The sequence below is a fragment of the Arvicanthis niloticus genome, chromosome 8 (assembly GCF_011762505.2).
Source record: "Arvicanthis niloticus isolate mArvNil1 chromosome 8, mArvNil1.pat.X, whole genome shotgun sequence".
Lineage (NCBI taxonomy): Eukaryota > Metazoa > Chordata > Mammalia > Rodentia > Muridae > Arvicanthis > Arvicanthis niloticus.
Window position 1 is genome coordinate 11039780 of NC_047665.1, and position 143154 is coordinate 11182933.

The 143154-nt window shown below is 47.0% G+C and overlaps 1 protein-coding gene and 1 long non-coding RNA gene across 3 annotated transcripts; one reads left to right on the forward strand and one right to left on the reverse strand.

Moving 5' to 3' along the window:
• The first annotated feature begins 15781 nt into the window (after positions 1-15781).
• On the forward strand, positions 15782-108542 carry Auh (AU RNA binding methylglutaconyl-CoA hydratase). Of its 2 annotated transcripts, XM_034511063.2 has the most exons (10): positions 15782-16013; positions 28009-28076; positions 28182-28269; positions 46050-46136; positions 54050-54142; positions 55880-55936; positions 102860-103047; positions 104291-104341; positions 105591-105638; positions 108113-108542. In XM_034511063.2, the coding sequence occupies exons 1-10, from the start codon at positions 15827-15829 to the stop codon at positions 108188-108190; spliced, it is 945 nt and encodes a 314-aa protein (XP_034366954.1). In that variant the 5' UTR covers positions 15782-15826; the 3' UTR covers positions 108191-108542. The 2 variants fall into 2 exon arrangements, with proteins under 2 accessions (XP_034366954.1, XP_076795136.1); XM_076939021.1 differs by lacking the exons at positions 28009-28076; positions 28182-28269 and having other exon boundaries at positions 15787-16013.
• LOC143443253 (uncharacterized) lies at positions 91618-111048 on the reverse strand. The gene is made up of 4 exons (XR_013112056.1): positions 110864-111048; positions 105369-105506; positions 97740-97868; positions 91618-91969 (listed from the first exon to the last, which is right to left on the reverse strand). It is a non-coding gene; the product is annotated as an uncharacterized LOC143443253 (long non-coding RNA).
• Between the last annotated feature and the right edge of the window lie 32106 nt (positions 111049-143154).

Below are 143154 nucleotides of genomic sequence, written 5' to 3' on the forward strand. Positions count from 1 at the left end.
AGAGCTGAAATGTTAGGGCTGGAGAGGTAGCTTAGTGGTTAAGAACAATATCTGCTCTTGCAGAGAACATGGAGTTTGGCCCCCAGTACCCACAATGCTCTTGTAAACTAGCTTTGGTAGATTTAGGAGATCCAGTGTACATTTGTGGCTTCTGAGGATTCTGCACACACATGGTACATACACATGAATACATGCAGGCAAACACTCATACACATAAAATAAAAGTAAGTAAATAAAAGTTGGGATGCCGAACAAATGGTTACAGACACAGGCGGCAGTAACATTTGCTTTGAAACATTCTGTTGCAGTTAAGATATGTGAGCTAAACTATGCCTCTGTAGGTCAAGTTGGCAAGTATGAGAGTCTGAGTTTGAGTTCCCAGAACACAAGCAAAATCCGTACTAGTAGCACAAGTGTCTATAATGCCAGCAATCCTGTGATGAGATGGGAAATAAAAACTGGAGGATCCCAGGAGCTCTCTGGCCAGACAGCCTGGTATACACAGTGGCTAGCAAGAGATCGCCTCAAACAAGGGTGGAAGGGGATACTGGAATTCCAGGCTCTCCTCTGACCTTCACACACTCACTGTGGCACATGCATTTACACACACACACACACACACACACACACACACACACACACACACATACTCTCACCATTTTAAAAAGAATAGAGACATGCCTGCGACAAGCAGGATGAGCTGTCTGGCTTTGCTTTCTGTCTAAGGCAAAACCACAGCCTGGGCAGCTTAAAGAACAGACTTCTATTTTTTTACAGTTTGAAGGAGGGAAATTCAAGTTCAAGTTGAATTGTGAGCAGGGCATTTTCTCTCTCTCTCTCTCTCTCTCTCTCTCTCTCTCTCTCTCTCTCTCTCCTCCCCAAACCTCCTATTCTTGTAATGATGCCAGTAATGTTGGATTGGAGCCCACCTTGTGACCTCATTTTAACTGAATCCCTTCTTTAAAGACTGCCTCCAAATATAGTCATGTTCCGAAGTGCCAGAAAAGAGGATTTCCAGTTGGGAAATGGAGTAAACAACTCAGCCCTATCAGTGTCTTATCTGACTGTGCAGAGTGCATCTCCAGCAGCAGATGTGCAAACATAGCACACCTCCTACATGGTCCTCTCAGGTGCTGGGACTCCCCGTTTCTTTTAACAGTAGGTGATTTCAGATGGTTGACACACACACTGTGGGTGGCATTAGACTCCAACTTGACTCAAATAGGTTTTCATAATATGTTTAAGGTCCAAGAGTGTGGAAGAGGCATGATACAGAAGTATAGAGAAACACTCGCCTTCCTGTCTCCACCCGATCTTCCTACAATAACCGACAGTCAATGGTCTGTGTGTAGTTTTCCATATTAAAGCTTATGTATGTTAGATGTCATCTGAAACATATGTTCCATGTGGAGCTCTCGCACTTGCCCCATTTTACTTTCGGCCAATCTCAGTTAAAGGCACACATCATCAACACATTTCATGAGCAAGTATGCAATGGGCAGCCTGCCTCCCATTTACTGGTAACAGCGGGACGTCTCAGTGTCCGTCTGTCTGTCTCTATGTATGTGCCTTCTTCCTTTTCAGATTTTATCGCTTGGTCAGTGTCTTGGCTAGTTTTCTGTGTCAACTTGACTGGGTAAAGAATTGACCAGATAGCTGGGAAAACATTATTTCTGAGTGTGACCTAGAACTCTCAATCTACAAATCCGGCTAACCCTTGGGGGTTAACTGCATCAAAGTTGGAAGTCCTGCTGCCCACTCTGGGTGGCACCATTTGTGAGCCAAACAGTTTTGTCTTAGTTGCTTTTCCTGTCACCGTGATAAAATCATCTGACAGAAGTGACTTAAGGGAGAAAGGGTTTGTTCTGGCAGGAAGCCCAGACGGGACAAGCTTGACCTATTTGGTCATGTTGCACCTGCAATCTCAAAGCAGAGGCTGATGAACAAGTGCTGCTGCTAAAGTTCCTAACTCTGCTTAAGAGTCCAATATCCTAGCCAAGGAATGACACCACCATAGCAGGCAGGCCTGCCTATCTCAATATGTCCTCTGACAATGCAATCAAGACAGCTGTCCACAGGCACGGCAAAGTCCTGTCTTCCAGGTGACTCTATAGTCTGTCAAGTCGACAATTAACTCTAATCACCCACAGGCTGATCTCAGTCCCTTTCTTCCCCCTGCTATTTGGCCACAGAAGGCTGCATCTGACTCTGCTATGTCCTAAGGACAATGGGCTACTGAGAAGAGATGAATGGCCTACTGAAGAGAGATAGGGTGCCCAAAAGAGAGCATAGAACTATGCTTCCTTTTTGGTTTTCACATATAGGAGAGAATGTGTGATATTTGTCTTTCTGAGTCTGACTCGGTTCTCTTAACATGGCGCTCTCCAACTCCAGTCACTACCCTGCAAATGACATAATTTTTTCTTTACAGCTAAATAAAACCCCAATTGTATATATATTCCATAATCTCTTTATCCATTCATCTGCTGTTGCACCCGAGGCTGGTCCTATTCCCTGCTTATTGTGAATAAAGCAGCTATAATCAGGAATATACAAGTGTCTTAGTCAATTTTGGTGAAGATTCATTGAAAAGACACCATGACTATGGCAACTCTTATAAAGGAAAACATCTAATTGGGGCTGATGAACAGGTTCAGAGGTTCAGTCCATTATCATCATGATGGGAAGCATGGCACATTGTGCAGGCAGACATCGTGCTGGAGAAGGAGCTGAGGGTTCTACATCTGGATGTACAAGGAGCAGAAAGAGAGGGAGAAAGAGAGAACACTGGTACTGGCTTGAGCTTTTGAAACCCCAAAGCCCACCCCCAGTGACACAAGTTCTCCAACAAAGCCACGTGTACCCTGACAAGGCTGTACCTACTCCAACAAGCCCATATCTCCCACTGCCACTGCCTAAGCATTTAAACATACACGCCTATGAGAGCCATCCTTATTCAAACCGCCACAAGTCTCTGTGCTTTGTTGACTTCTGAGTCCTTCAAGTCATTCAGAAGTGTTATGCAGCAGGATGGTGACATGGTTCTATTTTTAATTTTCTGAGGAAGCTCTATTTTGATATCTATAGTGGTTACCCCACTTTCTATTCCCACCACAGAGGATAAGAGTTCCGGTTTCCTCTCAGCCTCACCGGCAACTGTTGTCATTTGTTTTTGTGTTTTCGAGACAGGGTCTCACAATGTAGCTCTAGATGTCCTGGAACTCACTATGTAGACCATGCTGGCCTCGACCTCACAGAGATTGGACTGCCTTTGTCTTGAGTGCTAGGATTAAAGACATGTGCCACCATGCCCAGCCTTTTGTCGTTGCTGCTTTTTAAATGATTTTTAATTTTTTAAAATTATGTATGTAAGTGTGTGTCCATGTATGTGCATGTGAATGCAATGCCTATGGAGGCCAGAAGAAGGGTCAGACACACTGAACTAGAGTTACAATATTGGGTGCTTCTGGGAAGCGACTTGGGTCCTTTGGAAGATCTGTATGAGATCTTAACCTGTGAGTCATCTCAAGTCCCATTTTCCCTACCCCACACCAACTAGGTCTCTTGTAGCCCAGGCTGATCCTCAACTTACTATGTAGCTGAGGATGGCTCTGAACTCTTGACTATTCTGCCTCTGCTTCCCCAGGGCAGGGATCACATGTGTATTCCTCCATATGTGGTTTACAAAATGTTGGAGAGCAAACCCAGAGCTTCACGGGATGCTAGGCAAGCTCTCGACCAACAGACCCACAGCCTCAGACCCTGTTTCTTTTAAAAGAACTTAAGTATTGCCACAAAAGTCACACTCACGTCTTGCTGTAACCTGTCCTTGCAGTGGCAGGAGAACCGGTTTACCAGAGGACCACAACGGAATACAAATAATGGCTGTAACACAGTGTCCTCTCGGCCCCCATCCTTCCCTGACAGCATGCACTGTGACACCAGATGACCTGGTAGCTCCCTGTAAAAGAGAGGCAGCCTGACTGATCTGTGGGGGTGTCTTTGTAACTTCAGCTTTGGCAGTCAGTCATTAGTTGTCAGTCACACTGGTGACCTGCAGAGTGTGGCAGCAGATAACAGGTGTACATGTAGCCAAAGTATAGAGCTTGCTTAGCAAGTTTTCATCCTCGTATGTCCCTGATTCCTGCGGCTCTGACCCACAGCTGTGTCAAGCTGGGTACCAATGTGTACATCTCCTTTATATGTAGTTTCTGAATCTCTTTAGAGTTCCCCCATGGATGTGTCTGTTGATACAGATGGAGTCCCCTCTCCCCTTGTAGTCACCTGACCTTGGCAGAGCAGGGCTGCTACCTGCTTCTCACAACCTACCTGTGCAGGGGCCACTCTGCTCAGGCCTCTCCAGACAGGAAGAGCACAGGGCTGCTCCCTTGGCGATCTAGAAGCAGGAGCTGCTTCCTGTTATTAAAGGCCCAGCAATTAAGATGAAAAAAAAAAAAAAAGCCTATTATTGTGACCTGGTTTGTGCTTTATTATTCTGCCTATTGGTGATAAATGTGGTTATGGACTGGTGCTTTTGCTCAATAATTTGGAGATTAATCTAGCACAGAAGTTCTATGCTCTTTTTAGCCCAAAGAGCTCTGGTGGTTTGAGACAGCGTCTCAGCCAGGATACTCACTCTTTGCCCAAACAGACACGTTTGGTTCTTGGAACCCACGGAGGATTAGGCTGGCCATTTCTGTTCACTGAACAATCTTGAACACACGGCACAGATGTTCTCAGTGTCTGTCCATGCTGGGACATGCACAGAACCAGAAGTGCTACTTGGTAAAATGGAGGTGAGGTTGCTTGTTGTATGCAAGCAGTCAAAGGCAAAAGCATCTTCTAAACAGAAATTCGGATGGTCTTGTAAGTTATTGTAGAGACACCTGATGGGGGCATCTGCATTGTTTTTAAAATAATGCATTGGATGTATGAGTTCTATGTTTGGATGTGGGTTTGCATATCCCCAGGGCTTCATGTGTTAAAATCTATTCCCTATTATGAGACGTTATGAAGATAAAAACAATCCTACTATGTGTTTACAGGAGGAAGTTTTCAAGGTAACATAAGGTCAGATAAGGCCATCGGGTGGAACCTTGTGACTGAATCCAGTGGCCTTATAAGAGAGAAGGAGGGAGCTAGAGCAAGGATACTTACCACAAGGTGCATGCACGTGTGTGCAGGAACATACACACAGTGTGCAGGGACACATACACACACAGTGTGCAGATGCCCACTCCCTAATTTTGCTCATTTGACAAAATGAATCACTTTGGGTCTCCGCCAACTAGAAGCTCATGTTGAGCAAAATTTTGATGCTGCGTGTCTTTAATTTATTAAACTTAATCTTAATTAATTTACTTATTTTAAAGACAGGGACTCAGAGTTCCAGGAAGTCACCTTCTAGCAGAAGGCAACCTTAAATGCCTGTTCTTTCTGAATCTACCTCCTGAGTGCTGGGCTGACAGGCAAGTGCTCCATCCTGCCTGGCTTACTCTGCATAGGAAGTCACAGCAGGGAGTGTTGTGTGTGTGCTGGGCACTCAACCAACCGAACCCCATCCTCGCTGTCTCCTTTCTTCTGAATGTCAATGGTATACTACTTTTGCTTGAGAATACCCAGAAGTCAGTTGTCCAGGGTGACAGGCACCTTGCAACAGCTTCTAAGTCCCAGCCACTCAAACATGTCACATGGGACAAAAATGTACAGGAAAGACAGGTGTTCCTGATGTTCGCTGCTGCAGCTGGATGGGAGCTAAAGACTAGATGTTCTTCTTCAGCCTAATTTAATCAGCTTTCTAATTTACAGATAGATCATCCAGTGACTTCAGGGGGTTGGCATATGCAGAATGTTTCTGCAGCCAAATGGCAGTAATATTGCGGGTTGAAAGAAGGTCTGACTTGTTTCCTGAATTATTGATAAATTCTGTTGCTTAAAATACACTATGGGCTGTAGACAAAATCCTGAGCAGGATCTAATGATCCCACGAAGAGATTTGCAGTCACTGCTGTGGCAGAGAGTAAACATGTCATATTGGCCTTAGCTCAGGATAGGAATGTTTGTATGTGACGATGTAGGCTGCTGAACATTAAATAACTAATCAATGAATCGAAGGTATCCTGGTTTGTGTGAAAGAGATTTCATTTTGATTGGCAACCCCATCCTTGCCAGAAACCAAAGACCAATGGTGTTTAGTGGCTCTGATTCCTGGCTCGGTTCCTAAATGATTTCAGGACTCTCTTTCCAGAGGGGGTTGGGTGTTAGAATAGAAGCAAAGACCCATGAGAAAAAAGTCTTGCTCCAGAGAATAGACTCTCTGCCTGAGGAGAGTTCTGACATTCCAGTCAGGTGTAGTCACTCATTCTGTAAAGGGTCCACTGTAGGAAGGTGGTCTCGCCTTAGGACATGCTAAAGAGATAGGCAGAGTAATTTGTCCTTTAAGGAGATACTTTTTCCTCTGAGAATCCCCGCCTCAGGCACAGTTGCTCAATAGGCTACCATTGGTACCGTTTTTGTGCATTGCCTACTTTTCTAAATGACTTGGAAGACTGCAACTTCTTTCTGTTCTTTTCTAAGCATGCTTTCCTTGTCACTTTGGGCTTAGTTTTTCTCCAAAGCTCCCTTTTCTGCCATGCGTCTGCGTGTTTGCTATGTTTCTGATGGCTATGTCCTTTTTAAATGGCTTAGCCCTTTTCTTATCCCTTGAACCCAGCAGCTGCCGGTTGCAGCTTTCCTTTTTAAACTGCAATAAAAGTATCCTTTAGCTCTTACAAAAAAAAAAGTCCTTTGTGAGGAAGAAAGGCTATAAAGTGTTCCCAGTTTTAAAATTAAATCTCTGAGCCAATACTCTCTAAATTCCGTAAAACCACATAAATCAGGGGTGGTGGTGCCCACCTGTAATCTCAGCCTTCGGATGCTGAGGAAGAAAGGCTCTTGAATCCTAGGTCAGCCTGGACCACATAGCAAAACCTGGCCTCTTAAAACATCAACAAAACAATTACAAAAGAACAAAATACATATTCCGTCAGTTGAAGATGATTGTAAATAGGTACTTGTAAGAGCATTATATACCCACATTGTCTAGTTAGCTCTAATGGTCAGCTTTACCCAGTCTACAGTTATCTAACAGGAGGGCTTCAGCTGAGGAAGTGTTCAGACCAGACTGGCCCCCCGGGGCAGATCCGTGGGGGACTTTCATTTCCCTTTGAGACAGGTTTTCTTAGTGTAGCCTCGGCTAGCCTTGAACTCAGAGATCTACCTTCCTTTGACTCCTTCTGTTAATTGATGCAGGGGGTCCCAGCGCACTGTGAGCGACACCATTTGCTGGGCTGTATAAGGATAGGTAAGTATGAGCCCATGAGCAATTCAGAGAGCTAATCATCAAGCAGTATTACTAGTTTCTGCTTCAGTTCCTGAGTTGACTTCCCTCAATGATGGACTTTGACCTGGGAGTATTAGATGAAATAAACCTTTCTTTTCCTAAGTTGCTTTTGGTCAGAGTCTTTTATCATAAGAAGTAACTGGAAACTGAAACATGTAGGTGTGTGTGCATGTGTGCGTGTGTCTGTGCGTGTGTGTGTGTGTGTGTGTGTGTGTGTGTGTTTTCTAGCCTCTGCAGCTAAGAGTTGTGCCTTAGTCTTGCCTCCAGAGAGGGAACCTGACACCTGGTTTAGACATGAAACAGCCATAGTGGAGAGTAAGAACTAGGAGCTGAGTGGAGCCTTGCTGAGAGTGCAGATATGGGTAGTTATGTATATATAAATAAAATCTATAGGTAGAGAAAAATATTTTTAAAACCCTGATATATTTTCTTACCCCAGTGTATGTTGCATGGGAAGTTATTTCTTCATGCTAAAGTTATTAGATCTTCAAAATAATAATAATAGCAGCTACCCTTAGCATGGTGGTACATGCCTTTGATCCTGCAGCCCTTGGGAGGTAGAGACAGCATGATCCGAAATTCAAGGTCATCTATAGCTACTTGGAGTCTGATTTTAAAACTGACTTTGCAATGATAACCTTAGTGTTCTCAATGTATCATTAATTTTGTTTTCTTCGCTTTAAAAATGTATGAAACAACAAATATGCTGAGGATTAGTTCTAATGCTTTGTCTTAATTAAGTTCTCAAAAGCTGCTGCTTCCAGATGCTGAGGGTCCCTGCCCCTAGCTGGCCTTGATTGGTGATAAAGAATTGCTGTACAGCCATTGGCTGGGCAAAGAGATAGAGCTGGGACTTTTAGATTACTTGGGCAAGGGACCCAGGGGTAAGAAGAACAGAGACCTCCCAGGACAGGGAGCAGAGAGTTCAGAATTAAAGGCCTGCCAACATGTAAGACTCCAGGAAAGCAGCTGCAGGGGCTATTCCCCAACTTGGGTCTGGGAAACCAAAGATAAAAATAGATTCAGAAAATGTTACCTCGGAAATACCAGAATGGTGCAATCTGCGAGGAGATTTAGAAGTGCCCAGCCATTGAGCTAGTTAGGCATATTAAAAATCAATCTGACATGCATGTGTCTTTCATCCCTGAATCCAGGGCTCTTCTGTGGGTACAGAGCATGAATGACCACCCCAGGAGCATAGATCGGCTTTTAACTAGTCACTGCTACACAAATATAGTTTTAAAAATCCATAGGGATCTCTCTTATGGTTTCTATTGCTGTAGTGAAACAACAACCAAAAGCAAGTTAGAGAGGAAAGGGCTTATTTGGCTTGCACTTCCACATCACCGTTCATCATCAAAGGAAGTCAGCACAGGAACTCAAGCTGAGGCGGAACCTGGAGGCAGGAGCTGATGCAGAGGCCATGGAGGGGTGCTGCTTGCTGGTTAGCTCACCCTGGCTTGCTCAGCCTGCTTTCTTATCAAACCAAGAACCACCAGCCCAGGGATGGCTCCGCCCACAATGGACAGGACCCTCCCCCATCAATCACTAATTAAGAAAATGTCCTCTGTCTTGCCTATAGTCCATCTTATGGAGGCATTTTCTCAGTTGAGGCTCCCTCTTCTCTGATGACTCTAACTTGTATCAAGTTGGCATAAAAATAGACAGGACAGGATCTGGAATGCCCGGAGGAACCAGGAAAACTCATCTACTTCCCTAACTTGAGCTTCCAGGCGGCTAGTTAAAAAAATCTTGCAGCCCTCCGCACCCAGCACAGGGTGCGTCTTCTCTCAGCGGTACCAGCTGTGTTTGTCTCTTATTTGGGACTTCAGCAGAGAAGTTCTTAGCAAATCAAACCTATAGTCTCTGGCCAGGACAGAGAAACCAAGGATTCAAAAGTACTGGGAAGAAATAAGAGCAGAGGAGAGCGGACCTCACAGTTGGAAAAAGTGCACACCATGAGTAAGTCCCAGCTTTTTCTCTTCTCTGAGTTCAGGCCAGCTGTGGTTTGCATCCTATACAGAGGTCAACACGCAGAAAGCTACAGCCACACTAGTCCAGGGATCAGAGGACAAAGGTTGGGTGACAATTGTATCTGGAATATATGGGAGTGGGGTGGAATCTCAGAAAAGAGAGGTGTAGACTAGGAGCCTCAGTAGTGCAGGGGAGGCCTGCCCAAATCCCCGTGATCTCTGGGTTCTATTCCCGAATGGAAGACTCAACCCAGATACATAGTTAAGGGGAAAAGAACTCACAAGAGATTTCAGCAATACCCACTGTGCACACAAAGAAGATAAGTCTCTGCCGAAGTGAGACAACACTACTCAGGGGAAACATGATTTATCTATAATATATCATTGTAATGCCTAACAAGATCTTAAATTATTAGCTGTGTGTGGTGACACGCACCTTAACAGGTTCCCTTGGGAGGCAGAGGCAGGTGGATGTCTGTGAGTTCCAGCCTAGCCCATGAGCTTCTGGATTCTTCTCCCATCTACCTCCTACAGCAGGGAAGGCTTGTTGGCATTGTAGGTGTGTGTCAATGATTCCCTCGTTTTGTTTTTACATGGACCCCAGGGATACAAATGTGGATCACCAAGCTTGAAAAACAAGTGTTTTTACCTGCTGCCCTAGTGTGTTGAAGGTTGGTTGCCATGTGGAATCTGGAATTAAACAATATTCTCCTATATTTGATTGTCAAGTCTATTAAGACCTATTGTTCTATATTGCATTTGGAGTGGATATTTACGTGTGCTATTGTCAGGTCCAAAGGAAATTCCATTTGCCCAAATTCTAAAAGGCAGAAGATACAAAAGTCTATGATACCTATTAGCATATCAAAGTGCATGCTGGGTATCACAAGTACATTTCAAAGCCCTTGCTAGCTAGCACAGTACTTTTCTCACCTCCCCCATACCCTAAGCTCCCTTCAGCTCCTGGGGTTCCCTTTCCCAGATACTCAGTCTCCCTATAACCTTGCAATTTCAGATATGCTTTCTCTTGCCTCCCTCTTCCATTCCTGTGTCTCCCTCCTTCCCTTCCCCCTAGTCTCTGGCACTCTCCCTCTCTCTATTGCCCCAAAGCCCCGGCTCCTCCTCCTCTTGTGGCCAGGTCAACTCTGCTGGCCATGTTCAATCTACTACTTTCTCTTTCTGTTCTGGACTCTTCAAGATACCTCTGGATGTTCTCTATTTGTCTGCCTCTGCCTCTGCCTCTCTGCCTCTGCCTCTGCCTCTGCCTCTGCCTCTGCCTCTCTGCCTCTGCCTCTGCCTCTGCCTCTGCCTCTGCCTCTGCCTCTGCCTCTGCCTCTGCCTCTGCCTCTGCCTCTGCCTCTGCCTCTGCCTCTCTCTCTCTCTCTCTCTCTCTCTCTCTCTCTCTCTCTCATCAACAGTGGACACCTTCCCTTTAACCATACCATGGAATGGTCACATCATCAGTTTATACAGTTGTCTCATGTGCTTTCATTTGACACAGGGTTTCAGCCACTGTGTAGCTGAGGATGACCTCGAACTCCTCATCATCCTGCCTCTACCTCCCAAGTGCCCGGAAGACAGGCATGTATCACCACAAGCCCAGGGCTTGCTTTTCCAGTGCTCTGTGAACACCTTTCTAATTGAGCTAAGATATCCCCAGTCTTTGTGCCCTTTTATAACCTTGAGATGTGGGTCCACATCACCCAGTAATGTTTTAAAAATACATAGTAGGCCACAGCAAACTTTTCCTTCCAACCCCCCCCCAAGATTTCTGAATAGCAGATGAAAAACAAGACCTATAAATGAGGTGCTTTTCTCAGTACAAAACTCTGTTCAGCTTGAGCACTTTAAAAAAAAATGACAAAAAGTCTCACCGAGTACCTCAGGCTAACCTATAACTCCCTAAGCACACCAATCTGGATGCAAACTCACAGAGATCTATCTACCTCTGTCTCTAGAGTGCTGAGATTAAAGTCATGGGCCACTACTCCTGGCAGCATGAGTGCTTTTAACAACAGGCTTGCATTGGGGTTTGATGAATGCAAATAAAAATAACAAGAACATTCTCAGATAGCAGAAAATCAGCTTGTAAGGGAATGGAGACCTGACCTCAGGGAGCTGGCCCCTCCCCTGCAGGAGGATGATGGAATCTCCCGGGCTTCATCCTGACCTTGATGCAGCTCTGCCAGGCTCAACAGAAGTGCACCATGATTTTTCTTGTTGCGATGTTTGTGGACAAATGCTTTATTCAGAGAGACAGTTATGGGCCTGACACAGGAGTAACAAAAGAACAGTACTTCAAAGCCTTGAAGCACATTGTATCTGCTACTGTGGGGGGCTGATTTCTGGATGGTCACAAACCTCAGAGAGAAATTGACCAAGCTGTCATCTGCTGCTCTATTACGGACCTTCTAAATGCAGTGGCTTAGCTACTGGAGATGGATTCTCATGTAGCCCAGGCTGAATTTAAACTCATTGTGTAGCTCAGGCTGGTCTACTAAGGTTGCTGAGTGCTGGGATGGCAGGTGTACCATGCCTGGTAAGCGGGATCTAATCTGAGAGAAAGGCCAGCATCTCATGCCTATCATGATGAAGACATGAGCAAGCCTAAGCAGATGTCCCAGGGAAAAGAAAGGCCATAAACAGGGAAGTAGGGTATTATGAGGAGACTTTGCCTAGTTTCTCACTGGATCCAAAAGCTTATTAATGTGATACTGACAAAATGCTTCTTATGGTTACTGTTGAGATAGGGCATGGGGTAAACCCCTGGTATTTTAGGCTATTGGCCCTGTCATTGCCTGAGGCATTGTTATAGATCCAGGGCTAGTCAGGGCACAGGGGGCAGGACAGCAGAGCTGGTTGCAGGGAACTGGAGGAGTTCTCTGTTATGTGGTCTGTGTTGGCATACAGCTTAGCAGGCTGAGGCAGACGGAACTGGAGTTCTGGGCCAGCCTGAGCTATGTCATAAAACTTTACCCATACAAACAAAAGAATTTCTCATATGAACTACGACTCTCCCAAAAGCATGGAACAAAATCCTCTGCCTTATTGAAGGAATATGAAGTAATTAAGGCTGGGAGGATCATATGGGTGGAGCCTGACTGTGACAGTGTTTATTATTAAACTTGGGGGTCATAACCAGTGCCCCAAGTCAGGTCTAGTCACCTGTCCTCAACAAGCCAATTAAAGAAGCCAAGTAAGACCAGAAAGCAGGAAAAGGAGGTCCATTCAACATAGCCACACTGGGAAGAGAAACCAAGAGATCCAGGGAAGCCGCTAAAAAAAAAAAAAAAAAAAAAAAAAATCGAGAGGAATGTGCACATCTAAGCAGTTCCAGGAGAGGTGTGGTCCTGCCCTCAGCATCTAGGTTTCAGACACATCACGGAAAGTAGTCTAACAAATTGTAGGACTGGGTGAAATATCTTTCCAGGAATCAAGTGTCTGTCTGGGGCACCTTTTCCTTCTCCCAGCATAAGATCCTTAGGGAGAAATGCCCATGTCTTTGGGGCTCATTGTTTCAATGAGCTCAAGGTCAGATTGAGAGACACAAATGCCTGCTTAGAACATCCTCATTTCTGCCAGGCCAGCTACAACCAGACTACAGCCTTCTAAGCAGAGGAAGAAACACCAGGGACAGGTACGTACAGTGGAGAAGTCATGTGGGGACAAAATGAGAAGGTGACCATCTGCCAGCCTGGAAGATAAGCTGCAGAAGAAACTGACCCAGTCAGCACTTTGACCTTGTGTTACCACCTCCACGTCTATGAGGAAATAAAATCTGTTGTTTAAGCCACCTGATTTGTAGCAGCCAGAGCTGACGGGACACCCTGTCCTGTCCCCCTTTACACCACAGGAGGACAGAAGAGTCAGAGGACATTATACAATTCTACCCACTGGACAAGTGCTTAAGGGACACAAAGCAATGAGTTCCAGGGCTACAGCGGGACAGAAACAAAACCATAGACTTCTGGTTCTCTAGCAACAGAGAAGGGATTCTGTATCTTTTAGGAGAAGCAGGAGGGTGCACTCTCAGACTCATAGTGTGAGAGAAATAAAGAGCAGCAGGATTGGTTTCTAGCCAGAGCTTTGTGGGCAATTCCCATCCTTATTTGTTGGGGTAAGAAGGGGAGATGACCATATTGTTATCAACGGATCCAGGTGCTCCTTGCCTTTCAGCAAATCCCACCTCAATAGACATATCAGAAGCTGAAAATATCCTCCATCAAAACATGCTTAATACCTCCCAGATGCTAAATATGCCAGTTTAGCGATGTGGGATTCTGTCCAGTCTCCCCTGGGTTGTCGTGATCCTGAGCTGGAGATGCTGCTGTCAGCGTTTGAAAGGATGCAAATTCACAATCTCCTTTTCATTGTGTGTGTGTGTGTGTGTGTGAATGTCCACGTGTGCACACATGCATGTGGAGGTCCGAGGACCTCAGGTGTCGCACCCTGAAGTGGTGTACCACTTCACCTGGCTGTTCATTTGTGCCCTTTGAGATGTTCTTTGTAATAAGCCTGTCATGGACGGAAAAGGCTTACCTCAATCCTGTGAGCCACTCTGAGAAAAGAGTGACTCTGAGGAAAGGGTGGTGGGAGCTAGTGCAGAGCTGATTGGTCAGAAATATGGGAGACCTAGGGTTTCCAGTAGAGGCCAATCTGGGCAGTGTTGGGTGACCTCAATTAAAAAGACAATTGGCCAAATAAACTGGGGAAAACCAAAACCTTCTCAGTGCAATGCAGTCTTGTAATTTTATGTTGTCTCTGCATCTCTTTTGAACGTGAATTTAACTCTCTTACAGCTGTGGTGAGGCAGAGTCACCCTGATGCAGTTGGTTCTCACTCAGTTCTGTGCCTCCCTCCCTGGTTCTTAATTTGGTCCATGCAAATGCCTGTTTTTCCTTCAATGGGAAAGCCCAAGGCACTGTCTTCACTGATCTTCACACCATACGTTGACTGTCAGGTATGCAGGGATGACCTGACCAGAGCCAGACTCCAGGGGCTTGCTCTCCCCCCACCCCCTCAGTTAGAAGCCACCATGTTGGCTGGCTCTCATCCTTAATCAATCTCTCTCCGAACCTCCTCCTTTCCCCTTCCTCCCTCCCTCCTTCCCTCTCTCCCTCTCTTTCTCTCCCACTTCCACTGGTTGACCTCCCTTTCATCCCCACACCTACTATCTGCCTAGAGACTTCAAAACCAAGTTGGAGAAACAGTAACAGTAACAATCTCAACACTTAGCAAAAGGAACATTTCTATCAGAAAAAAAAAGACAGCCTAACTTTCAAGAGCGACCTCTCCAGCGGCCAGGCAGACCCCGAGGGGCATGAGTTTCAATTCAACCTTTAAACTCCAAACTCCTGGAACGGTGGCACATTTTGAAGACACCATTCCTAAATAGGCTTTTTCTGGGTAGAGAGCTAATAAAAGCCAGGTAGCTGGGAATCCTCAAAGCAAGGCACCCTAACAAACATCTTCACAGGACTGACCTGAGGTTTCTGGAGAAGCCCTGGGCTTAGAACCGCACCTGCACTTGAGCTTTGGGTGAGCCTTCCTTAGGGTTGGGACACTGGCCTCCAGGACTTCCCCATACGCGGGTCAGAGGGCCCATTTCCCTATTTTCCGCTCTCTCTCTCTTTTGTTTGCTAGGCTGTGAAGATCAGGCACATCTAATGATAAGCAGACAGCCCACGCTGAGCTGCCTCCCTGTTCAATGGAACCCAAGGGAATGCAGCAATTTTTCTCACTGTTGCTGCTCACTTAACACAATGACCTTGTGATGGGAGTCATTATTAGCAGAGCCTGGGGTCCAGCCACCTGTCTTCAATAGACCAATTAGAGACTAGTACACTGTGCCCACATTGGTAAGAGGAACTAAGGGGTCCTATGATGTCCTTGTGCCCCAGTCTGTCTTCAAGGTCCTGATATAAGGTTGAGGTTTAAAGAGAGGGCTAGGTAGTCCAGTCAAGGCAAGGTCCCAGGAATCCCTGACCCATCTTTATCTGTATCTCTTCTACAAGCTGGTCTGACAAGTTGTCAGAATTGTGTGAGACTTCTGCCTAAAGATAAGTTCCTCCTCTGAATTCGGGGAGGAGGAAAGTCACCCCCCCCCCCCTCGGCTGTTAAAGTTCTTGTGTACTTTAACAATCTGATATCCAGGGGAGGGGAACAAGTGTCTGTCTTTAGAGTATCTTCTTTCCTGCCGGGATGGTCAGTCACAAGCCTCTATGGACCAAGTAAGTGTAGGGAAGCAAAACCCTCTGGTCCCCTTAATTTAAGAGTTTCCACAGCTTTAAAGATGCCTCTTTCTCTCTGAGCTGGCAAAAGATTCATGCTACACTGGAGGCTTCGGCAAAGAAGGCCTGGGCGGGGCCAGACTGTGAGGGGCGGGGCCAGAGCGACAGACGCCTGTCGTGTGCGTGCGCGTCGCCAAGCGTGGGCGGAACCTGGCCGCGGGCGCCCGCTGTAAACACACAACATGGCTGCGGCGGCTCCGGGCGCTCTGGGCGCCTTGAGAGCGGGTCGCGTCCGCCTGGTGGCCGCGTGCTGCGCGCGGCTCGGCCCTGCGGCATGGGCTAGGGATGCTGCCCCGAGGAGGGGCTACAGCTCTGAGGTGAAGACCGAGGATGAGCTGCGCGTGCGGCACCTGGAGGAGGAGAACCGAGGTGAGCTGCGGGCAGCGCGGGAGAGGCCGCGGAGGTCGGCCCGGCTGTCACTGCGGCCCGGGGGTACGGTGGCCCTCCGGGTTCAGCCTGCACGGTGATGCTGCTCGCGCCTGGGGTCTCTCCAGCCAAGGTCAATGGGGAGCGTGTAGTATATACAGGGCCAGGGTTGCTTCTTGCTGTGTAATAGCTCCCTGCTACCTCAGGCGTCAGTACGAGAGTTGTAGGAGCTGCAGCGGGGATGCCTTTTTATTATCCGAGAGAATCTTACATTAGAAGAATCCTTTTGCACATTTTATCCCGGAGAGTTAGTTTTGGGGGACTGTTGCACTTCACTTAAAGAATTTTGAACGCTTTTTTATTTTATTTTATTTTATTTTTTGCCTTGCCGAGTTCCGTGGGGGTAAATAATGAGGCTATTCATTTTGCCCTTGGGCTTATTATTGTGGGAGGAGACAGATATATTAGTGCACGACAGAGGGTGGAAGGGTATGAAAAGGTAAGATGCAGAGGAATCTTGAGTTTCCTTTAGTTGCAGTGTCAGCTCTAATTATAGTGGAGAATAAGGTATTGCCCAAGAAAGAAGAGAGGACCACTCAATACATTTTGACATCCATTTATAGGGTGCTGTAATCTGTTAAGGAAAAGTGGAAAATAAGTCCGGATGGCTGTCTTTTTAGAAGCTCTGCTGTGTATTGAGGGTCAGATGATGCTTGCTTCAAGGCTTGTTGAGAACCCCAGAATGCCTGCAGGGTTTATCTCTCATTGTATAACCTAGGCTGCCCTGGAAGTTAAGATTCCCAGACTTAGGAGTGTTGGGATCACAGGGTTGAGCCATAGTGCCTACCCCAAGGCATTCTGTAGGGTATGGAGACTGACAGTTCTGATGCAAAGTTCCCTGTGCTCCACCCATCGAGTATATCAAGCAGAATTATAGCCACTTGATGAGGAGGTTGTGGAGGTAAAATGAGGTTACTGTATATTGACGGTTGAGCAGCCCATGCAGTGTACTTAGAAGTATGCAGAGTAGTTTTGTTTCTTGTTCATTCAAGTCTTCTGAGGCAGCGGAATGGTCAAAATGATGGAGATATTTATTTTGGAAATTGCAGAAGACAAGTCTGGCGTGACAGAGTTGCAGGACGCTCAGCTGGGACCTTAGACAGGCATGGAATCGTTAAAACCTTGAATGCCAGTCTTTTGGGTAAGCTTAGTTTTGCTGGCATTTCAGTGATGTTATATGCTCCAGGGGTGTGTTACTTATGAAGGGGTTGGGAGCACAGCTAGCTGTATGTATGTGCTTGTGTGTGTGTTCGAGTGTGTTCATGCATGCACAGGCACGCATATGCAAATTCACACAGAACCTCCTGGAAGTCTTTAAGTTGGGATGCAATTGGACTGTAGGGGAAGATACAGCCCTTGGAAGATTATTTGATATTTTGATAAACTGAAATGTTTATCTTGAATGCAGATAGCAGTAATTAGGACAGCCTGGCCTAAAGACTGACCAAGCCTTCTTTGAGGATTGGCAGAAATGATGGTGCAGGCTTTGCTTTATTTTTATCACTGAGCCAACTGTGAGTAGTGCAGAGGAAGATGTGAGGGCCAGGGTACTGCAGATGGAATGTCTGAAAGGTTAGTGATATGGGGACACTGAGACAGATTGTTAGTGGTTTGCCCTGGACAGACGGACAGACAGCAAACAGCATGGCGGGGACTCAGGAGAGTTCAGGCCCTGACACCAGAGACACACAGCATTGAGAGGGGTCTGAAGGATTCAGGCCTTATTGAAGCAGGAGCTGTAGTCTCTTACAGATCTTTGAGGAAGGATGGGTGTAGTTTTTCAGCAGGAGTGTGTGTGTGTGTGTGTGTGTGTGTGTGTGTGTGTCCATCAGTATCTCCTTTGATGTAAAATCACCTCTGGTGAGAAATCCCAGTGTTCTCATGGGGTGCCTGGTGGTCTGTGAGAGGGAAGGGGCTGCTGCGGGTGTTGTGGCCCAAGTGGATCCAGTGGATTCTAACGTCACCTTCTCAGTAGTCTCCTGGTGCTTTTTGACAGAGTGATGAGTCCAAAATGTGATGCTCGCAGCCTTTCAGGACTATGAGAACCCTCTGGGGGCCAAGAAGCACCAGGCTTCATTTGTGAGGTTTAGGCTGGCGACTAAGGTAGGCACGCAGAACACTTGAGGCTTGTAGCTGTTGTCATGGCTGTTTGTGGTCTGCAGTGGGGATCCTCGCAGAGAGCCACGTTTCCCCAGCACTTACTTACGCTCTTGTTCATCCCACTCAGTTATAGAGTAGCCTAGAGGTCCCTGCTCGGCTTGAAGAGGCCTCTCTTCATCTTTCTCCCTGGTCTCCTGTCTGCAGTCACCCCTTTCCCACGTTCTCTTCACATTGGTGAGCTGGGGAGTCCTTTGCTTGCAGGTCCTCTCCACCCCTGGGCCACAGCAGACACACCCTGCAGCGGCACCTAAGCTTGGTCTTCTGCAGTCCTTTCTGCTTAGGTTTCTGCATATGCTTCCCGGAATGGCTTCTCAATGCCCCAAGGAACTTTTAAAGATGTCTTTGTGAAATTGTTGGGGCAGTTTCTATCCCCAAGGAACTTTTAAAGATGTCTTTGTGAAATTGTTGGGGCAGTTTCTATCAGACAGAACAGACAAGCAAGTGACCAGAGCAGTCATTCTTAAAGCACGGTCTTCATCCTTCATTTCTAGATGCCAAGACATGGCGAGAGAGTTCACTGAAACCGTCCCATGGCCTTATGCCAGTTTCATCCAAACTAGGCTGGTAGACATGGCAGACGTCTGCTAGCACATCTTTATGTTCTAAAAGAGATATTTCCATGTATTTTATGAATATGTGAATTATCTAATGATACAGTTATAGTGTCTGGATTCAAGCTGCCTGATGTGGGTGCTGGGATCTGAACTCAGGTCCTGAAAACAGTAAGTGCTCTTGACCACCAAACCATCAGTCCAGCTTCAATTTGGAACATTAAAAAAAAAAAAATCAAACTCAAAATGAACCCTCTAGTCTTCGACAGGACATATCATTTACCCCTTTCAATTTCCCCCCAAAACATTTTGTCTCCTTAAGTTTGTGCACACTGACTGGTGTTTCTGCTGCTTCTCTTGTCTTGAAGGGAATTGTTTTGTTAATTTCATTTCCCAACTACTCCTAGCCGATAAGTAGGAATCCCCTGGAGTTTTGTTCATAGGCATTTGTTATTGTGTGCTTCCATAGCCTCTCTGATTTGTTCTGATACTTTGTATATCTCCCATATATGGCATGCCATTTGCTCATAGTGTGGCCTTGCTTCTTTCTGAATGTCTTCATTCCTTTTTTTCTTGCTAAGTTACAAGGTTGGAGTCTCACCCAGCTGCTCTTGATCTGTGGAAGAAAGCTTTGCCAGACTTTGCTCACCCAGTCTGATGCTAGTGGTGCCTAGGTTTGTTTTACCCATTATCAATTGAGTGAGGAGTTTGTAGGGTGAATTTTTACCTCAGTTTTACCTTGTTGAATTTTTTTCTGGGAGGATCTTGGCTTTCCTTACTTTTAGCTTGTTAGTGTGATGAATCATTTTAAATACTTTTTAGTAATGGCCCACACCTCTATCTCTGGAAGTAAATCCCAACTGGTTGTGATAAATAGTTCTTTTTATGTATCGTTGGATTTGATATGTATCTATATTTATGAGAAATATTGGTTTTTAGTTTTGTGTTCCTGTAATCTTTGTCCAGTTTAATACTAACCTTGTAGACTGAGGTAGGACATGGTCCTTCTGTTTCTGTTTTTCATAGAGGCTTGAAAATTGCTCAGGTTTCTTTGCTAGAGCCTTTTCAAATTACTCATCTTTAAAAAAACACCATTTCGGGGGCTGGGAGATGGCTCAGGGGGTGAAGTACTTGCCATGCACATGTAAGGTCTGGGGTCTGGACCTTCGGAACCTATCCAAATGCCTGCTGGGATTAGTGGCTGGCAGTTTTGTCATCTCACTGTGTTAGAGGCAGAGAGGGAATCTTAGAGCTGGGCTAGCCAAAGCTGTCTGGCTCTTGGTTTAGATGAGAGACTGCCTCAAATAAAGGACACCTAATGTCAGCCTTGGTCCCACAGACAGACAAACAGATACACATATGTTGGTGTGTTTGTTTTATTATTTTATTGTGTTCTTATACACCTAAATCTCCCTTCCTTCCAACCTTTATCCCACTGTAATCCCATCCAACCCCCAACACTAGGCAGAGAAAGCTTAGAGGGGAAAGGGGGCATAGGCTTCTTTCAGCCAACAAAATCCACTGGATGACTTCTTGCTGATTAAAGGCCTTGGGTTCCTTGGGGCAAGTCCAATCTTTGTTGTCAGGCTATCCAGCAGTCAGGGAACAGCAAATGCAGTGGCAGCAGCACTCGCCTTCTCTGGAGCACTGGCGCTCCTCTTGGAACTCTGGTATTATTCCCTCTCTAAAGTCCTCAGAGTTAGACTGTCTGCAGCTGGCAAAAATCATGGCCCTCTTAGAGCACAAGACAAGCATACTTAGTGGCTGTGGACAAACTGAAACAGCGCATAACCCACTTCTGGGATTAAAACAAAACTATGTAACATAGCTGGGTTTTTAAAGAAACCAAAACTCGGCAAGCAACACACACACACACACAACACACACACCCTCACACCCTCACACCCTCTTTGTTTCGTCAAACTTTCTGTGCTGATTTTTGGTTTCCAGTGTCTTTGATTCTGCTGCTTTGTGCCTCTCTGTCCTTGTTCCTCTAACACAGCTTTGCCGAATCATCCACATTGGCCTAGGATTGGGGTCTTGCTTTAGCCTCCAGAGTGCCTGGGTTACAGGTGTGCACTACTGCGTGTATTAGGGTGTTTTCGCGCCAGTGTGTCTGTCCTACTGATGTTCCCTTGAGCTTGAGGTAAGCTTTGCTGTGACTGGGTGGAGCTTCCGCAGTGAGCGAGCTGCTGCTGGGCCTGTCTGCTGGTAGGAGTGAGTTTCTTTCTGCAGTGCTGTGGAGTGTGGGTTTGTCTCTTCACATAGCTCCATTGGTTCTTCTACAAGTGCAAGCGCATTGATGATGATGATGCCTTAGAGGAGCTGGACCCTGCACTGTGGAATGCCCCTTTCTTTTGGGAGGCTGTGCCTTGCTCTGAAATCAGCTCTCTCTGAAGTTAGTATAGCTGCTCCAGCTTAGTGCCAGCAGGATTTGTCTTAAAACAAACAAGAAATGTGTCTTTGGAGCTAGGCACCATGTCTTGCTTATTACCCACCCTGATCATCGTAACTGTCTACCATCTGTACTATCATCTTGTCTATCCACCTGTCTGTCCATCCATCAAGCCATCCATCTGTCCCTCTGTTATTTGTGCTGGGCCAAAGTTCATGAACCCAGTGAAGCTGATCTCATTCAGGGCAAATGTTCCACCCTCTGAGCCATTTCTCCAACCTCGATGGTCTTTCAGGCCTCAAGTTACTTCTGAGATGGTTGGTTATTATGTATCGTTTTTGTGCATTCTGTTGTCTTGTTCACGGTTTCTTCACCCTCAACCCTTGGTCTTTTGTATTTAGGTGTAAGTGTGTGTCATTTTGGCCTCAAGTAAAACACAAACAAATTAAATCAAAGGATACATAAAACAACTACTTACCACAACCATATGGGAGTTACTCTGGGAATGCAGGTGTGGGTCATTATTGAAACCCACTTAAAGTAATTCATTATACCGGCAGACTAAGCAAAAAACCACAGTTATCCCAACACATACAGAAAAACCATTTGACAAAATTCACCATGGGAAAAACTCACTCTAGAAACTGAAGGAAGTGTCCGCCACCTATGAAGGGCAAAACCTGGACACCAGCAGCATCAGACTGAGTGAGTGGGGGCGTAGAAAGCCACATTTCAGGGGCCACCAGAGCAGTGGCAACACGAGGTTGCATTATTGTGTGTCCTGTTTGTACATTCTGTCCAGGGCTCCTTCAGCTCCACCCCATCAGTGGGCCCTATTTAGGTATAAGTGTCTGTCCTTTGCTTTTCCCATGAGCTTTTCCCATGAGGTGGCACCCAGCTATCCTGGCACATTTAGTTATGTCTGCCCCACCTACTTAAGGCTGCTGCATTCTGGAGGAAATCCCCAGGACCTGTGTTTTGCTGTCCCTTTGAAGGTTGCACTTTGATACTGCTTTGATGACCAAAATGGTTTTTGTCTGTGTGAGGGCATCCGACCCAGTGCCTCACACGCCCAGACCCTAACTGCTGTTTCACTGTGAAGGCTTGGCTCCTTCCTCCTCAGCCCTTGTTCGGTTTTTGGTTTTCTTGGTTCTTGCTGCGTTGTTACTTTTCAGGTGGGTTTGGCAGCGCTGTGTTCAGAATCCGGGTGTGCCGAGTGGATTGAGGGAGCTGTGTATGAGCCTTTGGCTTACTGTGTAAGGACGTGTTTAGTTTGTTCTGGTCTATTTTTCTGGTTTTTAGAATTGTAAGAAGTGTCTGCCAGTATGAGTTGCCCAAATCTTGCTAAGAGTCTGTCATTTGGGTATTCTTCCAGCCTCTCCTTTTTAGCTGTTGCTGAAATGTGATATCTTCCCCTAAGTAGCTTTTAGGAGTGTCTCCTTTCTGCTCCCTTCCTATTGGGCTATTTTTTATGGTATGTTTATTCTGTCTTTTTGGCTGGGTGGTGATGGCACATGTCTTTAATCCCAGCACTTGGGAGGCAGAGGCAGGTGGATTTCTGAGCCAGCCTGTTCTACAGAGTGAGTTCTAGGACAGCCAGGGTTACACAGAGAAACCCTGTCACCAAACCAAACCAAACCAAACAAACAATGTTTTATATGGTAGTGGCGCTTTTTGTGTTTGTTTTTTGACTTTGTTTCTCCTTAAAAGAATTGCTAAGTTCTAAGATGCCTGTTAGAAATGTAGATACAGGGCTGGAGAGATGGCTCAGAGGTTAAGAGCCTTTATTGCTCCTGTGAGGACCCAGGTTCTATCCCCAGCACCCACATGGCGGCTCACAACCTCCAGTTCCAGGGGATCTGATAGCTTTTTTGTGACATCCCAGACAACAGGCACCCATGTGCACAAATACATGTGCAGGCAAAACACCCACACATCTAAAGTAGATCTAAACAAATGCCAGTTGCCGGGCACATCTCAGCGTGTTGTTGGATGTGCATGGAGCTACTGTGCTACACGCGGATCTCGACCACCTCGGAGCATCTTCCAGGCTGTTGATTTTATTGGGATTGTCAGGTTCTGTCAGTATTTTCCAGTGGTTGGCTTATTAACTTAATTTTTAAAAAATTAATAGTGAAGTTATCGAAGTTGGAAAAATTTTAAGTAAAAATACACATCTTGATGGTGAGATGAAAAAGCCTTATAGAAGGTGCCAAGTTTCCAGACACTTTGACCAAAATTAAGACTCTAAAGCTGTTCTGAGTTCTCGCTGTGACTCACGGCATTTCTGGGTGTGCTTCCTGTATTATTATTGTTATTTTCAGACAAAATGGAACACCAAGCCCTCTGTTTAATATCAAAAGAGGTCCATAACTGTGTATAAAATGTCAATGTAGGGAGCTGGGGTGCAGCTCAGCTGGTGGGGTGCTTGCCTAGCACAAGGGAAGCCCTGGGTTCAGTCTGTATGGATGCAGTAAGCGGGGAGTGGTGATGTGCCTGAGGTAACTCCAGTTTACCCTCTGTTACACTGAGTTGGGGGCCAGCCTGGACTGCATGAAATCCAAGTTGTTTAGTGATGGAGAGCTCTGCAGTTGGCTACTTCTGTCACCATGAGCTTTGAGGTAGATGATAAACTGGGTGCCCTTACTGATGGCGTAGCTTGCTAATGGCATTGCTTACTGATGGCATAGTGGAGCTTCCTGTTGTCTTCTCCCATGAGTTAATCCTTTGTAGAGTCTCACCCACAGGTGGGCGTGGCTGATCTCTTAGGAGAGCCTCAGTCCAGCTGACAGTGAAGATAAAACACCACACGTAGCCTACACTGAGCTCCCGGACTGTCGAATCTCATACGTGTACAAATGAGGCCTCTCAGCTGGCCAGTTGTAGTTAGGTGTTCCTATCTCAGCATTGGGTCTCCTGGAGAGTCTTGCTGTGGGGTTGTGCTGAGATCTACCACAATTCTTTGTTCTCTTGTCAGGTCTTAGTTCTCTGATAGACTTAAAGATGGTTTATTTTCCTGTAAAAGTTCAGGCTTTTCTATGCCAACCCTTGCTTTGAATAATGACACAAAGACGTGTACATTTATTAATAAGCTTCAGGCACTAAAGCTGGGTGGATTCTGAGCTATTCTAACCTGACTATGGTGGCCTGGCCTGCTGTCCAGCAGCTTCCCAGCTGGCCCTGTAACTGTCATCTTAGTCCTGCTTGGGCACTTCCTTCTCCATTTGCATTCCAATGGCAACTCTCTGGGTCCCAGTTAAGACCCTTTCTTCCCCCCCCCCCTCTTTTTCCTCTCCTGCCCAGCTATAGGCTGTTCAGCTCTTTATTTGACCAATCAGGTGATGGAGAACAATGTTTTACAAAATACTGAGTCTGGAGATGCTTCTTAGTAATGATAACAGGACAGTCATCATTACTAAGAAATGATAACTGCAGAAATCAGCATCTGAATACACAGTCCGCTAACATGCCCCCCCACCTTTCCCACTTGCTTTAGTATTTGCATTTGAAGACTGGGTGATGATTTTTAGTGTTGGACCACAAAGCAGAGTTTCTGTTCTGTGGTTTGATGTTGTTACCGGTGGAGTTATTTTCTAAATTTATTTTTGGATGATTCATTGATAATGTATCAAATGTCAATGTTGCTGAATTCATTAATTGGCTCTGTTGGGTTTTCATGGGCTCTGTGGGATTTCTTTCACAGAGGACCCTGTCCTCTGCCAGTGGGCATAATCCTACTTCTCTCTTTCCCATCTTGAAGTCACTATGCTCTTTGTCTCTCTCCTGCCAAGTTGCCTTCCTGTGGCTCTCAGCACCGCACGGGAGTAGCAGTGAGGCCTTATTTTTCGTTCATCTTTGCTTGAAGACTCTGTCTTCGTTGAGTATGATGTCAGATCCGGTTTGCCACGGTGTCCTTTGTCACATTGAGCTAAAGTCTTACTGTCTGTGTGTGTTGTAATCAAAGGGCCCTGTGTTTGTCAGGTTCTTCTCTTCAATAGTAGAGATGGTCAGAGGATTTCAGACACTTGCCAATGTTCTGTCAGTGCAGTCCATTGCCTTGATTTGTGTGGGATGCCTTTGGCTTGGGTGTAAGGTACATATAAACCCGTTTTGTCTTTGTACTTTTAGACCTTGACATTTTTTTAAACGATTCTGTCTGTCTGTCTTAGGGTTTCTATTGCTGTGAACAGACATCATGACCAAGGCAACTCTTATAAAGGCAAACATTTAATTGGGGCTGGCTTACAGTTTCAGAGGTTCAGTCCATTATTAACATGTCTGGAAGCATGGTATCCAGCAGTCAGACATGGTGCTGGAGGAGCTGAGTTTTACCTCTTGATCTGAAGTCAGCCAGAGGGAGACTGAATTCTTCACTGTACAGAACTTGAGCATAGGTCCCCAAAGCCCACCCCCACAGTGACACACACTTCCTCTAACAAGGCCACACCTCCTCCAACAAGGCCACACCCACTGATAGTGCCACTTCCCATGGGCCAAGGCTATTCAGCCCACCACACTGTCAGAGTATTTGAAAAACAATGTGAAGGTATATGTTAAGGTCTTTGTCCCACCAGAAGTTGTCTCTTACATTGCTAGTTGCTGAAGCCAGGTAGATATTGCTAGCCCCACCTTTCAGTGTGACCAGCCCTCAATCCAATCATCAGGTTTGCATCCCCACATCTTGAGTAAGTTTTGAATCTTTTTGCTTCCCTTGGTTTGTTCTAGTGCCAGCCTTCAGATGCTGCAGCCCCGGCCCAGGATCGGATAAGTATGTGCATTGTGCAGAAGCAGCTTCTGTCAGCTGCTGCTCCTAGTTCTTAGGCTAAAGACAGAACTTTGATCTTGACCTACAGGCGTTTCTGACCTGTGCCAACTTCTTTATTTGGTTGACCTCTCTTCTTCCTCGTATCATGCTCTCTGTGTGGTGCTTTGTGCTTCCTCCTGTGTGTCTTCTGCTTTGAATTCAGTCTCTGTGTTATTTACTTTTCCTTTATGTCAAAATGTATTGTATGTATTGTACAGATGTAACAATATAATATAATAATGTAATATAACAATAATATAATAATGTAATAATAATGATATAATAATTAAACAAGGAAGGAGTTATTTTTGGGCTCGTGGTTTCAGAAGGGTTCATTCCTTGGTGGTTTGAGCATTTCATTATGCATTTCAGCAGAACACCATGCTGGCAAGAACATACAGTGGAGGAAGCTGTTTCACCTCATGGAGGACCGTGAGCAGATAGAAAGAAGATAGGAAGGGACCAGGGAAGAAATAACCCCACACTCAGTGACCCTCCTCCAGCCAGGCCCACCTTCCACCTTTGCTGCTTTCCCATAATGCCATCACACTGAGACTCCATCAAGGGATGAGTTCACTCCCTTCATTAATTTCCTTCATTAATTCATAGTCAGGGATGGTCGCAGCCCACCCCTACAGGTGCTTCAGTAGTTCTAGGCAAGTCTCAATCCAGTCATGCCTCTTTCTCAATGGTTTCCACTTTTCTACCTTTTTTTCCTTCTGGCTCTTCTCAGCAGTGCCTGGGGGAGCCTTTCCTAGACCATCTTCCTTTGCCTCAGGCCATGTCAACCTGACCATAACCACCATGTTATTGGTGTGTATTTAGTGCGCAGCTGAGCCCTGTCATGTGAGCTCAGCACGTCTAGCTTGAGCTACTACCTTTTCTTCACACAGAAACTGAAGCTTGGATGTACTGCAGCCCCTTAGGTGTGGAGTCGAGAGCCACCTACTCACTAACGGCACATCCTTAACCTCTGCAGCATAACTTAACCTCTGCAGTGTAACCTCAGTGCATCCGTAACCTCTGTAGCATAACTGGGCAGATGCTGGCTACCTATCGGCTTGCTGTGGCATCAGTGAGCTAGTATACCCAGGGCTGTGGGCTCTGCTGACTGCAGTCACTGCCCTCAGTCACTGCAGTAGGCCTTCAAACAGTCACAGCCTCAGGCCCTGCTAGCTTTTCTCCACCCCAGGGACATCTGGACATATGCATCTTGCCTTGATTTAAGTCAGGAACAGATAAGGCCCACACCTAGTGCTGGAGAGGACATTTCTGATTTCTAGTGAAAGTTTGTGCTTAGGGAGAAGGTTGAGTGCAGGCTGTATAGACCCACAGAGGTATAGTTAAGGCCATTGAGTTCGGGTGTTTTGCAAATAAAGGATTTTTACATAATAAAACTTGGTTTTATTTGGGCCAAGTCCTCATTGCCTGTAGATCTGAGTAGAAGTATTGTTGGGTTAAGTGAGCAGGACAGAGGTCAGGAGGAAGCCTGGCGTAGAAGTAAGTACTAAGACTGGTTCATCAGCAAGGAGCAGTGAGCTGCCTGCAGCTGCAACAGCAACAGGAAGCAGGTCAGAGGTCTGCATGCACCGAGGCCCTCCTAAGATGAGCCAGGAGCTGGAGGAGCATATGGGAAAGTGGCCATCACTGGAAGGACGGTGGTGAATGAAGTCCTAACTGCTGGGCTCTACTGTGCCCTCCCTGGTCTTCTCAGAGATTAAAACCTGGAAAACAATGCAGAGTCCTTTGAATTGAAGGGCCTGGGATGCCGACATTCTCCTCTTAAAGTGAAGAGAGAATACTAAGCAACAGTTTAATCTGATAAGTTATTAGCTGCCATATTAAAGACATAGAAGTAATTGCTCTTGAAAAGGAAGCTATAACTGTGAAAATAAAGGACCGACTTTGCAAGAGGCCTTGGCTAGGAGGGCAGCTCAGTCAGGAGCCAGGGTCACCGTCTATACCTGCAGTCTGCCTTCTGAGCTCCACTAACCCAAACGTGTGTACTTCTTTTCCCTCCTTAATTAGGCATTGTGGTGCTTGGAATTAACAGAGCTTATGGGAAAAATTCACTCAGTAAAAGTCTTCTCAAAATGGTGAGTGGACGATTAAGCTGTTTGCTTCTAATATTAAGACATATTATTGATATGATTTTGAAAATAATTTTTTCCTTTTTTTTTCCCCTACCTACTCTGGTTTAGTTATCAAAAGCTGTGGATGCATTAAAATCGGATAAGAAAGTTCGGACCGTTATCATCAGAAGTGAAGTCCCTGGGATATTCTGTGCTGGTAGGTAAAATAATCTTTTGTTGTCATTTTAAGATTTATTTTCTTCATGTGTATGTGTGGATCTGTATGCCTTATGTGTGGGTCCCTGCAGAGGTGAGGGGAAGTGGCCCTATCCCTTGGGGATGGACCTACAGGCATTTGATGGAAGCTGAACTCAGATCCTTTCGAAGAGCCCCAGGAGAGCTTTCTTCCCAGCTTCTTTCTGTAAGGGATCTTACTCTCACAGTGTGGGCTGGTCGCTTCCTCTGCAGGGCCCCATTCTCCCTTCAGATCTTCCGTGGTCTGAACTGTTACCAACAATTCCTCCTTGTCTCCTTTTCAGTTTCATAAGAAAAGAATACTCTTAGTGTGTTAGCGTTGGGAAGACACTTGCAACATGGATTGTCTCAGAAGTTGAAAAAAAAAATGCTTGGGGCCATTAAGATAATTATTTGTGGTAAATGAACAATCCTTGTGAAACTTCAGCAGGGAGAAACCAGGTCTCAGGCCACAGTGTTCTCTGTGCATTTGATTGTTTAGAAACTCTGGAGCAGCAGTATCTACCCCGTCATAGGTTCAGGCCTGAGCTCTGTAGGTTGGTGTGTGTCAGTGCCTTAGCCCCAGCAGCCCGTGGGAGAGCGTGTGAGTCAGTCTTTTCACACTAGTGGCACGTCTCACCAGCATTAAAGAGTGTTCTCCTGCGATTTACTTGTTAGTACTTCTGAGCCACGGTGAGGAAGGACTCTGTTTCTCCTGGTAAACAACCTAGGTGATCACTACCAATAAGCGGGTAATAAAGCTAATTTTTCAGTACACTATAAATGGGGTAATTCCCCTAATCATTCAGGAGAACTGTCTCTAGTGTTTTAATCATAGTACAAGTGTTTATTTACTAAGAAGCCTCTGCCGTGCCTGGGCCAGCCGGAGATGTTTACAGTTCTTTTGGAGGCATAGTGACCGTGGCTCTTGCCCCTCGGCTTCACTCCAAACCACAGTAGAATTTTATGGGATTTAGGCACATTCAGTGCAGATGAGTTACATTTTGGCTTTGGTAAGGTCTTACTGCTTCCTTAAAATGCAGCATGCCTAAAAAGGTAACATTTTACTGGGTGTGTAATTCAAGAAGGTGGATACTGCCCTCACACGTGGGGGATGGTATTCCCAGTACAGGCTTCTGTTCTGTGTCTGCCCCCAGCAGGTTCATGGGGTGGTTTAACAAAGTTTAGCCCTGTGTTTGGCCCTCAGTACCCCAGTGGCTGGTTCTAGGATCTGTCCCCGTGATTCCCCACTTTCCCAGAATTCCAGTCTATGTGGATGCTGACCGTTGTCTTACACAGCTGCATAGTGTTTGCATTCAACTCCCTCATCCTCCCAGGTACTTTAAATGGTCTCTGGGTCACTTGCATTGCCTAATAACAATGATAACAGCTGTTGTGAACATCAGAGCTGCATGGCATTTAGGCAGTGTCTCTGTGAGTTCAGATGACACTTCTGTTTTCTTGCTCAGTCGAATCTGAGGTTGTAGGATCAATGGATGCAGGAAGCTTGCAGTGCTCAGGACACTGTAGCTCCCTGGTTTCTAGGAACTCCCAAAATGTTAGAAGTCTTTGTGACTTTCAGGACCAGCTTCAGACAGTCCAGAGTGAAGGGCTATCAGGGACTGGCTCTGAGGCCTGTGGGGGTTTGGGGGAGGGAAGATGCTGCAGTGCAGCTGTTGGGAGGTAGGGATGGGGGGATGGTCACTATGCCTCCAAAAGAAGGAATTTTATAATAATATAAATAAATTCATAAATGTATTTGAGGTAGCCCAAAAGCTCTGCTAGTGTTTGTGTGAAATAATATTCTATGTCATAAAAGAAACTCAATTAAGAGGATATGTAAGCTAATCATAGCCTGTAATGTAAAGTCTTAATTTCAGTCAGGCTGTGTTTGTTAGTTATTCAGCCTGCACCTCACACTGGGGAAGCCTTAGCTTTGTGTTCTGAAGAACTGGAGGCAGCGAAGCCTTGTTCTGCATCTGTCTGCATAGCCTTGGGGAGCTCTCCATGCCCCAGAGGCACTTGTCCTCCCTTCCTGTTCCCCAAAGTTTGTCTTTGTACATCTGTGTCTACTGATTTCTGAAAACTCGGAAGCATCTGGAGTGGGCTTGCCTTAGGTTTCTGGATCACTGGAAGCTGTCTTTGAAAATCCCGTTTCGTGGTCTCAGAACACAAATCGCAGTGGGACTGACTCAGCATGTATTTGCCCCAGCCAGACAGTGCATTTGTCCATAGCCTGTTTTCTGGGGCCGTTGGCTTGTGTAACTCTCTGAACATTCAGACCATGTTCCCGTTTACCGACAGGGTTTCTAGCTGTAGACATTTGTTTATTTTTTCCTTCCTTTTCTCCCAAAACACCATGAAAACAGGTAGTTATTACCTGCATCATGAAAAGGATTCCTGCATAGTATTAGAGCTTGGATTGTGGGGGTGGGGGGTTGGCAGGGGTTTGGGAGGGGCTTGACTTCCCATTTAAGTCTCATTGTAGAACTGAAACTATATTTTACTTATATTTTAAATCAAAATGTAAATAATACATTCTGGATCATAATATTTGAAAAAGTGTATGAAGAGAAGTCTTGCCTCACCCCACATTCCGTTCCTCTTTATCATTTTTAATTCTTCTATTGTATTACTGTATCAAAGCACACAAACCTGGAAGAGGATCGCTGTGCCAATTAGAATGTTAAGTGGGTACTCAGGGTAAAGGCTGGGCTGTGCGAGTGTCGTGGGATGCTAGCAGCAGAGAGAGGGTGCGTGGAGATGTCCCTCCTAGCATCACTCTGGCTGTGTGGACTGTTTACAAGTTAGACCTTGGGTTGGGCTTCTAATTTATCCTGAAACTTCCTGAAACGGTGATTTCCTTTTATCGTATTAAGCATATTTCTGAAGTAACTAACTGAATAGCGTGTTGGTGTAACTGAGCTCCTGGGTTATTCTAATTCTAAAACCACTGAAGGAAAAGGCTAAGACGGAGCTAGGACTTACAGAGGTTGGACCCTTGTGTTATGTAGAGGCCATGAGGCGAAGGGCTGGCACTTGATGAGGAATTCTCTTGCCACCCAGGCTGTTCTTCCTCCTGCAGATGTTTCTCAGGACCTTTCCTATGCTCAGCAGGTGCCATACCCCAGGTACTCCAGTGTTGTTCTGTCCAACCCTCAGGGTTTTTTTTGACCTTGACTTTTATTCTAAGATCTCAAAGGAGTAATGCCCTCCAATCCCCCAAGTTCTCTGCAGTCCGTGCGCTTACTGTCTTAGTGGCTCTGCAGACCAGGATGGAGCTCCTTACAGGTTAGAGCCAAGCTTCTGGACTCATGGTTCATCCCTTTGGAATATTGCAGGGGACTGTGTGTGCGATGATCCCTGCATGGCTGTGTCCCCTATGCTTTATAGGAATTGTGTATTTGATTTTCAAGTCACTTCTTTATATATGTATTTATCCTCTCAAGTCTCATATTTCCAGATGTCTAGGATCTGTTTAGCTTTAGTAATGTCACCTTTAATGAAATGATGGAAAAGTCCTTTAGGTCAGGCTGCACAGCATGTAGAAGCTGCCAGCAGCTCCTCCCTGTGGTCAGCTGTTTATCTTTTCGTGTCTGTTCTGTTCTAACACCAAGTAGTAAATCCATGGTGGTGGTTTTACCGTAATGTTCCAAACTGAAAACTTACCAAGCTTTGCTTTCGCCCATTGCAGTTTCTGGACAAATGACACCCAGTTCTTAGCAGCTGTTTCTCTGTGCGGGAGTCTAAATCGAGTGTTTCACTGAATTATACTAGTGTGGGTTTTTTCCCCAAAAAAGTAAAGGTCGTTTCACTTCTGCTTTTGAATTCTAGTAAATTGTGTTATGACTAAGATCTCCTCACTAAAACCGTCAGCACGCGTTGTTAAATGGTGTGTGATCAGATGTCATGACGGGAACAGAGTGTGGGAGCCTCTGACTAATGAAGAAATCTATTTAAAAGATTGCTTCAGAGTCTTGGGGTTTTGCTCTGATGTGTTATACAAGTCAGTTCTGTAGGAGTGAAGGGGCAGAGGGCTATTTTGCTGTTTTGTGTTGCATGCAGTGGTTTACATAAAACATTGCTAAATATTTCATTGAGGATATGAATTACTTGTAATGACATTTTCTACTTTTAAGTGTATAATTGACGTTTTAAGCCATGCTATGCAGAATGTTCATTTGCATAAATCTCTTTTTCTTATAGTCAGCCCTTAAAAGGCTACTTTGTCTCCTCAGACAAAGGTGTTTGGAACATTGCAGGATAGATTGTAGGTCTTTTGTGTCTGGCCTGTTTGATCTACCATAATGCTTTACTGTTTGGCGGTGAGTTTCTGTGATTTACATTTTGCTGTCGAGCTGCTGGTTTTCTGTTCAGCACATGATAGTTGACCGAGGTTTTCATTGTTTAGTTTTGTGAGGACCACATTTGCATCAGCACCATCCAGTCACTGTAAGGAGATAACTGAGGTGTTGAACTCTGGACAAGGAAAGGCTAATTGGGGTTCAGAGGTTTGGAGGATCCAGTTCTATGCTTGGTGGCCCCTTGGTCAGGCCTATGGTGGCTCAGTGTGTCATGAGGCTGGGATGACGTGGAGCGTCTTGGAGGGAATGTTCACACTGAAACTACGGTGGTTTCTGAGACATTCACAGACAAGTCTTTATTCTCTTGGGTGAGTTCTCAGGAGTGGAGTTGCTAGGTCTTTTACAAGTGGGCCAGCCACGCACAAGTTCTGAGTTAGATGCCAGGTCACAAACAAGACAAGAACCCCCAAACTGAGAAGCTGAGTGTGTGTGTGTGTGTGTGTATGTGTGTGTGTATGTGTGTGTGTATGTGTGTGTGTGTGTGAGAGAGAGAGAGTGTGTGTTTATGTGTGCGTGAGAGAGAGTGAGTGTGTATGAGAAAGAGTGTGTGTTTATGTGTGCATGTGTGCATGAGTGAGAGTGTGAGTATATGTGGGGGAGAGAGAGAGAGAGACAGAGAGAGAGAGAGAGAGAGACAGAGAGAGGCGGATGCCCTGGGCGTAGCTGTGCATCCTGCTGCACATGGCAGTATGGCTTTAGTCTGCATCTTTCTAATGAGTCTAAACCTCTTGTCCTGTGCCTGTTTGTCACAGTGCCTATTCAGATTTATTTTCTCCATTTATGTCCTGTCCTGTCCCATCCCCCCACTCCCCACTGCCTCCACCTCTGCTTTTTCATTCGCTGTTCTGCTCTGCCTTCTACACCTTTTCCTTCTCATTCACCTTTTCAGGCATGGTTTCTCTGTGTAGCTCAGGCTAGCCTTGAACTCATGATTCCCCTGTGTCAGCTTCTCTGGGTGCTTGGATTGTAGGTGTGTGCCACCATCTTCTGCTTGCATATTTTTATAGAGTGCCCTCTTACTGAGTTGAGGTTCCCGATCTCTGTTTGAAACAGCTACCTACTCTTATCTGGCATGCTTTGCAAGTGTTTCCCACTCGGCAGCTTGCCTTTTCTTTTTTTTTTTTTTTTCCTTCCTTCCTTCCTTCCTTCCTTCCTTCCTTCCTTCCTTCCTTCCTTCCTTCCTGTTACAGTTTCTCTTCAGCTGAAGGTTGACATCCAGCTTTGTTTCTGATTGCACCTTTTTGGTGGCTGCTCCATAGTCACAGAGCACAGAAGCCAGAAGTGATTCCTGACTCCTGGTGCTTTCCTCAGATCTGGGCCTAGAATATGTCGGCAGTTAGGTTGTGTGTATCTAGTGAGGTAGGGTTCACTAGGGGACGATAAACACGCACAGTCTTTGCTTCAGTTCCCAGTGTGGCGGTCATGAGCATCTGGTGTAGAATTTAGTCTATCGATAGAAGCCAAAATTGTCACTTACCAAGGAAAAATGAGGTTGCTTAGGGCGGGCAGGTAGGAATGGGAGTGAGGCTGTGAAGCCTCCTGAGACTTCTTTGGGCCTGTCACGGCCCTGAGAACACCAGGTGTTCTTACCAGAGAGTCCTGCTGCTTAGAGGGTCAGTGGAGGTCTTACTGTATAGTTAAGTCCTTGCCCATTGGTGTTGAGCACCCACTCTCCGTCCATCATCCCTGCCCATCCAGTGGAGTGGGGGTGGGGCTGCAAGTTCTTACCTTCTAATCCTAGCTTTACTCTCTAGTGACCAGTCCAGTGCTGAAGTGTGCCCTGACCCAGGAGAGTCACGTGATCCACATAACTACCAGCTTGGTTGGGAAGGGCTGCTTTGAATAACAGAAGGTACCGTGACTCAAGGGTTCAAAGTTTGAGACTCTGTACGAGAAACCTGGAATCAAAACAAGACACAACTTTCACTGTAACATAGGCTGTTATTTATCTTTATTTGACTTACTTGTTGCATATTGAATTTTTCTAGCAGCCATTTGTTTAAATGACTTTTTCTCCCATTGAGTTATTGAGGGACTTTACCAAAATCATCAGATGCTATGTATGGAGCCATTCTCTTTGCTCCATTGGTAAACATCGGTTTACACAGCACCATACTGCCTCAGTTACTGTGTTAGGTTGGGAACATCGTATTAGTTTATTCTGGTGCTATAACAAAACACCTGAGATGTGAGATTGTATTCTTTGTAAGGAAAAGAAGTTTATTTAGTTTTGAAAGCTGAAAGTCAGACGTCTGGCAGCACCTTCAGGTGTGATCTCTGGTGAAGGCTTCTGGCTGCATCGCCTGCTGGTGGATGATATTATAGTGGCCTAAGTACATGGGAGTGACAGGGAACCAGAGAGCTGGTTAGGGCCACCAAGCTTGTGGGTTCATACCAGCTACTTTCCCTGAAATGCACTGGTTCCATGAGAACTGTTTGGTTTTTTGGAGGGCAGTACTCCTGCACCCCGAGTGCTCCATACCTCCTAGGCTCTTCTCACAAATATCCAGCACCCCCAGTACTACCACTCTGGGACCCATGTCCCCACACGTAAGTCTTGGGGCGTGGTTATTTAGCTAGGCGTCTTTTTAAGCGTCTCGTGTTTGATGCTGTTGTAGGTGGTGTTTCTGTTTAGTTTCACTTCTGATTTCTATTCCTAGCACCTGGCAGTCCATACAGCAGGTTTCCTTGATGTCCTCCTGTTTTAGGGTGAGGCGCCCAGACTTGGAGAGAGCTCCTTCAAGCATGTGCTTCCATAGTCGCAGCATCTGCCTGTGAGTGAGCTGTTTCCCAGCGTCTTTGCCTTCCATGCTCACTTCATGAGTTGGACTTTGGAGCAGGTTGAGTCCACAGTGTTAAGACCTGGCCTGGTCCTGCCTCACCTCCACGGAAAGCATTGGTTCAGCACCAGCCAGCTCGCAGCTGATGACGTCAAAAAGATTTTTCTAGACGTCCGTTTCCTAGAGATTAAAATAAAAACAAAACCACAAAAACCTCATCAGCATGAGTTGAATTTGCCAAACTCTTTATGACAGTTGTGTGTTTATCCTTTCTGCCAGTTAACATGTTAAGTTACTGATTGTCACATATTAAAGAACTTGGTATCCCTGGACCAAGCCTCTTGGTCATAGTGCATTGAGCAGCCTGTGAGTCTCCGATTTGCTCAATGAGGAAGTCTTCAGTTAGCTCCACCAGAACAGTTACTCTCTTGAGTGTTGGGGTCATGCTGGGCTCTTACGAACTTTGACTTCTGGCTTTCTGGAAATGTGTATATAGAAATTTTATTAATTCTTAGTGGGTTAGTAAACTTACCGAGGAAGCCAGCTGGCCTCTGGGCTTCCTTAGTGGGAAGGTTTGAACTATGAACTTAATGGTGTAAGCAGATGCAGTGCCAGCCCATTTACCTGCTTCTTTTGGGACAATTTGGGACAATTTTGTAATTTGTGATTTTTTTTTTTAATAGGAAATCAAATTTATTAGCATCAAGCTGCTCCCCTGCCCCCTTGTACTTTTAGTGTCAGTGGAGTCTTCAGTTAGGAGTGTTAGCATTCCAACAGTTTTGTGTTGTCTTTTAGTTTGAGACAGGCTGTGTGCAGCACAGGCTGTTCTGTGCTTCACGACTGTCCCGTGGCCTCTTCCATAGCAACAGGCTTGCAGCATCACCACTGCGCTCAGCCTGTATCTCCTCTTTGTTGGTTTCTCACACTGGGTCTTCACCTGTACATCTGCCTGGCCTTTAACTTTCCATCCTCCTGCCTCAGCTTCCTAAGTGCTGAGATTACAGATGTGTGTCACATGCCCAGCTTTTTAAAATTCTTTATAACTTTTGTCTTCCCCCCCCTCTAAAATACTGACAAAATAACTATCTCACCTATCCTTTTAAAAGCTAGCTCTTTGTTTCTCTGATTTGCTTTTTCATTTTCTGCCTCTGTGTGCTTGGGACTCAGTCTTTCATTTCTCTTAGGCAGAAGCTCAGATCTTACATTTGATCTTCTTTTCTAGTGTGACCTTTTCATGGTTATGTGCCTGCATTCTCTTCTTTTGACCATGCCAGGATTCCATTAAGTCAGGACTCCTGTCGGTTCCAAGGAAGTAATTGATTGGCTGTCATTAACTTCTAACTCTGTTTCCACTTCAGCAAACCGACTGAAATACTGTCCTTAGATTTTGTACATACCGTTTTCTTAGCACATAGGAAATACCCATCTGTAATGACGCTGTTGGCTCATCTTGCCTTCCGCCTGGCCACTCAGCACTTTCTGCACACCACCCTAGCGATTGATCTCAGAGCACTGCACCTGCCAATCAACACCGTCTGGGAGGCTGGGAGGCTAGCTGAGGCCCCAGACCTGCCGAGCTATTGACCTGCTGCACTTATCATGGCACAGGAGGCTTGGCAGATGGAAGTCACAGGTCATGTGGTGTGGAGATTTTCCTGCTCCGTTCATTGGGCCTGTGGAGGATAGAGTGTCCCCCATTAGGTAGAGGAAGGGGGACTTTGACAACGAGAAATGACACTAGGAGCCAGAATTCAGTCATGCAAGTAGTAGGCTCAAGCCCACAGAAGGAGTCAGTCTCCAGACACTGGGAGGAACATGGACACTTAGCCCATCCTGGTACCTCCAGAATCACAGGTCTGAGAGATTGGAGTGTGTCCCACTGTAGATACTTGGCCCAGGGAGTGGCATTATTTGGAGGTGTGGCCTTGTTAGCGTAGGTGTATCACTGTGGACATGGGCTTTAAGACCCTCATTCTAGCTGCCTAGAAGCCAGTCTTCTAGCAGCCTTCAGATGAAGATGTAGAACTCTCAGCTCCTCCTGCACCATGCCTACCTGGATGCTGCCATGCTCCAACCTTGATAATAATGGATTGAACCTCTGAATCTGTAAGCCAGCCCCAACTAAATGTTGTTCTTATAAGACTTCCCTTGGTCATGATGTCTGTTCACAGCAGTTAAACCCTAACTAAGACACCTACCTATTTATAATGGCAGATGTGTCTTGTCTGTGGTCACTTTCCTAGTAACAGTCAGGCAGCTGACACCAAGTGTATTAGGTTTCATCTGCCCTGGCCACACTCTCTTCTGTCCTGTACCCTGTTGTCTTCCTCTGTCACCACTGCCCCACAGCCCTTATTCTCCGCCAGGCAAAGCTCCTTCTCTTCCCAGACTCAGTGCGCCCAGCGCTTGGAGCATGCTTACCTCAGATCTTCCTGTCTCTGTAACTTTAATTTTTTCAAACCTTCTTTTTAATGATGGTTCTTAAACACTTTAACCTCCCTTGTAGCCCACCACCTATCAGAAGTAGTGGAAAAGAAAGGATACGGGGAAGTGGACCTGTTTAGAAATGGTTCTTTGGAGCAACTCCTGTCAGTGTTGTCTGAAAATCTGGAAGTTGACAGTTCAGTTCACTTTCTTTCTATGGCCTCCAGACAAGTGCAGCTCAAGTATACAATGTAAAGCAGACCAATACACGTGTGTTAATTAGCAAAGAATCCTTCATCACGTGTCCTTTCATGTGCTTGCTTTAGTAGAACATCCTCTCTCCTGTGTCTGCTTCAGGGAAATGTTCCTTCATGTGTTTGCCCCAGCAAAATACCACCTAACCAACTTTTCAAAGAACCCTTAAGTTTCCACTTCAGTCTTCAGTGGTGTGCCTGACTCACCTAACTATTCATTTTCCTTCCGTAAAAGTTCACCAATGCTGGAGAGCTGGCTCAGAAGTTAAGAACCCTTATTGCAGTTGCAGAAGACCCGAGTTTGGTTCCCAGCACTCAGTGCCAGCCTGTAGCTCCGTGGAAGCATGCACTCACCTCATGTACATCTACCATAGTTGAAAATAATAAAAATATTACTTTACATCCATCGTACTGTGTGAGGCTGGTTTCTCACCCTTGCTTAGTCACCCTCGCTTACGTCAGGTGGTAGTACACTCTGGAAACCATTCCATGTGAGTTCCCAGAACTATGGGTGACCCCCGTGAAAATGGGGTGAGTGGGACTCTTTCCAGAGGAGCCCTGGTCAGCATGCATGTGGATGGAGTCCTTTACCCTATAAGGAAGGGGACCCTGAAGTAGGACAGCAAGGATCAGGTGCTGGGCAGGAGCGAAAAGTGAGAAAGAGTCTGAGGAGAATTGAAGTGAATTCTGGTGGAATCCTGCATCACAACTGCCCTTTGCTCCAGCTGGGGGCTGCCTCAAGATTTTGTTAAGCCAGTTTTTTAATTGGAAATTTTATGCTTAATTAGCATCCAAGGAGTGTTTGTCCTAGAGGAGATTCAGTCACTAAAAGTGTTGCTGGGGCCTGGTAAGCCACCAAGTCCTGCTGTTCAGAGTCTCACTTCTTAGCTTCGCTCTCCCGCTCCCTCTCCCACTCCCTCTCCCGCTCCCCCTCCCCCTCCCCCTCCCCTCCCCCTCCCTTTTTCACTTCAGACTGTCTATAAATTTCCTGTGATAACTAGCCTAGTCTTTAGGCCCTCACTGATCAAGGTCGCAACCTCCTCCACCCTTTTTGTGAGCATTACGAGAGTTTATGTAGCAAAAAGTTTCCTATAAAAATGTATATGACTGATACATCATAGTAAAGCAGACCTTTGGGGAGCAGACCTGGACCTGTCAGCTGTAAGACCATCATTCTCACACTTGCTCTTTCTGGGACAGGGGATTTGTTTAGCTCAGTGGTAGAGTGCTTGACTAGCAAGTGGAAGGCCCTGGGTTTGAACTCAGCTGCAAGAAAAAAAGACAAACAAGGTAGCATTTGCTGTTTCCTCCTGTGGCCACTGTCCCAGTGTTTTCTGTTGCTCACTAGTGCCTTCTTCCCACACCCACTGTTTACAAGGTTCCTAAAGGGTTAAAGCCCCTCAGTGTTCTTGGAGATTGTATACCAACATTAAATTTCAATGACAATCTCTTGTCTGAAAATGTCTTTAGCCTGGGAGGGTGGCCCATGCTCATGGCAGCTCCTAGGCAGGCTTGGTAGAGGCTGTGGAGGAGGGGCACTTGTGAGTTCAGGCTCTGTTGTGTAAAGGTCACAGGCACAGAACAGGGTAGCTCTTGGGTAGAAGCAGGTTATCATTGTTTAATTCTGGATGGCGATGAGCTCATAACATCCTGCAGCAGAAGAAAAACCTCACAAGTGATCCGTCGCCAGAAGCCAGTGTGGCTCTGAGTCTGTTTGAAAGGCCTTATGCCTCGGTAGTTCCCTGCCTCTGCTTGCAGTCTGCTTGTGTCTGCAGCCTTGAGGCTGAGCTGGATTTGCTAACTGGATTTGCTAACCAGAGCCGACCCAGAGGGGCGGGGGTGGGGGGTGGTGTCATATTCACATTTGTGGACTGAACCCAGTAAAGAACAAAAGTAAAATGGGGGACAGAGGGGGCTGAGGTGGGAAGAAGACAGCTTGGAAGTTCCTACTGGAAACTGTCTGCTTGAGGGCCCAGTTTGAAGGCGGGGCCAGGCCGTGGCAGGCTTGGTAGAATGCTTTTTTGCCAGGCACAAAGTTTTGCTTTCAGTCTTGTAGGGCATTCCTTAAGCCCAGGGTTTGGGAGCTGGAGCTAGGAAGTCATCCTTGGGACACAGCACAGCAGAGGCCAGCCTAGGCTATATGAGACACTGTCTTGAAAGCTCAGAAGGAAGGCTGTCTTGGGTATGTTATGTTGGGAAGGGATCCGGCAACTCCAGAAAGTTTCTGAGCCTTATAGGTTTTGTTTACTTCCTTAGTCTCAAGAGCCACCCCCTTCTAGGAACAGCAGTTTTAATTCTGTTGCCAAGCAACACGAAGGCGTGGCTCCTGTATGGTCTTTCCTAAAACTTCCCAGGTTTCTCAGTAGAGTACAGGGTTGGGATGGTCCTTTCTGAGTTTCCCCTCTTGCACAAAGGACGGCAGTCCCAGACTGTCCTTTACTTCAGGGAAATGGAGAGCCTTTGAGATCTGCCTATGGAAGTATGGTATTGGACACTTCATCCATCAGTAATTTATTGTCGTGATTTCTAGTTTTGTTTTTGTTTTTTTTTTTTTTTCCCCTCAGCGCCACTTCCAGGCTGTTGAGTAGAGTTGAAGCGGGGCTGTCAGATATTTCTTGATTGCTGTGTGATTATTTCCCCCCAGCAGTCAGTTGAATGATCCTGCTGTAATAAAACTCCTTCCTGCTTACTGTGGAATGTTTTTCTCAGCATGAGTCAAATTGAAAGCAAACCCTACCCCATTCTAGGGAGAAATGGTTTCCATACAAGGATACATGAGCTAGTGAGACCACGGAAGATGGGAAATCATGGGAAGATGGGAGACGGTCCTGAACGAGATACATTTAAAATACAATTTTATACTTAGTCCTTAATAGCTATTAGGTTTGTAGTTTATGTATGATGTGGTCAGCTGTACTAATAGTGCTGGGAATGAAATTCAATCAGGAACAACTCATTTTATTTAAAGCTACAGGGAATTTAATAACACTTTAGTACATGTTTACTGTGAGCGGTTATGAGTGAAGGTTTCCAAGCAGGAAGCCTGATCATGTCAGGACAGCTGTAAGCTGCTGTGGTGTGACTATGGTCTGTGGGGAACCGAGGCTGGGGACTGTGGTGCCACTGTGCTAGTGGCAGCTCCTCAGGGGGAATGCCTCTCTTTCAGGATCTTTGTTCTCCAGTCCCTGAGTGAGCCTGAGGGCAGGCTCTTAGCTGAGGGGCCTAGCATCACCTTCGCACTTCCTGCAGGGACTGCAGGCACCACATCACTGCAGGCCCCTGCTATCCCATTGCTTTCTGTCCCTTTCCCTCTGTTTCTTGATACAGGAAATAGATGTATCAGTGCCTGAGAGAGGGCTGTTAAAAGTCTGCCCGTAGTGATGGAGCTTTGTCACTTTCTTCCTGACGTATTTCCCTGATGTATTTTGGGGCTTTTTTACTATGTTCATCAGCAACTTCGAGTTCTGTGGACTTCTGGAAGTGTGTGTGTGTGTGTGTGTGAGAGAGAGAGAGAGAGAGAGAGAGAGAGAGAGAGAGAGAGATAGAGACTGTGTATGTGTGTGTGAGAGAGAATGTGTGTGTGTGAGAGAGAGACTCTGTGTGTGTGTGTGTGTGTGTGTGTGTGTGTGTGTGTGTGTGAGAGAGAGAGAGAGAGAGAGAGAGAGAGAACTGGTATGCATGTGCCACGGAGTGTGTGGTGTGGAGGTCAAGAGAACCACTTCTAGAAGTCAGTCAGTTCTCTGCCTCCACGTGGGCTCTAGGATGGAACTTGGGTTGCCATGCCGGCCCAACAAGCACTTTTACCCATGGGCTAGTAGACTGCTGTGTCCCAGAGCAGTGACCTCTGGCTCTGTGTGCTTTTCACCTTTTACTTTAGCCATTCTTTGTCCTTGTGAATTTTTTAAGGTGCCACCTTGAAAGCATTTAAAATTAGATTGCATGTTTTGGGAACTGCGGGTGAAGTTCACTGTTGGTAACGTTGCTGACGTGGTCACACAAGCTTCAGGGTTTAGTTATGAAGGCAGTAGCAAGGCTTGAAAAGACGCCCATTTGGGAAGACTTGTGCTGTGGGTGAGTGCTGCAAAGAGAACCCTGCAGGCAGGACTCGGTGAAGGAGGAGAACTTCAGTGTGTCTTTAAGAAAGGAAACAGTCAAGGGCATCAACACAAACTTCGGGCCAGCCTGGTCTACACGGTGAGTTCCTGGCCAGCCAATGCTACAATTCAAGACCCTTTCGAAAAAGAAACCCTGTCCATGAGCAGCTGAGTTTGCAGCCATAGGTGCTCAGCAAGGTCAAAGGTGGGAGCATGCGCCTTGCTGAAGGTTTAGGTGGTTTTGAACAGTCATCACATTATGTCAAGTTGGGCCACAGGCAGGGCGGGGGTGGGGTGGGATTAACTAGTGTAGGTGGGAGTCTGAAGGGGAACAGTCTCAGGTTATCCGTATCCAGGAGGAAGAAGCTGCATTGTTAGTCTTTGCTCTACTGGTCACTTGTTGCCGTTCCTCATGAGCTTCATCCCATGGGTTCAAGGTCTTGGAGTCTTCGCCGTGGCCACAGCATGTCAACAAAGCTGATTCCGTCAGGACCGGAGTCACTCAGGGCTCCCTCCAGTCTCTGCATTGAGACTCGATGCCCTTGCTTGCTTAAGGACCTACTACAGAGTTGAACGTAGCTTTTTTTTAATGCAGCAGGAAATTAAAACCACCCAAGCAGTTTGCTTTGCGTGGCAGTCACTGTACTAAAGTGGTCTGGCAAAGAACCCAGAGTGTCTGAGGTAGAATGGTGGCTGCTGCCTTAGCCAGCCTCTATCACTGTAACATATCCTGAGATAATCAATTTGTGAAGAGAAAGAATTAGTCTGGCCCAGAGCTTTGGAAGTTTTCAGTACGTGACCGGTTGGTGCAGTTGGGTTGGGCGGTGGGTAGGCAGCAGGAGCACGTGGGCAGAGCAGTCAGTCACTTCTCAGTCAGGAGGGAGAGGAGGTTCCTTCAAGGGTTTCCTTTCAATGACTTGACCTCCTGAGAGATCTCCATGGTACCATCCTGGGGATGAAGCCTGGTAATGTATATCCCTGTAAAACTCCACAAGAGCAAGTGATTGTTAATCCTCTCACCCCAAACCACCGCTGTTAGGTGATATTCTTATTAATGAACTTGAGCTAATAACCCATTCTGTAGTGATTATGTGTTTTTTGTTTTTTGGTTTTTTTCGAGACAGGGTTTCTCTGTGTAGCCCTGGCTGTCCTGGAACTCACTCTGTAGACCAGGCTGGCCTCGAACTCAGAAATCCGCCTGCCTCTGCCTCCCAAGTGCTGGGATTAAAGGCGTGCGCCACCACCGCCCGGCGTAATAAGTGCTCTTAACTGTTGATTTATCTCTCCAGCCTGGCTTTTGATTTAAAATTGGGAGGTTTGTGTCTCATCCCTAGAACATTTAGAGGCTCCACTACACCGATTAATTGGTCTCCTTTCAAAATTCCATCAAGATAAGTTCTGTCTTACCTGAGCATGATTCATGATAACACAAAATGATTGTAATAGAAGCATCAAAGCTCACTGCTTTTTAAGTGTGTGTGTGTCTGTGTGTGTGTGTGAGAGGGAGAGGGACGGAGAGGGAGAGGGAGAGGGAGAGGGAGAGGGAGAGGGAGAGGGAGGTGGGAGGTGGGAGGTGGGAGGTGGGAGGTGGGAGGTGGGAGGTGGGAGGTGGGAGGTGGGAGGTGGGAGGGAGGTGGGAGGTGGGAGGTGGGGGGAGGAGGGGAACAACCTTCAGTGTCATTCCTTAGCCAGTGTCCACCTTGCTTTTTTGAGACAGGGCCTCTCCCTGGCCTGAACTAGCACCAGTAGACTCAACTGGCCAGTGAGTGCCAGGGATCTAACTGCCTTTGCCTGCACAGTGGACTTATAACCACATACACACCACTTACAAAACCGAAAACGTGGGTCCTGCTGCCCAAATTCAGGTTTTCAAGCTTGCAACAAGCACTGTCCTGACTGAGCTGCCTCCCTAGCCTTTACTGGTTTTCAGACCGTGTTTGGGTGTAGGTAACAGTGTGACCCCAGGTCTGCCTTAGGAGTGGCCGCTAGTGGGATTGTGGTGTCCTGTGATGCTTCTCTTGAGACCCTTCCACACACTTTCCATACAGGTATGTTAGTGTACGTTTTCCCTGATAGAGTTCAAGGGCTCCCTCTTCTCTACGATCTTCTTGTTCTTTTTTTGTGAGGCAGGGTCTTGCCATGCTATCCAGACTAGCCTTGAACTCCTCATCCCTCTGCTTCAGAGTGCTGGGCTTACAGACTGGCATTCATTTTTCTTTTCCGAGGTGATGTTGGTGATCTCATGTTGCTGGCTACTTGTATGTTGTCCTTTACCACCCTCGCCCCCACCCCCAGGCTGAGATGACTCGGTGGGTGACTCGCATGCTGCACAAGCACTAGGACTTAATGTTGGATCCTTGGCAGCCATAGGAAAAGCTGAGCATGGAGATGGCGTTGCCATTCTAGTACTGGGAATGTGGAGGCAGGAGGATGCCAAGTCCTGACTGCCATCCAGTCCATCCCATCAGTGAGTTCCAGGTTAGGTGAGAGACACTGTCACACAACAGAAGATGGGATGCATCAGGGAAAGACTCCCATGGTCAGTCTCTGACCTTCACACATTCGTGCACAGGTGCACCTCCCACACTGTGCACACTCCCCTGCTCCTGTCCCCACACACGTAAGAGGGAAAGAACTCCTCGTTCCCATCTTTCGCCATCCAGCTCTTGTCTTGCTGTTGGGTTGGGCTTTTTGTGTGCTCATGTTCTGGGGCAGGTGTGACTGACAGGCACATGCTTTCCTGCGTTCTACAGGCTCTCCTTTTCTCTGCTGACGGCTGTCTTTGCTGCCCAGAGTTCTTCAGTCATGGCATCCCATGAATTTTCCTTTGCTTTGTAACTGGTTGCCATGCTGAGTATCTTTCTGTAACTATGTTTCACCTTCAGCAAATTCATCAGCATTTGTACTCCTGATTGTTTTATTTAAGTCCCTTTTGGAAGAGCATGTCCTAGCTCTGTTAGCCATCTGTTGGTGCTGTGTAACTGTTTCCAGTTTCTCCCTGTCCTTTTGCTGAGCTACGTAAGGTTGCCCGTGCTTTCAATGGTCTGTCTGAGATTTCAGAGGCATGTGCCCCTGAGAGCCAGTGGATTAGGAGGACTGTGCTGGGCTGATTCTAATTCTCCTCCCTAGGGAAGGTGTGTGTGTGCTTAGCGTCCCCTGGGTATGACTATGCATAGTCCTAGTCTATAGTGAATTAAGCAGAGAGGAAAAGCCACATCAATGCCTGTGTGCTTAGTTTGTTTGTTTCAATGGGACAGCTTTTGGTGAAACCCTGTCTTGAACTCAGAGCGAGTGACCCTTTAAGGAACTCAAGTCTGTTTTTCTCTGCTCGAAGCCTAGTGTTCTGTGATAAAGTCATAATTATGACCTTATCCCTTGGCTTTAAGCCAGCACTTCTCAGGGTGGATTTGTAGTCACCATGGTGACTTCATTGTTCTTGACCATTTTCATGCTTTGGCCTTGACATCTACAAGTGGAGGCGGGAAGATCTCCAGTGATCCTGTAAGGTGCAGGTGCCAGCACCAGTCTGAAGCTGTCTGTGACAGTGGTGTTTTGTAACTTTTTAGTGAATAAATGAGCCCATGGGTTCTTACTAGAGCAACAGTGGGTATGACATGGTCTTCCTCTAGGCATGGAAGGGTGCTGGGAAGAGAAAGCTGCAGGATGCTGCCGTGGACCACGTGATCAGCACGGACAGCCAGGCCTTTTCTTCTTTCCGACAGTCACCAGTGGGGAGGAAATGCAGCATATAAATGCCATGGGCCTTCACACGGCATTAGTAAAATCTAATTTTTTGCTTTACAATTGTCCTTATGTTACAATCTCATTTGAGTACAATGTCTTGCAGGTGCTGACCTTAAGGAACGAGCCAAGATGCATTCCAGTGAAGTTGGTCCCTTTGTCTCCAAGATCCGAGCAGTGATCAATGACATTGGTAAGCACAGCCATGCTCACCTCCATATGCTGAGGATGGGCTTTATGTCTTGGTTGTCTTCGTGTGCTGTGGTCAAATCATACATAGCTAGATCATCATGAGCTGTCATTGTGTGAGCACTTAAAGACATGTGGGATATGTCAGCTCAGGTGGCTCGGTTAGTGAAGTGCCATGCAAGAACGAGGACTTGAGTTTGATCCCCAGAACACATGTGAAAAGCTGGGTGCTGTGCTGGTGCACACCTGTGATCACAGCACCGGGGAGCTGGGACTGGCCAGCCCAGCCTAATTGGCAGCTCCAGGCTCAGTCACAGACTGACTCAGAGTAAAGGGGACAATGATTGAGGAGGATACCTTGTTGTTGACCTCTGGTCTCCACACACGTGTACACACATGAACACCTGTACACATGTGTACACACACACACACACACACACACACACATACACACTCACTTCTTTTTTTCTCTCCTCTCTTTAAATTTTTGACTAGTAGATTATTAATTAAGAGTTAGGCAAGGTGGTACAGACCTGTAGTGTTGACACTCAGAGGCTGGATGAGGCAGGAGGATTGTAGGTAGGGCAGAGTGAAGTTGAGGCCAGCCCACCAAACCTTTACTTCAGAAAAACAAAATGAGAGAAAAACCTAATAACCTAAGGAAGACAAGCAGTGTGCCAACATGGTGTCAGTCAGCGTTGTAAGATAAGAACACTGTCAGTTACTGCTCCTAACACTACTATCTCGCAAGGAAATCAAATGATACACATTGACAAGTCTGACAGTGTTAGCAAGATTAACATTGCTGGTGTTTCCCTCACTGTGCTGTGAATCCACAAGGACAAAAACTGATAAATTATTTTTAACTATAGGGATCCGAACAACTTGGGTATCGAGTTTGATTTGTCAGACTCAACCCTAAGCCCGAGAGTACGCCTTATTCTTACAGAATCTTTGTAAAAGTGTGCTGAGCCAGGATCTAAAGTTGGTTAAATTTTTACAAAATTTATACGCAGAGACATTGTTCTTGGTTCACAGTACAAGTAAGTTAGAAACAAGATACACAGAGCCTCAAGAACCATGGACTTACAGACTGACAGGGAGCTGGTGGGGTTGTGAGTCACAGGAGAAGCGGGAGATACCTGAGACTGTATGTCCAGTTTCATGAGAGTTGTCAAACACTTGAGGGACATTCTCAACCTTAAGTTCATGTCAGCAAGAGAAAAAAAAGCTACAGATAATCAATATATAGCCAGGCATTCGCAATGGCTGAGAAGCCTGGCGCATTTTAGGAAAGCAGCTATACAAGGAACGGGATTGACACACAAGAAGAGGGACAGGCTAGGCCAAGCCATGCCTCACGAGTGTGGAATTTAAGGACGGTTTCCATTGGGAAAGCTAAATTGAATTCACAACATTAGGCAGTTAAAATAAAATCCCATGTTTACCTTAGTATAGTGAAGAAAGCATTGGAGAGGTGTCAGCCTGTATTCACAGAAAGGCCGGGTGAATGGGAGTGGAGGAGGCCCCTCTAGCCGCAGCCAGTGTCTACCTCTTCATGGTAAAATGTTGAAGCTGTCTCCTGAGCTCAGAAGCAAGTCAAGAGAGGCCCGTGACTGCCTCTGTCAGCATCTTTCTGGAGTCTGCCCCCGGAAAAGGAGGGGCTAGAAACAAATAAAGACCGAAAAAGAAAAAAGCAAAACACCCAGAGATCAGCTTGTTAAAAAGTAGAACATTGTGGTGAGATGGGCGTGAGACTTGAGTTACAAATGGCAACAACAGGCAGAAGCAGTCACAGAAAGATACTTTTGGCTCTGGAAGTAGTAGTGTATCTAGGAGCAGGAGAAATGCGCAGTGGTGAACTGTCTTGCAAGATAGGGGAGCGTGTATCCCTCTTAAGTAGGATTCAGTTTCAAAAGGTGACTCATGGATGCTCTAGTCAGGTGCATTTGAGTTTTAGTTCTCAGCTTTGATCTCTGAGAGGGGCGGACACAGCCAGAGCCAGAGTCGCCAACAGAAGGAGGACAAGAAGGCTGCCTTGCTGCAGCCACGGTGCAGGTTGTATTTAGTGAGACACAGCTAAAGCGCTGTGCTGCTTGCTTTGGGCACACCTGTGGCCGGGCCTGTCCAGCCCACAGGACATGTGGAATGGGAAAGAAAAGATGATTAAGTCTGTCAACGTTAAATGAAGACCTTCCGAGGATACGTATCTGGGAGTACACACAGGATTGATAGACACAGCATGGAAGCCCTTGAGAGGACACGCCAGGAAGTAGATGCAAAGCCTGGTCCCTAACTAAGAAGCTGTTCACAGTTGATACCTGCTGGCAAAGGAAAATCAGTTTTCTATCGTGGAGTGTCACTGGGTATACCAGCCATACTCTAAGGCAGGCCCTGTGCCTAGGAATAGTTGCCAACACAAAATGAACTTAATGGTCACTTGGTCAGTTGGTCGGTCTGTCTGTCTGTCTATCTGTCTATCAATCATTTTTATGCGAACTTTTTGTTTTGCATTTTTTGACTTGCTGGGTTTTGGGGGTGCTGAAGGAGGGAATGGGTTAAAGAAAGAGTGAACATGAAATTGGTTGGATATGGAGAGGCAGGATCTAGCAGTTGATGGACAGGAAAACATAATCAAAATATATTGTGTGAAAAAAATTTAAATAAAAAAAAGTCCCTCACATTCTAGGGCTGTGGTTTTTAACCTTTCTAGTGCAGTGACCCTTTCACACAGTTCCTCATGTTGTGGTGACCCCCAATCAAAAAATTATTTTTGTTGCTACTTTATAACTGTAATTTTGCTACTGTTATGAATCATAACATAAATATCTGTGTTTTGTGATGGTCTTTGGTGATGCCTGTGTAAGGATTGTTGGACCCCCCCCCCCCCCAAAAGGGGTCATGACCCACAGGTTGAGAATTACTGCTTTACTAACTGGGTTCAGCCTCATTCGTCGTTACAGACTTGCAAGTTGTCTCAATCTCAGTGGTTGTATACTTCAGATCACCCAGACATTGAAGCCTGGGGTGGATTATCACATTACCTCCCTGACAAAACGGCTCTGTGGCAGAGGTTTGGAGTTCCACATGGTGGAAGATAAGAATCGACTCTAGCAGGTTGTCTTCTGACCTCCACCCAGACACCAGCCTGGCATGTGTACGCACGCACATGCATGTGCATGCGCACGCATGCTAAGTCAATGTAAGTAAAAACCCAATGTGTGGTGGTGAGAACCTGTCAGAGAGATTACTTGGAAAGTTTCCTCTCACAGATACCTCTGTAGAGTGTAGCACTGGCTTATCTCTGTTCTAAGGATTAGAATCTCTGGTATGACATCATAACATGATTGAGTTTTAAGTGCTGTCATCTCTACACTTAAATCGTTATGTTCATTTTAACTCCATACAGTGTAAAAAACGTGGCTACAGTCTACAGGAGCTCTGTCTCCTGCACTGGTGCAGCCTACAGGAGCTCTGTCTCCTGCACTGGTGCAGCCTACAGGAGCTCTGTCTCCTGCACTGGTGCAGCTGAGAAGCTTCGATTCTTGTTGCTATTCAGATCTACTCAGCCATTGTAGGTGTCTGACCTTTGTCCCACTTTATTCAAAATCTCAGTCAGTTAGCGCCAACAGCGATGTTGCAACGCAGGTGGAAGGCGAGTGCTCCCGTGTGTCCATGCGTGTTGCTCCTGGATAACTTGCTTTTTGCTTTAACCACATTGTGCTGAAAACTACTCAGTGAAGAATAGTTTTGAGTTTTCAGACTGTATGCTTTTTGCTCACTGTGTCTTCTTCCTGTGTCTGAGGGTCAAGGAAGAATCATGGAGTAATATATCTTCCTTATGAATCTTTCCTAGTACTGCTGTCCTGTATCCAGGTGTGTGGGGTGGTCCTGTCTGTATCCAGGTGTGTGGGGTGGTCCTGTATACAGGTGTGTGGGGTGGTCCTGTATCCAGGTGTGTGGGGTGGTCCTGTATACAGGTGTGAAGAGGTAGAGCTGGCCCTCAGGAGGTGGCTGAGGAACACCAGAGCCTTCCAGAGCTGCCTCACTTTATTTGAATTTTAACCTAGTGTTAGCATTTAGGTATCATAGTGGTTTGCCTATGTCTATAGGACTGAGGTGGCTGAGACTTCCAGTCTTGGATCTGGCATCTGTCACTTGAGGGTGGTGTTGTTTCTCTGTGGCATGCCTGCTGTCACAGAGCCCCTGTGTGGTAGTCCTGGGCCAGCCTCCAGCAGAGCCTACCGAGCCTGTCAGCTTTGCCCAGGGACCGCTTTGTTCTGTTCTTGTGGTTTCTCCAGTAGTTAGAAGGAAGGGAGAAAGCATCTTAAGTCAAAAGTACAGTTTTAACAGGTAATTAGGAATTAGGGGTAATTAGGAATTCCTTGTGATTCTGTTAATAGGGACTTTATTTCTGTTTTTGATTTTGGTACTCAGACTCTTCATCGTAATGTATATGGGGCTTTCTGATAAAGTAATGACTTTATTGCTGTTTTGGATAGCAGTACTAGATTTTTTAATTGTTTAAAATTACATTTTTTTTTCATTTGTGTGAAGGTCAGGGTGTTAATTCTCTGCTTCCACCACATGGGTCCCAAGAATGGAGCTTAGATGGTCAACGCTGGCTGCAGGTGCCTGGACGCACTGAGTCATCTAGCCGACACCAGCATGCTAGGCCCTAAGCAGAACCCAGTTTAAAAGTCGCATAAGCAGCACCAGCCTTCTCCTCACAGTCAGGTTGTTTGCTTTTCTCAAGACTTACAATTAACCTCTGCCTGAGGAGTAGAGAGTAGCTGCAACTGCTCCCGTCCTGTGCTGACTCCAGCCTCGCTGGGCCGGGGTGTGCTGTGGGCTCCGAGGTCCGTCGCCCACCCTGCCTTTTCTTCTCCAAATAGCTCCACTCTTTAATTATTGCTTTAATTATATTTTTAGGAGCATTTCAAAGGATTATTATCTTCCTTGTCATACCTGGCTCACTTCCTGGAATGAAACTCAAAATAGTATCTGATCCCACTGTTGCGTAACACACTGAGTCATGGTTTCTCGCTGTGGCTGTGGCCCTGGCATTTCATTTCCTGCTTCAAGTCCTTGGTAGGCATTCACAGCTGCCTTCTGGGCGTGCTCTCAGGCCTCTGTGCTGATGTCTGCCTTTCCAAGGGTGTATGGCTTTAGAACTTAAAGTACTGTAAAATACTGAATAGCCTAAGCTGTTCTAATGAAATCGTTGTTTGGTAGGATACACTTTATAGCCAGCCTTCTGCCCTGCTGATTTCTGTCACTGTTTGAAGTCCCATGCGCGTTGTGGGCACAGTCTCTCTTTCCTTGCCCTTTTTGGTTGCTGTTCTGTCTTCTGTATTTCTCAAAAGTTGCAATGTTAAACTTGTTGCATTCTCTTTGGAAACATGAATTCCTCAAAATGTAAACGTCAGGTCTAAAAATCCTTTGTATTAATTCTATAATGCATGATCGTAACTGGGAAGGGTTACTATTACTATTTGTACCACACGATTTCAGATTCGACGTCTGAGGCCAGTGTCTCTGCTCCTGCCCGAAGCTGGATTCCTGGTCAGTTGTTGTGTCTTGCTAACACAATCAGCCTGTTTCTTGCTCTATTTCTTACACTTGTGGCTGGGGACTGTCCTTACTAGCTGACCCCACATCACACTTGTCTGGGTTGCGTGTGACTGTCTGGCTGTGCAGACAGTCTGCTTGAGCCTCAGATCAGTGCTGGCACTGCATTACCCATAACCCCCAACACAGGGAGCTCAGACACCTCTGGCCTCTGCAGGCAACTACACTCTTGTGCCCATTCCTTCCTGTCCCCACACCCCCCCATACACACACAATTTTAAAAAAAGTATTCACTAGTGAAGATTTACAAATATTACTAGAACAGATTTCATTGTTAGTTTGTCATAAAAAAAATGATTCCTTCCTAAAAATTTTATGAAAGAGACTGTTTTCTGCAGCCTGGGAAAGAGAAGCAAGGCTGGCTATTTCATACAAAACAACACAGGCTCATTTCTTGGCCTCCCGTAAAGTCTACACAGCTCCTGAAGGTTACCGAGTCCCACACATTCCTGTGTGTAGGAATTGGCCATACTTGCTCTGCTGTTTGTCTGGAAGGCTTGGGAGGAAGGGCTGTCACACGGGCCATGCTTCCTCCGTACAGCGTGAGAACTGAGTGAGGGAGCCTTGGCCTCGAGGGACCCAATGGATTAAAACGTTGCTGTCCAACACACTGCTAATATCAGACGTCACTTCTCCAACAAGGAAAGGTTAATCGTACAAGGGTACTTGGTGAATTTCACCTGCAAACCGGAAAAGGAATGGCAGGGGCAGGTTACACTGAGCATTCCTGAGGTCACCGAGAGCTCCTGCAAGGGTACGAGGGTGCTGGGACTTGAACGCAGGTCCTCAGGAGGAGCAGCATGTGCTCTTACCTGTGAGCCATCTCTCCAGCCACCATATACTATCTTCCAACTCCTCCCTACCTCCTCCCGCTTTCCCTCTCAGCTTCATGTGTGCTCCCCCACTTCAGTGCTAGGGCCACCTACTGGAGCAGGCTTTCAGAGCCTGTATCCCTGAAGAAAACTGACCCGCCCCCCAACCCCTCAGCAGCCATCAGTTGCTAGAGGTAAGACTTCACGAGTCCCTCCTCAACCCATGCTCATGTGTGCAGTGTCCCTGTCACGTCCAGCAAATGTTTGGCCTCAGACATGCACGATCTCTGGCTTAGTTTTTCTTCCTCTTCTCCCGCATGGACTCCTGAGCTTTCGGGGTTTTCATTTTGAGTCTCATTCTCCACACATTGACCAATTGTGGATCTCTCCACGAATCTTCATCTATGGCAAAATGAAGCTCCACTGAGGAAGCTGAGAGAGGTACCAATCTTTGGATATAAAGATCAGAGTGTAAGGGGTACTTTATTACTATGGCCATTGAGCAGGGCAGCAGTATCAGCTTCTCCCCTTGGCCTATGACCTAGCCAGCCATAGGTTTGGGGCCCAGTTAGCTGTACCTGGCATACATTCTCTCTTGTGGAGTGGGCTTCAAGCAGTCAGAGAGTGGCCGTTTACTGCAGTAGCATTCATGCTCCAGCCATTGCACCACTGCACATGACTTGCCAGGCAGGTTGTTATTGGAGCTTACAGGCGTCAATCCTGGGTAAGACTGTTGATGGATGTTAGATTAGAATCCCCATGCAAGTCAGTACAGTGGGGAAAGGGTGTGGTGTGGGCTTCAAGGGAAGCGGGGGAGAAAGCAGGCAGCAGGAGGTGGAGAGGGGATTGGGGGACCAAAGGTAACACAGTGACCTTCAAAAATGCCATATGGAAACCTACTACTGTAGAAACTTCCAGAAACACTCTCTTGTAGGCTCTGTGAATGCTGCCCCTTCCCATGTCTGCTTCAGGATCCCAGAGCCAGAGAGAACTGTGGTAGAAGCGTTTGTACACCATCTCTCCTTGGGGCTGGAGGCCTGGGCTCTGCCCTCTGTGGCCAGTGGCACCTTGCATTTCTTTGAGCAGATGCCATGTCTCAAGTTGCATTCTAAGCACCAAGTCCACAAAGGGCCAGGAGTTCCAAAATGCTTCATAAATTATCCGGTTTTGAATTTGCATGAGTTAAACACCTTGTAAAAGACTTTAGGTCCTAGATTATGAGGCTATAGAATTCAATAAAATAATCCTGAAGGCAGTTCGGGGATGCGAGTGGTTCAGAGGTGTTCTCCATTCAAAGGTGGACTGACTGTAATCCACACAGAAAGCTTTTGAGGAATGCTGGGAAGGCTTGTGTTGTACTGAGGATGAAAGAGGCATAAAGTCTTCATGGGACACTCTTTTAAATACACTCTGAAATGAACTGTGCAGAGAGGAATTACTTTGAGTAACAGAGGAATTACTTTGTCTGTTTCAGCTAACCTCCCTGTACCCACGATCGCAGCCATAGACGGTCTTGCCCTAGGAGGAGGTCTGGAGCTGGCCTTAGCATGTGACATTCGAGTAGCAGGTGAGAATTAATCCTGTTAACATAATTTTAAAAAGGAACTTGGGTTAAGGAATTATAAAGTGATGTTATTTGCATGAAAATCAACGAATTTGGGAGATTCACACGTTTATTGAAACAAGCCTCATGTGGAAAGACATTCAGTGTTCTCTTGTGTATAATCTAGACAGAAGCCAAAAAAGGCATGAAAAGGAGATTTTGTGATGAGGAATGGGGTGTGTGTGGGGGCAGACATGATCAGAGTACAGAACGGACTCCATGAGAGTCTTGAAATGGAATCTGCTGTTTTGTGTGGTGAATAAGCTAGTGAAGAAGCCTGGGGTCTTAGGGCACACACTGATGGCGGCGGTGATGGGGGTGTGCACTCCTCAGGTCCAAATACTTTTGTTCTGCTTCCTCTTGAGTGGAACACTGAAGAATTTCTCATGGAGCCTGGTGGTTTTGTAGTTCCAGGTAGAAAAGCTGCCTTTTGAGCTGAGTGTTTGAAACTCCTTTTTCATCCCTTGTTCAGCCTCAGTAGAAGGACACATCTGATTTGGGACCCTAGGGCTGCCCATTCTAGACTCATTGAAAGTAGAGCGTGTGCCTGTAGTTGTGTGCATCTCACCTGTGGGGTCGGTTTGTAAACAGGTCTGCTCCAGCATGTAGTGACTTGGTTCCCATAGTGACAACTTCATCCTTTGAAGTTCTGTCTTTTTTAGTGCTACAGGGCACCATGTCGAGAGAGTTGTGAGAAGCTGGGTGCTGATCAGAGGCCAGTGGCCCTTTACATGGTTCACTCCCTGTCCTTCCTGGAGCCTTTTGAGTGTCTGTGAGGGAGCCGGACTGGAGAGGAGGGAGTGAAGGAGTTGGGTACCTCAGCCCGTGTGTCTGCCCTGTGTTTTGTTCTTCGTACTGTCTTCCAATGTCTTAGCACACTGGGCCCTGCCCTCTGTCTCGACACCAAGGAGAGGGTGGGGTGGGCAGCAGGGGGTCATCACAGAGCCCTGCTTCATGCTGTCACCTCTGCTGTGGCTTCATGACAGGTGTTAAAGGCCTTCAAGTTTGCCTGTTAGTGGCTTCATGTGCCCATGTCTTGGGGTGCTTTCCCCTCCTCCTGGTGTTATTCTGGGTTCCCATGTCGCTGTGATGATCTTCACTTGTTTTTCCTGGTACTGGAGGATGAGTTTGAGGCTGAGAAACCAATACTTGCAGCCCATTCAGAAAGGCAGCAGACTGGAGGCAGGGCTGTGGGAAATAGCCCAAGGGACATTCAGGCTGTGGGGCCTTTTGTCAGAAAGTAACTGGACACTTGGCCTTATCTGATAGTAGATAGAGTGTTTGGTCTGGGGACTGTTTGGTAGCTAAGGAATCTGTACTTGTCAGGTGTTGTCTCTCCCTTGATTCCAAATCATTAATGGGATTCGGGCCTTCCTTGCTGGCAGCATCCGATTCAGAGGTGGGTGGTACCACCACGATAGTACTTTGACCACTGGGACCTAGCTCACTGCCAGGCAGTTTTGTACAAAAAAAAAAAAATGTCCTGTGTTCTCCTGGGGGTAGGGCAGGGGAGTGGGGGGTGTAGAGGGTTATTATGAATCATTATGTTTTAATAACAAAAAATTAAAGTAGTTGCTTAAAAGTTGTGACATCAGTTTACTCGGTAACAATGTTCTCAGAGAATCTTACCTTGCTTCTTCAAGTTATCATATTGCAAAGTGATGACATGCCTGTCACTTAATTCTCTTTATTTCTTTTTAGCTTCCTCTGCAAAAATGGGCCTGGTTGAAACAAAGTTGGCAATTATTCCTGGAGGAGGTATGAATTGCTCACTCTCGTCTATTGGTGTCTTTGATTTGGCCTCAGATGTGGGTGCCGGGCAGAGCTGTGGTCATGGGGAAGGCAGTGTTTGGGTTAAAGAGGCAGATGCCATGCTGGCTGTGCACCCAGCAGAGCTGCTCAGCATCTGTTTGGCCTGTGGGGATCTGCCTGCACTTGCTTGTTCTCTGCGACATCACGTGGTCCATATTGATATCACTGCTTGCACGGTCTCCTTACAGAATCACAGCCAGTTTGAAACTTTGCTCTGTGCATTTGAACCTATGTCCCCTTATCCCAGAGTGTCAGGTCCATAGCCGGACCCTGAGTGTAGGAGGAGATGGTGCTTCTGCTGCTGCCCAGCTTTGGCCACTGGGACAAGACACCAGAGGCAGCTGTCTGTGGGAGGGAAGGTTGGTTTGGGCTCAAGAGTTTCAGAGGATTCAGTTCACTTCTCTTGTTCTACTGTTTGGGTCTGTGCTTGAGCTAAACGTCGTAGTCCTTCTGGAAGGCTTGTGGAGCAAATTCACCTAGTGGTGAGAGAACAAGAGAAAGAGGGAAGTGGAGAGAGAGAGACAGAGAAGAGACTCAGGTCCCTGTCAGTACCCTACTGACTAATTCTATTTTTAGGTGGCCCCTCCTCCACCCACCTCCTTGTAGTGCCTCGGTGGGGTGCTTTTGGGACATTCTGGGTTTAAATTACCCTAGTGGCTTGGACTCTAGACTGTCTTTTCTCTATCTGCATAGTAGGACAGCAGCTGTGGGAATGTGTGTGTTCTCGGGTGGGGGAGAGGCCTTCCTTTTAAAAAGCCATTTAAGAATGTACTTTGCTACCTTCGGTAATGAAATACTTTATGTGCCCTCCAAAATTTGAATGTTTTGCTGTTGTGATTCATAGGGTTTTTAGACATTCCCATTTTGTGATGTCATTCTTTGAGAAATGTGTCATTTAAGGATGGGTGCATTATACTATATAGTACCTGATAAGTTATTTCTCTGCTGGTGAAATGAGCCAATTCAAGCCAAATTAGAATATATTAAAGGCAGGTTTATTGAAGAGCTGTGCTTGGGAAAGTTCACTGGCCCCAAGGATTTGGGGTGGGGGTGGGGAGGAAGAGAAAGGTCGCTGGAGCAGAGAGAGAAGAGGAGGAAGGGAGAGAGGGAGAGGGAGGGAAGGAGGGAGGGGGATAGAGAGAGAAGAGGAGGAAGGGAGAGAGGGAGAGGGAGGGAAGGAGGGAGGGGGATAGAGAGAGAAAACACAAAATGTCTGGATTATATAGGGAGGAGCCTCTGGGGGAAGGGCAGCCCAGCCTCTGGGCTGGAAAGTTTAGGGTTGGGGGCAGGGTATGCCAGGTAGGGACTGAGGGATGCTGGGAGGACCTGGAAGCCATGTCTGCTTTGATATGTAAAATGTGCACCTCAGTCCCTTGTCCCAGGTCTGAAACCAAACATCCCAGCCTTTTGTTGATTATAAATGCATGAGGGGCAGTGGAAATGTCTGACTTCTTCCTGGTGACCCTGGGGCACCTTTGTTATGGGGTGTGGACAAAAGCCGCTGTTTTACTGCTGTCCAGGTTGTGGGACCGTCTGTGGGTAGGAGTGTGTAGACCTAGTTGAAGCAGTCTGTGAGACTGGGTCAGAGCACCTGTCAGTAACTGTGTTGAAGCTTTCCTGGATGCAGATTCCAAGAGAACACCTGGTCGGTCGTTAAAGCAGAAGATAAAGTTTAGGGAGGAAAACTTTCTCTTGGTCTTTTGGGTGTACATTTGAAACTCTTAGGCACATGGTCTTGGAAGTTGAAGGGGTGGGGTGGGCTGGGGTGTCCTAGGACCAGGAAAAGGAAAATAGATCTCACCCGCAGGCAGGTGGGGAGAGAAACTGGTTGTTGTTAATTGACAGTACTTATCTTGGGTCCATTTGACCTGTGAGAGGCAGATTGGAGTGGATTCCCTGAAGCTTACAAAAATCTTTTTAAGTTTACAAAAAGATTAATCCTTCAAACAGTACCCTCCTGTGGTAGTTTTCCCAAATAAGAACAACTATTGGCATAGGAGTAGAGTGACTAGCTTTCAGCCAGGTCCTCTGGCTGTTAACACTCCCTGAAGTCTCCATCCTTAAAGTCTGGGGATAGGGAGGTGGAGTCTACCCAGAACAGCACCAAGAGGAGAGTGCTCCTTTTGCCATCCCTGAAAGCTATATCCCTGTGGCCAGGGCCTTCCTACTTACCTGTGCCCGCTTTGCTGTGCACACCTTCTTTACAGTGAGCAAGGAGGATACCAGGAGAAGGAGTCATAAGAGAAATGGCCTATCTGTTGATAACTCGTGGAATAAAACTGAATTTTGGAAGTGTGACTTGATATATTTTGGACTTGTCTTTTTTATGGTGTTGGGGACAAACCCAGGGCCTCAGGCATGCTTGCTGGAGCTCTGCGGCCTAGCTGTATCCCAGACCTGAACCTCTTTTAACTAGGATGTAACTAATCCTAGAAGGCCAGTGTTTGACTGCTGTGTCCCATCTTGTCCCCCTCTCCAGTGGAACCTGTGAATGCGACCTTATTTGGAAAAGGGGTCATCGTGCATGGGAATAAAAGGTCTTAAGAGGAAGTCATCGCAGATTATCTGAGTGAGCTCTCTAATCCAGTGACTCAGACACAAGGGAGTCACGTGAACACGGGAGTTAATGCACCTGTAAGCCGAGTGTTGCAGGCACCAGAATCTGAGGGCCAGGGCAGGGGATTGATCACACACACACACACACACACACACACACACACACACACACACACACACACATTGAGCAGCGCTGTCTTACTACAGGATCAGCCCCCTTCTCTTTCCCTTCCCCTCCTTTCCCCCATGCCCCCTACTCCCCTCCCCATGCTTGCTCTTTTTCTTGTATGTTTTGACTTATGTCTTGTCTGTCAGTGAGCTGTCATTCTGTATCCCTCACAGGCTGTCCTTGAACCCACCATAGCTAGCCTGCCTCAGCCTCCGAAGGGCTGCTTACAGGTGTGAGCCACCACCATACCTGGTGAGCTTGGTGCACATTTGATAGTTCTGTTTCAGAATAGCGAGAGAGCCCCGTTGTGCTGTTTAGCACTGTCTGTGGTGATCTATCACAGTCACCTTAGGAAACTGGCAGTGGGCTCCTGGTAAGGTGTAAGGGACGCCTGCCAGTTAATAGCTGCAAATGCCCCTGGTTGTGGGCGATGCTGATTGGGTATTGACTGTGTCTTGAAGATGAAGTGCTTTGTGAGCCCAGTAGGTGCTGGAGTGTTTGTATGAGAGTACCTGCTCAGATTAGCTGTGGGCAGACTGACTTCAGCTCCCCGGAGGCAGTGCAAGCTGAAGGCTGACACATCAGAGTTTTCTCTCATACACTAGGTTCTTTCGGGGCCTGTCACAGTGGACCACTGAAGATTTGATTGAGTTTGCACTGCTTCCTAACTTTTACTAAATACATCCATAATAAAAGTTGGAGTGCACTGGTGTTTTCCTCATGGACTTGTGAGGGATGGGGTCTGTTGTGGTATTTTGTAATGGAGTCTGAGGACTGTATTTTAGCATGTCCTTGACCTGCAACGCCATCAGTTCATGGCTCACCCCTCAGTGCGCTAGTAGGGTGCAGTTTTCACTTTGAAAGAGGTTTGTTTCTTCTTGACTCACCAAGATCTTGCATTCGGCACATGTACATTACTATTTTGATTCTTAAAATAAGGCACTGTTTTAAGTTGCAGAACAATTTATTTTTAAATGAGATTTTGTCTTAGTTAAAAGGGTGAGTCTGCAAGCTTGTAGCAAATTGCCCTCAGCCTTTCTCCCTGTTGCTGCCTCTCCCCTCTCCTTCCCTTTCATGGCCAGCATCATCTGAGAAGACTGACTTTAGAACATTCTCTGGCCTGAGAGAACAGCTTTGGGGAGTTGTTTTCTGGCATCCCAGGATACACGTGCACATAGATAAGATAAATTTTTTTTTTAAAAATTCTGCTTCTAAATTGGTGATTTTTTTGCTATACATGAAAGAGGTTCTGAGATACCTGCTTTTTGAGGCCATTCTAATAACTATTAAAACTACCTACTTTCCTTTTTTTTAGTGCCCAGTGGCTAAAAGGTTTCCCTGGTCTCTAGATCCCCTGTTCAGAGGGGATGGTCTTCCAGAAAGACCTGGCTACAATATGAATCTCATCTGCATTTCCTATTTTCCAGAAAATAGCTAAAAATGAACAAAGGGACAGTCCATCTGTGCGGGGTCTGGGAGCATCACTGCAGGAGACGTAAATGCCTCAGTTCCCTTTTTAAGGCTTTGGAGGAAGTGAATGTCTTTGAGCAAAGTATGTGAAATGTGTCTGGTCTAGAGATGTGTCTTGTAGGACGGGATCCCCCTCTGTTCCCACAGACCCACACCTCTGTATTGACCAGCACTTGGAGGTTTGTCCGGGTGACACTGTGCTTCCCATGTGGATTTCTGTACCTTGGGTGGAACCAGGAGACTTAGCTTCTGCTCTTGCTGCCATTTCTTCAGGCTCATCCTTCAGTGCAACTGCACTAGCATTCAGGACATGGCTGATCACAGTAGCATTTGATTCTCTTTGAAGTTGAGCTTGGGCCTGAACAGCAATGTGATTACTTCTGACATGTTTAATAAATGGATAAAAAGCTCAACTATGAAACCACTCCAATCATGTAACTTAGATTAGAATTCTCAAGTGTAGTTTATTACAATATCATTTAGTGTTAAAATTACATATATATATATGTATATGTAATACACACACACACACACACACACACACACACACACATATATATCAATGGACAGCACAAAGGAATGTGGATGTGTGCTAAATTCAGGTGACCTCTACTGGACTACTGTCAGGTTGAGTCAGATGCAATCCAACCACACCGTCAGGTCCCCACTCTAGCCCTCCATGATGTTGGGAAGGGGGTGAACTGCTCGTCTCTGTCCCCTCGGGAGCTCAGGCTTTCTCTTCCTCCTTCCAGCCTTTAGAGAACATCTAGGAGTGTTGACCATGCTGTTGGTAAGTGTTGGCAGTCAGCAGTGCCAGTGTCACCTGCTGGGCTGCAGTGACACACGTTCTTGTGCTGACAGCTTCCTCACAAATGCCCTTTCTGGTCCAGGATCTGATGCAGAATTCTGGCTTGTGCAACTGTGAGTGGGGTCTTTCCTCAGTGTGTTGATGACCTTGGCAGTTCCCGGCAGTCGCCTTACAGGATCTCCCAGTTCAGCGTGCGCCATGTTTACTCTTGAGTACGTTGAGATTGTGCAGCTTTGGTTAGAACATCTGCACAGGGATGCTGGGCTCTTCCTAAGGCATCTGGATGTCTGATTATTGGCACTGGTACATTTTTTGTCCTTTAACAGGGTCTTTGTCAGGGTTTGTATTGCTGTGATAAAGACAGTGTCCAAAAGCAACCTTGGAGGAAGGGAGTTCACCTTGCAGTTTATAAGTCTGTTGTAGGGAAGTCAGGGCAGGAGCCTGGAGGCAGGAACTGGAGCACAGACCTCAGAGGAATGGGGCTCCCCTGGCTTGCTCTCTATGGCTTACTCAGCCTGCTTCCCTGTAGGGCATGCGAAGGACCACCTGTCCCACTCACCCTGAATGGGGTCCTCTCACATCAGGCAATAAAATGAATCAGTTTAGAAATAGACTAATCTGGTGGGAATATTCTATTGAGGTTCTCTCTTCTTGGGTGACTTTATCTTTTTTTTTGTTTACTTACAGTGTAGCCTGTGCTAGCCTCTAACTCCAGGTCTTCCCAGTGCTGGGGCTGCAGGGTGAGCGGCCATGGTGGGCTGTTCACACACTGCATGTTTGGGTTTAGGTTGAATAGTCTGGCTGTAGGCACTGAAAGGAGATGTTGGACAGGGTTGTTACCTGGTTAAAATAGAAGAGTAACTTAACATCCTCTTTGCAGACCGATGGGTGAGGCTGTGTTGTAGTATTGAGAGAGAGAAAGAGCCCCACCGCCCGTTTTGTTCTTCCCGCTGTCAGGGATGAGCACTGGGCCTGGGTAGGTGTACTTGGCACATTCTCCAGAAGCTTCATGTTAAGGCGTGTCTATGAGGTAATGACTGACATTTAAATCCTGTCAGTGTGTTTTGTTGCTAACACAGCCCTGAGTTTGGAAGCTCTGTTTATAACCTTTGTTGCAACTCCCCTAGAATTTACATCAGAATCTGAGCTTATCTTAGAGTGTCCTCAGCCCTGAGTCATCACTATCCTGCGAGGGTGAGCTGGATTTTCATAAATAGCAAGAGGTCTGTCTGTGCCAAAGCCAGCGGATAAGGTCATTCAGGAAGGAGAGCCCTTTCACAGCAAAATAAGACCTGAGAGGCTTAGCAATGCGGTCTTTCCAGGCTGCGCAGGGTGCACAGCCTTGCAGGCCTCGTGCTAGCGCGCTGCTTGTGGGTGCCCTTCTGAATACTCTAATAGAGGGCTCTCCGTGTGCTTCCTGAAATGCCCTCCAGGGTCACTTCCTCAGTTCAATCTATACTGGGGATGAGGGTAGTGTGTGTGTGTGTGTGTGTGTGTGTGTGTGTGTGTGTGTGTGTGTGTGTTGGGGGAGCTGTTTCCTGACTTCCTTGCTGTTCTTAGGCTCTCTTTTTGCCTTGGAATGCCTCTTCTGAGATCAAGTAGGAGAGAGTACACATGCACCCACATGTCCAACTACCAAACTTGCAACCAAACAGAGACAAAAAGAAACTTAAGACCAGCAGTCCTGAGTTTAGTGCAAACAGTGTAGGTCGCATGAGGCTTCCTGAGGAAAGTCAGTTGGTTCCAGTTGGTAAGGCCTGCAGCTCTCTCTCTCCACCTCGCTACTCCCTGTGTGCCGGGCATATCTCTTCAGTTCACTGACAGCTCTCGGGTCCTGCACTGTTGTAGAAAGTGGATATAACTGTGAGAACGAGCTACAGTCACCACAGACCTTCCTTTGCAGCCCCGGGCAGAACAGGAGCCAGTCCTGAAGTTGAAAGTACTGTAGACAAAACAAGGGGCAGGGTCTGAGGAGGGTGGGGCTTTACAGCCAGGAGGCCAGGGACCCTCACTGACAAGGTCTCATAGGAGTTAGGCTTAAGACTTAAAAGATCAGGGAAGAATGTCTAGACAAAGACAGCACCCAGGACCGAGGGCTGAGGTGGGAGAAGCTTGCAGCCACAGCAGGACGCACTAGAGGGTACATTGTACAGGGATTGGTCATGGCGCAATGACTTCAGTCTGTATCCCCAATGAAAAGGGGACCCAGGGCAGGTGAGTCGGCACTTTAATAGGTTTCTTGTCAGTGTACGGAAGGCGCACAACAGTGACTGAGTCTAGAAGCAGGAAACCAGCGCCAGTGGCGTTGCTCGCTGTGGCATGGCCTGGACAGGGATGTGGTCAGATCCTGGGTGTGTTTTAAAGACAAGTCTAGGAAAATCTCCTGGCAGGCTGGACAGGAACATAATGATAATAATGTGGGGACGTGGGGACTGCGTCAAGGGTTTTGGAAAGAGCAGTTGCCTTCTCCTGAGATGTGGAACTGCAGCCAAGAATCCTGTTTTGGACATTATTTGGATATTTGGTTAAAAATGGTTCTTAAATATCTAGATGCTCTCTTAAATGCCAAGGAGAGGGGCACCGTCTGGGCTGGGGATAAAACTACGGGATTCGTTGTTTTCCCCTGTAACAACCTCAAGAAAGGGTCCTGAGCCCAGAAATCCACACCCTCTGTCTCCAGGGCCAGGATAAGTGGGAACTACCCTGGCCTCTCAGAGGAGGAGGCCATGTGTGTCTGACCTTGTCATAGGAGAGAGCAGGCAGGACTTAGAATTGGCCACTGTGGTCCTTCAGCTGCTAAGGCATCTGCCACTTTGAGACCTTAAGTCTGGGTCTTTTAGTGCATTTTGAACACAGTTAAAACACAGTGAAATGTAGAAAATATTCAGAACATAAATGAAAGATGAAACACACCAGTTGATTATCTTTTATCCAGAATGGTGGGGTTGGGAGTGTCAGATCCGGCCTTTCTAATTGTGGACTGTTTATATGGACTCATTGGAAAAGCTGAAATCTGAGATGTCTGTCCCCAGATCTGCAAGTCTGATGTTTCCTCACCAAAGAGTAGGGTTTTAGAGCATTTCAGATTGCTAGGGTAGTTTAGCCTGTACCAGCAAACAGAAATGGTAGGTCTGAGAAAACTACAGGAAACCCACTGTGTAGACAGAGTTGTCAAATGCAGCTGAAAGTGGAGACCGAGTCTGAGGTCTAAATAGGTGGACAGGCCCGCAGCAATTTACTCAGAATTAAGAAAGTGAATCACAGTGATACTGAAAGGTTAATGTCTAGGCTTCCAAAAGTCCTAGAAGGAGGGAAGAAAAAGGTGACCCTCATAACTGAACACAGAAACGGAGTGAGCACGGACAGAGCTAAGCAGCAATGAAGCAGGCCTACCCAGTGGAGAGCCCGTGGGCCCCAGCCAGCTCTACCACAGGACTGTGGTCAGACACATCAGATGTACTGCTTGGAGTGCAAGAAAACTTTCAGGTAGGAGGCACACGGGACATACTTATAAAGCAGCAGCAGTTACCATGGCTAGTTCCGCATCAGAAACTGTAGTCCAGACACCAATGGAGACTTTGTGACCTGCTAAAGAGGAGCGCCACATGCAGAGAGGGTGGCTTGGCCAGACCCATTGGTCAAGCCCCTTGTCTCAGCACTCTAGATTCTGAGGCAGGAGAATTGCTATGAGGTCCAGGCTAGGTCTCAGCACCCCCCCTCATCCACCCAAAAAGAAGGTAAAATGAAGTAATTATCAGATCAGGAAAAACGAACAGAGTTTGTATCTCAGACTCAGTATCTTTAATTAATGGTCCTTGATGGACACAGCCACATCTAGACATAGTTGACAAAGCTGCTGGGGAGCCTTCATGGGCATAGATTAGATTGGTAATGTTGACAGCTATATGCAAAGAGTATTTAAGAACTTTGATTTAATTTTGAAAATCTATGCAAAAAAATGAGCTCAAAATAGAAAGAACATAGATATAAAACCACATGGATTTTGAAATCTGCAGAAGTTTCACACTTGTTCCCAGCATTGGAGTCTGAGGGGCTTGGCCCTGAGGGCTCCTGGGAGTCTTGAGTGTGTGAACTGCACTCTGGAGAAAGCCTTGCTGTCAGTGCCCACCCTCATGGTCATTTCCCCCTCCTTGTTTTCAACATGTAGGAACTTGCTGTATTAAAAGCACTTGCTGCAAAAGCCTGGCTACCTGTGTCCAATCCCAGGACCCTGTGTAAAGGTGGAAAAAGAGAATCAACCCCACCAAGTTATACTGTGATCCCCATGAACTCACTGTGATGCCTCTGTGTGTCTGTGTTTACATATCACATACCCAGTAATAACATATATTCAAAAAGTGCATCGATCATTCTGTGAGCAGCCCATTCCATTCCTCTGGTCCAGCTGTTATCACAGTAACCTGATTTCCTTATTTGTATGGAACTCTGTCTCTATATAAGGTTAATAAGTGATCATGGTATGGTAGCAAGCAGATGGCTGAAAACTAGGCTTGTCCCAACAGTCGGGTAAAACACATTTTACCTGACAGAGACAGTAAAAGAAACTACATTAGTTCTGCCTGCAGCTGCCCCCTGCACTAGGTAAGCACTCTGTCAGTGAGCTAATTCCTCAGCCTTTGGTACTGGCTTTCTGATTCTCTTGTGCCTCCAGTCTGAAGTATGAGTTGCCAAAACCTTAGCTCCCGGAATGTTTTGGTGCGTCCATGAGTATTTCATCTGGGAATTGATAGTGAGCTGATTTGGAAGACGGGGATTGGGAATACACTGCAGCACACACAGCAGTTCATCTGTCATGTTTTACTGTCTGACCTCTAGCCTGTGTACCTGAGCAACCTGTGTACCTGTGTATCTAGCCCACAAGAGGATGAGAAGGAAGATCCCAGCTGCCTGGTGTACTGTTGCTGCCTAATTGTTGCTTGGTATAGTTTTTCTTCCGTATGAAAACCTTTAATAGCTTTAACAAGTTAAAATTAAGGTGCAATAAACAGCACATATTTTAACACACAGTTTGGTAAGTGTTGATATAGACACAGCCATGAAGCCATAACCACGGTGGAGGTAGTGAACATGCCCGGGACCTCAGTGTTCTCATGCAGCCCAGGACTGCTCACTGATCTGTAGAGTGATACTCTTATCATCTCTCTCCGGTGGTGCTAGGGTCTGAGCTTGGGTGCTGGCCTCGGGTGCTGGGTGAGCACTCTATCAGCGAGTCACATCCACAGCCTAGTTCATCGTGTGACATTGTATGTATGTGGTCCTCTCTGTTTGGCTTCCTTCACTTACATAATTATTTTTGAGTTCATCCACACTGTGAATTTCAGTATTAATTTCCTTTTTGTTGCTAAATGGTGATGTATTCTATTCAAGTCCACAGTCTTTCTGTCTGGACAGACATCTGCTTATTTTTACTGTCGGCTGGTGTGCTGGTGTGAGTAGAGCCACTGAGAGCGGTTGTAGATAAGCCTCCACGTGGCTCAATGCTTTCAGTTAGCTGAGGTGGGTGCTCATGACTCAAACGGTTCATACTGTCAGTGTGGCTTTGGTGAGTTGCTACTGGTTCCAGCAGTGTGAGTTCTACCATGGGTGGCTTCTCTTTTCGAGACAAGGTTTCCCTGTGTAGCCTTGACTATCCTGGAATTCACTATCTAGACCATGCTGGCCTGAAACTCAGAGATCCACCTGCCTCTGCTCCCGAGTGCTGGGCCTAAAGGCGTGGGTGTGCCACCACAGCCAGGCAGCTCCCCCATTCTTAACATCATTCAGAGACCTGAAGGTGTTGATACTGGGGAAGCCCATCCTGTCTGCTCCTCAGTGGGTTGTGCTTGAACTTCTGTCTCCAGCTGACAGAGACCAGCTGGCTTCCCATTTGTTTAGGGTGTCGAGTGATCTGGTTTTAATCTGTGGTGTAAGGCGCATCCCTACCTGTCTTCACATTATACATTGAAATACTTTCTCTTCTGTCTTTGGGTCTCTAAGGTAGCTATAGCTCCGTAGAATTAGATCAGACTGGCATTCTGTCTCTATTTGTCTAGCTTGGTGCCAGTCCACATGGTGAATCTTGAAAACACCTATATTTGTTTTTCTACTTTTTTTTTAGCCAGTTGTTTTGCTAATTCCTGGTCCTTTTTGTTTCCACATGAATTTTAGAATTAGTGTTGGTTTCTACAAATTCATTCCTTTTGAGGGGACTAGGCAGGACTGGGGATTAAAATGAATGTAGCCTGGTGACTCTGCCCCATGCCAGAGTCACCAGGCTACATTCTCTTGTCAAAGGACCGAGCACATCACCAGACCTGTACACCCTATCTTGCCAAAAAGCTCTCGGGCTTTACTGCCTTCTCAGAGGTGCAGTTGAGCTAGGGCGGTGACTGAAGGAGTACCAGCTGTGGTCAGGGACTGCCTTTTCTCTGACGTGGACATACTGCTTGCTGTCCACGTCTCTCAGACGTGAGGACTGTCTGTCAGAATTGTGGGAGAGTGACAGTGCCTTTGTCATAAATGGCCATTGTCAAGGAAACTTTTGCCACTTGTAAGATTCGTCTGTGGAGCTAAAACGGTCTTTTACACTCCCCTGCCTCACCTCACTTCCCCTGGTTATTTTTTCTTTTCACAAGAAAGTGGCCTTGAATATATTTCAGGGTCTGTGGGTCACTAGACCTGACAGCTTGTGCAGTCTACACAGGTCTTGTGTGTGTCCGGTCTTCTGTCCATTTGCCGCCATTGTGGCCTACCAATTCTTCTGTCCCCACCGCTGCCTCCTGCACCTGCTCCCTCAGCTGTGCCTCCCCAGCCGGGAGCCCCTGAGCTCAGGTGGAGGCTCCCACACTACCTTAACCTCAGCCAAAAAGGAAGTGATTTTGATAAACTCTGGCTTGAGCCTTTAAAAAGGAAAATATTGCAGACATGAATGACATGTGAGAACAAATACAAAACAGTTCAGGTTGATTGCTTTGGGAATTTTTAAATTCTCATTTATCTTTTTATTTTCCCTTTATCACTTTTTGTTGTTGTTGTTAAAAAATACACCACTTCTCTTCATCTCCTTTTCTTTGTAAAGGGTTTTTTAAAAACCCTCTGTTGCCTGATGTCACTTGATTTTGGCTCAGGTACTAGAGACGAATCAGTTCAGTGAGTAATAATTGCTGATAGCTTTCCAGAGCTGCAGGCTGCAGACACTGCTGTGCTAACACACAAGCATCTCTCGACTCTGTGTAACTCTGATACAGAGATGTGTTTCACCATAAAATCCTTCTTGTGGTTTTCAGCCTGGGACGTTCCTCTTAACTATGATAAGGAAATGTCATGACATTAACGCTAAGTAATTCGATACTTGAAGTGCGTCGATAGGTTTTCTGTGATGGACAGCTTGGCTTTCCTGGGGTGAACCTTACATGGTGACCCCGTGTTACTCTCTAGAGCTGGACCACTCAGACTCTGGGTTTTCTGTGCTTACAGTGCTTACGCAGGATCTGCTTTTATAAATGAATTAAATAAGCGGGTTTTTTTTTTTTTTTTTCATGTTATTTTGATGCCATCTTAAAAAGCATTTGGAAGAATGATGGTCTGATCTCTAGCCAGTTCATGAAGTACCCTAGGACCCTCACTCCCTTGCAGGTCTGCATTAAGTTTTGCTTGAGTTTTGCACTTTGACACTTTGAGGTTTCTTCTCACAGTGGACACACTTTACCCAGGTTTTCAGATGTGTTACAACTGATGTTTGCAGCATCCTGGTATCCTTGGCCCCTGTGGCCCCTTCAGAGTTCCCCGAGTGCCCACATTTGCAGGGCTGCATGGTATGTGTGCTCTCTGCGCAGGCCCTCCCTCGACCCCTGCTTGAAGCTTTGTTAAGGCTGCCGCCTTCTTCTTCTTTCCTGGGTATTATTATTCCTTTTCTTAAACTCAGAGTTCACATATTTAATTTGCTTGGGTTTATTTTTATTTTTAAATCACGCTATTATGAGGGACGCACAGATAGGAACACCGTGCAGCTAGATTAAGGCAGTGGCTCACTTGAGCCATCCCCAATGCTTCCATCTCTGCAGCCCTCTCTGCAGTTAGAAACTGTCTTTGGAAGCTGTGGTGCTTCACGCTGGCTTTTACATCAGCTACATTTTTATGCATTTACTACCCCTCCCCCTACACACACAAGGAAAAAAAGCTGACAGAGCTGGAACCAGGAACCAGCATTATGTCTTCTCTCACAACTCACGTGCCCCTTTGCCGGAACAGTCGTTTTCAGTGATGGAAAGTTTACGTTTTATACTAACTGAATACTTGCCACCCATTTTAATCTAACACTATTAATTATGTTTATATTACATTAAAAAATCAACCTGCAGTCTCTTGTAAAATATGTATGTGTATTACACACACACACACACACACACACACACACACACACACACACACCCCTCTAGTTACTTTGGGCAAATTCTACTGTGGAGCCGCATCACACTCCATTCTCACAGTGACTCCCTCAGCTCCTGGTCGGCCTTCAGCTTTGTATGATTAATACTTTGATGCCGTGGCTCTTCATTATGGCTGTCTTTTAGGGGCCTTAAAAAGAGCCTAGCAGCCATTGGCGGCCCTTAGGTCCAGCTTTTATTTCTTCCATTCAGTTTCTGTCTTTGCGATCTGTCCAGTTAGGAGGGGTATGTTGAGGTGCCCACTTGCTGTGCTGTTGATGTGAGTTCCTTGTTTCTCACGAAGTCTCACGCTGTCTACCTGAAGTGCTTTTGCGCCTGCCGAGGTTTGGTCTTGTGCAATCACTGTCTTCAGCGCCCTGATTCCCCATGCTCTGTGCTGCCCTGTGTCATCTCTATGACAAGTGCTGTGTGCTGTGCCTGACTCAAGTGGCCGTCCCATCTCCATGCACCTGTACTCAGCTTTCTCTTTATTTTGTGAGTGTCTTTGAGCCAGAGTCTTACCTTGCCTTGCAGCCCAGGTTGGCTTCCTGAGCCAGCCTCCGGAGGTGCTGGTTTAAAGGCTCAAGGCCACCACGTGCATCTGCCTAGCCGCTATTTTCCACCTCTGAGCCTCAGAGCTGCATGTCCATTATGGTCCGGCATTTGCCTGTGCTGTGTAGTGCATTTCATCTAAGAGGCAGCTTTACCCTGTTCCCACTTCCTTGCTTGAGCAGAAAGCCATAGAGAAAAGATGATTTGAGTCTCTCAGTGTGTCTGGCTTGTTTCTCACCTCGTGTCTTCTAGAAGCTGTTGTGTTAGAGGCCTTACAGCTACTTCGATTCCGTGTGTGTGTGTGTGTGTGTGTGTGTGTGTGTGTGTGTGTGTACTGTGGCATGCCTGTGGAGGTCAGAAGACAGCCATGTGGAGTTGGCATTTTCCTTCTGCTATGGGTCCTGGGGATTGGCCTCTCCTCAGGCCTGCATGGCAAGCACTTTGGCCAGTTGAGCCGTCCTGGCCCCGCCTTGACGCCATCAGTATGCACCCCAATTGATTACATTTCTGTGACTGTGAGTGAGTTCTGCACATTTGTCCTTTCTCGTCACCATTAGTGTTTCACTGTGGTGTTTCTCCTCAGATGTCTCACTGGTAGGGTTAGTCCACCAGCGACCTGCCTTGAGTTTCTCTCTTAGGGTCTAGTTGTTACCCACACTGATAACCTAATGTTGCAGACATTGGCCTTCATTCAGCAGTAGACATTTCTGAAATGACAAGAGGCCATAAGATCCAGAAAATCCTGCCTTCCTCAGAGGGCTTGGTAGATGGATGCCAAGTCTAAGTGCTTGCTGTGCAAGATGAAGACCCGGATTTTCATCCCCATACCCTCATGCAGCAGGCTGTGAAAACTCACACCTGAAATCCCAGCACTGTGGGATTCAAGCAGGCAGATGCCTGGGGTTCATTTGCTGGCAGGCCAAGTCTAATGCACTCCAGGTTTAGTGAGGGAACCCTGGTTTGTTTAAAAAAATAATGTGGAGAGCAACCAAGAAACACCAGTGTCCACCTCTACCCTTGGAGGGTGCATGTGCATGTGTGCACACACATAGACACAGGCACACACACATACAAACACACACACAGACCCATATACAGACACACACAGACACACACATAGACACACAGACACACACACACAGACACACATACAAACACACACACAGACCCACATACAGACACACACACATAGACACACAGACACACACACACATCGACACACACACAAACATATACAAACACACACACCACATCACAAGCCAGGTGTAGTACTGCACACAGGTCATCTCAGTACACAGGAGGTTGAGACTGGAGGATTGTAGCAAGTTTGAGACCGGTCAGAGAGCTACACAGTGGAACCCTGTTTCAAAGAAAGAAACAAAAAAGTTTTTAAAAATTGATATTTAAATCTACCAATCCTTATTTTTTTTAATTTAAAAAATAGAAATAACAATTGAGCTAGCATTAATTTCCACAGTACAAAAGGGAAGTCGTTTTTGATGTGAGCTTTGGTTGTAGCCTGTACAACTGTTTCAGGACGCTGTTTTAGTGCTGTCTTAAAGGGTGAATTGTGTTCCTTTCCCAGCCTAATGAACCTGCTGCTGGTCTGCAGGTATTGTCATGCTGTGACACTTGCTGTAGAGTTGCTGTCTGGAAACATGATGTGGCAGCAGCAGGGCCACTGCCCTTTCCCAGGCCCTTGGAATTAATTGATCACATTAGTTATCCTTAATAATAACTTCAGAGAAAGTCTTGAGACAGATGTGGGGGTTCCTGTTGAGCAGGGAGGTATGATGGGACAGAATGTGGCCAGGCTGGAGGTATGGCCTGGTAGAATGGCTGGCATTTGGTGGACAAGCTTCTCCTTGGTCTAAGACTCAGTCCCACAGCAACTGAACATACTGAAGAAGCTGGGTGCCCACTGGGTAACATTTGCCTCTGGCTGGCTTTCAAGATATACAGAGCCATTTGCTATTATGTTTAGCAGCCTAAAGCAAATGCCCACAAAGTGTGCCATAACCGCACGACTCTCCTAAGTTAATTGTCTGTGGCATGTGTAGGAAATACTGCTTTGAGACCAGTAGCATACCAGCTTACTGTTTTAGAAAGATGGGGAAACTGAGTTACTGTAGAACCATTGACCTGGCCTGTGAGTGGCAGTTAGGGGCCTGGAGCAAACTGCCTGACTTCATCTGCTTGTCCTGAGGCTTTGGGAATATGACTTGACCCTTAGAGTCTGCCCCATCATGCATGCATGCATGTATGTATGTATGTATGTATGTAGCCAGGTATGTTTTACATAGTGAGAACAAACTGAGTGTTCTGGCCACTGAGTGCTGCCAGGTACAGGTAGCAGTAAGTCAGCATGTTTTATCTGTCCTCTCTGGTCTGGCCTTACTTGTCTGATAAACCATTACTCTTGGGCAGGCATCAGGGGCTGTCTTGTAGGACAGCCCCACTTTATTCTGGTCAGTGGGAGCTTTCCCAAACCAGCCTTGGTGGAGCTTATCAGAGCAGATAGTGGGTATGGGCCAGACACACACACACACACACACACACACACACACACACACACTCTCTCTCTCTCTCTCTCTCTCTCTCTCTCTCTCTCTCTCTCTCTCTCTCTCTCTCTCTCTCTCTCCTTGCCCTCCCCACCTCCTACCCACTGTGTGTGTGTGTGTCCTCAGTTCAGAGCTCAGCAGTTGGCCATGCTAGCTGGCTGGTTAGCTGCTCCACAGGTCTGCCTCATCTCAACATCCCCTGTTGTTGATTACAGGTGTGCCCATCATGGCAGCTTTCATGTGGGTGCTGGAGATCTGAACTCATGTCCTCATGCTGATACGGCAAGCACTTTACCACTGAGCCACCTGCCCAGTCCTTCTCCTGAGTTTTCTAAGCTTTTTCCTTTTTTCAGTCTTATCACCATTTTAAGGCTATGTCAAAATTTATTCTGTGTGAATTTATATTAGAGTTGTTGAGAATAAGTTGAATGCCAATCTGGGTTTTACTTTAATCTCATTTTTCATAAACCCCATGATAAAGGGGTTTTTCATGGCTTTGCAGCAGCTGTGGAGAATCCAGTGGACATTAAGTTTTGAACAATTCAGAAGGGCTTGGGTTCTGTTAGTGTACATGTACTTAGTTCTCCTGTCCATTGGCACTGAAGTAAGAGTCTCAGACATTCTGCTCTCCTGGGGAAGGCATCTCATCTATCTCTGCTGCTCTGAGGGTCTGAACTGTGTTCATGAGGCACTCTCAGAAACGAAGTTGGGGGGGGGGGCATGGCTTCTATATCAGTGTGTGCTTGTTAAGTGTGAGTGTTTGAAAGGAATCAGATGATTTCTCTGAATTCTGTGTTTTTCAAGACTTTTCCTAGGCGTGCCTAGGACTTCCTGTGTGTGCTGTTGGAGTTTGTGCAGGAGATGTGTGCTGCACGCATCTGTGCTCCCTGTGCTCTCCGTTCGCTGTCTTCCGCAGTTTGCTTGCTTATGAGTAGGTATGGCTCCCTGCCCTACAGGACCCTGTGAGTTTCGCTCTGGAAACTTGAAGGTCCGTTTTTCCTGCTGTGAGGAACTTAGATTCACAGGCTGTTTCTTTCCTGCCTCGGTTGGACCTTGCTTGCCATGGAGGAAAGGAGCAGGTGGTGATTGTGAAGCTCGGGGTACCTGACCAGCCACTAACCCCTCTGAGAAAGAACACTGGAGGGACAGCTCAGCAGTTATGAGCACTTGCTGCTCTTCCAAGAGGACCCACTTTGGTTTCCAGCGTCTACATGGGGGCAGCTCACAACCATCTGAGACTCCAGTAGGGGATCCAGTTCCATCTTCTGGGTTTTGTGGCACACACGCAGACACATACGACTTTTTTTTTTTTTTTAAGATGAATATTCAGGAGCTGTTTATGTATTTGTGCTTGCCTAAATTTCAAGTGGGTAAAAGGGACTAGTCAAAAGTGCCAAAGACTGTTTTAAAAAGCTGGCCGTTGAATTTTTATAAGTCGGTGATTGCTCTGAATCAGAGCTGCCCCCACCCAGTGCTTGTCATTTGGAGTGCTAATTATTATTATTATTTTGCTGATTTGCCTCTTGAATGTGCACTCACGTGCATTAATTTTGGTTCCATAAAAACATTCCATGACAGCCCTTTTGGTGTGTTACTCTAAGGTATCATTTCTAGCTCCAGTTAAAACTGTAGAACTCTAAACTTGCTGTTCGCTTGCGAGCTGTGGCTGTTCCAGGCTGACTTCAGCTGTTGAGCTAATTAACAGCCACACCTTTAGCACCTTAGAGCTAGTGGGCAGCATCCTTTTCTCCTGAAGCCCAAGGACAGCATCCTCCCCCTCCTCCCAAGCCCCTGAGAGCCCTTGCTACAGGAATGCAGGGGAGGGTCTTGCTAGCACCAGCCTACTCTTTGAATCTCTGGGCCTGCTGTGTTGAGTTTGAGTCACTGCCCACATAGTTTGTGACCTTGTCCCTGTCTGGAAGGAGTGTCTGTGGCAAGGCTTGTTAGGGTGCAGTCCTGCTTGAGGAGTCTTTCAGCTTGTGACCAGATTTTTCAGCATTTCTGGTGCTTCCTGAGGCTGTCCAAAAATCTTCTGAGTAAACACATCACATCAATCAACCAGAGTTGTTTCCTTGTTCGCTATCGGCAGAGTGACAGGGACTGATGCTTGTCTACTTGTTGTTCTGCCCTGGACGGTGAGTCAGTACATGGACAGTAATGTCATCACATGTCCCCAGGACTTTGCTTTCTCTTGTAGCAGAGTCCAACCTGGGGTCCAGGACAGCTGTAGATGCAGCCCAGCACAAAATTGTACTTAAAACACTATGGGGGGGGGGTTGTGTGATTATTTTCCCCCCTTGTAATTTGATTTAATAGCTCTGGAGAATGAACTTTATAGACTGTGGAATCAGAGGGATGGGCACACTTGATAGAATGTTTTGTGCTGACTAACTCTTAGTGGATCTCCCCTTGGTCTTTTGAGAGAAAGTCTTGGAGACAGACATGTGTCTATTGAGTACTTTCTCAAGTACCAAATGTATAACAACCTTTCATATGTGGGCTAGAAACAGACTTTACTCTGCAAAGAGGACAAAACTTCTTTGGTTGAGCCTGTGTTTTAGGAGGCAGACACATCACAGAAGAGGTTACATGCTACATGGTGATTGTTGGGGTGATTGAAAGTGAACATGGAAGACAGGTGTGTTGGACAGATAACTGTTATGGTGGGTGTATAGACAGACACAATGTGTGTGTGGACAACAGTGTTACAGTGGGTGTGTGGACAACAGTGTTACAGTGGGTGTGTGGACAACACTATTACAGTGGATGTGTGGACAACCCTGCTACAGGGGGTGTGTGGACAGACAGTGGAGTGCTGGGTTTCTTCCAGCACTCAAGTCTCAAATGGATGTGGTACAGAGTATCAGGTTCTCTTCTCATTTCTGCTCCCATCAGGAAAAAGGAATATGGCCCTCCCAGCTTTGAAATGTCCTTCCCCATGGTTTCCTGGGGCCCTGGAGCAGAGTGTGGAAGCAGCCTAGCTCCACTTGCAGACACAGGTGGAATGAGTTTGAACTTGCAGTTGCTGTAAATGGAGCTTTAAAGGTACTCCAGGGTGTAAGAGTTAGCATCTGTATTTCCCTACAAAAGTTTAAGCATGTGGACCATGAACTTGGTAAACCCGGGCTGTGCATTGTTTGTGCAGGTGTCTGTTTTAGCTGTTGCTCTATACACAAGGAATCTGGGGCAGCTTCCGCTTTTACAATAATATAGTTGCCTTTGGAAGCTGCTTCTGTGTTTCCTTATTTAGCACACAAAAACATTTGACACCCAATACATGCAAATGTTGATGTAATGCATGTAGGAAAGTCTGGGGATTATAGAAAATCAATGCATATTGGGGAGCGTGCATTACTTTATGGGAAGGCTGATAGAATGCCATTATTCACTAACCATATATGTTTACTAAAGTCATTATCATAAGCAGAGTCCTATTAAATGCTCTCCTATACTTTCCACTAAGTGCCTGATGACTGTTTATTTTTGTCGGTGTGAATATTAAAGAAAAGCTAAGTAGAAGCAATCTTAATATCTTGTTGATTACGTTCCAGAGTAAAAAAGGCAGAACATTAAGCCTGCACGCCATTTGCTATAATTACTCCGAGTGCGATGTTGCTGGAGCTGTCAGGCTGTGATTGAGACTCACTGATGGTTAGCACCAGCTGTGTGCATTAATTGTCTGTAGCAAGCACGCCCCATATTCTCTCACCACTTGGAGGCACACACTTCCCCGTTCACCGGGCGCGGCAAAGCTTCTCACGAATGAGTGAGGAATGCTGCTTGCTCCCGATTTAGCTCTCACCTCCCTTCCACACAAAATCCATTCACCCAGCCCCACACAGCCCTGTGCGGCCCAGCGTCTGGAGGGGGCACTGGGGCTTATTTCAGAGAGAGCTTTGGAAGCCTGTTTCTGATATGGTCTGGAGGCTGAATGGTTAACTTTTGCTAGAATTCTACATGAATTCTAACACTGCGTTAGTAGTTTTAATAAGGCAGCCCCATAGTGAAGCGTCTGTTTTCTCCCTCACTCAACTTCCAAGTGGGCTTTTCTATAGATGTTTAATTCTTGCAAAATAGGTATTTTCAGAAGCACTGAGACACATCCGTTTTTGTTAAATGATGAATCCCAGTTTGCGAGTTCATTTGGACTGCACGCAAGTGTTTGTGTGGGTGAGTCACTATGGCGTTTGATGAGCAGGTAACTCATACAGCAGCATTCAGGTTGTGCCAGTCTGTCGAGTAGAACGCTAACTCATATTTACCTCAGTCTGAACTGAGCAAAGATTCCAAGTATTCCTTTATTATTTTTGCCCAATGGGATGTGTGTTTTAAATCTTAAGGGAACCCACATCACGTGAATGTCGTTTCTCTGTGTGTTTATGCTGAGAAGTATTTCAGTGCTGTTGGCCGTTGGCTCCTGAGGCTCCAGAGTCCTGCTGCTTGGAGTCCCGCATGTGTCATGGTTCCTGAAATCAGCTTCCCTAGAGCACAGGCCTGTGTCTGTTGGGTTGGGACCAGAGCCCACCTGAGCCTTCACACATGGCGACGGGCTGTGCGTGCACTCCTCCGTCTTGGCCCTCAGACCCTCCAGTGGTAGGCGCAGTGTTGGCAGAAGTCTGTGGGGTACTCTGGAACTCGCATGAGGTCCGTCACTTCAGAAGCCCCCTCCTTGGTTCTGAGGACCTTCTGTAAGTCCTCTTTTCCTTGCACTAACCAAAGTCAATTGTAGTTGCCCAAGCACCTTTGAAAGAATATAATTGGTTTAAGAAGTGTGTGCTTCCCAAAGCCAGGGTGTGATGTATACACCTATAATCCTGGTCCTCATCCTGCACACACAGCGAGTTCCAGGCCAGCCTGAGCCACCTAGCCATCCTCTGCTTGGTTTTAAATTTTATTCATGTTATTGTTGTTTGAGATGTTTAGAATACATATGTATAAATTATGTATCCATCAAATTGATTCCCACTCCCTCCCTCCCTGACCCCCAACATCTTTCTCTCTCAACACCATGTACTCTTTTAGAGTAGAAAACCTACTAAGCGCACTTAGTGCTGCGTAGATGTGCATTGGTGTGGGGGTGTCATCTACTGGAGCATGGGCAGCTTCTGAAGAAAATGGATTTCTCCCCGTAGCCATCAGTTGCCAGCTAGGGGCGGGACATCATGAGCCCTCCTCTTCTATGCTGGGATTTTGGCTGGCTTGGTCATGTACACAGACCCTGTCTCAAAACACATGAAGCCACGAAACATCCTTTCAGAGTCTAATAGCAAGTTTCAATTTTATCGAACATGGTCTCCCAGCAGACGTGAGAGCCTGGTGCTGTCCCGGGACAGGTCTTCCTGAGGCAGGTGCATCCAGCCAGGCGCACACCACCAAACTCTGTAGGATTTGGAGGCTTGTTTTGAGGTCTGTCTAGTGTTAGTGCCTTAGCATGAGAAGCTGCAGCTGGCCCCTGGATAGGAATTGTGTTTTGTAAGCAGCAGTCAAACTCTTAACGTGCCTTACACTGAATTCTTATCTGATAAAATTGTAATAACATAAGCCCAGCTTCCTTTTGCTCTTGTTTTATTTGAGGTGGCCCTGTCCAGATGAAAAGAATATGACTCTTAAAGCATTACGTTCTGAGATTTATTCAGAATAGAATTCCTCTGAAGGCTTGAAAAGAAGTGAGCCATGCTTGCTTGAGTATGAGTTGAGCTAACGTGGAAAGCGTGCCTTTGCATGGAGGACTCACTGCGCGACGTGCTGCTTGAGTCACCGGCTTTCTCTGTCAAGTCTTTGTACTTGGATGGATCCCGTCAGCATTAAGCATATCTAAATTAACCCATCTTTTTTGTGAGGGAGTTCATGAGAAAATGTCTTCTCAGGTATGTAGAAGATAGTAAGCATCTAAAACATGTAATCATAGCCCCTCACCAGGCTATGCCATAGTATGTAGTCACTTAGACCGGTTCTCAAATGTCATATGAGGTGTCATGTCCTCAGGTATATTTACAAGTATCACAGTAAAACATGCATGGGTTTACTTAAAACAAAGGTGCTGAAGTAGCTGCAGATAGTATACTGCCATTAAAACTGGAAGGCTTTGGGAATTTTTTAAACAGTCTTGCTTCTCCACATCCTCAAAGTTTACAGATGTGTTGGGTTTTATGCCCCCTTCCCCATTTAGGATTGAGTCGTTTGTTCTTTGCAGAGATGTCTCATGGGAAGGGGCACCCATGGGTAGTGGTGAGACTACTGCAGCTCAGTGTGTAGGCAGCACACACTTCACACGTGCTGGGGTCATGTTTCATCCATGGAGATAGCACTGTAGGAGGAGTGGCTGTGAAGGGAAGGAAAGAGGCGGTCCCTGCCGCCTCACCAGGGTTCTGCCTCTTTAAATGCTTTTTCACCCCCCAGGTGCTACTTTATCATTAAGACTATGAAACTACATTAAAGTATTTTATTAAAAAAGTATACATGGCTAAATTATCTCAGTTACAACTAATGTAAGTGTCTGATTGGCAGATGGTTCTTTAAAGCGCCCATTGGAGTTGCTAAGTGGGGATGCCTCTCGATGCTGTTCCTGAAGATTGTATCTGAAGAACTCAGCACTGACTGAACAGTGTGAATGGAGTGGGTGGTAGACATGGACTGTCTTCTCCAGTTCCTTCCTCAGCTGAGCGTTTCTTATCCAGTCCCATGAGCTACTACTGACGGATCTAGTCATTTTTCATTCAACAGAGAGAAACATGTCTCCATTCAGTGCATTTTAGAACTCCAGTCTCGTCTTATTCAGGAACACGTCCCTCATGTCAAACAACACTGAAACAGACCAGCTTTGCTTTATACCTTAAGTGCCTAGGAAATTGGGCAAATCTATAAAACAGCGATTTTCAGATACTAGACTACAGATATTACAGGCATGTGATCCGATAAGAAGACCTAAAATTCCTGTGCCTTTCTGCCTATCTCCATTATACAGAAAGGCAGAGTATGTTAGGTGACCAGAAGTATCCTGCAGGCTAGAGTGTATTATTAGGTGGGTGACTGAAGTACTTTGCAGGCCGGAGTGCACTGGGTGAGAGATCCCTGCACCTTTCTGCATGCTGCCTGTGTGTAGCAGGTGGAAAATCCCTGTGGTTTTCCGAAGACTGCCCTTGTGTAGCAGGCTGGAGTGCTTTAGGTGGGTGACCAGAAGTACACAGTCAGCTGGGTGCATAACAGGTAGTAGCTACACAGAAAATCTCCTCAAATTTGAACTAGGGCAACCTTGAATTTGTTATTCAATCATAGGATGTTTTGTTATATGTTAAAGTGTGCAAGTCCATGCAAAGAACAGTCGGGGAACTGTAAGAATAGCCTGCGTTCACCAGAGTCATTGGTGTCACCTGAGTAATGGCCGAAGAAGCCTGTGTACAACATACTGGCAGAAGTGGAGAGTCAGAGAGTCAGTCGAGGCTTCTCTAGGTCTGTTTCATCAAAGCTTAAAATTAGGAGAATCTATATGCTCAACAAAGAATTGCCTGTGGTACACCATCCAATTTTCTCTGAGAGACTGTAGCATAACCCAGCACATAACAAAAGTCATACATTGTCTGCCCTAGTTAGCTTTGACAGTCAACTTGACACAGCCTAGAATCCCTTGGGAGGAAGTTCTAATTGAGGAACCGCCCAGATCAGCCTGGCCTGTGGGCATGTCTGTGAGGAATCATCTTGATTGTTAACTGATAGGAAAGGGCACAGCCCAGTATGAGCGTCTCCTAGGCCGGAGTTTCGGGGTGCTAAGCACAGCTATGGTTTCTGCTATAACTCCTCCCTTTAATGTCCTTCAGTGGGAGACTGTGACCTGGAAGTGTGAGACAAACACATTCTTTCCTTTCCTAAGTTGCTTTGGGTCAGTGTTTTCTCACAGCAACAGAAAGGAAGCCAGAACTCTGTTTAACCAATAAACAAATTGTTAGACTCAGGGTGACAGACTGGGAAATGTGACTTTTGATAAAGATATAGAATCAACAGAAGGGGCCTCAAAAACCCCAAGGGTTTAAAAGCAGAAGGTAAGCATGGCGAAAGGAGGGAAGGCAGAAGGCAAAGCCACATGGAACTCCCAGAGCGGAAGGAGCAGGACGAACTTAAAAGCAAATTAGACATTGCTGAAGAAAAGCTCAGCGAATCTGAAAGCACAGAAATAGAAAACATCGAAAGCAAACAGCATGAAAGAGAGAAGCTTCAAGAAGCCGTGACTGGGCTGCGGGCTGGAGTCATAGCTGTCGGTGAGAGAAGTTTTCCAGTTTTCCACTTCCAGAGAAGTGACCAGTTTTCCAGGATCAGTGCAAACTAGTGACTTATGTTTAAAGACTTCCGTTGTACACAGTGGTGTCACTGGGAGATGTAAAAGTCCACATTTATATGGTTTTCTCTCAGCTTTATTTTTCTACAGAACCCACTGAGAAAGCTGTTGCAGATTGACTCCTAAAAAAAAAAGAAAAGAAGAAAAAAGAAAAGGAAAGGAAAGGAACCCCCTATAGCTGATAAGCAGTAAAGGCAGAACAGAAAGGAAAGCGTGCTGGACAGATGAAGACTGACAACAGGAAGGCATCTGCCAGGCTGAGTTTCACTGAGGTTTTTTTTTTTTTTTTTTCTGAGACAGGGTTTCTCTGTGTAGTCCTGGCTATCCTGGAACTCACTCTGTAGACCAGGGAAGGTTTTTTTACACAATGCAGTTAAAAGGAAGAGGTAGGTCATCAGGCTGATGGACCAGCTGGGACCAGCTCACCCCTGTGCTGTTTGGAGAGCCGCTTTCCTGATTAAGGCGGGGCAGGCTGCAGCTAAGGAGGGGAGAGCCTGTGCCATGCCGCTGGGACAGAGGGGAGCTGGAGTGTCAGAGCAGACACCTTGCAGCTCAGGACGAGGGTGCTCCTGGGGATGAAGGGTGACATTTCATAACAACAGAGTGTATCTGAAGGAAACCACAAGCCTGTGCTCAGGCAGCTATAACAAAAAGTGAAAAAGGAAAAGGTAGAGGAGGGGTGGCTGAGGCAGGAGAGTTGCTATGAATTTGAAGCCAGCCTGGTATACATAATGAGACTGAGTCAAAGACTGAGAAGAGGAGAACACACTGTTTAAAGTTGCTGACTATGTAATGCCAGGGCAAGACAGCGTTCGAAGACATGGGAAACCTGGGCTGCTGTTGTCACAATACCCCCACATAGCACCGGAACTCAGACGGGCTTGCAAGACACTTGAAATACTCCGCAAGTTTTAGAATTGAAATTATGTAGAATATCTACTCTGACTCCAGCAGAATCAGTGACAGAAACGGTGTGACACAGCCTGGATTCCTGGAAATGAAAGCAGTTGTTAGTCACCTGTGAGCCAGAGAAGAATTTACAAGATACTATAAAACATTACTTTGAACTTAATTAAATGAAAACCTGGGCTGGAGACATGGCTCAGCGGTTAAGAGCACTGACTGCTCTTCCAAAGGACCTGAGTTCAATTCCCAGCAACCACATGGTGGCTCACAACCACCTATGATAGGATCTGATACCTTCTTCTGGTGTGTCTGAAGACAGCTACAATTTACTCATATAAATAAAATAAATAAATCTTTAAAAAAAAACAAAAAAGAAAACATAAGCACATTGTTCTGGGGGACAGCTGAAACTGTGCTTAAAGGGGAGGTGCTTAAAGGGGAGGTGCAGCTCTAAAGCCTTTGTTATGAAAGAAGTCAGGTCTGGAGTCAGAAAGGGAGAAACAAGAAGACAGGCTGGGAATGAGCTCTACCTTTGGGCGGGTGAGAAGTGAAACTGTGGAAAATTAATAACCCAAAGCCGAGTCTGTTAAAGTGGAAAGGGTGATGACTCTGGGAGAGACAGCCAGTGTGAGGCTGGAAAGGAAGCCACCACCACACATCTCCAGGCCTGAAGGGGACTCTAGGGGGAGGGAAGTCACCTTGCAGGGTGCAGGTACCACCTCAACACTGTGGAGTTCACCAGCTTGCAGAGGCCAGGTACCAAACCAAACCGAGAAGCAGAAAGCCTGAATGTGTGCACTTTTAAAATGAAATTTCAATTTATAGTTAAGGGTTTTTCACAAAGAAAGCCCCAAGCTGAGACAGCTTCACTGGCGGAGATTCTCCAGGGTGTACAGTGTCCCCAGCATCCCCTCTAGGGTCTCCATTGCCTTCCCACAAAAAGCAGGGAATGCCATATAGAGATCAAATTCTGTGAAAATGTGGAATTCTGAAACAGAAGTCAAATCCAGTAATGTGGCAGTCACTACTCTTAAAACTCAGCATGTTAGCCAGAAAGGACAAACAGTGCAAAGATCCCAGTAGGAAAAATAGTAGACCGAATTCAGTGTTCATTTATGATCCAAAAAAATTGTTTTTTTTTAGAAGCAAGGAATATCTTCAGCCCGGCAGGCTTCTCCCGGAAAGGGGGTAAGGTGTGAAAAAGCCCAGTGCAGCTCTCAGGGTAGCACTGTTGAGACTGAGGTGGGGGCTCCCCCTCCTCCCTGTGGTATAGGATCCTGTCTCCCTTCATAATGCTGTCTGCCTCCCCCCTGGGTCCCTGTGGTAGAGGCTGCCCTTGTCCAGATCCTGGCTCCTCTTCCTACAGCAGCAGCCCTGGGAAGTGCCCCTGGCATAGCCTGGTGTGCTTAGCGCGCTATGACAGTGCTAGCTCTCTCAGCTGCCCTACAGCATTGGAATGGTCCCACATAGAGTTGTCACACAAAACACATGCAGAGTGAACCTGAGGGTACATTACCTTCAGCTCAGAAATGCATTCACACCCAGCAGGGAACAGAGCTACCGGACTAGTAACTCAGGAGTACTCCAGGGCCAGCCCTTCGTGGGAAGGGTGGGATGGACTCACTGGTGCACTTCACTAGGTCGGAGTAGTCATCACATCTGCCTGTCTTAGAGTCATCGTGGTTATGGTTGTCTCGATGTGTTATTTTAGGGACAGAGTCTAGGAGGCATCATTTTATGCTCTAAACACACTGTACATGTGATTGGTGCAGTCTGGGCAGATGCACATTTGGTTTACAGTCTAAGCCTCACTGACTGATTTAATAGAGCCACCAAAAGCAATTTCAAACACTGGCACGTACTACAAATGATCAGTCTTTGTTGTTTGTAAGACGAAACTGAAATAAGATGTTTATACAATATTATTTAAATGTGATTAAATTCAGTTCCTATAAAGTGGAAGATAAAACGTCAGCACTTAGAGCTGGTCCTCTGACAGCAGCACCCGTGAGCTCCACTTCCCCAGCAAGCGGCTAGTTTTCCAACGGGAGAAAGAAAATGACATTTTCCAAAGCTAATTTATACTATATTTGGCTTTAAATAATAAAGGTCATTTCTAAATGATAACTTCACTCTGTGTGCCAAGTTAGCATTTGACTGAAATAGAAATGTCATTTTTATGGTTCCATTAAGCTCAAAGGGGCACCTGAATATTCTGTACTTTAAGAGTGTGTACATGTACAGAGCATACAGGCCTGCTTAACTGGCGAGATTGTGCGTCAGAACAGACGTAGGAATGTCCTCAGAGCAGCTTCTCTCATCCGCCTCAGACGTGTGTGTCCATTACTGTGTTTGTCTTCATCTTAATCTGCTTATTCTGTGAGTGCAAACAACTCTGTCGCCAGCAGAGTCTCTTGTTTGGTGAGGCAGACATCTCTCAGGCAAAACCAGCCAAGCTGCTGAGGGTGGACCCCCTGGGTGAGGCACCTGACACCTCTGGTCCCTGATAGCTCCATCGCAGGGGGTGAAGCTTTAAAGTTGTAATCAGAGCTGCAGTTGGGTCGGTGTCTCAGGTTATTTTGAACACGGATCTTCTCTTTGGAAACCGCCTTCAGCCACACTTCGGTTAGTGGTCCAAGGATAAAATGCTAACGTGTAGTAGTCTGCCCTGAGAGTGGATGCAGGTGTGCAAGGGACACTGTCGGGACAGTTCCTGACACTGTGTTAACTGGAGGGATGCTGGGCCTTTGCTGTTTAGAGTTCCCTTCATTTCTGTCACCACCTTCTCCACTCACACTCAGGATACCTGCCACAGAGCTGATCTTGCGTCGTGTAGCTTACTCTGTTCTTGCCCTTTCTCTAGGACTTGCATGCCCATGTGATTGCCAGATCAGATCCATCCATAACCTTCAGGGGTTCACACGGTTTGTCAAAGAAAGCATGAGCCCAGCATGGCACTGGGTTGGTACTATCCCACCCCCCGGGTCTGTGCCCATTCCAGGGGACACCCTGCTCCTGCTGGGAAGGCCCTTTGTTCATATGGATAGCTCCTACCTCCCTCTCAACCGTGACTCTTGTTCTGTGTGTTCCTAACTGTCTAATCTCTAGCCCGGGGGTTCTCAGCCTTCCCTTAATGCTGTGACCCTAATAAAGTTCCTCATGTTGTGGTGAACCCCCTCCCATAGGATGATTTCACTGCTACTTCATATCTGTAGTTTTGCTACTGATAGGAGTTATAAAGGAAATATCTGCGTTTTCCGGTGGTGGTAGGCGACCCCTGTGAAAGGGTCAGTCAGTCCACCCCCAAGGGGACATGGCCTGTGCCCAGGTTGAGCACCACTGCCCTGGCCCCTCAGCAGTGGCTGCTGCACACTGCTGAGGTGAGCATTGCACATGTGCAGCCTCCGGGCAGGCTCTGGAGTAGGCCTCTGTGCTCGGGACAGTATATTTGCAACATTCTTTTTGCTGATTTGTTACTGGGTGAGTCTTTATGCCAGAAAGGACACTGGTTCTATTACCATTTTAATTAGGTAGAAATGTAATTATCTTCCCTCTTTCTTAGCTCCTTATGTTAATTTCTTCTAACACATTTCTAGTTTGTCTGCTTGAGTCATGCCTAATTCCCTAACCATTAAGATGTGATTGGTGGATTTGCGGCTCTGAACACTTCTGAGGCCAGTGGACAGACTACTCACTGCATGACGGCATGCTTAGGCAGTCTCAGGTGAGCTCATCTGGAAGGTTTAGAGGTTCAGCTCACAAGGCTCCTGGCTGTAGCCCTGAGGGCCATGCAGTCACTGAGACCAGCTCCGCAACACGAGTGGGAGCAGAGAGGCTCTTTTCTGCACTCGGGGCCCAACTGACCAGCATGAAATGTGATCTTGGTCCCATGAAATAAAAACCTAAGCTTGTGTCTCTTCTTGAGATATTTGTTTTAGACTTAAAAAAATAATTTGTGTGTGTGGCTGTGTGAGTTTTTATGTACATCACATGTGTGCAGTGCCCACAGAGGGTAGAGAGTGTTGGATTCTCTTGGAAGTGGAGTTGCAGGTGGTTATAAGCTGACTGACGTGCGTGAGGGAAACCGAGCCTGGGTCCTCTGCAAGAGAAGTGCACATTCTTAACCACTGAGCCGTCTCCAGCCCTCCTGTGAGGTCTTCGGTCACACACGAAACAAGCTTCCTGGTTTTGTAGGTGCCCTGAGGAATGTGTCTGCACACTGATCAGAGTGAGAAGCAGGCACTTCACAGTCTTAGTTTCTGTAGTAGAAGCCACGGACTTACGACGAGCTGAGTATCTGAAGTCAGTGTGTCTAATCCCAGAGCTCGAGTTATTTGCCCATCTCATGTACACCATGGAGAATTACAACTCTGCATCCCTTTTTAAAAGATTCATTGTAAATTATATATACGTGTATGCATGCACACATGTGTACAGATGCCCGTGGAGCCGGAAAAGGGAGTAGAGCATACTTGTGATGTCCATAAACACACAGACACACACACACAGACACACACACACACACACACACACACACACACACACACAAATACAAATTAGTTTTTAAGTCAACAACAGACCCCTCAAGAAGAGACACAAGCTTAGGTATTTATTTCATGGGACCAAGACCACACTTCATGCTGGTCAGTCAGGCCCCAAGTACAGAAAAGAGCTTCTCTGCTCCCACTGGAGCCCGCAGCTGCAGCTGGTTGGATATATGGTGGGTGCCATACCCAGGCCCTCTGCAAGATCAGCACATGCTCTCAACCACTGAGCCATCTCTGCAGGCCCTCGGTGCATCCTATTAAACATGAGACTGTGAACTGCCAGGTTAGTTTTTATCCCCTGAGTAATGGGACTTCCAAGGTAGACCTGTTTATTAGGCACACGTTTACTGAGAGAATTACACGAGGGCCAGGATGGCGGCTTAGTCATTGGAGTGCTTGTTGCACAGGCTGCACGGGCATGCGTTGTGAGGACTGGAGGGCACTGCCTGCCTACCTCCGCCTCCTGATTGCTGGGTTCAAAGGTATGCACCACCACTGCCGAGCTAATGATGAACTGTTTTTTTTAAAAAAGTAACAGGTCCTATTATACTTTGATAGTCTGTCTGTCTGCAGTGCCAAGATGGACTCAGGGCTTTGAACATTCTAGGCAAGTGCTCTACCACTGGGCTATAGCCCCAAACCCCTACATCGATTTAAAAGAATAAACCAAACCAAACCCCCACAACCGTAGAAAACAATGCAGTGGAGATTACAATGGAAATAGAAAGTTGCTTGTTCGAATAACCTAATACACCTCTGTGTGTGTATGTGTTTGTGTGTGTGTGTGTGTGTGTGAGAGAGAGAGAGAGAGAGAGAGAGAGAGAGAGAGAGAGAGTGCTGTGTGACTGCCGTGCAGTGTTGACAATGGCAGACTGAGATTGGTGAGTTGCCTCAGTCTAAAAAGGTCCCGTCTTCACCTTGATCTATGACGCTGCTGTCTGACTTACTCAGCACATGTGCTGTACCCACACCCAGTACTCTCAGTGGTATCCTCTTCAGGGGGACTTGTGCTTTCTGTGACCAGGGGTGGACAGCTACCCATTTGTCCCCATTGTGCTCCCTGCCCCATAGATTCGGACTCTGTAGGACAGCTTTATGGTCATGTCATCCTTAGAGAGACATAAGTCTGGTGGTGATGTGTGAGCTCTCTGCTTGGTGTGGGTAATGGGTACATGTGGGTGTTGAGCTTGTGTGTATAAGCTCCTGGTACATGCTCTTCAGCCTTTTCTGTGTGCTGCTGTCCCTCAGTCATATGTGAACCTTGTTAAAAATGACGCAAAGAAGGGAAGAGATGGAGGGGTAGGCGCGTAGGTTTTCTCAGCAGCTTTGCTGCTCAACTAGACACAGAGAACCACTTAACGGTGGAGGCTGCTGAAGGAACTGGAACAGAGATGTGCCCTACCTGCTCACCACACGCTAGCTGTGTTGCCCCCAGCACTTGCTAGAGGTGGCTTCCGAACTGTCCTTCCCTTGTGGAGACCGCAGTCTGAGGAGCTATCCTCCCTTAGCAAAGAGCACATATGCACGTGACATGCACACACTCCCTGTACCGTAAGTCACCTCTAGTAGCTGATATACTGACGTATGGTGCAGATGTCTGTTGGGCAGAGAGTAGGGACAAGGATAAGTCTGTGTGCCTTCAGTCTGTGGCTGCTTAAGTATGTGGGTGCAGACCCTGTGGACATGGGGGACAGCTATGTACAGTTACAGTACTCAGGGGACAGTGGGAACCATCCATTGCTTAGTCAGTGTAAGAATTTGTCCCTGTCCTGAGTGGATTGTACAAAGGCCACAGGATTATCAGGGAGCCAGTGAGCAGGCCCAAGAGTCAGGACAAAGGAGAGGCCCTCTGTCCTGGTACATATGCCACACTTGGCCCCCTTTCCCTTTTTCTTTTACAGGCTCTTTGAGAAGCCATACCTTCTGGCTTTTGTAATGAGTACTTGATGAGCCATGATTGACTTGTATTTACCACTCTCCAGTGGCCCCTCTCAGCAGCCCAGCTCCTCCTCAGTAAGTAGCACAGCTCCCTTGGGCGGGCGAATCTCCTTCCTGAGTTCTCATGGAAAACTCAAGACACAGGGTGCGCTCCCCAGGCAGCCTCTGCTGGAGCAGGGCAGTGAGAGGAGGCAGGGTCCCTCACTGAGGACAGCTTGTAAGGGTCTAACAGCTGACTATACCAGCACGATCCCTATGGATGTTACGGGGCACTAGCTGGGGGTTTGGGAGGGGGCTCAGATTACTGCTGCTGTCCCAGGGCACAGGCAGGAAGAGGGGAGGAGCTGCAGGCACCTTGGTGACCTCACAGACTTGCCTTGTATGAGGAAGCTGCCCATCAGTTCTGGAGTGACTTCTCTCTACCTGGTTCATTTGCCCTCACGGCAGCCCGAGGTGTGCACGATCCCTGGTGCAGAGAGCTAGTGTTAGAGTAAACGTCACCTGGGTGTTGGGGTCACACATGTCCCGTGCAGTCTGATATGGCCTTGTCTTGGAGGTGACTCACTGTTCGTCTGCTGTCATAAGATGGTGAATATCACCAACAGGGTATGGCGGCAAGTGCTGGGAGCCCTGGTTAATTCAGAAGCTATGGTCGAAGCACTATCTGAGCCCAGGAGTTTGAGAATATTGTGGGCAACACAGTGTTTTCCCCCGTTACAATAGGAAGAACAGTTGCAGTGGAGGACACCCGTGATCCACTGCTGTCTTAGTCAGGGTTACTGTTGCTGTGATGAAACACCACGGCCAAAGAAACCTGGGGAGGAATGGGGATTATTCAGTTTACACTTCCACATCACTGTTCTTCATCAAAGGAAATCAGGACAGGAACTTAACCAGGGCTGGACCCTGGAGGCAGGAGCTGATGCAGAAGCTATAGAGGGGTGTTACTTACTGGCTTGTTCTCATGGCATGCTTCAGCCTGCTCTCTTATAGAATGCAGGACCACCAGCCCACAGATTGCACCACCCACAGTGGGCTGGGCCCTCCCTGTCAATCACTGATTAAGAAAATGCCTTATGCTGGATCTTATGGAGACGTTTTCTCAATTGAGGTTCCTTCCTTTCAGAAACTTTAGCTTGTGTCAAGTTGATAAAAAACTAGTCAGAACAATTGCACACTGGAAGCCTGGGAATTTAATAAGCTCACAAACATGATGGCTGTTTTTGGAGAGAAGAAAACAGTGGCTTCTCGCTTCCTGCTGTTCTCCATGAGTCGCTTCAGTCTGGAAAAGGTGGAATTTTAGGGAGGGTGCACACATTCCCAGGTTGTTTTCTAGTTGCAGTGGTGGTCAATGCTACAATCAGACACTACCAAATAGGGAGTGGGTGGTAGCTGGGGAGATGGATCAGTCTGTAGGGTGCGTGCCAGGCAAGTCTGAGCACCCAAGTTCAATTCCCAAAACCCATTTTAAAAAGCAGTATGTGGTTGTGTGATTGTAATCCCAGCACTGGGAACAGAAAGGCAGGGACTTGGACCTCTAAGTATCCGGGAAACATCTATGTGCAGAAGCTATGAGCAAGTTCTAATCTCTCAGGTGAGCAGAAGATCAGAACCCCGACTGTGCAATGCACAGTGGGCCTGCTGAGTGATATAGCTGACAGACAGGATCCTTGGAGGAACTGCTTTATGTGATGACATATTTAAAACAAAATATCAGGAAAATCAGAAAAACCTGCATCCCAGCCCACCAGTGGCCTCAAGGACTGAGGTGTTTGAATGGTTGGGTGGGGGCTTTGGGAGCTGGGGAGCCACGGTCCGGATGCTTCCAAGACTCTCCCCCAAGAAAGCAAACCCAGGGCAGTCTTCTGACCTGCATTTGATCTAGAGTTTGGGTTGCAACCCCTTTGGAAGTCAAACAACCCTTTGACAGGGTCACTAAAGACCATCTGTGTATCATATATTTATGTTATGATTCATAACCATAGCAAAATCGCAGTTATGAAGTAGCAATGAAAATAATTTTATGGTTGGGGTCACCACAACAAGAGGAGCTGTATTAAAGGGTTGTAGCATTAGGAAGGTTGAGAACCACTGGCTTGGCGGCTCCTCCTCCCTCTTGTTAATTCCCTCAGGAAAGGAGTAATAGAGACTATAAATTTTAAGGAGCTCTCAAATTAAAAAAAAAAAAAAATCCTTAATTTTCTTTTGAAAGTGAAGGGAGACAGTAGTTGAAACACATTTTAGGTGCCGCTTTTATGCTTGTCTGTGGTATCTGTAATTCGAGTTACGAGTCTGCTTTTTACATGTGTCTTACACGCTGCTCTGTTACTGCTGTGCTGTGTGCAGGCAGCTGACAGAATCAGCCTGCTGACAGGACGATTCCCTAGATTCCCTTAGGAGCACTTCCTGTGTCCTGGCCACGCTGCGCCTCCTGCAGAGCTCTGTCTGGGTCAGTGTTCAGAAACAGTTCATCCTTTGCCTCATTTTCTTCTGTACCATTGACCTGCAGCTTCTATCCTGTAGGCAAGCCAGCTTTGTCACTGAGGACCACGAGCAGAAGGGTCACCCCGCCGATAAGGCTGTGCTTGTGTGAACCACATCCAAGCAGGAGCCCCTGCCAGCCGTTTAATGCCCACGTGCTGACCTGCGCCAGGCGCCTCTTCCCAGCCCTGTCTGCTGTTCACATCGTTGCTAGACTCTTGTGCTCAAGTTTCTAATAATTACAGGCATTTTAGAAAGAGAAACACCATTTTGAGGCATTTCATCCCCCCAAGACAAAAATAACAACTAATACAAATGTAAACATTTTATAATAAGGCTCGAGTCAGAGGCAGCTTGTTGGGAAGGAGTCCTTGTCTGCTGATTGTTCCCATGCAGAGTGTAAACTTCAGCCTCCATGTCTCCTCAGTCAGAACTAACTGATGTAGATCAAAGACCCAAGTATGGAAACCTGAAGTAAAATCTCATGACAAAGTTCAGGGGAAACAATCTTTCTGATCGTGAGTTAGCAAGTAAGGTGTCCGAATTATCCGGCTCCAAAAGCGTCATCTACTTGAGAAGAACATAGAGATGTGTGGCTTTCTGCATCCCAGAGTTTCTCTTTGTGACTATATCTAACTTTAGGGCACAAACATCTGGAGACTTTGTTCTGCGCTCGTGTGAACTGTCTTCGTCCTTACGCCACAAACATTACAGTACAGCACCTCTTGCATAGTGTTTAATTTGCCTAATTATCTAGAGACAGCTTATGCATGTGTAGGAGAATTAAAATAGATTGGGTGTACTGTATTGTTTACATTAGGGACTTGAACATTTACTGGCAGCTAAGCCAGGGATCCTGGAACCATTCCCATAACCTGCAGGGCAATAGCCAGATCCATCTAAATGGAAAAGTCTGCTATCGGAAGATACTGTTATGGTGGAGTTGGGAAAAATGCATACAGTATGGGGGCCTGACTGATGGAGGATTTTGTGTCTGCCATGTGTAAGGAAAATTAACCTTGTTGAAGAAAGCCAGGAGATTTGAGCACATTTCCCTAAGTGGAGAGTGACAGATAAGAGCATAAAGAGGTACTGAGTATCTGCAGTCACAGGCATATAGACTCACATGCAGACACTATGATTGGAGCGATGGGCACACAGACTCACATGCTGACGTCCATGGTCAGCGCTGGGCAGTGCTGTTGTCGTGGGACATCTGGAATGTTGCTGCTCTGCCTGTGAAATGGTAGACACAATTTAGGGAACACTTTGGAATTTTGTTAAAAAGTTGAGCATCTCCCTCCACCTGAGCAGTGCGGCAGCATCTGCGCCATGACAGTGGTTTGTGTGAGAGTGTCCTTCCTGCACAATTATTTTTACAGCTGCAGGAGCATCACCCTGGTTCTCTCCTCCATTGCGGCATCTGTGCACCCCACCCTGTGTAGGTACATGCGGACTTTGTTTTCCTTTCTTTGTTATTAAAATAATGTCACGGGAGAAAGCTTCACACAGTGTGTCACACACAGTAAGTCCTCAAGACCAGGCTAGCCTGAACTCTGAAGGGTAGGTGTTCCAAGGGGGCTGTGGCAATTCTACTAACCTCCTCCCCCGACCTTAGGTAGATGCTAGTCTGACACATGACCAAGGGCGTTCAGAGTCTGTGTACCTCACAGGTCTCTTTCCTTCCAGATTGACATTTTAATGTCTATTTGAGGCTCTGCTCTCTCTCCATGTTTAGCCTGCTGGTTTCAGTTTCAGGATTTCTGGCTATGAGGAATCAGTTCCTTGTCTGACTGTTTCTAGTGGCAATGCTTTTCTCTTGTTTGCTAGTTTCCCCCTTTGTCTTAAGCTTTACAAGGTTTTGTTTTGTTTTAATGCACAAACGTGTTGCTGGTTCTAGTTATTATGAACAAGTGCTGTTGTCTGGGCCCACTCAAATGTCTGGTCAGCCAGATTGTGCAGGACAGCTGAGTGATGAGGCCTGGTTCTGTGCCCTCCATCCTCCTGCAGGATCACACTGAGACAGCCGAGAACACCTGTGGGTAGAGCCCAGCCCTGGCTGGGTCTGGGGAAGGGTAGCGGCTCTCATCTGTCTACACACACAGTCTGCACATGTGTGATTCCACACATGGCTGGCGTATCATGCTGTGTATGTGAGTAGGAGCAAGAGCAGCCTGGCCAGGGAGGGTAGTGACAGTCTCCACAGCCCGAGGTGGGTAGCAGCGCCGATAGAGAAGCTGCCAGAACCCAGGCTTTGCTCTTTTCCACTCATGCACACCTCTCATGTAGCCTCTGACCTCAGCTTCTTAGGCCCATGATTTGTATCTGCCCACCAGGAGCTTAGTGACTGAGCAGCTGACTCCTATTTGGTATTGGCATATATTCACTGTACATGAATAGTTTTGTTGACATTCTGTGTGTGTGTGTTATGCATGATGTGTGTGGTATATGTACATGTTTATAGTATGTGTGTGTGGTGTATATGTGGTGTGTGTGTGTACGGTGTGTGTGGTATGTAGTGTATGTGTGTGGTGTGTGTGTGGTATATGTGTATGTGGTATGTAGTGTATGTGTGTGGTGTGTGTGTGGTATAGTGTATGTGTAGTGTATGTGTGTGGTGTGTGTGTGTGGTATATGTGTATGTGTGGTGTGAGTGAGTGTGTGAGAGAGTGTGAGTATATGTTGTGAGAGTGTGTGTGTGTGTGTGTGTGTGTGTAGTGTGTTTTGATCATTTTCCTCCTTGGTCCCTACTCCTTCCCAGTAGTCACTTCCTCTTCTCAGATAGTCCTCTCTGCATGTTCTCCATGAGAGGAGAGCGTAAGCAGGCCAGCCTGCAGTGTTTGTCTTTCTGAGTTGAGCTTATTTCACTTAGTGTGACATCTCCAGCTCCATCTGCCTGTGGCAGATGCCAGTGACTTCTCCTCTTTATGGCGGAATAGCCCCCCAGTGCATGCATATCACAGGTCTCCTTTATCTGTTCCTCTGCTGATGTCACCAGTGCTGTTGTGACTGGTGCTGCAGTAAGCACACGTGTGTGGGTGGCTCTCTCGTCCGCTCCTACATTCCTGTGGACGCACCGGGGAGTGGCGTGCCTGGGTCAGAGGGGAGATACCATTCTAGTTTTCTGCACATGCTCCATGCTGATTCCCGTGCTGGCTGCGCTGGTCTAATTCCTCCTGCAGTGTGCTCTCTCCAGCATCTGATTTTGTTTTCTGTGTGTGTGTGTGTGTGTGTGTGTGTGTGTGTGTGTGTGTGTGTAGAGCTATTCTTCTCACAGGTGCTAAGGACACTGGATATTTCTTGATGTACTTTTTGGTCAGTTATTCCTGGCTTTCTTGAGATGTGCCTATCCATTTTGTTTGGCCCTTGTTGATGGGATTATTGGAGGTTTTTGTGTTTCATGTTCTCGTATTATGTGTGTACACTCACTGGGTGTCTGCTGGTGTCTCCCGCTCTGTCCTGCTCTTTCTCTGCTCTACAGAAGCTTTTTAAACATGGTGTAACTCCACTCGTCAGTTCTTGCTCTTGCTTCCGAGCTGTCGAGTCCTGTTCAGAAAGTCCTTGCCTGCCTGTATCCTGGAGTTCCTTCTAATAGCATTACGATGTCAGGTGTCACTCCCACTGTGAGTTGATTTTTACTCAAAGTGAGAGGCAGATCTACTTTGACTTTTTCATTTGCATGTCCAGCCCTCCCAGTACCTTGTTGAAGAGGCTCCCCTTTCTCCAGTTATACTCTTGGCACCTTTGTAAAAAGTCAGATGACTGAGGTGTGCGCGCGTATTTCTGGGCCTGCTGCGGCATCCTTGGTGTGCATGTCCTTTGTCACTGTGGTTCGCTAGTAGTCCTTATGACACCTCTGTCCCTGCTTTCTCTATTCAAAACTGCTCTGGCTGTTCTGGGTCTTTCATGATTTGGTGTAAGTTCTGGTGTTGCTTTTCTTTGAAGAATGTCTTTGGGGTCTTGATGGTAATTATGTTGACCCTGTAGATTGCCTTCAGTAGCCGAGCCACTTTGATACCATCGATCTGCTGATCTACAGGCACGGGCGTCTTCCCACTGTCCACAGTCCTCAGCTGATTTTTTTTTCTTCAGTGTCTTACAATTTCTATTACAGAAGTTGTCCGTCTTATTGGTTGTGCTCCTTCCTGTGTGTTTTGTTTGTGTGCTCCATCATTCATTCCTTCATTTCAGAGCTGTCACCACTGGGACTGCTTTCCTAATCTCTCCTGGATGTCTGTTATGGGTCTGCAGAGAGGCTGATGGTTTCTTTACACTGATTTTGTTTCCTGTCACTTCACTGAAGGTGTTGCCACATCAGAGAGTTTCCTTATAATCTTCAGGGTCTTTAGCAGGCAAGATCATGTTTTCCCAAACGGGATGCTGTAATTTTTCCTTTCCAAATCATGTCCGTCCTGTTTGCTCCTTTCCCTTGCTCGCTGCTCTGGCTTGCTAAGCCTTCTGTGAGTAATCAGAAATAGTAGTCACCTTTCTCTCATCCTTGGTCCTTCTTTTGGTCTAGCACTGGCTCTCCGTTTGTTATGCATAGCTTTTATTATGGTGGGGGAATGTTCCTTCTTTTCCTGTTTTCTTCGAGGCTTTTATCATGAAGGGAAAGTGAACTTTGAGGAAGGTCCCCTGCATGTGGGCAGATGGAAACATGCCAGCCTTAGACAGGGTAGCCTCCACTTGTGCTCCACAGGAGTTTGAAATATCAAAGTGCAAAAGCGGAGTAAAAACGTGCTCCACTCCTGTGCCTGTTTATTTACAAACAGTTTCTGAGAAGGAAGTCCGGGTGGTCAGTGCTGTGGAGTCCCCCAACATTGTATTATGACAGCTTTGACCGATGTTACTGTGATAATACTGTTAACATACCTGTTGCCCTTTGGGGAGGGGCTGTGTTCTGAGCTCCCCAGTGTATGCCTGAAACAGCAGAGGAGCCCTGTTCCATTCCAGGAGGTCCACAACTCCTGACGGGATTGCATGTAGACACCAGTGCAGGTGAGCACTCGTCGTCCTATACCGTGTCTCCAGCTGGCATGGGGCAGTAGTGTACACGTCGTGAGCACACTGAAGGAGACGACTTCGAATCCTAGGACAAGGCAGCACAGAGCAGGACATGTGCCCAAGCTGCCCCATTGCCAGTGAACCACCTCTGCGTTTCCCACGGCGCTCATCTGGGGGAACTGAATTTCAAAAAGGAAACTGTGGTCGGGGAGGATGGGGGCTTCCCTTTTAGCCATGCACACGGCCGGTGATAGGCACAGGGAGCTGACACTTGTGCTAGGCATGGGTTTTCTTGGTGGTTAAGATGAGGATTAAGGTGTTCTGTGGTATATGTTGTTTCTGTGTTTGATTGAACTGTGGAATGTTGTTTGTCTGCTTTTCTGTTTTTCTATGACTCAGAGTTTTGAAAAAACTGACCAGTAGTTGGATATGGTTTACAAAAATAATGTTTCCAGTAAGTTAGCGTTGCCTCATCATGCCGGACTATGCCCCAGAGAATCCTCATCCTGCTTTCTTAATGCAGAGCAGTTGTGGACTGCCTCTCTAGGAAGGCTTTGCTGTGCTGGCATTTACAGAGTGCCTAGTGGTTTCCCTGGTGACCGGTAACCCTGACTGGTCCATCTCAGTGAGCTCTCGCTCGCTTGTTGGCATTTGCTCGTTTTGCTCTTTGTTTTTCAGTGGGCAGCTCCACGTGGACGGGTCGCAAGCACATGACCTCAGAGAGTTCACAGTGACAGTGTGACAATGGCCAGGCCTTAAAACAATACATAGTAAGTAGGGTATGTCTCCATAGCAAAGTATGTGGGGAGCAGCCTGCCCCCAAGAGGCACAGATGACCCCCCTCCGTCCAGCAGCACTTGATGTTCGATCTGAGCCCAGCTCTTCACTCAAAGCTTTCTGCCGCTGTCCCTGCTGTTCCAGGGATGACAGGGTCAGTTTCAGACTTTCCCTTCATTGTGCTCACCGAGCCTTTGGCCATCAAAGGAGAACTGGGTAGGGACTTGTGGGGCCCTGGCCCCTGACGGCAAGGTAAAGCAGGAGAGCCGATCTACCACCATCCACTCATGAACATGCATGTGCATGTATGCACACATGGTTTTGTCACTGCAGTTCTGTGAGCCTAGGTTTTCAATGTGACACATGAGCATAATGACAGTGTGGCTTTCTGGGATTCTTCCGGACATAGCTGTGTAGTGTGTAGGCAGCTCTCATTAGATGCTAGTTGTGTGTTCTTGATAATTCTGCTATTCCAGAATCTTGCCGTTTTCGCTGTGTGACCTACTTTTGTTAAGAAAAATTAAACTTTTCATGTCTTCATCTCTGAGTCATTGTTTGGTTGTATTTTGGAAACATCATTTTTTTCCATGTTCCTTTTTTCAATAATATTTTGCTGGCTGGCTGGTAACGCCTGGCATTTGTGAGAAGAAAGTATGTCGTGGTTAGATTTGAGGCAGAGTGTGTGTCTGCTCCTAAGGATGCTTGGCTGTGTCTTAAGCCCTTAGGCCCCTCACTGAGGGAACACCACCTGGCTCCATTGCTGATGTGGTAATAGCTCTTCATGTGTATGCACTGTGTCACGCATGTGTGCCATACCATGCGTGTGCACCGTGTCATGTGTGCACTGCATCATGTGTGTGCACCATGTCATCTACCCCTCATTGTCACAGGCAGGTCCATAAGCAGCACCTTCACGTTACTCTCTCCCCATTTTCTTGTGTTTTAAAAAGGCCTCATTAACATGTTGTTTCCCTCTCCTCCTCAGCCTGGGAAGGATGAGGATCATTGTTAACTTTTGAAAGCTCTGAAGGCTTTCTAGAAAGAGACGGAGGAAGGGCTGCATGTTGCATGGTCTGTCCTGTTCACAGGGATGACCATCACCGGAGGCTTACTCAGTGGGTTGACATCCCTTGGAGAGGTTGTTAAGACTGTGACCTCTCCCTGTGTGTTAGCTCTCTTCAATCACTCCACTGAGTCACACCATGCCAGGGGGCAGCCCTCTCACCTTGCTCATCAGTTCGGAACACAAAATGTTGGCCAGAGGCAGAGGGAGCCTACAGCAAAGGCCTATGTCCCTGAGAGGCTTGGAGCCAGACAGCAGGCACATGCTTCCTGAGTTCCCGACCTGCAGAACCTGTGAGGCGAGAGATGTTTCCATTGGTAGAGTCCTGTGCAGTACACCATAGCTGACTACCACAGCCCTAGCATCTGGTCAGAGGGGTGATGAAACCTCTTCTTGGTAAAGAGCTTAGTAAAGACAGTTACCACTGAACTGAGTTTGGAAAGATGATTGCATAATTGGTTTTCAACATTTAAGATGTAAGGGGGTGGGGGAGCTGGAGAGATGGCTCAGCAGTTACCAGTGCTAGCTTGTAGACACCCGGCTTCAGTTTTCAGCACCCAGATGGTGGCACCCAGCTAGTCTCTGTATGTCCACTTATACACACACACACACACACACACACACACACACACACACACACACACAGAGAGAGAGAGAGAGAGAGAGAGAGAGAGATTTTTTTCTTTTTTCTTTTTCTTTCTTTTTTTTTTTTTTTTTTTTTTTTTTGTAAGGAAAACACAGGACAGAGTGATAAGCAGGTCTCACAGAGTGGCCTAGCTGTGTGACAGCTCATGCCAGCAGTCAGCTATGGTCAGTGTGAAAGCTGTATTTCCAGCAAAGCCACTGTGTCCAAGTACCTCATGCACAGCTCCTTTAAGACCAGGTTCCTCTGTGTCATGTTATAGATACAAAACACCTGGTCTATTTGGTAGACTGGGTACTCATCACAGGAGAGCCAGCCTCCTGGTGTCTGTGATAATCTATAACACGTCGTGTACATAGGAATTGAAATGGGGAGCGCCACATGGGAGAGCAGACATGGTCACAAGCATGTGGGGACATGGTGCCTTAACACTGGCAGCGTGAGGGACCTAGCTTGTGCCAAACAGGGTTCAGTGGCTCCCTCTTCCTGGCAGCAGCTTCTCTGGGCTGCTGCCCCTGAGAACTTGAAGCGACATGGGATGATGTGTTGATGGTGGAGGCCTGCTGCTTGGAAGGTCTCTGTTTACGTGAGACTTGCAGACTCCACTTGTCCTGTGTGGGAAGCAGCTATCATGAGGTAGCTAGCCATTTGTTCTCTGGATGCCCCCAAGACCCTCCTGGAGTTTAGCCTGCAGACTGCACTTGGTGCAGAGGGCACTGTGCTACCAGTGGCACTGGAAATGGTCAGAGTGCTCTTTGGCTGTCTCCCACAGCTTTCAAAAGGAGGGCTGTCTGTCTGGTCTGCAGCAATGTGCTTTTAAGGCATTAAGAGACATGGGGCTGGTTACGGCCTCAGATGTAGCTCTGAGGCCGGGCTTTCCCCACAATTAACAAGGTCCTGGGTTAGAGCCCCAGAGCCACAGAATGAGAAGCTAAGACGCTTAGAGCGATGTCTCAGCAAATACTTTTTGTTAAAGAAAGAAAATACATAGAAACATTCAAGAAGCGTCATTTTGTTTGTAGTGAAAGAAACTCTGACATGTCTTCCACTAACAGTGTCTAGGTACCAGTAGAAAAGGCTTGTAGTAATGAATTCTGAAACTTTAAAACTTTTATGTCCACTCATTGGCTGCCAGTTGCCTAGGTGACCTTGTGAAAATAACTGATGTGTAAGCTTCGTCTTCCTGTCCAGTCCTTAATTAAGCATTCTAGTTTTTCTACGTGAGGTGTCAGCAGGAGCCAGGCAGAAAGCTCCCTGTGTGGTTCAGGATGTCCTGCCCACTGTCAGCCAGTTGGTTTTACTCCTCATACAGTCTGGTGTTGGGCTCCCTGCACCCACTTCTCTACAACATGCCCAAAGCATGGAGAGTAGAGAGCATTCTGACACTGACAATGGTCACGGATGGAAGCTACATCTGACAATGGTTTTTGTGTGATTGTGACACAGAGAGAAGTCAGCCGTGTGAGCATGGGGCCTGGTCTACTGAGAAGGCTTTGCCTGAAGCCTCTGACACAGCTCTGTGTGTCTGTTACATAAAAGGGCATATACTGCAGTGTGGGGCTGTCTGTAAGAGAGGATTTATAAGGAGTTCCGGAGTCAAAGGTCACTGCTAATTTTGTTGGTAAAAATTTCTACTATGGCCTGTGTAGCTTTCAACTTGAAGTCCGTGTGCCAAGTGTCCCCTTTTGTTAGTATAGATTTTTTTTTTTTCTATGAAGTCAAGAGGAGGGAGAGATGAAGGGCAAACCAACCAGGCCAAGCTTGCCACTTTTACAGTTTACATTTCGTACCAGATGGCTCCAAATTATGTTCCGTTGTTTGTATATTACGCTGTAATTGATTGTGAACTGTCAAAGCTTTCTTAGGGGGAGTTGCATCTGTCTGCTCTTAGCCTTGAAGGCTGCGGTGTGGGAAGAGAGCTCAAGTCTCTGCTGTCAGCTCACCACTGACCCGAGCTCTCAGCCTGTCCAAGGCAGCCGAGGTTACAGAGGGTGGCAGATTACTGGGCTTAAAACTTGTATTTCTCCTTTGGCAAAAGCTTGCTCTGCCTGAGCCTCTGCCTGCTTTATGCAGTGGCCCCTCGGAAGGCTGTCATCTAGGGTTTGTTGATGCCTTCCATTAAATAATGAAATCATCAGGCAGGTCTGACATGTCCAGTACACTTCCGTCTAACTCAGATAACGTGTAAATGTGAAGTGTCGGGGACGGGACTGCCCACGTCCACCCTCCAGGAAACAGAGGCCCAGTCACAGTCCTCATGCCCCCCACAGTTGTGTGTGAGCAGTCACAAGCAGATTCGACTGGCCATTGTTTCGTTAAGCTCTCCCTTAAGGGGAGTGCTTTGTTTTTCTTTTTGCCTCCTCCCTTTCCTTCTGCAGACTTTATGGCAAGGTTTCAGCAGCCATCTTGAGCCCCTGCGCTGCTCTAGAGACTAGAAGATACAAAATGTGGAGGATGACAATGGGAGGATCTGCTTCTGAGCCTGTGGAAGCTGGCTGTCATCTTTATGCATTCTTGAGAAAATTAGTCCCCCAAATGTTTGACGTTGGCTGACTGGGCTTCAGCTTGCAGTTAAGCCAGGATGGTAAACTGTGTATTTGCCTTGCTGAAGAGACTGCATTTACTGCGGGCAGGGGAAGGTTGAAGATAGCGGGGATCACATGGAATGCTGACTAGGGAGCTCCCTCCTCTGGCTCACAATGGAGACAAAAGCCTCAGCTTGGTGCAAAATATTTAAGAGCATGTTCGGAACATGCATGTGCAACTGTGGCTGTCCCACATCCTCTCAGGCACCACAGAGCAGAAGTGCTATGTGGGTGTGGATCAGGGCCTCACCAGGGTCCACCAGTTCCCACCATCCCTGGCTCCAACCTCAGCAGGAAATTCATAGCGTTGTCAAGTTCAATCTGCTGGTAGGTTAAAATCTGCAAGGTAGGAATGATTTTTAAGGATTAAAATGTTCTTGGTTGGGGCCAGAGAGATGACTCAGTGGTTAAGAGCCCTTACTGCTCTAGGAAAGGACCTAGGTTCAGTTCCCAGCATGTACTTGGGCAGCTCACAACCACCCACAACTCTAGTGCCAAGGGATCTGTCCCCTCTTCCCCACCTTTTCCCCTGAAGATGCTTCAGTGAGTTGGTCTGTGGGTTGATGTGTTAGCCTCTGACCTGTGCTTACCCTAAACTGGGCGATGGGTCTACTGTCTTTCCTTGGCTTGGCTCTCAGAGCCGTCAAGTACAGAGCTAAGACAGGGTGTGGAATCCTGACTGCAGAACCAGCTTCCTCAGCAGAGAGGAGAATACATCTGAATGAAGAGGAGAGTGAGTATGAGTGAGTGTGTGACTGAGTGTGGGTGAGAGTGTTGGAGTATGTGAGTGAATGAGTAAGTGTGTGAGTGTGAATGAGAGAGTGTGAGAGGAGTGAGTATGTGAGTGAATGTGAGTGTGAGAGTGAGTATGAATGAGTGGGTGAGTGTGAATGAGAGTGAGAATGAGTGAGTATGAGTATGAGAGTGGATGAGTGTGAGTGAGAGTGTGAGAAAGTGCATGTGAGTGTGAATGAATGAGAGTATGAGAGTAGGTGTGAGTGAGAGCGTGAGAATGAGTGAGTGTGTGTGAGAGTGAGTGTGAGAGTGAGTGCATGTGAGTGTAAGTGAATGAGTATGAGAGTAGATGTAAGTGAGATCGTGAGAATGAGTGTGTGTGAGAGTGAGTGTGAGAATGAGTGAGTGCATGTGAATTGAGTGAATGAGAGTGAGTATGAGAGTGGGTGTGAGTGAGAGTGAGTGTGAGAATGAGTGAGTGTGTGTAAGTGTGATTGAATGAGAGTGGTTGAATGTGAGTGAACATGAAAGTGTGAGTATGAGAGTGGGTGAGTATGAGAGTATGAGTGAATGTGAGAGAGTGTGAGTGTGAATGAGAGTAGGTGAGTGTGAGAGTAAGTTTGAGTATGAGAGTGAGTGTGAGATTGTGAGAGTGCATGTGAGTGATTGTGAGAGTGTGAATGAGAGTAAGTGTGAGTGAATGTGAGAATGAGTGAGTGTATGAGAGTATGAGTGTGAACGTGAGAGTGTGTATGAGTGTGAGTGAGTGCATGTAAGTGTGTGTGAGAGTGAGTATGAGTGAGTGAGCAAGTGAATGAGTGAGTGAGCGTCTTCAGCAGTGGGGAGGCCTTCCTTCAGGAACAGTGAAGGGTTTTCATCTTCCTTGCTTTCATTTCTACTGAATTTAAGTGAGCTTACAATCCACACACCGTCAAGGATTCTCACAAGTTTGTGAATTGGACTTGTCAGAACTTGGTAACTTCTTCCCAGGCTGGAATAAAAGCTGGAGGGAACTGTTCTGGTAGTGGCTCCCTGGGGCCCTGCTTGTCTGCTGGTTGCTGGCATGGTCATTGCCAGGGCTGGGAGGAGGGCCTGTCTTCACCAGACCCGCTTTGCGTGAAGAATATACCAGGTGTCCAGGTGCCCACACCACTCTGGGACTTGACGTTCTTACGTGCTTTCCGTGTCGTTGATGTGGTAACTCCAGACACTGCAGCCTTTCTTAAAGTGCATAATATCTTTGGGCCCTGTTTTGCTTTTAGGACTTACTTCAAATCATCATGTGCTATTTTCTCTTCCTCCTCCTCTTCCTCCTCCAGGAGGGACACAGAGATTACCACGTGCCATCGGGATGTCCCTGGCTAAGGAACTCATCTTCTCTGCACGAGTTCTTGACGGTCAGGAAGCCAAAGCTGTGGGCTTGGTCAGCCATGTGTTAGAACAGAACCAGGAAGGAGATGCTGCCTACAGGAAGGCGCTGGACCTGGCAAGAGAGTTTCTACCTCAGGTACCATGAGAGCAACTGTGTCCATTTGAGATTAAGTGTAGCACCCATCTCTCACACTGAGATGGCCCTGCCCTGCCTCTCAAGTAAAGCAATTAAAATTAAGATTTGAAAGTAATCTGAGGGTTGTATACCAACAGACATGCTCCTTACACACACACACACACACACACACACACACACACAGTGTAACTTTCTAGTAAATTGTCTTTGCTTGTATACCAACTCAGTACTCTAACCTAAGTCATCTCTGTGGAGAGAAAGTGATGGGGGAGGGGAGGCGCTGCCTCACATCCAGCCACGTGGAATGACACTGTATCCTACCAAGAGACCACGTGTGCACACGCCCACAGAGGCCAGGGTTTGCTGGTGGTGTCTTCCTCCATTGTCCCCCACCTTATGGACCAGAGACAGATCTTTTTCTTGGGCCCAAGCTTTATAGTTCAACTCACCTGTCCAGTCAGCACAGTGTGCTTGTTTCTGCCTCCCCAAGTGCTGGGATCACACACAGGCAGGCTGCCACGCTAACCTGCTATTCATGTGTGATGGAAATCTGAGTTCCCAGGAAGCCTGTTACCCACTCAGCCCTCTCCATAGCCTCACTATGTTGCATTTTAATACAGAAGGCATTCAATTCGAAATCCAGCAAGTTGATGCTCACTTCCTGTAGACAGATATAAATGGAGATCAAAGAACTCAGCTTGGCTGGAGAGGACGGCTGTCTCTAGGGCAGTGACAGCAGCCGAGCTTTCACGTGCAAATGTTGCTGTTCTCAGAGAGGGTGTCCTGTTCTTCCCTCAGAACCCAGACATACCTGAGGGCACATGTCTGTGTATCCTGCCATCACTGCAGTCAGCTGTCCGTGCTGATGCAGGAGAGGTACCAAATACAGAAGTGTGTCTCGGAGCTCCAGCTCATCTCCAGCCTGACCTTCTGGCATTGCCACTAGTTAGTGTGATGGTGAGCCAGGCCCACATATGTACTCCCCTTCTTCTCTTGGGGAGACAGTAGCTGAGGCGCACTGGGCACTCAGAGGATGCACACCTCCTGCTGCCTTCAAGACCCAGTTTGACCAGTGAGAGCCACTCCGGAGTTGAAGCTCAAAAAATGAATTTCTGTCTAGCATCTGAGTTGCTGTTAGCTGATCCGTGGATCCAGCACTGGGAATATGTAAATTATACTGAGGAATTCCTCATAATTTGCATTAAGTAGTAATTAGAGCTTATTTCTTTACTTTTGATTTCAGGGGCCTGTTGCAATGAGAGTGGCCAAACTAGCAATTAACCAAGGGATGGAGGTGAGTGCTGAAGGGGAAGGCGGCTGCTCACAGAGCCAGTCGGCTGGGTTGTTTCCTAGTCTCCAGAATGCAGCTGTCGTTGCTGGGGTTCCTCCTAGGGCCATAGCTGCAAAGTTCAGGGTGCCCTACAGCTTGTGGAGCCTTGCTTCCTTTGACATCGCTTCAGTGGGGTCATCAGCACTGTGCACCGCGTTTTCCCTGGAATCTCGGAGTATGTGTGCAGGGAGAACCAGTGAGCCCAGGCTGGTCTGAGGGGGTTGGGTGTCACACTGGGAACATGAATTCAAAGGAGAAGGGTCCTAGAATAGGAGAGTGGCAGACAGTACAGAGTCCCATAAACTGTGGCGTGTCCTGTGTGTGTGTGTGTGTGTGTGCATGCGCGCTCATTTGCTTGTGCATGCATTTGTTTGCACACGGAGACCAAAGAAGACTGTCAGGTGTTCTCTTTCAGGTTCCATGTTACTACTTTAATAGGCAGGGTCTGTCCTTGAACCTGGAGCTTGCTTGCCCTTTTTTTTTTTTTTTTTTTTTTTTTTTTTTTTTTTTTTTTTTTTTTTTTGCTAAGCTGGCAGCTAGCAAGCTCCAGTGATCCTCCTGTCTGCACCCCACCCTCCAGTGCTAGAGTGACAGGCATGTAGGCCCATACCCAGCTTCTTATGAGTGTTGGGATCGGAACTCAGGTCCTCACGCTTGCATAGCGAGCAGTGTTAGCTGGCTGAGCCATCTCTCCACTGCAGCTTTGGTATTCAGTTATAGCAAGAGTCTCAGAAAGCGCGCTCTTCTCTGCACACAAGGCCCTCCAAAGCTTCCTTGGCTGTGAGCCAGTGTCCAGAGAGTGGGTTTACATGCAATGAAGTGCTGTTTCATAAAATTACAAGTATTTGACTTATTTCAGTACTTTAATAACCTTAACAATATTTGCAGAAACACCTCAGATAGTCCTTACCTTCTGCCAGGCAAATCTTCCAATAACACTCACTTACCCCTCATTTGGTGAGTACTGAGGCTAGCCCCTTCTCAGACATACCTCTGAAGCACAGAGAGGTCACATAACTTTCCCAGGTTGCACAGCTCCCAGATGGTGTATCAGGATGTAAATTCAGGAGCCTAGTTCCAAGTGTCAGGCTACACATCCTTCTGAGCGGTTGGGCTGTGTTGGAGGACCCTGTTGTTTAGGATGGGGCTATTCAGTTTGAATTTGTATTGACTCTACCTTATTCTGATAAAATGAATTATGTTTTATCCTCAGGTTGACTTAGTAACAGGGCTAGCCATAGAAGAAGCCTGCTATGCTCAGGTATGTATCACAGATCCAGTGAGTGTGTGCATTGTCATCCTCAGAGGCCGGTCCATCTGGGTTGGCAGTAGTTGGTGCTGAGACTTTACAGGGGTGCCCTGCCATGCGGTGGTGTTATTTATGGCTCAGTGTCTATTCCTGGGATTCTGAGCCGTCTTTCTTCAAAGAAAAAGAAAAATGTGTGGTTATGTTGATAGACACCCCTCCTCACCCCAGCAAAAGCCTTTGTCGAGATGCATATTCTCCATCAAAGCTCTCCCCAGAGGTGAGCTAAGCAGACCCTGCTCTGACACGGTGCTCACACGTCAGGGCCGGCGCAGTGGTGGCCACTCAGTGTCCTGTCAGCTTCAGGTCAGAAGCTGAGCTCTTGCAAGAAGACAAGACCAAGAAATGGAAAGTGCACATGTTGAAAAGGTAGAAGTGAAGCTGCTGACATAACTCTCTGAGACACTTCCAAGAAATCAAAGTGGGAAATCCTGGACAGAAGTCACAGCAAAATCACACTAATCCTGCATACCTGTAGCAAGGGAATCCATGACTGTTTTCTTAGTAGTCAAAACATTTAACAAAGCCTACCCAAGCTCTAGAGCAGAAAACTAGTGAACACTGATGGCAGATCATGATCTATATCGTTAGAAGTCCTGTTTGTTGGAAGGGGACTCAGCACCATTCAGAAGTCAGTCCTGTTGGGTGTGGTGGTACACACCTTTAATCTCAGCACTCCAGGGGCAGGGGCAGGGCAGAGACACTCATGAATTCCAAGGCAAGGGCAAAGCAGTGAAGTGAGTCCTTTTCTCTAAACAAAGACAATAAAGTTTGTACATTTAATTCTATAACAGCAAGCATCTTGGCTCATTATTTTATGAGTAAAAGGTTGATTCAGAGTCCAAAGACAAGATACAGAATAGATAGCTCAGTGTGGCCAGAAGATGAAACTGGAAACCAAGGGTGCCTAGGTTCAAGACTTTGTGGAGCTGGTCAAAGAGTTTGTCAGTGCATCCAAGGCTGAGTTAGGAGACTCCCAAAAGGACGCCAGCCGCTCAGTGGAGAGCAGACCCATGTCAGGGCAACATGAGCACCCTGGCATCCACATATGTGGTGCACAGCTTTACCCTTTTCACAAAATGTGGTTCCGTCCCAGTGGCCAGGAAAGCAGCCGTCCAGACGAGATAGGGCCCGGTTATGTTGACGTAAAGCCTCCAGAGAGAGGAGTGGAGGATTTGACTCTATTGAAATTCCCTTCTGCTCAGTAGAACTCAGCTGAAAGGATGAAAAGGGGTGAGCTGGAAGCCAGCCTTTCCACAATACAGATCTGAGAAAGGCCTTACATCCGCAACACATTGAGGCCTTTGAAGGCTGCACAGTAAGGTCGTGAAAACCCACTTTGAAAATGGACAAGAGCCCTGAGTAACCACCTCGCCACAGAAGGTGACAAACCGCCACCTGAGATGGCTGCAAACCCCTGTGGTTTGGAAACTGAGACTATAGAGTATGTGCTTAATGACCAGAGTCCAGAACAGTGGGCACTGACGCTCACTGTGGCTGCTAGGATTGGTGCTTCAGTGACCCCAAGATAGCTGTCAGTTTGAGGTGAGGCCAAGTGGCCTCTGACCACATCACCCTATAGCTGTGCCTCTTATTGTTTACTGAGACATATCTGCCCAAAAACCTGCCACTAAACTTTGTTCACAATTGCTAATCTAGAAACAATCAACATGTCCTTCGAAGTCAGGTCTAGAGGCACAAGACTAAAATTCAAGGAAGGCCAAGGCTAGCCTGTGGTAACTTAAGACTTTGAAGATGGCCTCAACTGTATAGTGAGACTGTCTCAAAAATAAAAAATCAAAAAGATGTCCATCTATAAGTGAAATAGACCACCCGGTACATCTGTGCGGGAGAATATTGCACAGTGAGAAGAAGGTAGGATCTGTCAAGTAACAAAAAAGGACCCTTGAATTCACAGTGCTCTGAGAAGGGATTCAGTCTGAAAGTACTGGCTCCCGACACCCAGGGGCATTCTGAAAGAGAGGTTTGGCAGGTTGGAGATGAGTATGTAGGGAACAGAGGATGCTTGGGCAGCCGAGCCGTCTGTGCACTGTGGTGACGGATGACGTTGCACTTCTGTCCAAACCCACAGAACATACAAGCGCATGAGAGCGCCGACTCTTCATGAGGTAGCAGCCGTGTTCTCTGAGCCAGGCTGCTGGGAGTGGCGAAGCAGAGGGAGCACAGGGGGAGCACAGGGGCCTCCACTTCCTGAGCTTCCATCTGCTTAGCCTCTAAAAATCAAGTGTCTCACTTTTAAAGCACAGTAGAAATGGAAAAAAAATTTGGATTACAAATCCTTTGGTCACATACTTAGACGTGTTCAGAGGACATGCAGCCTTCCCAGCAGCTGCTGGTGGCTCTCACAGTTACTGCTCAGTCCGCTGTTGTGTTTTATATTTTAGTTTGTGTCATGTTTTGTCTCTTAGACCATCTCAACGAAAGACAGACTGGAAGGTCTTCTCGCTTTTAAGGAGAAAAGACCCCCTCGCTACAAGGGAGAATAGGAGGGAAGCCCGCGACTTCCTCCCGTAGTTCTGGAAGTGTTTCAGAGCCACCCGTGCCGCCACGGGATCTCAGTGACCAAAGTGGAGAGTGGGTTCTCACTACGCCTGGAGCAGGCCCATCTGTACTCGAGCCACTGTGCGCCATGTCGTATTTATTCAGATTTATAAAGCTAGCAATGTCCGTGGTCAAAACATATAAAAATTAGGTGTATGTTTTTAATATTTCCCTCATATCAGGCTTTGTTGTTAATTTTTTAATGTGAATAATTTATATTGCACACTCTAGGGAATAATTGATTGTATGTCTACCATGCTGCATTAAGAAAATAAAACTATTTCTGTATCCCAAAAATGTGAAGTTATACCAAATGTAGTTGCTGAGTAATTATGTACATGCGAGCATACACATGTGTGTACATACACACACATGTGCACATATGAGCGTACACATGCCCATCGCCACCCATGGGCCTGGGTGGACACTCTGAGGGAAACCCCCTAGTATCAATAAAGTCAATGGAAGGTGATTTGAGAATCTGCATCTTGCCCCTTGCCCAACCTTTCAGAACAGATTTCAGAGTAAAGTCTCTTTGCTGGCCCTGCCGAGGAACCATGTGAACATGGTCCCAGAATAGAGGAGAAGGTTCGGCCCATCAGTGGCTCTGCTTGGCTTCAAGCCATGCTGTCTTCAGCAGGGGTGTCCCAGAGGGGCCTCGCTATGCTCACACAGAGCTTGATGCTTGCTGAAGACTGCAGTGGGCCTCCGGTCCCACCATACACATGCATCCTGCATGTTTCCCCTGCTGCTTGCTCTCACATCCTCATCCTGAGGCTGCTCTCCTATTTGAGAGTGTGCCCACGCGATTCTTAAATTTCTCAAGAGAGAACAATGGTCCACCAGTCAACCTACAGTTACTGCCGCCTCCACCACCAAGGCTACAGATCCATCTATCCGGTAGCTCAGCTAACCAGCTGAGGAGCTTGGTTCTCTAGGGATCCTGTCTGATGTCAGACTGCCATACCCTTGATCTCCAGCCTGAACCCTTGGCCAGTGGGGTGACTGACCTTGTTTGTTTCCTTAGCCCTTCAGACTTACCAGGGCCATGTCCTGTCTGTTATGACATGCTAACAATCTCACTTATATCCTAACTGGGCTGGAAATGGTACTGTTAATGGGGAGTGGGAGAATCTGGGGGCCAGGCCAGCAGCTGCTGGTTGGCCACTACTTGATTTCGTAGCAAGCTGTGAAGCTGAAAGTAAAGTCCTATATTAACTTAAGACAGGGAAGCAGCAGGAGTAGCGTACTGGTTCTTGGTGATTTTGCCTTGTCTGGGTTTTCTGTTGCTGGCACCCCCAAGGCCAGCCATCGTGGAGGGCTGGCTCGTACTCATGGCCCTTGCCACACAGCATGAAGTGTCTATGTACAGTCATGGTCACATCTGTTCTTTTTGTTATATTTTCTGTTTTGAAATAGCCTCATGTGGCCCAGGCTGGCTTCCAACTTGGCCATGTAGCCAAGGATGGCCTTAAACTTCTGATATTCCTGCCTCGGCCTCCCAGGTGCTGGGATTGCAAGCATGCACCAGACCTGGTTTTCTGTAGCATCGGGGATGAGTCCCAGGACTTCATGTATGCCAGACAAGAATACCACCAACCCAGCTACTGCCCCAGCACTTGAAGTGGCCCAAACTGATAGCTAGGTCTGTATGTGTAGGTTAAAGAAGGCACAGTTACCCTCCAAGAGGCAAAAGCAAACAAACAAAAAAAAAAAAAGCATTTCACTTCATCTCAGCAGACCTGCTGGTTCTTATGGAGTAAACCTACAGAAGACCACATGGGTCTGTAGTGTCTGCTGGCTGGGTGTAGTGCATGCTCATACTCCTAGGACTTGAGAAGCAGAGGCAGGAGAATTGTGCTTTTAAGGTCAGCCTGTGCTCCGCTTCCCAATTAAAAGGACCTGATCTTCCTTCAGAGGACCAGAGTCTGGTTCCCAGCACCTCCCATTAGGTGGCTCACAGCTGCCTCTGATTTCAGCTCCAGTGTTTAGTGCCCTCTTCTGGCCACTGTGGGCACCTGCACACATGCACATCCGTGCATGCAAACACATAAATAGTATTATATGTTTTAGACAGGGTCTCACAGTGTAGCCCCGGCTGTCCTAAAGTTACCTGTGTAGATCAGACATGCCCCAAATTTACAGAAATTTGCCTGCCTCTGCCTCCCCAGTGATGGGGTTAAAGGCGTGTATTTTTCATGTCAGTCCCATTGTGTGTGTGTGATTCATTACTTCTGATTGTGATTGTGCACACATGGATGGGTGAGGGTTATGTACACGTGTCAGTGCCTATTGAAGACATCAGATCTCCCTGAAGCTTAGTTTACAGGCAGTTGTGAGCAACCCAATGTGGGTGTCAGGAATTGAACCCCGCAAAAGCAGCAAATGCTCTTCAACCCAGAGCCAAATCTCCAGCACAAAACTAATATCTAGAAAAAAGAAAGAAAGAAAGAAAGAAAGAAAGAAAGAAGAAAGAAAGAAAGAAAGAAAGAAAGAAAGAAAGAAAGAAAAGCTAGAAGCTCCGATTTTTTTGTGGTTATCTCTTTGACTTCAAGGATTATCTCTGATTTTTTGTTTTTACATTCATAGATCTGTTTTCCCTGCCAATCAAGACTTACCCCTTTATCAAATACACCTTGTCAAGTCATTTCCCCAGCAGCACTGGGGAGGATGCTTTTCAGTGGTGGGATATCAGTTCTTGGGTCCAGGGCTTGCAGAAAACGCACCCTTTTGGGTAGCTTGTTTGTGCTGGCTGGGGCCCTGTCCCTTGCTTGACCTTCATGTCCACTTGGATGGCATGACCTCTGTTGGATCTCATTTGGAGTCCAAAGATCCTGACAGGCTGACATTTTAAAATAATAAGTCCATTATTTGTCTACCGACCTAGTTAAATATTAACTGACAAGTATGTCTGTGGTTATTGGGCTTTATCAAAAGACCAGTTGAGATTATCTTTTTCATACTGTGTTAAAAATAACTGAGGTACATGTGTCACAACGGAAAATACTTGAAAGTTTTTAGTTGATAATCTAAAAAAGTAAGAGCTATTTTACATGAATCAAGCAGGGCACAGATTGCTATTCGGGGACAAGAAAGATAGTCATGTAAACCCTTTACTCAAAATAATTGTGTTTCAAGACCTAAAATTCTTACAGATACCCTTCTTTGTCTTGTCCCGTCCCTCCTTTCAAAACCCACCTCCCGACCCCTGCCAGAGGACAGCACTTGAACCTCAGACATTTGGTGGTTGGTGACTATTTTCTAAGTGTCAGGGCGACAGGAAAAACAGAACCTGACAGGGAAGATGGATCAATCCAAAGACATGGCACACAGATACCGTGGAGGGACCACCCTGTCTCTCACTTGTTCACATTTTGAGGAGATGGATGGGAAGGTAACCCTTCCTTGGTAAGTGACAGATCTCTGGGGACAGTTGCTCACAAGAACCAGCATGGCTGTTCTTTATAAAATCCCAACATAAAAAATGGCATTGGACTGACAGTGTGATGGAGTGGTCAAGGCACACTTGAGCATGCGTGCACTCTGGGTTCAACTCCTGGCACCACAAAACACAAGTGTTCTATGGGGTGAGGTAAGGAATGTGGACGTGTCTTTGGAGTATGTTGACATGTTTAAGGGGTATGTTGACAGTCTAGGGTGGCATATAGTCATGCAGATGACTGAATTAGAAACCTACCCAGTGATTTTCAGGCCCTGTGTGACTCTCCATGATATTTGGTCAAGGGCTCACACTAGTCTCCTGTGGTACCCAGGGGAGACCAGCACATTGTACCAAGTCAGGGACCGATCCTAGAACTGGTGACACAGCACTTTTGTACTTACAGCCAGCCAGATGACATAACCACACTAAGGCTTTGACAGGCGTGCTGTCTGCACAGGGATGTGTCCTTTGCCCTGATCGATTATCCCATGACTTGGGGAGATAAAGGAGGTGTGCTTATCGGATGGTGACAGGCATGCAGGCGGCAGAGCTGACAGTCCTTGGCATTCCTCTGCCCCATACGCTGCATATATGTTCACTCTAGTGTTCACAACTCCCTCAGGAATGTATGTTATCCAGTTCTAGTTAAAGGAACTGGGTCAGGATTGGAAGCCGTGCTAGGTGTCTGTGTGCAGGGCCTTGGTGCTCAAAGACAACAGAGTATTTGGAGAGACGTGTGGATGCCAAGGATTAGTTGGCCTCTGCTGGGAAGCCCAGAGTGGCCTGGCTTTGCATCTCACTGATCCACCACAGGGACAAGTGTCAAGCTTGAGAACCACACTGCTCAAGAAAGAACCCCATCTGGGTTCGCCAACCCGGGCTCTTTTCATCATGGCTGACTTGCCTCATCCATCCACCTCAGTCATGCTGGATGCTGTGCCCAGTCCCTCCCTTCCATCCACAGACAGGATCTTATTGTGTAGCTCTGGCTGCCTTTGAACTTCCAGAGATCAGCTCACCTCTGCTTCTCAAATGCTGAGATTAAAGGTGTGTTTGACCATGCCCAATCTTGTGTCCGGTTCATAATACCCTAGTTTTGGAGATGATCATGGAGTCACTGGGTTTCTGAGGGTACCCAGGAACTCTAGAACAAACTTTGACTCCACAGATACCAAGAGCGAAGCCATAGGCCAAGCATTTTTTTTGTCGGGGGGGGGGGGGGTCCATAGTTGCTGATGTTTATAGGGTTCCAGTCACATTGTACCTGTCTTTATCATGGGTTCTGCCTCACACAGTGGTGTTGATGGTACCTGTTCCTATTTCATGTTTCAGAGGAGACCAGCTGGTCAAGGAGGGAGACCCTACAACCATAGCCAGTTGGGGACATGTCTAAGAACAGAGGCCCTGGCCTAGTGGTCTAGTGGTGGTGGCGCACACCTTTAATTCCAGCACTTGAGAGGCAGAGGCAGGCAGATCTCTGAGTTCGAGGCCAGCTTGTTCAACAGAACAAGTTCCAGGACAGCCAAAGCTACGCGGAGAACAGTCTCCAAAAACCCAGGGCCCTGCAGAATGAATTGGGACCTTTAGAGGCTGTCAGGGTGGGAGGAAGTCTGCACAGCAGCTGCCCAGTCACAGGAGGTGAGAATTGAAGGTAGTAGGAGCAGCTTGGGACACCCCGCCACACCATCCCATAAAACAGGAAGTGGATAGTCCCAGGCAGGACTGCTGGGCAAGGACTGTATTAGGTGGAAATGGAGACCAGCTTTTGTGGAGGGCACCAGCCTGCTGCCTCAGCATGGACTGAAGTGTGACGCTCTGCCTTTGTGGCAGATGCTGACCTTGGGTACTGGGTAGGGGTGAGGTAGGAAGGTTGGGAATGGGAGATAAGGGACAGTCAGGCCTTAGAAGTGAGGAAGACAAGTATGGCCCAGGATGAGTCTATTGGCCACTCTGATCCTTGGGGTAATCCATAGTGGGAGGAGTCTGAGTGTGAGAATTGGCATCATTGTGGGCTGGGTAGCCCAGTGGATAAAGAGGATCTGAGTTCAAGTCCTAGAACCCACATTCAAAACAAAACAAACAAACAAAAACCCTGCATGTGGTGGCCCGCTCCAATCCCGGTGCTGAGGAGTCAGGAATGGGGGAATCCTTAAGACTCACTGGTCAGCCAACCTGGCCTTTTTGGTGAGCTCCAGGCCAGTGAGCAACCCTGTCTCACAAAACAATACGGATAGTGACTGTGGAACATGGTCAAGCCTGTCCTCTGGTCTCCGCATGCATAGACACACCTGAACACAAACCTGCACACTCATGCATGTTCCTGTACACACACATACCTGAATGGCATGCTCACAGACCCAGTTTTGGGGGCCTGGGCATATGGCTTGCCTTGGAGAAAACTGTATTTTCTCCTCAGCCTCTGGCTTTCAAGTGCTGCTCTGCTGTTTCCTGTGTCTGGTGGACCACCTGAGCAAGAGCCGGGCTGGGCTGAGAGCAGGCAGCTCTCCTGCCTAGGCCTCTCTCTGCCCACTCTTGAATTTTGCCCACTCTTGAATCTTCAAGGGTTCCAGCCTCTAAACATTAAAGTCTAGAGCATGGAGATGCCTTCAGGGCTCTGCACACAGCAGTGGGAGCCAGTTCCGAACAGGCATCTGCACTTCCCACAAGAAAGAAAGAAAGAAAGAAAGAAAGAAAGAAAGAAAGAAAGAAAGAAAGAAAGAAAGAAAGAAAGAAAACAAAAACCAGCATCCCTATGTCATTGGGTGGCAGCTGAGAACTAAAGGCCTCTGGTGATGGTGTTCACCAAGAAGGTTCTAGAGACAGTTGAAAGTTGGCAGCTTTGCCCTGTTGACCTTTTCAAAAGTAATGAGTCACTTCACTTTCAGCTTCGGAGTGGGTTGAATGGATCGGTTGTGCAGTCTGCTGAAAGCAAAGTGTTTGGGCAAGCAAGATAAGTCTAATGCCGGGCAGCCTCTCCCTCATTGAGTAATATTTCTTTTTAAGTTGTCTACTAAAAAGGCTTTTTATGAAGCCTAGAACTTGCCTATTAAGAGGGCCATCGTTTGAATGCATTAGAAACTTAACTACAAGATTTATGGGACATATTTCAAAAGACAGGCAAGGATGGTGGCATTTAACTGGACGGGAGGAAATTCTGATGACGAACAGCTATGATATAGTTTGGGGGACCAGGATTACATGTAGCCTGTGCTGGACTTGAACTTTCTATGCATTAGAAGATAACCTGAATTCCTGACCCTTCTGCCTTTGTCTGCCCAGGGCTGGGATTACAAACCTTTCACCACCATATTTGGTTTATGAGGTGCTGGGACTCAAACCCAGGGCTGTGTATATGAATATAAGACAAGGCTAAGCCTCCTCTCCAGCCTGGCTTATTTATTCTTAGCACCCCACAGTGACTGCTTGGCATGCTCAATACATGAAATTAATTTGCTTTTTATCTAGTCTTTGTGGAAACATCTAGTGTGAAAATGACCTGTTAATCTGCTCTTGAGAAATGACGAGTGCATGGAGTTTATCAGGTCTACCAATGATGTCAGTGCTCCCCAGAGCAGCTGTGATGCTTGACAACTGAGTCTGTGCTCACATCAAGCCCCCGTGACCTGTATGCAGACAAACGTGTCTCTCGGGTTTCCTGAAAACAAAAACAAAGACAAACAAACAAAAACTGAACAGGGTTAGAACTTTAAATTGTGTTCGAAGTTCTCCAGGCATAAGAGTTGAGGTACTAAGACCCAAATTTTAGCCCTACCTCAGCCCAAGAGGGCATTGGATCTTCTGGAACTGGAGTTGCTGAGGGCTGTGAGCTGCCATGGGAGGCCCCGGTCCTCTGGAAGAGCAGCCAATGTTTTTAACTGCTGAGCCATCACTTCAGCACTTACATTAGTTTTTAAAAGATCAAAAATCAAGGAAATTTTAAGGTATTCCAAAAGAAACGGTAGCTGGGCAGTTGTCAGTTGCAGACTGCTTTATTGATAAAGAATCAAGTGAGTTCTTCAGGCAGAATGAAGACGCTAGAGATCGACTCACTTTAGCAGGAAACAAATGAGCACCAGTTACGGTGCAAAGTGCATACAAGACAGCTCCAGCACGTTTTCACGTGTAACTCCTCCAATCAGAATTACAAGACGACATCATAAAGCAGCCATTACTCAGCTGTGCCGACGAACCCGAGATGCACAAGGACTTAACCGCATAACGGTGATGTACAGAGGGGAGAGAGGACTACAAAACTGCCTACAATCAGAACTTCTATAGATGGTTGAAATTAAGTCGACATCAATCCAACATAGAATTTATATGCTGAAACAGTGATGGTAATTTCCAGAAAGCTCATTAACAAATCAAGTGTATATAGTAAAAGAAATGACAAAGGAAGCAAGCCCTATACACAGAAATGTGCAGAGATGGGGAAGACAAGGCAGAAGGGGAAAGGAATAATGAGGAGGAAGGGGAAGGGCGGAAAGAAAGGAACGAGGAAGTAGTTCCTCGTAGCAAGTGGCAGGCGTGAGTCCCACAGTAACACGGGGGGAGGTGGGCTATCACTGGCTAAGCTCCCATATCATAGGCAGAACGGACTGAATGATGCCTCTAAAAGCAAAGTTCTAAAATACATGGAAAGTGCCCCCCCGCTGATGGAGACAGTCCTAGGTAACTATTGCTGGTGGATTGGAAAGTCAGCCACAAGCTTTTCAAAAGCCACCGGCACTGGGCAGCTTCAGAAGGACAGGAAAGAATGAAACAAGACCCCAAACCAACTCAACTCAGTAGATGCCGCCTGAGCGCCCCACCCAGTAACAGCAGAGCAGGGCACACAGCCTGTGTGTTCTCCAGGACAGAACCTACATCCAGCCAGAAGACAGGAATCCTCGGAGAGGACTGCAGTTCATTCCAAGTATGCTTGCCAACTTTAATGAGATGAAATTTGAAAAGTTTATGAAGAGGGAATTTGGAAATCCACAAATATAGGATAAACATGACTCTTAAAAAGTATAACAAACATGCTTTGAAATGAATAAACCCGAAGGCAACCGCACGTCGGAGATTCCCCAGGACTCCCTTTAGCTCTGGTCATCCTCTGGAGCTTCAGTGTGTGCTCACACTCATGATGGTAATTCATTGCAGGAGAACATGTTGCCCAGAGCACTGGAGAAGGCACAGGTCAAAGGTCAGAGGAGACAGGCTACATCCAAGGGTCTTTCTGCTGGGGAGGTCATGTAGGGTATGTTTAGCTCTAGCAACCGTTTGTACAAAGCTTGCTGGAGCGTTGCCGGCAACTTGCTGGTCGTCGACAGCCCAGGGGTCTTGTTGGGAGCGTCACCCCGCCACACACAGTCTGTGCACGGAACACTACAGTTTATCTTTCAAAAAAGAAACAAGGAGGTTTGAGATACAGTATGTGTATGGTTAAGCATGGCTCCTCTTGGGATTTTGAATTCTTTTTCTGGTGTCTCAGTGGCTTCCTAGTCTATGATTTCAGTTAACAAAGAGCTGTGGCCGGACTTTGAAAGTGTCCTGGGTCCGGCTTGCTTTTTCCTTTTTGATCTCTGGGTCATGCTCTGTGCATCTGTTGAGATGAACAACACATCCTAGTTCTTACATTTTCTTTTCCCCGTGCTTTTTGTTGGCCGCTCTTGCATGGGTCTCTTAGTAGGTAGTCTCCGTGTGGGTTCCTCATCGGCGTAGACAGCTGTAACTGTAGGAGCACTACTGCAGCTGTAACAGGAGCACTACTGGACAGGGATCCTGGTATGAAAGGGCAGAATGAAGCAAATGGGAATTTGAATGACATTCCCATTGGTGTGAGGAAGCAAAGGAACTCGGATCCTCATAGGTTAAATGGAGCTGCAGGACTATTAAAGCTAAGGATAGGTACAGTGAAGTAAGAAGAAGGGCAGGGGTGAAGAGTGAGTGGTTAGTGCTCTTGCAGAACACCCGAGTCTGGTCTCAGCATCCACATGACAGCTCACGAACACCTGGAACTCAAGTTCTGATGTCTTCTTCTGAACTCCAGGGACACTGCATGAATACACACACATACATACACACAAATACATATATGCAAACACATACATACACACACAGGCACACATACACATGCATAAATGCACACACACTCAGACATACATACACACACACACTCAGACATACATATACATTCAAGCACACATACACACACACATGTACATGCACACACATGCAAACACTCACACACACAAAAACATATATACACCTACACACACATACACATACACATAAACACAAACACATAGATATCCACACACATGTGCACACACACATGCTCACACACAATATATATACACACAGAGACACATATATACATACATATATGCAAACACATACACACATGTGCATGCTCATACACTCACACAGACACATACAAATACACACACACATACATTAAATGAATGGATGGATAGTGAATTTTTTAAGGAAGTAAAAATAATAGGGCCTGGGAAAAGGGGGAAGGAGGAAATAAGGAATGAGAAAGCAAGAATCTAGGTTAAAGGTAAGAGAGATAATTCAAGTAATAGTCATAAAACCTAATCAAGCAATTAAAAATATAGATGTGAAGATTTAAAATGAAGTGAAAATGAAAATAAAACAAAAATAAAATTACTAATAAAAACAACATTACTAATTCCTTGAGCTGGGATAAATGTAGTCCCTATACTCCAAGGTGTCTTTACAGCCAGCTCCTCTGATGGGAGGACAGCCTGCGTCTCCAGGTTCAGTCACAGTAGTAGGGCTATGTGGAAGCTGCCATCCCTCTGAGGAAGGAGGAAGAGGGATATGAGGGAGGAGGGAGGGGGATGTGAGGGAGGAGGGAGGGGGATGTGAGGGAGGAGGGAGGGGGATGTGAGGGAGGAGGGAGGGGATTGTGAGGGAGAAGGGAAGGGGATGTGAGGGAGGAGGGAGGGGATGTGAGGAAGGAAGAAGAAGGATGTGAGGGAGGAGGGAGGGGGATGTGAGGGAGGAGGGAGGGGATTGTGAGGGAGAAGGGAAGGGGATGTGAGGGAGGAGGGAGGGGATGTGAGGAAGGAAGAAGAAGGATGTGAGGGAGGAGGGAGGGGGATGTGAGGGAGGAGGAAGAGGGTTGTAAGAGAGGAGGGAGGGGGATGTGAGGGAGGAAGGAGGGGGATGTGAGGGAGGAGGGAGGGGATTGTGAGGGAGAAGGGAAGGGGATGTGAGGGAGGAGGGAGGGGATGTGAAGAAGGAAGAAGAAGGATGTGAGGGAGGAGGGAGGGGGATGTGAGGGAGGAGAAAGGGGATGTGAGGGAGGAAGGAGGGGGATGTGAGGGAGGAGGGAGAGGAATATGAGGGAGGAGGGAGAGGGATATGAGGGAGGAGGAAGAGGGATGTGAGAGAGGAGGGAGGGGGATGTGAGGGAGGAAGGAGGGGGATGTGAAGAAGGAGGAAGAAGGATGTGAGGGAAGAGGGAGGGGATTGTGAGGAAGGAGGGAGAGGGATATGAGGGAGGAGGAAGAGGGATGTGAGGGAGGAGGGAGGGGAATGTGAAGGAGGAAGGAAGAGGGACAGAAGGGGCAGGAGAAAGGAAAGGTACAAAGGGAAAGATGTAGAAAGGAGAAAGTAGGAAGGAGGGTGAAAGGAGGGAGAAATTTGGTTAACTTTCATGGTTCCTTCTTTCTGAAGTGTCAGAGAACTAAGTGAATCCCCATTTTCTTCTCGAATGCACACTTGGTGCTTGCCTCTGAAGTATTTTCAGGCAGAAGTGTCATGGAGAACAAGGCCTGTGTGCTGGGCTTGTAGAGGCCCTAAACACTGCCCTCTCTAGTCCTCTAGTCACCCTGCCCTCCCCCCCAGCCCCCCCCACATACACACACTGTACATTGTCGGTGCTAATTACTGGTCTACTCCAATGGAGCGGGAGACTGTGTTGATGTTACACTAACAGTTTATGCTCAACAAGCTCTCTGTACGTGTAATAATTACAGCATATTTGTCTTCGGTATTTCGCAAGCATTCTTTCTGGATAATACTGGCAGGATTGAGTAACAGCTTCTCGCCAGAGCGGTTGCTCAATGACATTAAACACGGATGGAGCGCCATGACGCGCACAGCCTGGCTCCCCCTACCTCTGACCTTTTGCTTTTCTTACGTATAAAATAATCTATTGTAAGCCTGTGCCTATTGTTCCCATCCCAGATGCCAGGAAGCACTTCAACAAAACATTTTGCTTTGGTGTTAAAGGACAGCCTTTACAGTGGTTAGAAGTAAGATGGGCAGGCAAGCCACCAGGCTGCCAGCAACCAGGGACTTCAAAGTCTTCCTTTGGGAGCTGTGAGGGAACTGACATTTCTTCTTCTCTGTATCCAACTTCGTTATTGGCAACATGTGGGTTGGGGGAGGGGGAGGGGGAGGGGCATGGTTGTGGTTCCCTCTCAGAAAAGGTCAGCGGGAGATGACACTAGCTACATTGTACACCCCGGTACTCTGATCCCAGACACGTGCTCCAGAGCCTGTTACGCAACACAGCCCCACAGCCTCAAGGCCATTTGCACAAGTTTCTCCTTCCCCAAGTTTACAGCCTCCTGAGATCATTAACTCGTGACATAATTCTCTCCCACAAACACGGGCCGCTCAAACAGAGCAGAAATTCCAAAATAAAGCACTTCAGAAATAGCTAAGCGGTTTTTTATTTTTTTTATTTTTTTTACCCTTCCTGCACGATTCACGACTGTTTTCTAAAGCCACTGACTGAAACAGAGAAGCCTACTCAGGGGTTTCTTTTTTAAGTGTGGGAGTGTGGTGCGAGAGCTCCTGTGGGAGCTTTCTTCTGCAGTGTTTTGATTTTACCTGTGCTCTGGCTTGCTGTTGGCTACCTCTCTGTCTTCTGATAAGCTAACGACTTATCAGAAGCGCACACTGGCTTTGATGGACATTTTCAGAACCATGAGGTGAGGCCTGACATGTTTCCACATACAGTGGAAAGTTACTGTGGTGGCTGTTACTGAGTCCATGGGACCAGAAAAGTAAAGTAAATGCCACACTAGTGGCAGGTTTTTAATGTTATCAAGAGAGTTTGGCCCGACTCAATGATGTGTCAGGATTCTTTGTTGTGAATGGCACAAGTTCAAACAAACGTGGCCTGGATCAAAGAAAATGTCACTTGGCCTGCAACCCTCAGCAGGAAAGGGCAGGACCATGGGGACAGTAGAACCAGGCTCACAGGGCTGGAGGGACACCCTGTGTTTCCTGTTGTGCCTAGCAGCCAAGGTATGGCTTCACTCTCTGGTCCGGTTTTACATGGTGGCAGCTTCCAGCCCACTGGAGATTGCAACTCAGGTCCCCAGACGTGCAGGCACTTTATTAACGGAATAGTCTCTCCAGCCCCACCAAGTACCCCAATTTGGTCTGTGTGGTTCTAAGGGTGGCCTTGGCTGACAGCAGAGCCCAGAAGCCTCCCTAGGCTCATAGGGAAATGGAAAGGAGGGGACCTGGGAGTATAAAGGCCTTTGGTCCAGTGAGAACCTAGACTAGCCAATAGTACTAGCCACTGTTGGAGAAGCAGGCCAGCCATAGGGACAGGACCCAGCGGAGGTATCAACCCCTGAGTCAGAATGTTGGTGTATGGGGACATGCACAGACATGGTTTAGATAGACTGTCTGGGGAATAGACTGGCTGGGGAGAGGGGGAGAGGGTGTACTTAGCTTCCCCTCTCCCCGCCCCCCCACTCTGCCCAACACTCAGCTTTCCTACTGAGGAGGAATGTTCCTGCCATTTCTCAGCTTCCCCACCAGAGAGTATTACGGTATTATGACCTATCTGGATACCTAAAAAGGACATGGACCATGGCAGGGGTGGTGGTGGTGGTGGTGTGTGTGACATGATGTCATGGGTAGCCCTAGTTAGGCACCTGCCCTAGGTCAGGAGGACAATGTGGGAGACATCTGCCACCTTTAGCTGTGGTTGCCAGCAGCCCAGTGGAATCTGCTTGGGTCCATCTAGATTCCTGGATCTCTATTCACCTCTGAGATCAGTGTGTTCAAATCCTCCAGTGGGCAGCTTTTGAACCCCAGGAAAGCATTTGATTTGTCTGGCATCATCTCTGTTGCTACCAACGGACTAACTCTTTGACACCGCACTCTCGCTCCCCCCACCCACCCACCCCCGCCCCCAATTTCAAGAGCAGTTCAAGAGTTTTGCAAAGTTCTGATTTACCCTGCTGTGGGCCGTTTTATGTGTTTTCTAGAGCTATTAAGAGCTCGTTAGGGCCGGGGGGGGGGGGAGGGAAGCTTGGAGAGAAGTTCTGGGACTTTCAGAGCAAGATGATCTGACCCGGCAAGTGAACTTCTGCTAAAACTGTGGCCTGTTTCCTAAATAAATTTCTAAGGAAGAGAATTCAGAGCTCCCTTTCTTCTGAACAGTTTGCATACCCTGAAGCTATGTGATGTAGGAAGTGCCCACGTCTCCTTTCTGGGAGACCCAGTGATCTCCAGTGCTTTCCCTAGAAGAGCAGGCTTTGTGGCAATCTGATTGGTTCTTTGGCTTGGTCCCTGGAGGAGGTTGGGTGGGGTTTGCAGGTAAAGAAGTGGCCCTGTAATCCAGAAGGTCCTGGCTACTTCCTGCCTCCTCCAGAGCACTGCACACCTATCTATCTCAGCCTCACAGTAAGCAAACACCGAGGGTTCCTACCTGCCTGGGCCCAACTTTTACACACTGGCCCCACTGATAGCCAGTAACGTGGTTGCACACTGACTTTTGAACCACCCTCTGGAGAGCTGCATTCCAGCTCCTCATAGCTGAAATGTTTGGCTGGAGGCTGAGGACAGCAAATTCCCTTAGCTGAGGCTGCCTATGTGCACCTCTGGTGGCTGAGGCTACCTATGAACTGACTGCTTTGAAAGACCAGTGACAAATGCCATGCTGATTCCGGAACACAAGCCCATGGGAAGTCATCTGCCGTGGGCCATGCTCCAAGGAGGACCACAAAGCCCCTCAGGCTTTCTCTTGAGAATGACTCTTGTCCTGGCTTCCCCAAGAAGGGCTAATGTGTGTGTGTGTGTGTGTGTGTGTGTGTGTGATATGACATGTGCATGCTCATGTATGTGTGCATGTGAGTGGTATGTGTGTGTGATGTGTACATATTTGCATACGTGTGTTTGGAACCTGTGGAATATGTGGCATATATGTACCCATACATGCGTGAATTGTGTCTTGAGAATGTGCATGATTTCTTTTCACAACTATTTTTTGGAAAACAGGGCAAACACAGCACCTAGAGGCTCCAGCGTGGTAGTTCCTTGCTCAAGGGATCTTGCAGTCTCATGTCACACAGGAGGGGTTCTGCCGAGATGGCACTGGGGTGGCTAACTACAGGGTTTCCAGACACTGGTGCCATGTCCTTGCTGCCTAAGGAGCCACTCGCAGGGATGGGTTATTATTACCTGTGCTGTAAAACCTTGAATGCCCATCATGAGCAATTAAGTATACAATCCTGTGTGTGTTAGCCCTCTAACCTGGAGGAGAAACACGGCATCACAGATGCAGGTTGTTCAAGAGGACAGAGGTAAGTTTAGTGGAGCTAAAAATGACCTGGACCTGTGGCCAAATGGGCAGGCCTGCCAGGCACCGAGATCTCCCACCTGCTACCCTGCCCTCTTACCCCCATGCTACCTGCCCCCAGCCTGAAGAGCCCCACCTCTGGGGGGGGGCAGTCTGATTCTTCTAATGTTACTCATATGTCAGATTGCTGCCTTCCTGCTGTGTTTCAGGCCTGCTGCCTTTCCAGAGAAGAGTATGAGTCACCACAGAGGCCAGAGAGGGAGGGAGGGGCCCCCGGTCACCGGAAAAATAGAGCAGAGCAAGGACCTTTTTATAGCTTTCTGAGTCGGCTTTCCTTTCCATAGGTTAATTTTTATCTGAACAACCCAGATAAGGTTGGATGGCCTTTTTACAAGAAAACTATTTAAATACAAGGGATTGTTTGGACAGCTTTTTAAAAGGCCAAGGGCATTTGCTTGCTTGCTTGCTTGCGTGCATGTGTGCATGTGTGCGTGTGTATGTGTGTGTGTGTGCACATGTGTGTGTGTGTGTTTCAGTTTATAAATAGCATACATTAATAGTTAATGGCAATTTTCAGTGCCATGTTGTAATATATCCCTTCAGCACTAATTTTGGAGCCACCAAACACAAAATTGTTCTTGTCCCAAGGGACTGAAGCTTGTGAAGGTCAAGTATGCTCGCCCAGACCCTTTGAGACCCTGCCCTGTGTTCCAAACAGATGGTGATTTTTCAAATCGAATGCTATTCTGGTGTACTGACTTAGGAAAATTATCTTAAAATAGACTTGAATGAGCAGAGCCTGCAAAAATAAGCTGTCAGCTTCTTTTTTACTCCTGGAAGGGGTGGGGGGGGGCAGGGAACAAAGCTGTCAGCGATTTCCACACGTTGAGGAATCTGTGTACTTTCTTATTTTAGAGAAAGCTTTTTTTAGTGGGACTGTAATTGAGTCCCCTTACGTCGTTGGGTGTCAACAAATTACCATCTGTTCTAGAGATACTCAGTTGTGAAGACTGGCCTTGCCAGATACCAAGGAGCAACTGCTTGTCACTGTGAGTGAGCGGGCTGAGCATCTGGACCAGGGGGGTGTGGGCAAGGATCCAGTCTCCCAGACTCAGGTGTTCTCTGAGATCTGAGGCCTGGACTCTGCTAGCCCAGTACAGCCCAGCCTTAAGGCTTTGGGCAAGGAGAGGTTGGCAGAGCCTAGGGCATCTTCACAGAGCAGCCTGTTGAGGAAAAAGATAAATCTGGAGATACTGGGGGCACTGAAGTGAGAGGTGACCTCAGCAGAGTGGGTGGGGCCCTAGGTATCCAGTTGAGTACATTGAGTAGCCATAGGGCAGCATGCTGGATTTGGAGGGGGCCCTTAAAGTGCTCAGCTTTCTCTGCAAGGTAGTACCCACCCTTCAGATTCCAGGAACCAATCAGTCTTGGGTTGAAAACAATTCTACCTGTAGTAACACTGTAGCCCTGACCTATCATGTCTTCCTCAGATAAAGTAGAGCATCTGTTTGCTCAGCATTCATACCCTTTGAAGTATTGCAGGCCATCCAAATATGAGTTATGGCCTCCAGGAGGATCTGTCCAGGCTGGACTTGCAAGCAGGTCACATATAAGAATATCTATACCTACAGGCATGGTAAAGCCAGTTCCCCAGCAACACCAAGAGACATCTGAATTTGCTGCAGGCATTGCCGCAGGCAGGATGGTGTGTGGCAGGAACGGAGGGCTGGGGTCCTCGGCCTCGTATGTGAACAGTGTTCTCTGTGACAGGGCATCAGCATGCTGAAGGGACTGTAACACTCAAGGACAAGCTGAACCAGGACCTCTTCTTGGAGACGGGCCTCTCAAGTATGGGACTCAGGAATGGAGCTCCCTGCCTGGGGACTGGGTACATATGGTGCCCAGATTTGGTCCCCTTTGAAGGCTAAACTGTGACCATCCCAAGCTCCCCTGACTTGCAGATGGCTCTGTGCCCTCAAGTGAAAGAGGGTGGCCCAGGTGTTCTTAAACTGGGAGTGAGTTAAATGACTGCATGTGCCTAAGCTGAGTCCTGTAGCATGCACCTGAACCCAGAGAATGCAGTGTAGCATGCACCTGAACCCAGAGAATGCACTGGATTCTCTATGTGCATGGAACAAGCCCTAGAAGCTCCTGCCAATGACTTCCCCAAAGCAGCCTGCTCTCCTGTAGTACACCAGACTCTGTTCTCATGTGACTTTGACATTTTTCCCCTGTTCTAACCCCTGCCATGCCCCTGTGTTCTATCAAAGTAAAGGAAACGGCCACCTGTGTCGCATATATAGGTACACATTCCTGGCCTGGGCAGAATGATATCTCTGAGGACACAGAGGAAGCAGAGAGACCAGTGACTGATGGGTCTCCAAAGGGCTAGTGTCTCAGAGGGTCCCTTGACCTGAACTTCTATCAGCGACTGGTTGCACTAACAGAGTTACCCAGGACACCCATGGCAGTGGGGGCTGTGTCTGGCAGATGCTCTCAGTGACTGTCAAGCCTTGGTGGAACCCGTGGTGGCCCTTGCTCTTCACTTCCATGGGAAACTGTCCAGCTCTCTGGCAGTCCCCTGTTAGCTGCTGCATCACTTGACCCGAAGGTGGGTTGTCTTTACCATAGCACTTTTCCAAGGCTGAGTGGGGACATAACCCATAGGCTGCTTCCAGACTCACACCTCTTCCAGTACGGAGCTTGGGAAGTACCAGAAAAGGTTTCCAAGTTCCTGAAAGCCTATGGTGTGCTCTGGGTTCTTCTGGACCCTAAGGATGTCAGCAGCTACCCCCTGTACATATTTGTGACTTCATAGCACATCATAGAAGCTATGGCTCTTAGATATTTTAAAGCAGTTTATAAAAGGATACGTCAGCAAAACTAGACACCATGTGTACTTTCTTTAGAGGAAAAAATTAAGGAATAAGGACATAATAGCCCCAAAATTGCAGTGGTCAGACCAAGGATGCTGTAATGACCTTTGGCCCTGAAAAGGCCCATGCCTGAAGTGAACTTACCTATGGACCACTCAGTACCCATAGGGCCAGACAGCTCACCAACCTGTGCCTGGGACAGGAGATGGTTACCTACCTCAGGAATGTGTCTCTTGATAAACAGTGTGGCAGTGAAGAGAGGCTCTGAGGGGGAAAAAGAAGTAGCACACACTTATGGTTTGTGACAGGACATTGTCGTCCGCAGTGCATTCGTGGGCTGCATTCACAGCTAGTCTGGGATGCTTGTGAGTGGCTGTGTATTGGATCTGCTGCTTTAGATGATTTGAATGTCTCCTAAGAGTTCATGCACAGAAAGCTTTGTCCCCAAGGGATCTCAAGTTTTTTCTCTCCAGAGCTTGTTGTTGTAAAGGACTGACTGTAATTGGTTTCTCTGTATGTTTTGTCTTCCTGTGTGATTTCTACTGCCTGTGCTCCTTCTCTGAGGCCATCTAACAGAGGTGATGACATCCAGGGGACCTCCCAGAGCTGCCACCATACTGTCTAGGCTTCCCATCTCCAATCCTGTACATTGAACAAATGTCTTTAAAAATAAGCCCAAACTTCCCAGCCTCAGGTATTTTGTTATAGCAACAGAAGTGTCTATATTTGATGGCAGGAGTGTACCATCACTGCTGGTGTATGGGTAGACTCTATTGGGTCTCTACATTGTAGGCCTGGCTCCTTGGGGTTCTTAGGCAACAGAGCATCAGTGGAAATCAAGCCCCACACCCTACTGTTGACCATAGGGGCCTCCCTGCTGCTTGCTCTTTCCACTCTCCTGCCTTGCACTTTACAGGAAGAGTGGGTGGTTTATCCTTATTTTTCTTGCATAAGACTCAAAATCTTCCTCCCACCTCTCTGCCCCGGGGGGTTTCCTAGGGCAGCCCATTTCTTAGAGTCTGTGTAGGCAGCTCCTAAATAAAGGCAACTCTTCCATGAAGGTCTGTGACTGCTGGTGACCTCAGACATTTCAACTCCTTGAGCCAAGTGCTGAGGTGGGAACGTCCCCAGGGACACTCACCCGGTCAGCGTATCTCTGAAAGAAGTGGAGATGCTGTAGCCTGGGGGTGAGGTCTAGAAGTCAGTCTTATCACCACGGCAAAATACTGGACACAGTACTATTTAAGATAGGAAATGTGTTTGGGCTCACGGCTTCAGAGGTCTTGTTCTGCCATGGAGGGTTGGGTGTGCTGGAGGGGAGTTGATGACATCATCACGGCCAGGAAACAGTGGACCTGCAACAGGAAGGGACCAGAACAGTCAAGAGCTTCATAGACAGGCCCCTAGGGACCTATGTCTCTGACCAGGCTCCAACTTTCCACTGTTGGAAAGTGATGTCTGCTTCCTCATCATCCCCTCCAATTTCGAATCCAACAGCTGAACCATTGGCTAGAGTCCTTTCCATCTGTTCATCTTGGGAACACCCTCAGAGACAACATGGGGGTGGACTTTATCAGTCTCCTATGTGTCTCTCAGTCCAAGTTAACTGTCACATGGAGGACAGGAGCTGAGGCCTTTACCAAGCCAAGCTCCCTAGGAAGAAAAAATGACATGTCCTCATCTGAGCTCAGGGGACTGAACTTGAAGGAATGCCTTTTGCTCTGGCATTTGAGAGCAACCTTGGCAACATGGTGAGACCTCGTCCCTCCAGCCCCCAAATTTAATTAGTTAAGTTAAATTTAAAAATAAAGAAATGCAGGCTGGAGAGCTGGCTTACTCAGCAAAGTGCTTGGTGTGAAAAACAACTCACAGAAGAAGCCAGGCATGGGGCCATGCTTGTGGTACCGAGCCAGGCATGGCAGTGCATGGTTGTGGTACCGAGCCAGGCATGGCAGTGCATGGTTGTGGTACCGAGCCAGGCATGGCAGTGCATGGTTGTGGTACCGAGCCAGGCATGGCAGTGCATGGTTGTGGTACCGAGCCAGGCATGGCAGTGCATGCTTGTGGTACTGAGCCAGGCATGGCAGTGCATGCTTGTGGTACCAGGACTGAGAAGGCAGAGAAGAGACTCCTGAGCTTTCAGTTGGCCAGCCTAGAGTATTAGGCCAGTTCCAGGCTATTGGACTGTGTCTTCAAAACCAAGGTAAAGGGCACCTGAAGAACAACATCTAAGGTTGCCCTCTGACCCCTACACATATACCAATATGTGTCCTTCGTACACATACAGATGCAGGCATGCATACACACATTAAAAGGAATCTGTATCGATTCAGCACTGGAAGTAACATGTCTAATTAGATATACATAGGTTGGGGGGCGGGGCTCAGTGGGCAAAAGCATATACCATCAAGCACAAGGTGTTAGGTTCCAACTCCCAGCATCCACAGGAACAGTCTGGCATGGCTGTGGGGTAGAGTGGCATTTCAGGGAGGGGTGGCTAGGGTGGAGACAGAAGATTCTGGGGCTCACTGACCTGCTAGCCTAGTCAATGCCTCAAGCTTCCAAGTCAGTGAGAGACCAAGTCTTCAAGAAATAAAGCAGAAAGCAATAGAGGGAGACACCAGACAGCCTCCTCCAGGCTCTGAATGTGTCTGCACAGACACGTGCATCCCCAGACCTGCAGCCACGCACACCCCTCCCCCACATACTAAATAAAAAAAAATTGGAAAACAAAAGGCCAGACTAGACTAGCAGGTGTTCTAGTCTAACCTCTGACATTATGGGCGGGCTTAGAAGCTTGAGAGCCAAGAAGCTGTCTTTAGCACCTCGTGATCCCACCGGTGCCCGTAAGGAGCTCCATGGAATTCTTAGGGCTTGTTCTCCAGGTGGAAAAGCTGAGATCATAAAACGAGACAGCTCTTTCTTTCTTTCCCCTAATTAATGATGGCTTGCAGCATCAGGGTGTGGGCTGGGTGTACCCCTTTCATTTTTTTTTTTTTGAAGCCTTGTTTGATGGCTCCAGGATCCAGGCATTACATCAGGACCTCAGGTGTGCTGCAGTTCTTGGGAAATGTGCTGCTTGTGTAACTCTGTATGGCCACACGGACCACGCCTCTCCAGGGAGCCCACAAGCATCATGTTTCCTGGATAGGAGAAAGCCCAAGGTTTGCCTCATCCTCAAGGATGAAGAAATGACTGGCTTTGACCATTACACTAAGAAACTTCAATATAAAACTATCTAAAAAAGAAAATCAAATGAACACCCAGAGCCCCTTCACTTAAAATGTTTACTTCCTTCCTGCTTATGTGTATCTGTGTGTATGTATACATTGGGGCCAGAGGCCAACCCTAGTGTCTTCCCTTGAGAGCTATTCACCTTGTATTTTAAGACAAGGGACTCACTGGCTTTGGGGCTCGCCAAATAGGCTAAGCTGGCTGGCCAGGGAGTCCCAGGAACTCTCCTGTCCTTACTTTCCCAGTGCTGAGAGTTACAGTCACATGCTACATCACAACAGTTTTGTATGAGAATCTGATATCAGCTCCTCATGTTTGCAAGCCAAGCTCTTTATTGACTAAGTTGTCTCCCCAGCTTCTAAGCTGCTGTTCTGTAGTTTTGCGCATTTAATGACAGTTTCACTATGTTGCCCAGCCTTGGCTAGAACTTCCTGAATAGCCCAGGTTGGCTTCACATTCCACTCTCCACATGATGAGATCACATGTTTGAGCCAACTGCTCCACTGGCTTTCAGTAGTTTAAGCCTGGCAGCAGAATAGGATAAACAATTCTAGCCATGGGTTGTAGGGTTAGGGTTGTAGGGTTGTAGGTTTCAGAGTCAAATGGGTCAATTGGCCACCAACCCTGGCCCAGTTTCCTGGTCAATGGAGTGGAAGTCATGGGGATTAGATACATCTGTATATGCTAACTTCTTGGTGCTCTCTACTCAGGTGGGCCTCCATCTGACAATACCTCTGTTGCCATGGTGTTCCTGATCCTTTCCTGTTCTTACAAGAGCCTGCTTGTGGGCATGTGTGTGTTGTGTGAGTGTGCATGTGCGTGTGCACCTGTGAACATACCTGTATAACCATTCCTAGCAGCACATGCCTGTGAATAAACACAACAGTATGTTCTCTGCAGAGGTCTACTGCTTGCTCCTTGCCACATCTTAGCAAGTCCTGCGTACTCCCAGAGTTAGGAACCACATACCTCCCTCCCCAGGGGCTTCCCAGATCTTGGTGGCCTGATGACCATGCTGGTTGTTCTGAGGCTTCGTTGTCACTTCTTGGCTAGAACTGTCTTGGATCATCAGTTTCAGCTTTCTGTAGCACGACTAGACAGCTCTATGGATCTCAAGCTGACTTGCATCCCGGCCGGGAGGGCCTCTCTCTCCAGACCGGGAGCACACATGCCACTCCAGAGCCCACCAGCTGATCTTGAGGGTGTGTTCTTGCTTTAGCATGGACTTTCATAAGGATTATTTATGCAAGGATGACTAATTTCTCTGTGCAACATATAAGCAACCAGATGAATAGTGTCAATGTATCTGTTGGCCTTTATATTTTTTCTTATAGCCAACCCCTTTTGTACTGACCCCAAACCAGCCAAAGAAACAAAACCAACCCAACCAAAAAAACAACCTTGTATTCCCACAATTCCTAGCGGAACTCACTCAAAGGCATAACTTACCATATCTGCAGGCTTAGGCAAAAGAAAATGTTTTCAACTTGGGCCCCTAATATTGTTCCACTAGGATTCAAACCCAGGACCTCACAGTACTACAGAATCTTGTGAGCACTGAGCTGAACCCCAAACTCTTAAACTGGAATGTTTTTACACCCGCATGTGTATATGTGGTGTGTGTATACAGATGTGTGCATGTTTGCAATGTGTGTAGGTGCGTGTTAAGACCTATGTTTAGATTCTTCCTTGCTCATTCTCCATCTTGTTCATTGAAGTAGAGTCAGTCTTTGGACAGAATCTGTAACTTGCTGAGCTGGCTAGCCTAGTCAGCCCACTTGCTATAAGGATTCCCTGGTCTCTACTTCCTGAACATTGGAAATGAAAATCAATCACCCCAGCAAGTTGGTATTTATATGGGTTCTGGGGACCAGAATGAATGCTGGTCCTTACTTCGAACGGCAAGCACATTGTCTACAGAGCCATCTCTCTGGCCCAATGGTTTTAAGTCCTCTGTAATCCAGATACTCAAGCATTAAGTGTTTCCTTTCAAAACTGTTTATTGAGCACCCAGTCTGCTAGGCTGACCATGTCTTTATGTTTTAGTATTCCATCAGGAACAAAAACAAACCAAAACAATAACAACAAAACCCAACAAAATAAAACAAAACAAAACAAAACAAACAAACAAACAAACAAAAAACCCTGAAAAATCTCTTGCTTATGTGGTGGATGCTTCTTACCAATTCCTGTCTGTCAGTTAGGGTGGGGGTGAGAGTGGAGGTTAGTGATGGCTGTCCTATAAAAGTCTGTATACCCTGGGGTAAGGCTGAAGACCTGAGATCCCAGGATCCCCACCCAGGGCTCTGATGGAGGTCTATAGAATTAACTGGCAGGCAGATAAGACTATGGAATGGTCCTCATTCCTGATGACCATGTAGTCACCGGACAGAACCAACAGACAGCGCCTCCAAAGAACCAGAGCTTTTTATCTGGACAGGACGATGGAGCCTGAGGTATCTGCTCTCACATCAGTACACAGAGATCTCGGGACAGTCAAACCACACACATTCATGCTTCCTCCAGGCAGGTCTCCAAGGAGCCCTAGGCCATCACCAGTACGATTGTGCTCTAACTGAAGAGGCATGACTAAGGGGAAGCTAGTCTTCAAGGTCTCAGGACCTTACTCCAAATGGCGATTCAATGGAACCAAGTCGTGTGTGTCCATATTCCTCCCCCCACCCCAGCCTGGCAGTGGTCATGGGCAGGGGCTGGAGTCATGCCTGAGCCACCAAGGATTCAGACTCATGTCTGACACACTGATATAGGGCAAGGTGTCCCATAAGGGAGCTCTGTGCTGGAGACTGAGGGATGTCCTTGGGCTGGTGATGGGCAGGCGATGGGTCTGATTCAGTGCTGTGAGGAACAGGCATGAGAGTCCAGTGGATGCTGTTCCTATTCACCAGTGGCTGGCAGCACTACCGTATATTAGTTCCCTGTGTGTTCTCAGCATTAACCCCTCACTGGATGAATAGCTGGGAAATACTTCCTTTCAGTTTGCAGGCTGGCTTTGAACCCCGCCCCCCCCCATCCCTTTCTTTGTGGTACAAGAACTTCTTGACTCTTGACTTGATGTCCGCTTTTTACATTTTCTTTTAAAGTTTACTTATTTATTCATGGGGCTGATGAGATGCTTCACCATGGTTAAAAGCACTGGCTGCTTTCTAGAGTTCCTGGCTTGGATTCCCAACACCCACATGGCGGTTCACAACCATAGGTGGCTCCTATTCCAGGAGACTCTGATGCCCTATTCTGGCATTCGTGGGTACTGCATGTTTATGGTGCACAGGCAGGATTGCAAGCAAAACAGCCACGCACATAAGATAAAAAAAATCTTTTAAAACATTAAACATTTATTTATTCTCTCTGTCTCTCTTTCTTTCTCCTTCCTTCCCTCCTCCCTCCCTCCCTCCCCTCCCCCTCTCTCTCCCTCGCCCTTCTCTTCCTCCTTCCCTCCCCACTCTGTATGTGTGTGTCTGATAAAGCATAGACAACAGTGGGGAGTCTGAGGTATCCCAGGGAGCTGCCTAGAGCTCTTTGTTCCCACTTAGTGGCTTCTCTTACACCTGCACATGCTTGACTGATTTGAGTCACTTTATAGAAGTAATGTTGACATCAGGGTGACTCTGGCACAGTCCCAAGTTACTCTCAGATGACTGTCAGTCTTGAGGAGAGCCCAGAAACTGCTGGGATACACACAAGGGTATTCCTGTTGCCCTTAGGCAAGGTCCCCTGTGGCCTGGCTTGCCTTATGAACTTCCCCTATGCTGTGGTTGAGCACCAAGCAGAGGAAAGTGGAAGGCTTAGTGGGGAAAGGAAAGTCATGGGGGTGGGGCACTGGTTGTGCTTCTGGCTGCCCGTAAATCTGTACCTATTACATGGCCAGCTTTTGCTGGGGAGAAGGAGGTGGCAGTATGACTGGTTGTACCTCTGGGTGCCCATGGATACATGCCCGCGTGGCTGGCCTCTACCCATTTCACTCCCTGGAAAGCTTGTCCTGCTCTACCAATAAGCACAAATGTCCAGGCTGACCAGCACAGGGCACTATGGACAGAATACAATGGAGCTGTCCATACAGAACCAGCTACTGCCAATACCCCTGCTGACTGTGACTGCCCTGTGCTGGTCTATGTCACCTGGTCTTGCTGAAGAACAGGGCCCTTTGAGACCTAATCAGTGAGACCTTCTCATGGCCTGAGCTAAGCTTGCCTTTTCCCAAATCCACCCAACTCAGAATTTCCCCTGAATAGCCACCGGCATTAAGTAACTGATGGGAATGGGGAAACTTTCTAAATGAGACAGACTCATGTTCCTCCCTTAGATATCAGACTAAAACACTGTCTCTAAGGAACTGGAGTATCCCCAGACTGAAGCCTGGTGTCAGCAAGAGGAACTTGGCTCCTTGAATGACACCCCACAGTTCTAATCACCTTGCGGGCAGACTGGAGGTAATGATGCAGTTCAGGACCACTCTTTGACCTGGACTGCGTAGCTATGCATACCTCCTGCCTTCTATTGAGCCTAACCTTCCTGCCAGGATCCTGAAGATGGACTAGGGACAGAGGAGTTGTCATGGAAATATCTTTGTTCCTCCTCCCAATGGGGCTTCATTGACAACATCTCCTTCCTTCCTTTCACTGTGTGTGACCTGTCTCTAGAGTTGGCAAATTAAGATGGCAGAGCTCCTGTTATTTGGGTTGCCAGGGCCTAGGCACTGACCTGAACAACTCTGATGACAACCTTATAGACTTATTTCTGAGTTAACACAGCCTCAAATGTGGGCTCAGCTGGCCACAGGAAGGACTTACCGTGAAATCGCACCCAGTGAGGAAAGAAGGTCGTGGGTTTTTGATCTTTGACAAGAGAGGGAGAGTGAGGTTGGTGTGGGTCAGAGCAATGACACTATTGGTTCAGAGTAGCTTACAGTCCGTTAACCGTAGAGTAAAGCCTTCCGGGAAACAGACATGAACCCATCACTGTGAGTACATGACCACTGGATACTGGGGCTCCCAGTTGCTCTAAAGAGAGATTATTTCCAGTTTGCATCTGTGAGTAACCACATAGAGGCCTACCTCTAGGCTGACTCAGAGAAGCAAAACTGTTTCAGTCTGGTGTGAGATCTGCGCAGAGATAAATCCTTTATGCTTCTATGCCTGCCTCCTCCCCGGTGCTGGATTTACTAATGTGCGCCGCCACACTTGATTTATTCGGTGCTGCGGATCCAGCCAAGGGCTTCCTGCAAGCCTGGGATGAGCTACAAGTCCTATTCCCAGTTAAACTGTGGAGTCTAGTGTTGTTAGCTGTCAGGTAAAGTGGCACATAGCTGTAATCTCAACTGTTGGTGGCAGGGGTGGGGGCTGAGGCAGGAGGATTGCTTAAATGCAGGAGTCTGGACAAAATCATAAGACTGTCTCAAAAACAAATTAAAAAAGGAAAACAACACAAAACAAAAACATATTTAAAGCTGCCAAACCTCAAGGCACACTATAAAGCTGCTATGCTGGAACACTGAGTTACAGCAAGGAGCAAGGACTCCTTTTTCTAGCTTCTTCTCCCCCTCCCTCTTCCCCTCCTTCTTCCTCCCCCTTACCCGTTTCTCCTCCCCTCCCCCTTCTCTTCCCCCTCTTCCTCTTCCTCCTTCTTCTCTTCCTCCTCCTTCACAATCTGTCGGAAACCAATGCTTTTGTACAACACAGTAGGCATAGATTTTTTATAAAGATTCTGTCCCCACTTTGATGGAGCAGGACTAGCCAATCACACCTATGCTCTGAGTCTGTCTCTCAGTGGCTCCCACTAATGCCACCGTCAGGGCTGCTTGCAGGTGTCAGGTCCACAGACCACGATAGCACAGGCTGACTGCTGTCACAGCACGGTCTCTGGGCCAATTCTTATTTCAGACATTCATAGTCATTCTCTCATTCCTTTAAGCAACCACGGCTGTCAAACAATGAGCCAGAAAGTCCTCGTCAGACCCTGTTTCCTGAGCCACCAAGGCCTGCGCATGCTGTTCTTACAGGTGATGTGTGCCGAGAGTGACTGGCCTTTACTGAAGTTCTTCAGAGAACCTGGGCACTAGGCATCCTGGGAATGTTCCTGTGGTTACTGATCCATCCATCCATCCTTCCTTCCTTCCTTTCTTCCCTTGTCCTCCTCTTCTTTCTCTTTTTCCTCTCCTTCCTCCTCTTCCTCCTCCTTTAACATTTTCTCCCCGCCACATCTTTGGTGCTATGAATGAAACCCAGTTCCCCCTGCTTCCTGGCAAGCTGGACCACTGAGCTCCACTCTCAGCCCTACCCCCTGATTTTAATCATTAAAGACATTCAATATCGTGGATAATCTGAACAGGAAGGTCCCTGGGCTCCATCCACAGTACAAGCCATGAGAGCTTCTGGTGTAATAGACTGGGCAGGGCCTTCCTCAGAGTCCCTGTGCCCATCCATGCAAGACTCTTCCCCAACACCAGGGCAAAGAATTTCTCTCTTGGATTTTTTTTCTATTCTCCTTCCAGAGATTTCTCCCCTACACAGTTTCTCCCAGATCTTAGTTACTATCTTTGACTTTCTGCCAAACAAGTAGTTTTTTTTTTTTCCCTCTGAAAAAAATGAACACACCAGCAAATGTTTCAAAAACTACCGAAACACATCATGGAGTGAAGTTTGACAGGATGAAGTCTGTCGTCTCAGCTGCCCATGTCCAGTGGTCTGGAGGAGTCTATCCAGTGTGGTGGCAGCTGGAAGGAATGCTCCAGGCTCTTGGGAGGGTGTTAATCCATTAGCTGACGCTCTGACGAGGTCTGTTTGTCTGGCCGTGTGCTGTTCTGTCTTGGTGTGAGGTTAAGCTGATCCTATAAAACACAGTGGACCGCGTTCCACGTCTTGCTTCCTGGAACAGTTTGTGTGCCGATGGCTTTATGGCTTCTCTTAACATTTGGCAGAGTTCTTGTGAAGTCATCCATTGGTCCGGAGTTCCCTTGACTGGAAGGCTTGTGGCAACAGACTTCAGTTCTGCAAGGAACAAAGCGATCCTCAGATGTTCCTCCCTGTCTCGTGTCATCTCTGGCAATTACACTCTGCAGCCAATTTGTTGCTTTTATTAAGTTGCCAAATTGATTAGCATAGTCAAAAAGTGAGCTTAAATATCTGTGACGTCCAAAGCAATAGCTTCCCCTCCCCCACTTCTAAGGTTTCTGTTTGTGTGCTGTTACTAGTTATCTTGATCAGTTACAATTTTCTTTGTTCTTCTCATTTGTAAAGTAAGATTTAGCTTTGTACTTATTTTCAAATGTTTGTTTTCTAGCTGTGGATTTATTTCATGCCATTTCTGTGTGTGTACGTATGTGCATGTATGTGTGTGCATGTGTGTATGTGTGTGCACATGTGTGTGCATGTATGTGAGTACACGTGTGTGTACGTATGTGCATGTGTGTGTGCATGTGTGTGCACATGTGTGTGCATGTATGTGAGTACACGTGTGTGTGCATGTGCATGTGTGTATGCATGTGTGTGTGCACATGTGTGTGTGCATGTGTGTGTACATATGTGTTTCTGTGCACTTAGGGTCTTGTTCCCCAGTCATATTACTTTCTGAGACAGGTCTCTCACAGGTCTGGAACTCACTGAGTAAGATCGGCTGGCTGGCTGGCAGGCCATCAGAGCCACAGAGATTCTCCTGGCTCCACTTCCCATCCCTGGGATGATAAGCACCAGCCACCATGCCTGGATTTTTGAAAACGTGGGTTCTGAGAGCTGAGAGGGGAATTCAGCTAATTAGATTATCAGGTGAGCACTCTGCTGACCACTGAATTTCCTCCCCTACCCTGTTTATTAAGTTTTAATTTGAAGCAGAGCCCCCTTTGTGTGACTTTGGATATTTGAAGTTATTTAAGATTTACGTTATAACACATAGTCTGTCTCAGTGGGTCTCTCATGAGAAGCCCAACAGTTCTGTCTCTACAGTAGCTGGGCTCACGGTGGACACACAGTCCACTCTTGGTTGGCATTTTTCCTAATTGTCTGTCAGCTTGTTGAGAGAGGAGAGTTCAATCTCACCGTGATGGTTTATTGTTTATTACTCAGTGCCACCATCACGTGAGCAAACTTTGGAGAACGTTACAGCACAGTCTTGGGTAGAAATAAAGGTTGGTGTCAGTCAAAGCAATTTAACAATGTGTGGGGCTGATGCTGGCACCACCTGGTCCCAGACTTCTTTCAAAATTACAGTGATCGCGTGATGCTGTTTGAATGGGAGGGTGGGCATGCGACCCCACTGGGCATCACAGTCAGAGAATCGAAGCAAGCTGGTGTCCCCAGATCAGAGTAAAGTGGGGTGGGTGTGGGTGTGGGTGTGAGTGTGGGTGTGTGTGTCATGTCCTGTCAACCTTTCTTTACTTTATCCAAATTTAATATCACTCTAAATGATCATAGACATAAAAGTCTTAGAAGGAAAAAAGGCCTTTGTGATCTTGAATAAGCATACTCTGTGGGTGTGTGTATACATATGTGTGCATGTTTGTGTGCATGTGTGTACATGGGTACATACCCACGTGCATGCATTTGAAGGCCAGAGGAGAAAGAAGAGCCTCCTCCCCCACCACACCCCTGGCCTTGTTCTCTTGAGATAGGGTCTCTCACTGAATCTAGAGCTCACTGTTTCTTTCATCAGTCTAGCTGCACACTGAGCTCCGGGAATCTGCCAGTCCTCGCTGGCACTGGAGTTGGGCTCAGAAGCCTGTGCAGACACGCCCAGAGTTTTTATGTCCGTGTTAGGCATCAGGGCTCAGGTTCTTCAGCTTGCTCAACAAGCTCTCTTATGCCAATCTATTTCTCCAGCTCACGTTTTTTTTTTTTTTTTCTATTTACACAGCACACAAAATTGATAAAATTAAATTTATTTTTTTCAAAACGTAAATTCTCAACTCTTTAGATGACACTCTTAGTGCTGGGTCTATGGAAGGAAGCTGGATCAATGTTCAGGAGTTGAGAGCACTCGATGCTCTTGTTGGAGGATCTGGGCTCAGTTCCCAGTACTGACATCGCGGCTCACAACCACCTGTAGCTTCAGTTCCAATAGATTTGAAGTCCTTGACTGACCTCCAAGGGCACCAGGCACACATGTGGTTAACAGACATACATGTAGTCAAAACACTCACACACAAAGAATAGAGATAAATGTTTTTAGAAAGTTGAGTGAGTGGTTCTGGGCAAGTCTGCAGTTTCAGCAAGTACTTACGAAATGGTGGGAGCAGATCTGAAGGAGCAGACCAGCCTGGGCTTGGTGAGGAGATGATGTTTAAAGAGGAACAAATTAAGATAGGATTTTTTTTTTTAAGTATTTGCAGTTCTGGAGTCTGACAAATCACTTGTAACCACCATGCACAACTGACACTTAATATTAAAAAGGAAAAAAATCACCATCTGCAAGTGGACAAACTATTTGAGCAGTCAGTTTATCAAAGAGGATCTATGCATGGCCAACAAAGGCATGGGGGTATTGCTTGATGCTGTCACCTGGGGCAAGCAGACAGAGCTGCAGTGAGCTGTCTCCGTACTTTGCTGGGCTGGGAATACATGCCAGTGCAGCATGTCCTCCCAGTGGGACTGTAAGTGCCACAGACACAAGAAAAGTATTCGTGGCCGTTTCCTAGAGCTGAGTGTGCATATCTACCAGATGACCCAGTTTTCCAGCTCCTTGGTCTTTGCCCAAAATAAACAGAATGCATGTTGACATGAAGACTGTAGATACATGCTCAGAACTGCTTTCCTTCACAATAGCCCCAAATTGGAAACACCCTCAACGTCCACCAGCAGGTGAACACAGAATTACTTGCTGAAACGTTTACATGGAAGAAAATATTACTCAAGAATAAACAAAAATGAAGGATGTAGGTTTGGTGGCATAGGCCTATGATGCAAAGGAGGCAGAGGTTGAAAAAGAAGTTCAGGAGTTCAAGGCCAGCCTCAACTACATAGCGAATTTGAGGCCATCAGAACCAAGTTTGAGAATAAATAAATATTGAACTATGAATACATATATACATCAGGAAGCAGTCACAAACTATGCTATGCTGAAACTAGATTTAAAAAAAAAGTACATACCCCCTTTGATTTCTGGCTCCTGTTGGCAGCCTGAGGTGGCCAACATTCTAAGCTGGCCCCTAGGAAGAGAGCCTCCTGGGGTTACTCTCTGGACTGAGAGATTTTGAAGCTGTAAAGCTGTTAACCAATTGTCCTGGTTAATTTCTATTGTCTACGGACACAGCCTAGAGTCAAAGAGGAAAAGGGAAACACAGTTGTGAAGAATTGCCTTGATCAGATTAGCCGGTGGCTGTGCCTACCAGGCATTTTTTCTTTTCTTTTTTTCTTTTTTTTTTTTTCTTTTTCTTTTTTTTTTTTTTTTTGGTTTTTTTGAGACAGGGTTTTCTCTGTGTAGCCTTGGCTGTCCTGGAACTCACTCTGTAGACCCGGCTGCCTCTGCCTCCCAAGTGCTGGGATTAAAGACGTGTGCCACCATCACCCTGCGGCATTTTTTGATTGTTAATTTATGTAGGAAGCCTTGTGTGCTGTGGACAGCAGGATCCTTAGCCTCCTCCATGGCTTCTGCTCCAGGTTCCTGCCTTGGTTCCTCCCCTGACTTCATTCAAGTGACCTGGAAGTGTAAGCTGAAATAACCTTTTCCTCCCCTGATTCCTTTGGACTGTAGTGTTCAAACCAGTGGGACCTAGAGTCAGAGAGATCATCTGATGGACCTAAGATTGCCAGTAAAGAATCTTCCAGGACACCAGCAGATAAGGAGAGAAAATTCATTAGCCCCAAAGAGGGTTGTGCAGCAGAGAGGGGTGGGAAGAGCTTATAGATTAATCTAGGTAGGAGGCAGCTTGCTCTTGTAGGCTGTTTGAGCTGGGTCCATACCTACACAGATAAGGGCACTTTGCTCCCTCTTGGAGCAGTAAAATTTGCAAGTTGTCTTTCTTGAGACTGGCCATCTGGGATAAGGCACCACGAGATCTTTAGGTGTTAGGTTCTGCATGTTTATATAAGATATCCCAAACGGCTGGCTGTGTTTGTCTATGTTAGTGTGTGTGTGAATGTGTCCGTGCAGGCACCACACCACACTCCTGAGATTAGAAGACAATTTTGGGTTTCGTTTCCTTTCTTTCCATGCTAGATGGGTTCTCTCTTTCTGTTGCTCATTCTTCTGAACACACCAGGTTAGCCAGCCCATGCCCTGAGGATTCTCTTGTCTTTGATTCCATTCTTGCCATAGGAACACAGGAATTACAAACATCTGCTACTGCGCTTAGTTTTACATAGGTTTCGCGGACTTGAACTTGGGTCCTCATGCTTGCACAGCAAGCACTTTGCAGACCAAGTCATCTCTCTAGCCCCTGTCACTTGTCTTCCAAAAGACTAGTTTCTTCTGGCTTGTAACAGAAAGAGACATAAGAGAGGTTTGAGAGAGGACACCTGTGACTGGCTTTGAGGTGGAGGTGGGACAAGGACCTGAGCCAAATGACCCCCCAAGGAGCTGAGAACAGTCTCTGGCCCACAACCAGTAAGAAAAGAGGAATTTAAGGGCCCCAATCTGTCCATCAGTACCAATGGGCTGGAAGTGGCGACTCCTGAGCCACCAAATATAAGCACTTGACTTTGTCCTTGTGAGACTGTAGGCACAGAAGCTAATTGACCTGCTTGGACTCCTGACCCACAGAACTGTGAGATAATACATGGGCGTTGTTGAAGGGGTACAGGCTGTTATGTGGAAAAGACATTTATTATTTGTTATGGAGTCATAAGGGCTGAATACAGAACTTTGAAAATACAATCTCAGCCATAAATCGTTCCTTCCCATTTTTTATTGCTATTTCCTAGAAAAATTAGCTGTATTTAATTTTCAAAAAACTTCATTATGTGTTCCTGTGCTAACGCACTCTCATGTTCGTGTGCCCTGGTGTGGATGTGGAGGGCAGAAAACTATGTGGGGACCAAGGGTAAACTCAGGTCATTAGGCATGGCAGTAAGCTCCTGTGCCCCTGGAGCCACTTCACTGGGTCTTCAATCTTTTTTTAACTTTATTTGTTGGTTGTGAGTAAACTTGTGCATGTGCATGTGTGCATTTGCATGTGTATATGCATGCATAGACATGTAACTTGTGTGCATGTAACCAGGTACACATGGATGCAAGTGCGTGTTGAGGCCAGAGAAGGTTGTTTCTCAGGGCAGCCATTCATGTATTTGCTTATTTTGAAATAAGATTTCATTAGGTAGACCACCCTGGCCTTCAATTCACAGAGATGTTAACTGCCTCTGTCTTCCCAGGGCTGAGATTAAAAGAATGTACCACTATTCTGATGTCTTAGTTAGGGTTTTACTGCTGTGAGCAGACACCATGACCAAGGCAACTCTTATAAGGACAACATTTGACTGGGGCTGGTTTACAGGTTCAGAGGTTCAGTCCATTATCATCAAGGCTGGAACATGGTTCTACATTTTCATCTGAAGGCTGCTAGCGAAAGTCTGACTTCCAGGTAGCTAGGATGAGGGTCTTAAAGCCCACACCCACAGTGACACACCTGTTCCAACAAGGCCACACCTCCTAATAGTGCCACTCCCTGGGCCGAGCATATACAAACCATCACACCTGGCTTCACTTTTTTCTTTTTTGAGACTTGTTGCTCCCAGGCTGATATCTCAGTGCTGGCACTAAAACAGGGGACTGACTGTGCCTGGCTTTTTTTTTTTTTTCCTTTGTCTGTCTTTCTTTCCTTCTCTCTCTCTCTCTCTCTCTCTCTCTCTCTCTCTCTCTCTCTCTCTCTCTTTCTTTCTTTCTTTTTTTGCATGGGTTCTGGAGATCAAACTCAGGTCCTCCTGTTTGCATGGTGTGATGGTTATTATTGTCAAGCTGATGGGATTTAGAATTGCCTGTTACTTAGATTACGTTAACAGATGTGAGGGGACTCACTCTAAGTGAATGATGCTGTTCAGTAGGCTGGGGTCCTGGATGAAATAAAGAGGAAGAAGCAAGCTGAGTGCCAGCTTGTGTCAGTCTGTCTGTCCTGACTGTGAACACACTATGACTAGCTACCTCAGGCTCCTACTTCCGCCTGAAGGGACGGTGCTGTGCCACTGAGAGCCAGGGCAAACCTTTCTTTCCTAAGTTGCTTTTGTTAGGTGTTTGTTGCAGCGTTGAGACCTTGACCCACACGGCCCTGGCAGGCTTTTCTCTCACTGAGCTCTATGCCAAGCCGAGCCTCCTACTTCCCAGGCCCCTTGAAGAATCCAGGTAAATCCTGTCCTACCCTCTAATGACTTGGGGTATGGCCTGTGGCGGTAGCGTGCATTAAGTCTCTCTGAAGATTCAGAGTATACCTTTGTAGAGTTTAAACACCAGCAACAGCAGCAACAACAACAACCACAACAACAAAAACATTAAACACACTATACCACTGAAGAGAATGCCTCTTACTCCCCAGTACCCATTCAGTGCCTTCTGAGTCTCAGGAATGGCAGAGACTTGGGAGCCTCTCCCTCTCAACCACCCAGTGGCCTTTAAACTGTAAGTAAAGCAGATCCCCAATGTGGGTGTCCTGTGGAGGAGGAGTTTCAGCACCCACCTTTTATCCCTGTTGGTGCTGTGGTGGGACCACCCCATAAATACAAGGAAGGGCAACTGTAGCTTCAGGGGGAGAGCATCATCTGGCTTTGTCCTGGGCTGCTGATGGTGGCTTTAGACTTGGTACTTAGTGCATTGAGTAGTTTTTAATGTCATGTAAGGAAAGCATGTGTTCCCTCC

Excerpts from the sequence above, each read along its gene's own strand:
- Auh (XM_034511063.2), top strand. The coding sequence starts at position 15,827 with ATGGCTGCGGCGGCTCCGGGCGCTCTGGGCGCCTTGAGAGCGGGTCGC. Across the intron at positions 55,937-102,859 it reads GGCAATTATTCCTGGAGGAG|GAGGGACACAGAGATTACCA; the intron begins GTATGAATTGCT and ends TTCCTCCTCCAG. Across the intron at positions 103,048-104,290 it reads CAAGAGAGTTTCTACCTCAG|GGGCCTGTTGCAATGAGAGT; the intron begins GTACCATGAGAG and ends TTTTGATTTCAG.